Source organism: Paralichthys olivaceus, chromosome 9, assembly GCF_024713975.1.
Source record: "Paralichthys olivaceus isolate ysfri-2021 chromosome 9, ASM2471397v2, whole genome shotgun sequence".
Classification (NCBI taxonomy): Eukaryota; Metazoa; Chordata; class Actinopteri; order Pleuronectiformes; family Paralichthyidae; genus Paralichthys; species Paralichthys olivaceus.
In genome coordinates, this window is record NC_091101.1 from 2,182,224 (window position 1) to 2,326,402 (window position 144,179).

General features: G+C 39.9%; 7 protein-coding genes across 23 annotated transcripts; 5 read left to right on the forward strand and 2 right to left on the reverse strand.

Annotated features, from left to right (window-relative positions):
• Positions 1–1,511: 1,511 nt before the first annotated feature.
• On the forward strand, positions 1,512–27,544 carry LOC109624860 (F-BAR and double SH3 domains protein 1-like). Its single transcript, XM_069531087.1, has 21 exons — positions 1,512–1,627; positions 2,372–2,469; positions 2,600–2,645; positions 4,926–4,999; positions 6,185–6,329; positions 6,493–6,629; positions 7,143–7,206; positions 8,072–8,200; positions 18,051–18,173; positions 18,934–19,029; positions 19,705–19,821; positions 20,311–20,415; positions 22,226–22,381; positions 22,990–23,118; positions 23,803–23,886; positions 24,662–24,806; positions 25,189–25,289; positions 25,443–25,553; positions 25,723–25,873; positions 25,961–26,016; positions 26,168–27,544. The coding sequence occupies exons 1-21, from the start codon at positions 1,607–1,609 to the stop codon at positions 26,216–26,218; spliced, it is 2,139 nt and encodes a 712-aa protein (XP_069387188.1). The 5' UTR covers positions 1,512–1,606; the 3' UTR covers positions 26,219–27,544.
• A 597-nt stretch (positions 27,545–28,141) lies between these two features.
• Positions 28,142–48,007, reverse strand: rell2 (RELT like 2). 7 transcript variants are annotated; one of them, XM_069531080.1, is made up of 8 exons: positions 47,728–48,007; positions 40,172–40,219; positions 38,250–38,320; positions 37,549–37,755; positions 35,739–35,801; positions 35,223–35,286; positions 33,777–33,953; positions 28,142–33,634 (listed from the first exon to the last, which is right to left on the reverse strand). In XM_069531080.1, exons 4-8 carry the CDS (start codon positions 37,739–37,741, stop codon positions 31,756–31,758), a joined length of 2,376 nt encoding a protein of 791 aa, XP_069387181.1. In that variant the 5' UTR covers positions 37,742–37,755; positions 38,250–38,320; positions 40,172–40,219; positions 47,728–48,007; the 3' UTR covers positions 28,142–31,755. The 7 variants fall into 7 exon arrangements, with proteins under 7 accessions (XP_069387181.1, XP_069387183.1, XP_069387182.1 ...); XM_069531082.1 differs by having other exon boundaries at positions 37,549–37,750; positions 47,728–47,867; XM_069531081.1 differs by having other exon boundaries at positions 37,549–37,750; positions 38,229–38,320; positions 47,728–47,867.
• Positions 48,008–48,845: 838 nt separating this feature from the next.
• On the forward strand, positions 48,846–65,999 carry trappc11 (trafficking protein particle complex subunit 11). The gene is made up of 30 exons (XM_020084524.2): positions 48,846–49,161; positions 50,119–50,347; positions 50,563–50,732; positions 52,351–52,421; positions 52,661–52,775; positions 52,896–52,995; positions 53,157–53,230; positions 54,000–54,096; positions 54,717–54,850; positions 55,885–56,026; positions 56,446–56,539; positions 56,723–56,802; positions 57,440–57,518; positions 58,183–58,237; positions 59,375–59,520; positions 60,384–60,445; positions 60,703–60,835; positions 61,108–61,238; positions 61,522–61,647; positions 61,722–61,915; positions 62,063–62,211; positions 62,390–62,511; positions 62,630–62,749; positions 62,863–62,928; positions 63,287–63,443; positions 63,569–63,680; positions 64,507–64,598; positions 64,697–64,830; positions 65,372–65,539; positions 65,622–65,999. The coding sequence occupies exons 2-30, from the start codon at positions 50,141–50,143 to the stop codon at positions 65,664–65,666; spliced, it is 3,375 nt and encodes a 1,124-aa protein (XP_019940083.2). The 5' UTR covers positions 48,846–49,161; positions 50,119–50,140; the 3' UTR covers positions 65,667–65,999.
• A 492-nt stretch (positions 66,000–66,491) lies between these two features.
• On the forward strand, positions 66,492–73,909 carry spdl1 (spindle apparatus coiled-coil protein 1). Its single transcript, XM_020078495.2, has 14 exons — positions 66,492–66,657; positions 68,364–68,525; positions 68,778–68,954; positions 69,844–70,038; positions 70,283–70,432; positions 70,684–70,782; positions 70,909–71,019; positions 71,102–71,242; positions 71,540–71,646; positions 71,959–72,079; positions 72,401–72,467; positions 72,573–72,764; positions 72,872–72,950; positions 73,541–73,909. The coding sequence occupies exons 1-14, from the start codon at positions 66,601–66,603 to the stop codon at positions 73,686–73,688; spliced, it is 1,806 nt and encodes a 601-aa protein (XP_019934054.2). The 5' UTR covers positions 66,492–66,600; the 3' UTR covers positions 73,689–73,909.
• An 884-nt stretch (positions 73,910–74,793) lies between these two features.
• Positions 74,794–80,819, forward strand: sil1 (SIL1 nucleotide exchange factor). Of its 5 annotated transcripts, none has more exons than XM_020078484.2 (12): positions 74,794–75,003; positions 75,116–75,216; positions 75,532–75,670; positions 75,852–75,957; positions 76,150–76,228; positions 76,399–76,485; positions 77,202–77,297; positions 77,713–77,834; positions 78,663–78,759; positions 78,847–79,011; positions 80,058–80,222; positions 80,362–80,819. In XM_020078484.2, exons 2-12 carry the CDS (start codon positions 75,121–75,123, stop codon positions 80,557–80,559), a joined length of 1,350 nt encoding a protein of 449 aa, XP_019934043.2. In that variant the 5' UTR covers positions 74,794–75,003; positions 75,116–75,120; the 3' UTR covers positions 80,560–80,819. The 5 variants fall into 5 exon arrangements, with proteins under 5 accessions (XP_019934043.2, XP_069387189.1, XP_069387190.1 ...); XM_069531088.1 differs by having other exon boundaries at positions 74,807–74,919; positions 75,004–75,216; positions 76,147–76,228; XM_069531089.1 differs by having other exon boundaries at positions 74,807–74,919; positions 75,004–75,216.
• A 1,546-nt stretch (positions 80,820–82,365) lies between these two features.
• Positions 82,366–120,352, forward strand: uvssa (UV-stimulated scaffold protein A). 7 transcript variants are annotated; one of them, XM_069531740.1, is made up of 14 exons: positions 82,366–82,904; positions 84,052–84,205; positions 84,480–84,656; positions 84,971–85,091; positions 85,895–86,395; positions 86,726–86,835; positions 87,006–87,134; positions 103,217–103,355; positions 110,472–110,679; positions 112,118–112,264; positions 112,708–112,891; positions 112,979–113,090; positions 117,863–118,037; positions 118,369–120,352. In XM_069531740.1, the coding sequence occupies exons 2-14, from the start codon at positions 84,092–84,094 to the stop codon at positions 118,460–118,462; spliced, it is 2,211 nt and encodes a 736-aa protein (XP_069387841.1). In that variant the 5' UTR covers positions 82,366–82,904; positions 84,052–84,091; the 3' UTR covers positions 118,463–120,352. The 7 variants fall into 7 exon arrangements, with proteins under 7 accessions (XP_069387841.1, XP_069387842.1, XP_069387843.1 ...); XM_069531741.1 differs by having other exon boundaries at positions 112,121–112,264; XM_069531742.1 differs by having other exon boundaries at positions 112,124–112,264.
• A 1,777-nt stretch (positions 120,353–122,129) lies between these two features.
• nkx1.2lb (NK1 transcription factor related 2-like,b) lies at positions 122,130–127,878 on the reverse strand. The gene is made up of 3 exons (XM_020079393.2): positions 127,454–127,878; positions 125,431–125,653; positions 122,130–122,992 (listed from the first exon to the last, which is right to left on the reverse strand). The coding sequence occupies exons 1-3, from the start codon at positions 127,757–127,759 to the stop codon at positions 122,253–122,255; spliced, it is 1,269 nt and encodes a 422-aa protein (XP_019934952.1). The 5' UTR covers positions 127,760–127,878; the 3' UTR covers positions 122,130–122,252.
• Between the last annotated feature and the right edge of the window lie 16,301 nt (positions 127,879–144,179).

Sequence of the window (144,179 nt, forward strand, 5' to 3'; positions counted from 1 at the left end):
TGCTGCAGCATTTTGAAAAAGCTGCAGGGTCTTTAAAGACTTACTGCTGGAGCCTGATAATAAGGAATTACAATAATCAAGTCTGGATGTGACAAAGGCATGGACGAGTGTTTCTGCATTTTTTTCAGACAGGACATGTCTGATTTTTGAGATTTTATATAAGTGAAAGAAGGTGGTCCTAGAAATTTGTGAGATATCGCGATCAAAGTTGACTCCCAAATTCCTGACTGCTTCATTGGAAGGAAGGGCAATGTCCTCTAGCACAGCTATATCATTAGATAATGTATCTCTAAGATGTTTTGGGCCATGTTTTGGTTTTTATGTCCTTGAGACATGCTTGAAGTTTAATTAATTGATTACAATGTTCTTGTTTTATTGATAAGTATAACTGGGTGTCATCCGCATAGCAGTGGAAATTAACAGTGTGTCCTGATAACGTTTCCTAGTGGAAGCATATGTAATGAGAATAAAATTGGGCAGAGCACAGAACCCTGTGGAACAGTGGTTAACTTTGGTGTGCACAGATGGCTCATTGTTCATTTTCACAAATTGGAATTGATCTGAAAAATAGGATTTAAAACAGTTTAGGGCGGTTCCTTTAATGGCAATTAACTGTTCTAATCGCTGTAATAGAATCTGATGATCAATAGTGTTGAATGCTGCACTAAGGTGTTATATTAGTTATGGCATCAAGCAATGAGAAACGAAGGTCAAACTTTCTGACACAGACAATTAGGTGTTTCTTAGTGCGGTGGAGGTGAAGAGTGATTTAATGGGCCAGCAGTGATGTCATTAATATATTAAATACCCTGATACTCTGCTGCTGCTGTAACACCATGATTAAGAGTGAGGACGATAAAAAGAACTTAGCCTGAAATGGAAAAAGAAAATCTAATTCAAAGGTGGAGGCAACTTGTGTTGTATCAACTGTTCGTATTTTAATAATTCAAAGTACTGTAATATGAAATTCAGAGACAGCTGTGATGTCCCCAATCTATAGAATTTAACAGAATTATTATTATATTTGTGTGTCAAGGAAATATGTTAATAAAACCTATTAAGTCGGTGTTAACAAAATAGATTCCACATTCCACTCTGACCTGAAAACCAACTCATTTTATACAGTTCGGATATCCTGATAGTAAAGAATTAAAGCTATACAGTCTAGAGGTAACAAATGCATGGATAGTTTTTGAATGCCCTTTGAAACAACAATGTACATTCTTCTTTAAAAAACTCAAAAAATGTATGACTCACTGAAGATGATCTGGAAGCACATAGAATTACCTATGTGTGCAAAATATGCTATATGAATAAACTATTTTATATGATAATATAAAATAATCTATTTTAAAGTAAATAATTTTATTATATAAAAGACATGATCCAGATGTATTTGTGAAAATACAACTTTAAACATGCCGCCACTAGACTCAGCTGCCCTCCACTGGCCTTCTTCAAAATAACAACACATACACACACACACATACACACACATACCCAGAGAGAGAGAGAGAGAGTTGCTCATGTGTATATGTGACAACATTGAGGAAGTTAGTAGTTCAGCACAGCTAACACAAACCTTGAAAGAATCGGATATAATAACATGCAACCACCACCCAGGAAGGTAAGAAAGGGCTGAGCCTCATGTAGGATATGACTTGAAATTAACATATAGTATCATGCTAAATGCTTCCACATGCTATGTATCTACTGTTTCTCTACCTTCATTTCTGTTCTTCATCTTTAAAATGTATTTTATTTTAAACACTGATACTACGGTAAAAGGATTTTACGTCATATAGTGCCAAACACAACACAAAATGCATTTATTGGAAATATTTTAAGTAATTTGTGTTTGGATAGTAGATATATTTTCTTCACCCTGCATAGATGTGAACGCATCTATCTGCAAGTACTGAAATTCTTGTCATTTTACAGTGTGAAAGTATGTGCAACATGGTCATTTGATTACATTTTGTTGAAAGAGTTGAAATTTATATGATTCCCTTGGGCTAAAATATTTTCTCAGTTTTTTTCTGCAAACCACAGCTTGCTACTGAAACAGTTGTGAAATAGCTGCAATGTTAAAGCTGATAGGTTGACATTTTAAGATTAGTTGTGAATAAGTATTGGCTGTTTTTTGGAACTAGTGTTTACGTGTATGTACTTAGTAGTCTGTTTATTTTGACCTCTCTTTGATTGTCTTTGCTGTATGTCAATTTCTATCTTTCCTGAAAGTTATTGTGTAAGGACACTAACAGCAACTACAAATTGGCCAGTGAAGCTGTTGCTGCAGCCAATTCTCTAGCTTCATTAAAATATAACATCAATGATCCCTGTATATATATAAATGTGTATGTGTGTGTAGGTAAAGGAGAGTCAGCAGGTGAAACTGGTGTTCTCAGAGCAACACAGTAAATTGCAGACCAAACAACATCAGGACACTGAACTGTTGGAGGAGATCAGGTACAGTTCTCTTTCTGTGGAGCTGAATGAAACTCTCCCGTGGGACGAGACAGACAGGAAGAGAGATCGATACCAAAATGAGAATGAAAGCATATTAAATTGCATAACTGTTATTGTTGTGTTCACCTAGGTCTTTCAGTAAGCATCGTGCAGCTATAGAGAAGGAGTATGCCCAGGTGAGCGCAACATAGTACTATTCTAGTTCACCATTAGTCCTGTTTCTGGCATCTTTCGTTCTTTACTGGAAATGTTCATCATTTATTGATTCCAGGTCCTAGATCAGTTTCAGAGTGCTTTTTTTGTATTTGTTGTCTCCTCCTGTAAACAAGGATATCTTGTCTCGTTGTTTACACTAAATGTTTCAACACACTGTCATGCCTTCTCTTTGCCATCCATACTCTAAATTTTGCTTCCTCACGAGATGTTCTAAGTTTCTTCTCTTCAGGAAAGCCCTGAAAAGTATGTGTTTTTGCACCATGGTAAAGAATGTATCACATATGTGTGTTTACCCACACTAATACAGAGAAAACTGCACATTGCTTAAGATAGTAAACCTGGAATATAGGAAGGTGGGGTTTTGATTTGATATGTCAGATAATCTGCACATTGATATTTTTTGCCATTCAAATATCACAGCGAAAATGAGTAAAAAATGCATAACCTGATGCCAATGCTTATATACTGTATCACATATCACCTGAATAGCAGTGCCTGGCCATCTGAACCATTTGTTGAGTGTGAATCCCCTAAACCCTCATTCCCTTCCTTCAACTAGAGGCAAAAAGTAGAAAAACATTTAATTAAAAAAAAAAATATATATTTTAAAAAAAAGCCCATTTTAAAAAGGCTCATCTGACGTTGCCGGTGGCCTCTCTTCTTTTTCCCGGCTCCCGAGGCGACCGTGCTGTTGCTATACAAGTTAGTTTGCTGTTATAGATTGTTTTGTTTGTTATTTTGGCTGTGCTCTTCCTAGGCCGGGCATAACGTATATATACAATATATACATAGAACACTACCTCTCTAATATTTTTCAAAACCCACAGCATGCATAACACTGCACATGGTAAGCATATACAGTTCTCAGCAGGCAGGCAGCAGGGTAGCTTGACAGTGCAAGAGTGTACTTTCTGTTATCCTTGACCAATCAGCTCCAAAAGTTAATCGTCTGGATACCTTCAAAGTATCCACACTTCAGCTTCATCTGTGGCTTAGGAAGTAGAGCAGGCCAGTGGTTTGATCCCAGTCTCCCCCCATTCCAACTGTCCATGGGCAAGATATTGAACTTACCAAAGGCTTCTGAAGGCTGTGCCAACTGTGAGTGATAGATGCGTGATAGAGAAAGTGCTGCAGATGTACTATATTCATGTGTGTGGATGACACACCTAAACTAAAGCACTTTGAGTGGTCATCAAGACTAGAAAAGTGCTATATAAATATGGACAATTTTACAACTTATTATTACCAAGTAATATTCGAAAAAAACAGTGGTCAAAATCTGTCCCTGCAAGTTAATATTATTTTTGCACATACACTCGTGCATGGACACACACACACACACACACACACACACTTAATGACGATTGAGTTCATTCCTTTTAAAATAATTTTACCTTGTACATTCACACATTGTTTTCCTGCCTCAGACAAGATGGTTGTGTTCCAGCTTTCCAAGTTAACCAAATCCACATAAATCTAAATGATCCTCACATTGTCTTATTGGGTGAGCTAGCATTTTGCATTTTAATCCCATCAATGGAGGAATTGTCAACCTGTATGTACCATGTATTTTGCTGTCCCCTGATTGATATGGCTTCTGTTCACTGAAGATAAAATACAACACTCAGTTCACTGCAGGCCAAAAAGCCTCCCCAGTGACCTTCAGTCTGGTAGTTTACTTTTTTTTTTTGCGTTTTGAAGAAAAAAATCTGCTACAGTTCAAAATGCCAGGTCACATTATGAACAAGCACATGTTAAGGACATGGCACAAGGGCATTCTCGGTGAGTCCAAATGCATGTTTGCTTATCTTTGCACCATGGTTTAAAAGGGTTCTATTCATTCTCTTAATGAGTCATGTCTTGGACATGTAAAACAAATCAGAGGCTTGTCTAGGTGGTAAGACAAAGGCTTTTCTGTAGAGGAATTAGTGTCAGTTGACTATGTTGATAAGGATCCCCAAAATAACGTGAAAGTGATCAGATCAGAGGTGACTTTCTACTGCCTCAAAAAAGCAATGTAGGCCTACGAACAATACGCCTGATTACATCTAAGTTTAAGGCCAACACACCAATCGACACTCGTTGGATGGGAGTATATTAGCCTTTGTATGTTGCACTTATTATAACACTGTGTGAGAAATGACAAATAGTAGTTAAAAAGGAAAAGCTGTAGGTGTTGTCAACACAATACATTTCCATTCCTTTTTGGATTGTTGTTCTGTGATAATGTGCATTTTCAGGCTCTTCAAAGATTAGCTGTTCAGTACCAGAAGAGAGACTGGCAAAGAGGAAATACAGATGCTATCACGTCTGGGTAAGCCCACACACATGAAGTACACAGCAATGTCATCAGCTATTTGCTGCTCATTTCTTTTCTTTTTTGAGGTTGATTTTATTTTACACAACCCGTCCAGAGACTGTTGACTCTAGCAGATTGATATCATTTTCTGTAAGTACGGAAAGTTGCTGATACTGTCATTTGTTGTTTTTGCCAAGAACAGTTTGTGTATGATGTGTTCCTGACAGGGAAGATTATGAAGACGTCATTATATGTCAAACTCTTTTAAATAGCTCTCCTATATTGGGGCATATGGAAGATATTGGGCCATATGAGAACTGTAACCAGAATACACTTAACAGAATAACTCTTTTAAATCACGAACTATGCAAGACTACTCTGTAATAGGGTCTCTTAGATGATAACCTTGCAGGTGAATAAATTAGCAAATACACTACCCACACAATTAGCTGTAAGAATGGATGTACACATGAGGTATGTGCAATATGAAATTTGAATGGTAAATGGTTTGTATTTATACAATGTTTTTTTATTCTTAATGACTACTCAAACCACTTAACCACAAATTAAAAAGGTTGTCCATTCCTGCTTCCTGCAAATCAGAACCATCTCAAAAATGAACATTTCCATGGACTACTGTAACTCCCTCTTCTCTGGCATAAGCCATTAGTCACTTGCTGCCGCCAAGTAGTTCAAAATGCAGCATCTTACTGGTTTTAAAAGACAAAATCACATCACCCCACTCATTGCCACTCTCCATTAGCTCCCTGTCCATTTTAGAATTGATTTTATGATTTGAGTGATCACTTTCAGAGCACAAGCTACATCATAGAAATGTTAACCCCTTATGTGCCTGTTCACAGCCTTAGATCCTCAGGTGGAGCTGTACTGGCTGTTCCAAAGTCGAGGCTGAAAGCTAAAGGTGACTGTGCTTTTGCCATCAGGGCCCCTCGGCTTTGGAACGACCTACCTGAGGAGATGAGGCGTGTAAGGATTGTGTGACTTCTTTTAAATCATTTCATAAAACCCACTTTTATAGACTTATAGCTTTCATGTGATGTCATTTTTTATAATGTCATTTTAACATTTGGGCGAGAGAGAGACAGGGCAAAAATGGGCTTCATTGTGCTCTGTTAGCATTTAGAGAGTGTAAAGTACAGCTAAGAAATGATTAGCAGTCATCAATGCTTGTGATTTCAGAAGTGTGTTTGGTGTGTGGCGGTCAGTGGTTGATGCTACAGCTCAGACTGCCGCATCACGACTTGCTGCTGCAGAGGAATTCCGCAGACTGACAGGACAAGCCTCCAGAAGTTTTCGCAATGCAAAGGAAATCCGAGCCAAGCGAGTGAGAGAGCCGCACACAGAGTAAACTTACAGTGATGAAACACTTTAAACAGTTAGAAAGTCATCATTTCAACACACAACACAAATACTGTGTGTGTGTGTGTGTGTGTGTGTGTGTGTGTGTGTGTGTGTGTGTGTGTGTGTGTGTTGCTTGTGTTTTTAAGGGCCTGGAGCAGCTCCAGAGGGTACAGGGTGAAGTGGTGGATGCTCTGCGAGAGCTGCACAGGCTCAAGAAGAGCTACCACCAACTAAGCCACATTGCCAATGTTGCCAGAGAGAAAGCTGCTGATGCACAGACAAGGTCAGTGTGTCTTTGAGAAAATGAGAGAAACATTTTTGATATGATTGCATGAAAAAGACAAGTGGCTTCCTCTAAGACGTTCATACATTATACAATATGCAGGTCAGGTTGTTGAAAAAAAAAGAGTTTAAAGCCCGCGTGAAATGAAAAATACATGTTCCTATTATTATAGCATTTCTCCATGTTGATTGTTTATTTATCATATGACTGAATGGCTTCCATCTTATGCCTCAGGAGAGACAAGGCTAGGATGGGGGATTAATTCATTCTGTGTCAAATGTTTAACACCCTCCTCTTGACTATAAATTATATCAGATTTTGCAAACTGAAATAGTGCACCCATGTAGTCAAGCACTGACACAATCAACAGTGTGTAAAATGCTGTGTAAGGGAAGAATAGGATTAGTCAGAGTTTACATTTAGAACAGAGATTTGACATAATGTGTTAGATAATGTGTGGCTTTATTCTGTATGTTTTATATCTTATCAGAATGTTTTATCATTGCCTTCCAGAGCCAGAAAGAGTGAACATGGAATTTTCCACTTTAAAACAGGACAATATAAAATGACTGCTAAGGTATGGAGGTATAAGATACTGTCATAATAATGTAACAACCTAACAGAAATGACACACGCCAATATAAGTAGTCACTAATATTTGTAATGTGACGTTGCGAAAGGGTGTGGTATCTCAACCTCACCTGATATGAATGTTACTGATATGGTCATTTTAAATCATTTTTACTTTTTATCTATAAAGGTCCAGTGTGTAAGATTCAGGTGAAAGGATCTATTGGCAGAAATTGAAAATAAAATAATCCTAGTGATGTTTTCATGAGTATGTTTCATCCAAATTGTACAAATTGTTGTTTTCTTTACCTTAGAGGGGACCCTTTATATTTAAACTCTTTATATTCACATCTAGAGCGGGTCCTCTCTATGGAGGCCACCATGTTTTTTACAGTAGCCCAGACTGGACAAACTACACTTTTATGGCAAATGAAGGCTACCACAGGTTCTCTGTCATGTTTGGAAGGGAAGGGTGAGGTGAGGGGTTCTCAGCTGCAACATGACACTCCACCACTAGATATCATTAAATTCTACACACTGTAACTTTAACGTTACCAAACCTAGAGAAGCAGAACTATAACTACAACATGACAAAACACTTTCACAAACTGACTCATCTTAACTCACCTACTGCCAACTTCAGCTACACAACGTTTGACCGTTAACTTTTTTCAAGTTTTTCAGATGTGGGAATTGGGCACTGAATTCTACACACTGAATGTTTAAGCTAACAGAAACCTGAGTGAATATACATGATCCTGAGAAAGTTTATATCAGTTTTTTTGTTTAAAGTGGTCTGTACTCTATGAATGATGATGGTGTCAATGATGTTTATTGCTTGTACTGAAAAAAAAATGGGTGTCTGTTTCCAGCTCAGTGCTAGGTTGAAGGAGTGTGATGACCGCTTGACTGAAGTTCGTAATGACTATCTACTGGCCCTAGCAGCAGTGAACGCTCACCACCAAAACTACTTTAAGAATGATTTACCACTCATTATGGAGGTACACACACACAGACACATATACACATAGTGGAGAAAATCTAAATATGCTGAATGAGTTATATGAGCACAGTCCATAACCTTCCCTAATATAGCTGTCCCATTTCTGGTGACTGATTGACTGGTGGGGATTCTCAGAGTTATCCGGGGTGTGTATCTTGGCCTGGTTTAGGTTGTGGACAACTGGGCATGCACATATCGTCAGTAGTGTACCATTGTGTCTTGGGTGTTTCTGCCTTTCCCTTGGAACACTATACACCCTCCAAAAAGGCAGACAGCTGCAGGGTAATCAGCCCTCAGGTTGTGTTTCATGTCTATTTGTCCCTGAAATCCACCAAATTGTTGAGAATGGCAGACCACTGAAAGGCTGATATGGGTTCGGTTCTCAAGTGGACTATTTTGATGTACTTGGAGCCCAGCATGGTTCCTTCCGCTTGAGCCAAATCCACAGACTGTTCTCGATCGTACCGAGAATATCTCTCCACCCAGACACATATTCCAAAGATAAGACACACCAGTAGTACTGACAGCCCCAGTATATAAGCCATTAAGTGATCACTCTGAATTTCTGATCTCCACTAAGTAGTTTAGACATGTGTTTCAGCAGAGATTGAAAAGACAACTTATAAATCTACCTACGAGATGGACAAGCATTGAAAATCCACTGCCAGGTGCAGATGAGAGCTGGCCTCGGCTCCTCAGCTTTGGTTTTGCCTTTCAGCGGTATGTATTGTCTATGGTCCCCCAACAGATCTGATGGCACAGTCTTCAGTAGCCTGGGTTGGAGTGCCACCTAAAACCACTCACTAACTTAACTTTAGCGGCCCTTCACCCCTGTGGTTGCTGGCCTTGGCATCTTAGGGGGGCCAGTGGCGCTTGGCCAGAGTGTAAAAAGACTGCAGACAGCGTCTGGCTGTTCGGCCAGCTCAGGGCATGCAAATAGTGTAGGGGAGTAGGGGGATAAGATGAGCCACTATTTATATTGATGATTTTAATGCAAAAAATATATTTGTTTCAAACAGCAGTTACTATTTATACCTCATGTTGTTGTGTACCCATGGAAATGGGTGGACACAGTAGCTCAGTCCATAGAGACTTGGCTTGGGAACCGGAGGGTGGCCAGTTCAAGTCCAGCATGGACCAAGGTGGACTAGTAGTTGGAGAGGTGCCAGTTCACCTCCTGGGCACTGCCGAGGTGCCCTTGAGCAAGGCACCGAACCCCCCAATTGCTTTGCCTGTGTGTATTGGGTTTCGTGTGGCTGTGTTCACACGGATGGGTTAAATGTAGAGGTCAAATTTCCCCATGTTGCATGTAGTGCTGTGTGTGCATGATTATGGGACAATAAAGACAAATCTTCCTCCTTCCTTAAAAAAAAATTTAAACAAGTTATTTGTTTCAGAACAAAGACCCATCAAAAAGAATTAGACCTTTGGCACAACCTACCCCAAGGTGGTAAACTGAGCCTTCCGTGGGTAAATGGTGCCACCATTAATAACTGATATAAAGATGGCATAAAATCAAACAATTTTGAGATGTTAAACATTTTATAGAAGGATTAAACTGTAATCTTTGTGTGTTAGCTACAGAAAGAATGAATGTTTACATTTATTTTTGTGTATTCACAGTATATTTGTATGACTTAAACTTAACATTAGTCAACAAGGTGTTCATTACATTATCATTGTAAGAGTTGTAACAGTGATCAAACAACATGAACTTGTGATTGTGACACATAAAGAGTTTGTGTATGTGTATGTATGCTTGTCTATGTATTTGTGTGTGCATGTGTGTGCATGTGTGTGTATGTGTGCGGTAAACGATGACAATTTTTACCCCCACATCACTGGCTCATTTTACCCCCCAACCACCATTTTGTCACACAGTAGCTCAGATCAACAGTTATGCAGTTTATCATCTTGTTTTGTAGCTCACATTGAATTAAATTAAAATGTAATATGTCAAAAACATTTCTATTTCAACTAATGAATTGACTTTGCATGAAAAAAAATCTGTGTTTTTGCTCAGGTTTGCTTAACACTCTCCATGTGCTTGAGTCAAAGATGGAATTTGTAATGTATGCTTACTTACATATGCTTACGTTTTAATGGTTTCCTAGATAGGCTCATCTTACCCACTGGCTCGACTTACCCCATTCTTCCCTACATTTGTAAATAGTTTGTAGCACTGGCTCATCGCGGACATGATTAGAGCACTGGTGATAGGTCTGGGGTTCTGAGACTGTTCTTACAGAAGTCCCTGTACATATGGAATATTCGGTTGGAGAGAAAGTCTTGATACGATAGAGAACTCTAGTTTACATTGTACCCATTGCTTTTTGAGGGAAGAGACTCTCTCCACTAAGAGAGTGCTCAGAGGGTGGTGTCGATCATTGCAAACCAGATTGATCACGCACACCTGGGGCTGATACACTAGTGTGTACCAGTACTACTGGTGTGTTTTAGATAATTATCTACGTCATCTGTCAGGTGGGGGTCATTCCCTTTGCAAATGGAATATGTATATCTGGGTGGAGAGATAGTCACTCAGAGAACAATGGTTACAATGTGATCTGATGGCCTGTTGCAAAGCCTGCCTGTGGATTCCTTGCTCTTTCAGAAGTCTGATGGTAAAAAAAAAGCCACAAATCCGCTGCATCCAACTTCAACCAGATAGAAGGCACCCTGATGAAGGCATAAGCTGGTACGCGTTGGTATATTTTAAAGCATCAAGTCCATTTAAATATAGGCCTTTTACATTTTTCAAACCATGTTGTGTGTCTGGACCTGGATTCTTCATGCCATTATTGTTTGGTTACAAGTTTTCCAAGATATTTTTTTTCAACCAGACTTTGGTATTCCAGCCATGCTGCTGAGCTTCTGCTGCAAACTCTCTGTAGCGCAGCTTCTTATGTTCATAGGCCTCCTTAACAGAGTTTACCTTTGGAACTGAGTTCTATGATGTAAGCAGTCTTCAGTGAAGGAGACCAGAGTACCAAGTCTGGCCTGAGGTTGGTGGGAGCAATTTCAGGTGAAAAGATTATTTAATGGCCGATGTCATCTTGTAACTTCTAGTTGCAGGCCAGAAATAGGTGTCCTGTTTTTGGCTTGGCACACTGTAAAACAGTACATCTTAATAAATTAAGTAAGTTACAATAACTTAATTATTGAAAAAAGTTGAGGCCACTCATCAATAATTTAACGTAACTCAAAAGTAAATTATTGAAGTAATAACTCAGTTATTTTAAGTGCACTTAAATCTGGTGACATAATTCCATTTGTTTCATCAACTCATTTTTAAGTTGATTTTATACTATAACAAAAAAATCCAATTCCCACGGGCTGCTATTCTCCTATGGCTTAGGATTTTGAATTGTATTTTTGTTTCAGTTTATAAATCATCATATTGTGGATAAGTATGTGTCCAGATAATCTTTAATCATCTTCCAAAGTGAGGGATTAAGTGAGAATGTTAATTACATTAATCTATACAAGCAAGTATTTTTAACAACTACATTGACAGAAAATGAATTGCCAATTTAAATGATACTTGATTAATTGTGTAGCATATGTACACAAGTATAAATGACAATTGTTCTATATATTCAGCTTCTCAACTATGAGAATTTATGGTTTTATTTCCCCTGTCTAGCAATTCATGTAATATTTTGGAGTGTTGAAGGATGGGGTGATAACTGTGGGGTCAAAGAATGAAGAATTTTTGACTAATTATTATTGTGCTTTTGTTGAGGTGAAGCTGAGGTGAAGCACTGATATACGGCTCATTTACACCACTATCACAGCCAGTGTGGCCTGAGAGTAAACAGTGTTTAGAAAATCAAACTAGCATTTCCAGACTTAATCAACTTGCTACTGGCGGAACACGACTTCACGTCAGTTTGCTCACCGCCGGTAACCTGCCGTTCACCTGCAGTTCACCTGTTGTGGCATACGTCAGCACCAGGTCAGCACTTGGCACCGGAGTGATGGAGGGGCTCGGCACAAAGTGTTTTCTGCTGGACCAACTTTACCGCTGTATGAGAACACTGCGACGATAAGGCTTTGTCTTCCATGCAAGGTAACGTTGTTCTTTCATTGCTGCTTTCCATGCAGTGGTTTTTGAAATATAGAAGAACAATGTCTGACCGCAGACACTTGCTTATGAGTTCGGGAGTTCACTTGAAGCGCGCCCAATTCCCGCCTCTTGAGAAAGTTAACGGTAAATCATTGTGTAGCTAAAGTTGGCAGTAGGTGAGTTAAGATGAGTCCATTTGTGAAAGTGTTTTGTCACGCTGTAATTATAATTCTGCTTCTCTAGGTTCGGTAACGGTAAAGGTACAGTTTGTAGAATTTAATGATATCTAGTGGTGGAGTGTCACGTTGCAGCTGAGAACCCCTCACTTCACCCTCCTCTTCCAAACATGACAGAGAACCTGTGGCAGCCTTCAGTCGTCATAAAAACTCAAAAGATGTTTAGTTTGTCCAGTCTGGGGTACTGAAAAAAACATTGCGGCCTCAGTAAAGAGGACCCCCCCTCCCATGTAAATATAAAGTATTTAAATATAAAGGGCCTTTTCTGGGGTAAAGAAAACTACAGTTGAAAACATCATGAGGATTATTCTACATTAAATGTCTGCCAATAGTTCTCTTTCACCTAAATCTTACACACTGGACCTTTAAGGTAACCACTGTAAGACTATTTTAAAAGTGCAGAATAAGGGAGAGACTTATCACTCGACTTAAAGCATTGAAAGAGAGAATGGCGGGTGGAAGCATGTTAGCTTGACATGGTGCTTTCATGCTCCACCCTGTTAACGGTCATTGTGGAGAAGTGTCAGGTGTGTGGAGACTCAAACCAAAAAGTTATTGCAGAGACTTCGAGCTCTATTGTCTAAATGTCAGTTGTTTTAAGGAGAGCAAACCATGTGGCAATGTAAATTGTGTTTTTTCTAGTGCCCTACAAATACACATATTGAGACATTACAGACTATCATAATAATGATTAGGTAAAAAAAATTTGTGTATTACACAAATGTTGAATGTGAACAGGAGGCCCCAACATCCATCTATGCATAACCTGTGTACAACACCACCACAGCTCGAACGGCAGCCCTGGCCTGCCTACCACTCTACTTGAAAGGAAGATTCATCAAAGGTCTTTAAAACCTGCATGGTGTTTTTGCATTTTTTTCCATTTCCACAGCTTTTTTACCAAAAAATGAAAATTCACTCATTATCTACTGACCACTATGCTGATGGAGGGGTGAGTGAAGTGTTTGAGTCCGGAAAAACACTTTAGGAGTTTCAGGGGTAAACAGTGTTGCAGCCAAATCCAATACAATTGAAGTAAATGGTGATCAATTCTTCAAATGTAAAAACGACATAAAAAGACAAAACATGCCTCCCTACTGCTCCTGTGGTTTCACCAAAGTGTCTGTAAGTCGAGACGGCGTCATTTACATAATTTTTTTAGTCTAAATCTCCTCTGATATATTATTCACGTTTGTACGCACTCACCGCACACACTGCAGACACTGCACACACTGCACACAAGCCAACAGCTTATGGGTACGCGAGGGGTGTACGTTAGCATCACTACTACCAGTAGAGGAAATTTAGGTTACAAAACATGGTGTAAATTATGCTGTTTTGACTCCAATTTGAATGTCCAGGCTTACAGAAACTCGGATGACACCTAAGGAGCATTATAGAGACATTTTATGTTTTTTTTCTCTTTGAGTTACTTCAATTGTATTGGATTTGGCTGCAACATTGTTTACCCCTAAAACTGAAGTGTTTTGTGGACTAAACACTTCACCCACCCCTCCACGGGTACAATGGTGAGTAGATAATGAGTGAATTTTAATGTAACAATAATTTTGTTATCTTAATCTATTTCCAAAGATTGTTTGTATTTGTTCTGTCATAACATATGTCCTAACCAGGCAGTGCATTATGCAGGAGGAATGACTACATACACTAACTCATAGTGTCATATCATATGTGAGTCATTTTTTTATAGCTATTATTCAGGTTGGGTTCAGGTAACACAATTGTCTTTTATTTGCTTAAAAATCAAATTTCATTAGTACAGAGACTAATTTAACAGACTATCTGCTTCCAAGTTGTGGACCTAAATTTGTAAAGTAAGTATTTTTGCACGCCCCTAATTCACAAATGTCAAAGATGTTACTTCTTGAAACCTTATCTGTAACTGATTACTTAATCAGCTATTTTGAGCAAAACATTGTATACCCAGAACTCTGCCCTCACTTTATGAACAACTCAAAGGTAATGATCCACCTAAATAATCATGTTCTCAAGGAAGATGTTGATACACCTCATAGCAGAACAAATGCATGGAATTAACCTTTTTCACAGCAATCATATTATATAGTTTGTAAAAGTACACTCAACCACACTGAAAATGTATTCCCTATTCAGGATGAGTTGGAGGCAACCCAAGAAGGAGCAGTGGCTCTGGTGGCAGTGATGGAAAAGTGGAAGTGCCTGCAGGAGTTCCCTTTGAGACTCACCATGTGTCGATCGTCCTCGAAGATCAGGTTGTAATGTCTCAAAGATCTTGGACTGATTCAGTAGTGATTTTGTTTGGACTGATCTATGCTCTACGTGTGAGCTACCCTGAGATGCTAAGTGGCTTATTTGAGTTCATCCAGGTTGTCTTGTTAAATCTTGATGATGGGAGAAAGCATCTCAAATCTAAGTAAGAGGCCTAACTTAGGCCTACTTAGACTTTGGGTGAACTATCCCTTTAAACTGTTAACTTAAAATATGCCCACCTTTATGTTCTACAGTTGATCTGTATGGGCATAATAATATGCTTAGTCTGCTGTAGCCTTTAAGATTGCATATATGAATTCATTGATAGATGTTTCTTTGAATTTCAGCAGCTTGTTACATTGAGAATTTATTGTAGTGTGAGGTTTTTTGTGTTTTTATTTTATTTTATGCAAGTTGATGTTAAGTTGTCTATTGGTTAAGTTTTTTTGAACTTGATTAAAGGAACACTAGTTGAGGAGAAAGATTTCGGTTTTAGGAACGTGAACATTATATGTGAGCATTGAAATATACTCTGTACAATTAATACGTGTTCAGCATTCAACTAAATAAATTGGTCAAGTTGAGTCACATGTGGGTTTTTTTATTTGGAGTTAATAGAGCTTAAAAAGTTTAAGTTTCTTCAAATGAACTGAGTAGCCATAGCTAAGCAATGTTATAACTTGCTTCAGTGGAAGACAACTAAGTCAATTTAACTTAAGTGGTAACATTTGTATAAAGATGGTTCATTTAAAGGTCCAGTGTGTAAGATTTAGGTCAAAGGGATCTATTGTCAGAAATTTAATGTAGAATAATCCTCATGATGTTTTCATAGTTCGTTTCATCTAAATTGTATGAATTGTATTTTTCTTCACCCCAGAAAAGGCCCTTTATATTTAAATACTTTATATTTACATCATTATTTTTTACATTAGTCCAGACTGGACATAAACACCTCTTGAGTTTTTATGACAACTGAAGGCTGTTTCTTTCTCATGTTTAGGAGGAGAGGGTGAGGTGAAGGGTGTTCAGCTGCAACATGAAATATCAACACTAGACATCACTAAATTCCACACACTGTACCTTTAAATCAAATCATGTTTTAACATTAAAATGTTTAAGTTAATAAACTTAAATGGTTCAAGGCAATCACTTTCTGTTACAGTTTGAGTTGAACAAACTTGGTTTTACAGTGTAGAATGGATGTTTGAGTGCTTTCCTTCTCGGACAAATGCTGTTGCCTTCAGGGGGTTGGTTGCTCTCACTGGCAAGGAGTTGGTCACACGCCATTTGTTCTCCAGGTGTATCTGCCTTGCATGAGGCTGGTCTTATAGCCTGTCATGATGTGGTTCACTGTTGCCGCAGTTGGGCAGAGGGTACAGGTCAGATTCCTCGCCATACCACTGACGGAGATTCTTTGGAGGTGGAAGAATATCCCAGAATATGTCGCTCTGGTGATAAAGTTTATCTTACTCTCTTCAATTTCCCATAGCTCCCTCCAGCCTATCTTTTTCTTCTTTTAATTTTTTTTGCAAGTCTTGTTACCTCCTGTTGACACACCTCCTAAACCACCAAAGTCCTACACTCTGATGTTATGGCCATTCCCCAAGTTGGTTCACTTGCTGCCAGGCCAAAGCCTTCAATTCCCTGCTGGACCCACAATCTCTTTATGCCTCAGGCCTGATGAAGCTTGCTGCACTGCTCCAGGTGGTGCCCACTTCTGCCCAGTTATTAGAGGCAGTGCAGCAAGTGATGATATTGTCTCTGCAGTCCTTCATTGTTATCTGAAGTCTTACTTTAGAACACCTGTATTCCTCATTTTGTTAAGTGAGAGATGGTTCCAGGAACCTGTTGCTATAAAGGCTGATGTTATTGACATTGTGAGAGATTGAGCCATTTTTTCATGTATGAAGTGATGGTTTGCTCCATCTTCTCCACAGTTGTTGATGAGATTTCATGGCTGTAGAGGTTACCTTGCAGCATCCACGATCAGGTTGCTCAAAGATCTGGGGATACATGGACAAAACACTTGATGACGCTAAGGTGCACAACAGACGTTATGAGCCTAACATCTACTGATAACATCTACTGGTAGTTGGTAACCTAATTGTGCAGAAGACCTTCAAACATACAAGGGATATTCACCATCTAGTCCTGTATTCAAAAAAGATGGAGATTGGCCACATTATCCAAGGGACAAGTCCAAACTATAGGCACCAGGGCTTCAGTTTCCCAGGCAATAGGGTCTTGTTGATGATGAGATGATTCAATCAATCAATCAATCAACATTTATTTGTATAGCCAATATTCACAAATCGCAATTTGTTTCATAGGGCTTTAACAAGGTGTGACATCCTCTGCCCTTAACCCTCAGCAAGAATAAGGAAAAACTACAAAAAACAGGGAAAAAAAATTATGTAGAAACATGTGAGGGATCCCTCTCCCAGGACAGACAGAAGAGCATTAAATGCCACGTGGAGAACATCAGAAAAATAGGAGTGTTTACATCATTGGTGAGAGTAAACAGTTCGTGGCTTGCTTGTTTTGATTTTCATGTGGGTGCATGTGATGTTCTCCTCAAGCTTTTCAAGTAGCTGCTTGTTGCATGCCGCAATAGAAGCAACAAAAGTTACGAAACAAACAATGTTAATTATATTTACCAAAATAATTCAGTAATGATTGGAAAAATCATCACTGGCATGGCATATTGAAAACTTGCTCTGTCTATTAAAGTAAAGCTGGTCCTGCATATTTACCTAATCTTGTAGAGAGGAGACTTCTGAAAATCTTAAATTAAGATAAATGTAAAAGTATTAAAATATGTTTTATTAAATTACTAAATATGAATTGACAGACAGAAACAGAAATAGAAAAAGACAGAAAACACAAGGCTAAACAGTATCTTTTCCAGTAAAGGATACATTGGTAGATTTTTGCATTGGGTATATTGAATTGGCATATTGAATATATCATGTATAATGGTTCTGTATAAACATTGTTAACACCTCTGTGACACTAAAGCAGACATTATGTCATAATAAAAGTTGACTTTGTGGTAGAACAGGTGTATTGGATTGCAGCATACTTTATAGACTGCTATTTGTATTGTAGCCTACGTCATGACTATCATGACAAAGCGTGGAAGAGGGTGTTTTGAGAATATTAGGGACCCACAGGTAAACACTTTGCTCTTGGATGTTCATCTGAGAATTTGAGTGGAATAAAAATGGCTAAATAGTGCACCGCAGCTTTTTGTATGAATTAAACTGCCTCTTTTTCTTTATTAATCTCATCAGCAAATGGATGGGGACGTTTATGATGACTTGAGGAGCCATTTTATCCTGCTGTGTGGGACAGAAATTGATTCCTGTTTGTCCACACACAAACTGTACAACAAGATATGGGACAGTGTTGGTAAAGTACGTGTGTGCATACAACTGAGTGTTTTTATGTTCAGAATATAGTATATTGATTTGTTTATGTATGAGTACTTTTTGGACAGCACTCTCTTTTGTATTCATTATAAATACAACTGACTTTTCAGTTACTCAACCACCCGCCCATTTAGAGGTGTTAGAATTAGCAACAGGCCTTCAGATGTATTGTCTGCCCAAGACTTTTGGTTTCTGTCTAAGTTACATTGATCCCTCAGTGACTTCTGAGAAACCAGACATAAGACATGTCTCACCTTCTCTCTACAGGGCATATGTGTGGGGGCAGAAGGGGAGGGTGACAGAGAGATAAAAAGGATTAGAGAGTGTGTGTGTGTGTGGTGGTGGTGGTGGTGGGGGGTTAGAAGAAGAAAAGTCACAGAGAGAATTTCAGCACATTAGCTAAATGTTTGAACTAGCAAGTGAGTGCAGTCTAAGAGAAACACTTCCAGTTGTGAGTGGTTAAAAGGCATTTTGCATCTCTGTATTGCTGAATCATGGCCAGGAAGAGAAAAATGCTCCATTGTTGTTCACTTACACTTGTTTTCGTAAAAACACACTATGGCTGTTTTGATGGTCTGAGTTGCCCACACATATTGAAAAAGTCATAAAGACATGTTGTACTTTCCTGACAGATTTTGCAGAACTCCCACTGATGTGACAATGGAGCTGTTTTCTCAGAGGGTTGATGGAGAAATAAATGTTTCTAATATTTCCAGCTAACAGTGATTTGCTGTTGTGTTGTCAGGTGACCAGAGAGAAAAATATTCAGCAGTTTCTACAAGAATCTGTTGCCTTCAGTAAAACAACCGGATTTCCCTTTCAACCTGCTACACATGACATGGTGTGATTAGATCACTTGTATTATATTTCCTTTATATTTTAAAATGATAAAATTGATGTGTGTGTACTATATTGTGATGTGTTATCTTCTTACACCTTTTTCACACAGTTGAACTTGAATTCCATTTATTGCAAACCAAAAGACTCTTCGTTTCCCTCTATTTATCTTTACTTATGAATGTTTATCCAAGTACACATACTTTAGCAGATGACCAACACAACAGACTTGGTCTCCAACCCCAGATGCCTATATATATGTATATATGTGTTTGTAAAAGAATATCACATCCAATATAGAACAGTAATACTCACCCTTTTGAAACAATTGCAACAGTGATGTTATCTAAGCCAAAGATAATTAATCAGTCTTAGCTTTACGTTAAATGAAACTACCTAGTTTTTTCCATTCTGCTTTTTTAACATGAGAGAAATCGGTTGAAGTTCAAAAAAGGTGTAGCTATTGACATGTGAGACCTTAGGTTAGCTACTTGTTACAACATTTGTACCAAAAAATACTTTTAAAAGTGATGCAGACAAAACCTGCCATTTCAAAATTGTCAATGACATCAGCCCTCATTTCTCATTTCTCTTATCATTAAAGAATTCAACATGACATGTTGCACGAACACTGCAGATGTCTAAAAGTTGAATAATGTCATGTCTGTCTTCTATGCAGGTGTCTTCTCTACAGGAGGTCTGTGCCTCAGCAGCTGAGGGTTGTCTGGTTAAGGAAGCCAAGAAGTGGGCTACTAAAGCTGCCAAAGACTATAAAATCATCACCCACGGAGAGAGGGTGAGGCTTTGATTTCAGAGTTAAGAGGCTAGGTCCTCCTTTTTTAAGCAATGCCTGGTGATCACAATGCTGGAGTTTGAGTTCAGTTTTTACTTCACCACTTCCTGTTTATGTCAGAATGTAGAGTGGCAACCTTTACAGGACACACTTAACATATAGCCACTTCCTCACTTGAGAGGCTTGACATATTTTTAGCAGTGGCCCTCAGTTTCTGTTATTCAAAATATTTATTATCTCAAAATATCTTTCCAAATTAGCACCACTGTGTTGTTGTTGTTTCTATTTTTGCAGTCAGTGCTGTGTTGTGCTATAAAACTATAAGATTTGAAGTTAAAAGTAATTTTGTGCATGTTTTCATTTATAGTAGCAGTGAAAGTGGGTGTGAATTTGAGTCAGAAATTAGACATGCTATATACTGTAAATGGTTGATATGTTTAAAATTCTACTCTGACAACAAATGTATTTTACATATCTTCCTCTTCCTGTCAGGCTCTACAAATGTTAGAGAGTCGGTTGAAGCTCTTGTCCGGGGAGACGGGGCTCAGTGTACAGCAGAAGATAGCAGAGGTGCAGGACAGTGTCAGGAAAGCCAAGGTAAGGATCTCTCAACAAATCAGTGCTGCTGATGGTCAGTCTAACTGTGACAGACAGACTGAGACTATGATGGGTCAATGTGTGTGTGTGTGTGTGTGTGTGTGTGTGTGTTTGTTTGTTTGTTTGAGAGAAAGTGAATCAGACAGAGAATAGGGCAAAGTGCTGCACACAATTAAGTAACGGTACAGAACACTAGGACAGAGATCTATTATGTTGTGTATCAATACTATGGATATATCACGACTCAAGACATTTGAGATTATTACTTCAAATAATGAAAACCTGAGTTAATGATTATCAATAAATTAAAACATGTTGGAGCCCTTAAGAGCAAAAATCACATCAGTTAAAATATAAATGCAGTTCTTATACATTGTCAATGAATTCATATAAATAATGTAATTTATGTATGTGTTGTATGTCTTGGTTTATTATGCATTTGCGGTTAAATATTTGTTGAGCATATTTATGCACAAAACACAAGTAATATCATATCAGCCCAGTGGATCTATGTGTCACCAATTATGTCTGTTCTCACCTGATAAAAACGCAACCGTCAAAATTTACAAAAGGGCCTCATCAAGGTTTTGTTCTTGTAAATGTGGAAAAAAGGAGGCACAACTAAAAACTATATGTCTAGGTTCACACAATATGCATTTTTATATCTACGCATAATACAATCTAATAGTGTACAAATAGCATATAAATCTTTTGGTATGAAAGGTCAAAGGTGACACATTTTTATACAAGGGGTTCGACTTGGCAGGTCCAGCGTGAGCCTAGATGAGAGGTAGACTGCTGGATCAAGACATTCATGGACTTAAACAAAGAAAGGACAGGCTCATACGATGAGAACAGTACTGGAAAAGTGTATGGGACGGGAAAGAATCACATGACACCAACATTCAATGGCTAGTGGATCTGATGTATAAGAAAGAGTTTGTAGTATAAACAGCTGGATGGCACCAGATCCTGAAAATGATCACAAATGAGCACTCACTGACTGAAGAAACTACACTCCATGAATGCAGCAAAAGGACAAGCTGTTAATGGATAGGACCCAATGTTGGACAGTCTTATGACAGATTATGAAGGACAACCACAACATTTAAGCTCCTGTCAGGCATCACAGCAGCTAAGACAAGTAGGCATATGGCTTAATACGTAAGCAGGGTCCAGAAAGGAATTGGTAGAAACATCAGAGCCCACCACCAACTACTGCTTGACAGAGCAGTCACCTGAGACCAGATCAGACAGACCCATCTTTGCACCACCTGGACTGACTACAAGAAAGCCTGATTCTATATGTGTGATATGAACTATATGCAACATCAACAAGACACTAAGAACTCAATGGGAATGTAGAATACAAACTCTCTGGCAAGCTCTGCATTTTTTGTGGAGTGTCTTGTGATTTCTGAGAGCACATTTATCCATTTCAATGTGGAAATAACCATATCCTGAGTTTATATCACACTGAAAAACATACCATTTCTGTGGGCTCAGAAATACGACTCCATGTGATTGTACATGCTAAAACTTCAAGTTGGTTGGATGAAATCTGAAAAAAAAAAAGTTTTTTCAACTAAAGGGTGGCTCAGGAGATAGAGCGGGTCATTCGCTAACCAGATCAAAAGTTTAATCCCCATCTCCCTGCAAGCTCAAATGTGATGCAGTAGACTGCTCAGTTTTGCTGCGTGATGAGGTGTTAGAAAACACTTTGATAGATAAATTATCTTGATTTAAGACACAGAACCTGCTGTCTGTCTGTGTGTGTCTAAGTTGGTCACTTGTGTTTTTCTTGTCTCAGCTCAGCAGAGTGAAAGCAGAGGCTCGCCTGGCGCTGTTGTCAGACAGTGTCGCAGGAATTGAACTGTGGCTTCACGATGCCATGACCCAGGCCGAGGAGGAGCTGGAGAGAGAGAGACGGCTCAGTGAACAGAGGAAGTCTACTGAGGACTTTTCAGTACACAAAAACACACACTCACACACTCACAAACACACACAGGTGTTAAATGGTGACTCATTGAACTCAGGTCGAGCTAATCAGAGCCGGGGACCTTTGTCACATCGGAGCAAAATAGTTCTATTGTCTCCATTCTAAATGAATATCCACAGCTACACATTCAAAGTGTATGTTACTCTTCCATTTCAAGTTGTACAGACGTTTGAGCAGTTTCACTTATTCCACAAAGGAGCTGAAATAGGAAGAAGGAATATTGGGAATAGGATGATCAGTAGATTATCAGTAGTTATTATCTCCCACTGCCTGGGAATTGGTTTCTTTCTGGTCTGAGATGGCTTTAAGATGGTTTTATCTTTTGATGCAATTTATTTACCATAATCAAAAAAAGATTTTGATAGATATATCCTTCAAACCTTGTACAGAAATTACTTGAGTCAAAAAACACAAATGAACAAAGATGAAAAAAGTTTGTTGGAAAACAATTATATTTATTAAATATCTAGTTTCCATATAAGGTGGTTTGTGGACCCTCTTCATTTTTAAAATGAAAAAAGTAACAATTCTATTAAATGTTTTAGATTATAAGTCTGCTTTTGTGTGTTTTCCAGGAGGATGAGTTTGAGCTGACTGACTTTGAGGACTATGATGATGAGAATGCAGACATTTTTGCAGATCCAGTGTCAGCATCTGGAGCATGTGTTTATCCTGCAGCCTGCAGAGTTGTCTATAGCTATCAGGTAGTTCACGCTAAAATATACATATAAATATTTTCTTCATCAAGTTACATGAATCATTTATTATTTCTTTTCTCTCTGTTGTTTGTGAACAGAATTGCATTAGTCAATATGACCTGGTAATATCCTTGCTAACACCTGACATACACGTTGCCAGGCTGTGATAATCCAAAACTATTTACAATTTCTTCTTTTCTTTACTCATAAACAAGCATGCGTAAACCTAAGGAGCTGGAATGATGTTATTTAAAAAGGTGTCACACATAATTGGGTGATAATTTATTCCTGATGCTTTACTAACAGCCAAACCTGATCAGGGCAATTTTGACCAATCACAATAAGTTATAAAACATAAAAGTGTCATGGTCAACGGGAAGTTAATATGAGGGCTTAATGTTATCTAGATAATTATTTTAGAGATGCCGAAATGTCATGTTTATCCTCACAGATTTTGATCATGTTATCTAAAATCTTTGGAACCTGCTGGTAAATTCACAAAGGATGCAGAATGCTGTATTTCCTGTCTGCTTGGTTGCATAAAACCATCTAGTGTCACAAAAAGCCACTGTGAATTTACTCAGCATATTCAAATTTGCAGTGTGTGTAGAGAACTGCATCATGACAATACCCATTTCATTTCATTGAAGAATTCATAGAATTGACTTTAAAGCATGTTGTGTCCTTCAGGCTGGCCAGTCAGACGAGCTGTCAATCATGGAAGGGGAGGAGCTTCAAGTGATTGAAGATGGAGACATGGAGGACTGGTTGAAGGTAATAGTTCTTTGTTAGCATATCATGACAGCAGTGCCAGCAGTGACTGGGCTTCTCCCAGTAAATTATTTTGTTAGCTTTAATCATCCTTTGAGAAACAAATGCGCTGATTAATTCCACCAAAACACTGAATAAAGAAATTCCATCCATCCATCCAGCTACAACACTTATCCTTCAAGGGTTGTAAGAAGCAGACCCAGCTGACATTGGTCCAGAGGCCGCGCACACGCAGAACAGGTCACCAGTCTATCACAGGCTGACATTTAGGCACTGTTCAGAGATGGTTTTAACATCTGTCTGGGGAGTGTTCAGCTCTAAGTTCATATGTTCACACCTGTCATGACCCATAAGTCATGACAGGTGAACAGATGTACATGAATAAAGCATTTTCATGTTAAATGAGAGTTTCTCTAAAGCTGTGCAGTGGATAGGACATCCCTGTGGAACTGCGAGCCGAGCTATCAGAAAAATTCAATTTAAATTGGATGAAATGTCCATTTTGACTTATCTGGCACACAAACATAATGCTGATTGATAACTCTGCACAAATAGAGGATATAACATAGAAATATAACATTGGCAGGTGAGAAAATGAAATCATGAAATTCATTGATTTTTTTCAGGTTTTTAAAGTGACTGGAACATTTAATAATAATGCACAACTTCTCAACTTATATAACATAGATCTGCTGTACTTTATTATCTGCTGAACAGTGTATAATGTTAGTTTTCCAGTGTTTCATTCATATTGCTACTTGATCATGTCTCTGTGCAGGTGTGTAACTCATGTGGTCAGGTGGGTTATGTTCCTGAGCGTTATGTGCAGTTCCTGTGTCTACAAGCAGAGGACGCTGCTCAGCTGGACTGTTCCTTCAGCTCCACCTCGTCCACTGGAAATAAAGAGAAGGCAGGGAGCAGAGGTTAGCACTTATTGTGTGTTATTAATACTAGCACTACACATATCAGTATTTAGATATGTATTGTGTTATGCACATTTTGTTCAATATAATGCAGTTGTAATGGGGGCACACGTCATCAGAGACCAAGAACGTTTAGGTACAAAGGGCATCCAGACAATGAAACATAAAACAAACTTGAAAATAAAGTATTTTCTGTTCACGGAGAGCAGTAATTCTACTTGTTTCTAAAGCTGGTGTATCTGAACTTGCACAGATCTTTGACTTTTTGCTCATAAAGGGATCCAACTCATTTCCCAGAGTTCTCTCCATTTTAATAACATCCTTTGAGTGTGATCTCTCTCTAGAGCTCATCATGCTCATAATATAGTCTGATCTGTTTCAGGTACAGCCAGAGCTCTCTACTCCTACCAAGGCCAAAGTGCAGAAGAGCTTTCCTTCCAGGAGGGGGCATTAATCAGACTGATAAGCTGTCGACATGGAGAGGTGTGTGTTGTAACAGATAATAGTCCATATGCTGGATCTGACAGACAATTACAGTCAACAACTCCAGCTGCTGATAAGGGCCATGTGGCTGAAAGTTCAAAGCTTTTATTTAAAGTGTGTCCTTCCACGTTATCCACATAAACTAATTGTCAGGTGGATGATGGATTTTGGGAGGGAGAGCTGAGTGGACGGATTGGTCTCTTCCCATCGTTGGTGGTAGAGCTCATACATGATGAAGGGGAGGAGGAGGAGCAACAAGAGGAGGTGAGAATGGTTTCCTGGGTGCTCGTTCGAAACCATTACTTTTCATTGAAGGATTCAGATGTCACATAAGACTGAGAGCTTGATCCTGTTTGTCCTCTGCCCAACTCATCATATTGTTAGCTGGTTGTCTGTTTGACTTTGATGCCACTGTCTTTATTTTTTTCTCCAGCCTCTCCCAACCCCGACCATGCCTCCCTTATCTTCTACAGTAGGAATCCCCTCAACTCCTGGCTGTAGTTCCAGACTCAGTGCTACCCCCCCTAGCTGTGTGGAAGACAAACAGCAGCCCTTACCTCTGAGGGTTGCAAACATTACAATAGGTGAGTAGCATTAAACTCTACTGTAGTTAATGTAGTTAGTTGTTTAGGTTGTAATGGTCGTTGATTTGTCGTTATGTCTTTTCTCAGAAACTGGGGGCAGCAACCAAACATCTTCAGATCTCTCCAGTAGTCGACTAAGACCTGTATGTACTGTTAAAAGAATCCAATAAGTCTGTTGTGAAAGAAACATAGAGGAGAAGGCTTGAATCCTGGCAAAATTAGAAGATTGTTTTTTTGTATGGCTACCAATCAGCATTTGATAAAATGTTTCTCTCATCCCCTGTACTGTTTTAGTGTCGAGCACCTCCCCCTCCTCCGACACTGAAGCCTTCACCTCATCCCTGAGACAGGAGCTCCGGTGGAAAAGTCCAAACAATCAAATCTTCTAATCACTATTTCAAGATCCTGCTGGGAAAGGTCACAAGGTCAAGCAAAGAACTGAAGGAGACGCAGATGGGAGTAAGGAAAAGAAATCCAACTCCACTGTGTTTTTAAAAAAAAAACTTTATTTATAACAGAAGATACACAAGGTACTTTGTGCTGTTGGCTGTTTGGCTATGGTTATAGTTATAGAGTTATAGATTACTGTCCAAAACAGAATGACATGTCCTGAAAAAAGATGTTTTCAATACAAAAGGAACATTTAAACATCAGTTACTTACAGAAAGAATAGACAAAATAGATTTTATTGAAAATAAAAATAGAAATCTATGTGGAGAAACCTTGTTAAAGAGGATACTCATATTTTGTGAGCATTTTGCAGTCAGGGGATTGAAATAACATTAATATTTTTATTTAGTTCTAATGATTATATTGTAAACTATCACTTCACAGTGCTTGTTGTTTACTGTGACTCATGACTGGACAGATGTGACAGAAGAAATCAGGAGCTCAGATGATCATGTGAGGATATCAGTTCTGGATCGTGTCAGGGGAATAAAACAACTATTATTTTTTTATATTTACGTGGGTGTGTCCAGGTGTTGCTGCTGCCATGAATTGTCGGACAGCATTTTTCTCTTTTCTTTCATAAACAATGTTCTGGTGTTTCCCATGGTAAAGGAGGTTGAGTAAGTTAGGAAGCATTGGAGCTCTTTTCCTTATAATTTAGAGGTTTCAAACAGCACTTGTTATTAAGTACTAAATTATAGATAAATAAGTAACAATGTGGTAGAATTATGATTATGAAACATGTGGAAAAGTTGTCTGCTATCATGGGTTATTCAACATCAACCAGATGACAGCTACTCACCAACTTCATTGTTTTATTAACAGTAACAATATCTCAAACATAAATTTCATAACCAAAACACAGCTAACCTAGACTCAGCTTTGCTAATCACCCACCTTGGTGCAGCATATTTTTTACATATAGCCTATAATTATATAAATATAAGAAAAGCAGGAAGTTATTACTATGTACCTTTAGTATTTGGCTACTGAGCTATTACTTTGTAAGATATCAGCATATGACTTTAATAAGAAAATACATATTTCCTACAGCAGTACAGCTTAGATCCTAACAACTAAAATTATAAAACAACTTAAAATAGTTTTAGATTTATAGATTAGAGGGTAATGTAAATAAATAATGAATTTGTGTGAAAAATTGTATTATCACATATCTGTAAAGTAATAAAATAAAAGTCTACACTATTCTTTGATTATGAATTAGAAATAATGAAATTAGTGTGCATAATAACAAGTTTGTCTACCAGTATGATCCTGTTGTGATATAGTGACTTCATCTCTCTCAGCAGTGTAAGAATGTGTGTGTGAATAGGTCAATGTGAAGAGTAATGTGAGAGGTTATTAGGAAAAAAATAAAAAAGTAACTACTTGACAAACCAAAAGACAAAAGATAGTTCAATATTAATGTTTGTGTGGTGTAAAACACAGTGGTGCACTAGTGAACTCGTACGTGATGTTATTTCCTGGACAGCTCTGGTTTAAATCTGGGTGACTTGCCTTGCACCCAGGTGGGAGGAGAGGGATAGCACAGGCTGTGGCTTCCTAATATCAACAAGTCTGTTTATTCATGTTTTGCTTTTCTTTCCATGTCTTTTAACATGTTTTCCATGCCTTTTTGGTTTGATAATATCAGAATGAGCAGGTGCTCAGTCCTTAAGGGTGCTTGGTGCTATGACTACACTTTTCTACAAAGATAGACTCTTGTGTTATGATGCCACACACTAGGGACTCTTAAACAAGCACCTTTAGTGCACTAAAGCCACTTAAAGTGGAGAAGACAGTTAAACGCAAATGTAATATAAGCAATTTGTTCTTTATTGACAAGTAAATATATACAAGTAGATTCACATTGTTCCCTTTCGTAAGCATAATATGGCTGATACGCTGATAGCTGCCCTGTTAGGACATTTCAAATTTATTCTATATTTTCAGTGCAGTGTAATACATATATGATGCATCTTTACATTTCTTATGTTTCTAAAGTGACTGTAGCTGCATTGGGCAAGTTAGAAGAATATATATATTGTCCTCTTTATTCACATTTACCTGTAGCATTCACCAGTTATACATATTGGTATGGTTCAACTGGTTAATACAAGATCACATACAGCAGCTCACTGTTTTCATCATGTGTGATGTTAATATGTGGTTTGTTTAGTGACCAGCAGAGGGTGACATGCAAATCATGATCACAGTTCACAAATAGAATGGCACTCAATGCGGCACATGGGGGCACATACCACTGCCATGGGCCAACAATCTCTTTAAATTCAATCACCTACCCAAATTACATGGACATAAATATCAGTGTTTTCCATCAAGAGCCATAAATGATTCCCTGGGAAATTGGTGAAAATGTAAAAACAAATGCCCTATCTTACAATGTTAAAGAAAGAGAAAGAAAATTCTGGATACGCCCCTTTGTCCATAATTTAAAGAGTTCTCTCTGTCCCATCTTTCCACAAAGTTCCATGGAACTCTCTTTTTTGTGCAATCCTGACAAATTAACATGCAAGCAAACAAGTTGACAGGGGCAAAACCAATGGTTAAGTTGGTCAACATGAAGATTAATTGAAGGCAGAGGGTGAGATAAAAACTAGGAGAGCAGACTACAAATTCTCTGGTTGCTTTCCCACGAAGGCAGGAAATGACATTGACCCCTGACTTGAAACTTCTGAACTGTGTCTTGTAAACTCTCTTCTTTTCCATTTCTAGTGAATCAGTCTGCAGAGCCAAAGGCTGGAATGTATACTCACTGAATGACAGCCAGTACAAATCTGAATAAATGCAGATCTGAATCACTACATGTGTTTGATGTCACCATGCTCATGACAAAAGGAGGAACAATCTGACTCCCTATAAATAAATTAACTTTTTGTTCACTAGAATTACATATACATAAATATTTTCTAGCTTACTCCGAATTTTACCTGCTAATTTGTTCACCTGCACCGCCACCTTGAGCACATAAAACAAACACTATTACGTGACCAACCACTAGGGGAAGTGACTGGTCACGTTTCATTTTTTGATTGTGGGAAAACCAGATTCTCTTGTCTCTCTTGTTTTGAGGATGTGAGTTTTACACAGCAGAGTATTAGGTCCACTGTTAGGACATAAGAGCCTGGGACATTTTTAAAAGTGAGGGTACAATATTTTCAGAAAAAAAGTTATTTTGATGATACTGGTGATTATCAACAAAATAATTTGATAGTTTGCCTCATCTTTATTTGTTTCTCAGTTTCTCTGTTTGTACTGTAATGTGTTTCCAGTTCGGCAATCTCCATTTATTTGGTTGACAGGGTTCAAGAAACTTCAGCAGTTTTTTTCTTTCACAGTGGCTCATTCACAATGCCCACTACTTTGTCTACACTCCAGCCGAGCAGACATGTACAAAGTTTGAAATGTACAAAGTTTGAAACTGATTGCAGGTATATATAACAACACTGCAGAGTATTATTCTTAATAGTCATAATATTGAATAAACTTTGTTGCACTTTGAGGAAATCTTTTTTTTTTTTTAATAACCTGGTTCTTTGTCTTCTGGCCATCATTCCGAAATGTCCTAGTTGTCATTTACATGAACAAGCAGTCAAAACTACAATCATTTTCAGAAAGACCCTCACACAAATTGAGTGTGCAGTGGACAGTGTTCATAATAATGTCCTATACTTGAAAAAATATATTTTCCTTAGATCTGTGTCAAAATGGATATACACCATCTGTTCCCTGGTATATGACTTCAGATTGTTATTACAGGATATACTGTTTAAATACATGACTGCAACAATAACAGGGGCATTAGAGTATGTAGTTACACTGTACAGTAAAGGTGATATGTTAAGTTGTGTATAAAGACCTTTTATAAAGTACCATATGCCTGTAAAAGACAGCTCTGTCAACTGGAATCACAGAATGAAATTTGCAAGTGTTGTATCATTTCTCAATGAGCTCAATGTATACACAAATGAGGGGGACCAAAAGTCATCAGAGGAGAGATCTGCTACACTAACCAATGCACCAACATCACCTGTTACTGTATGCTTTAGAGTCCGACTTGTAAATACTAGATCATACTTAGAAATACATATCTTATTTCAACATCTAATCTATAATATTTATAGATTCACAGCTTTAAGGACTGCAGAGTTTACTCTGTGGAAGATTAATAACTCTAGTCTAAGAGATTATTCCACGTAGCCTATGGGAAACCTCACTATCATGCCTTGGTATGTGTTGTGAGGTGTAACAATCATCTTTGTGGTTGTGCATTTCATTAGTAGTAGTGAGTCAAAGGTTCGATTGTGTTTTTATGCCCATACACTTAAATGTTCAGTGTGTAAGATTAAGGTGAAAGGGATCTATTGGCACAAATTGAATATAAAATAATCCTCATTATGTTTTCACTTGTGTTTAATCAGAATTGTATGAATTGTGTTTTTTTTTACCCCAGAAAAGGTCCTTTATATTTAAATACTTTATATTTACATTGAGCGGGTCCTCTCTACGGAGGCCGCCATGTTTTTTACATTAGTCCAGACTGGACAAACTAAAACCTTTTGAGTTTTTATGACAACTGAAGGCTTCTAATGTTCTCTTTCATGTTTGGAAGGAGAGGATGATGTGAGGGGTATTCAGCTGCAACATGCAATTTCCCCACAAGATTTCACTAAATTCTACACACTGAACCTTTAATTGCTTTTAGATAACAACAAGCTTCCAGTCATTCTCTGGATCTATTGCCTAATCACCAGCTAGGAATTAAACAAGGCAAAGGGAGTATAACAAATAAAATCATAAAATAACTCAAGAAATTTGCCAGAAATCTTGACTTGACTGAAGGACAACAGCAGTAGTTAACAAGTTTACCTTCTGACTGTAAGAGTAACAACCAAGGTTGTTGGAATGAATAATGTAGATAACTCAAAACATAATTACTATTCATCATCCTGTTGATACAGCTTAATGGCTATTGAGATAATTTACTAACATTAACCTCATGATGGTGTTAGAGGAACAATCGGGAAATCATAAATAGTCAGATTAATTCATCACCTGGGTACCACTGATTGACCAACAGTTAAGATATATTAGCCTAGGCCAAAGTCAACTGACATTTCCATCCTTAGAACCATGTGACTAGTATCGCTAGAAAAGGCTAAAACACAAAAACATGTTATATAAAAAGGTTAGCTGTGTTGGGTTCAAAATCGGTGTGAAATCATTGGTGACTTTCCACAACTGACCCTAACCTGCCAGTCCAGTCTTAGTGCAATATATTCAGCTGTGGTTAAATGATCGAAGGAGTGTTCATTCACTTTTCCTTTCCTTTAGTCAGCTGAGTGGTGCCATACTTCTTTCTTTGGATTATCACATGGTTTCAATTTCTCACCATCTTGAGAATTCAACTCTCAGTCCTGTGTCAACAGAGTGTCTACCGTCTTCTCCACCTCCTCCCTCACTCTCTCTGCTTCTTGCAACTGCATCACCTTGCAGTCTTTTATATCTTCCATCTCGACCATGTCTTCTTTTTCTTGGCTCAACATCAGCCTAGTCTCTCCTCTTTGACTGTCAGGTTGCCCCTTACCTGAAACAGAAAACTTTTCTCCCTGACCAACTGCTGGACTAAATTCAACTTTCTCAAATTCAGCCCCAACTTTACATGTTTCTCTTTTCGGGTCTTTTGATAATGAAGTGGATTCTTCATCCTCCATCATAGTGACAACAGAAAACTCTCTCTTGCTTTCAGGGCTAGCTTTGATGATAGTCATACTACTTATTGTGCTCCCTCCTGATGCGGAGGTGGACAATGGGCTGCAGGGTGACAGATGAAAACTGCTTTGTCTATCTTTATGAACATGATCAGAGGGAAAGGAAAGGGCAAGACCTTTAACACCTCCTTCAACTGGTGAAAGTTCAGCTGTTTTGAGAATCCCAAGCATCTTTTTTTCAGTCTTCTCTTCTCTGGCTTGCTCTTCTTCCTTTATAGATAGTGGGCTGGAAACCATATCACCTGTGGTCATTGATTTTACAGACATGACACTTTCTGACTTCAAAGGAGTTGAACTTCTGAAACCTGGGTTTTGTCCAGTTGGAGCAGAGGAGGGAGTTGTGATGTTGCGTTGTTGTGATGATACAGGAAAGGTGTCAAGTTTGGGGCTGCTACTTAGAGTAGGTGGGAGAGTTTGGGCTTCTAATGGACTGGCGATATTTGATTGGCTGGACATCTCTTGACCTGATGGGAGTTTGGGGCTTGGAGTGAGGGCAGGTGATCGAGCTGTTTTTGTAGCCTCTGGTGGTTTATTTCTTGAGCTGAGTTCAGGGCTAGACATGACAGTCTGAGGTGATGTAGGCGTTTTTAACAAAGAAGTTGAAGATGGGGTCTTGATTGGGAGTGAAAACTGATGTGATGAGCCTAAACCTATAAAAGCTAGGCTAGCATCAAAGTCGTGTCCGACAACTGGACTGGAGCTTGGGTGAGGGGGAGTCTGGATGACTTGAAAAACTGTGCTTGAACAGGATTCACTCTGACCAGCAGGAATGACAGGAGTAAAACCTGGAATGGCTCCTGTCATAGGGATAATTGGTGTAGAAGTCTGTAGAGGCCCAGGATCATAATCCTGTTCATTTTTCATAATTTTGTCTCCACCATGTCCCTGTTTCTCTGTTGCAGTATATGTCTGTCCGGGCATAGTGGGAGATGAAATGAGAACTGAGCTCAGGGCAGAGATTGCCGTACTGCCAACTGAAGGTTTAATTTTTAGGTTCATACGAGGTTCAGGACCAGAGCTAAAGTCATGTGGTTGTTTCTTACTTTGGAAAGAGGGAGAGTTAACAGAACCTGATGTTTCAACCTCACTTTGCAGTGGAGCAGCCATTTCATTCTGTGAGAGCTCAGTTCCAGGTGTAGAACCACATTTAGTACCACATTCAGAAGCAATCTCAATGTTCTCTGCCTTTACCAGCTCCTCTAATACAATAGGTTGCTTCTGAATGGCAAATTTAACGCCTCCGGCCTCCCAACCTGTCCCCTCCACCTCTTTATTGCTAACAGTTTCGCTGCCCCGCCTCAACCCAAATATGGTCACACTCTTCCTTCGCTTCCCCACATTTGGGACGACCCCATTGGCACTCGCTGAGGAGGTCCGGACATCCTTGAACATGCTCCTCAGGTTGTAACCGCCCTCCTTCTGCTCCTCACTATCCTGGGATTGGTCCAGCTGGTCCCCTGAAATGACCAATGGATTCGAACCTCCGTGGAGCTTCTTATCAGTGTGCGTCACCCGAAATCTAAGGGGAAAATTATATAAAGGATGAAACCTGTCCTTTTTTTCTGATTTGTTTAATATTGTGTATCATCTCTATGCATTTTATTTTGTGACATTCTTTCTCTCTTCAAACATGCAAAAATGGTCTAAACATATTCTGTTACCTGCCAACAGAGAATACGGTCTGTTCTCCAGGCCGTTGTCTGAATCGGGGGGTTCTGCTTTGTCTGCGGCCCTTCTTAGATTGAACCTGAGCACAGAGGTGGCAGGAGTTGTGGTCGGTGCCTGAGTGGACTGTGTGGTGATGGGGAGGAACACCACCAATTGAGTCCTTACGCAACCTGGACGATATAATTATAATGAATATAATTTTTTTTGAGGGGTGTATAGTCACAAACTCGAATTATGCTTTTCTGAGCAGTCTGAATTCAAGACCAGTGAACATTTGTGTTTTTTATACTTGTATATATTAGGGTGTCACATAAGTAAAATATGTGTCCGCTAGGAAGCACAGTCATGTTTTGTAAACAAAATCCAAATAAATGTAGAAGAAATTTGTGTCAGAAGCAGAGTTCTAGTTTAAGGGTCTGAGTGTGTTGGTTGTGCGAATAACTGATATTCCGAAAACATATTTTTCAAAGGATCACAGGATAGAAATAGACAGATGAATCCCTGTGAGTGAAATAAAAAATAGCAGGTTTGTTTTTTGTGTTTTGCAGGCTTGTTAACATCTGTACAAAAGTGGTCATTCAAAATGTGCATGTACAGTTACTGGTCAGTTTTTGGACCAAACCAAACTTTCTTCGATTGTCAGTGGTTTCAATAAGAGTATTTTCAGGCAACCCAAAAGGAACTATTCATAATTCATAGAGCTCACAGTCCCATGGGAGAACTGAGTTGAGGAGGCCTATGAGCGTAAGAAGCTGCGCTATGCAGAGTTAGCAGCAGAAGTGAACCAGCGTGGCTGGAAAACCCAAAGTTTAAGCAGTTGAAATTGGATGCAGTGGATTTGTGGTGTTATCCACCATCAGACTGCTGAAAGAACTTGAAAGCCATGGTCAGGCTCTGCAGAGGATCATCAGAGCAGTCTCAGAGGTGGCAGAAAGAAGCAGCCAATAGATTTGGCTCAGGCGGAAGGACCAGTGCTGGGCCCCAAGTACATCAGTATAAACCATTAGAACTCCCACCTGTCAACCTTTTAGCTGGCTGCAGGCTTAAACAATAGGGCAAATTTGTTGCTCCATGGGACACAAGCTGAGGACTGATCATCCTGCAGCGGGCCACCCTTGTGGAGGGTGTATAGTGTTGGAAGGCCGAAACACCCTGTGATATGAGGGCACACACTACTGATGATGTCTCCCGTGCCCAATTGACGGGCACCTATTATCACAAGGGACAGTTTTCTAACATCTCGTCCTGTGTTTTTTGATTCATAGCATTCAGACTGAAGGCATTCAATTGATGTGTACATTACTAGATTTGTACATAGGTTACTATAAGAATATTTTAATCAACAATTTGTGAATTCAAGATTGAAAGTTCTCATTCACTAATAATAACACAATACAACACTAATCCACAGTTTACACTTGTCAGCTGAATGAATTTACCTGGGGTCATGGCGCACACAGACATTTTGGTTTCCCAACATCTCATTGAAAGCTGCCATGTTTGCTAGAGACAAGAAGAACCCATATTAGAGCAGCAATAAACAAAAAGTGTTAGGTGGATTTACTAATATACAGTGGCACATTTAGAAAAGGGCGAAATTGGCTGCTACCCAGGGCGGGTAGCAGGAAGTGGCACAGGAAGCATACACTTAATTCTGATCTCTCAGTCTCAATCAAATCAATCATCACCACTAAACTGGAAACTGTTTATTATTTTACTGTCAACATATTTAATATTCCTGTTACTATCTTTGTATTAAAACTTTGAAAACCACTTTCACACTCTGTACTCCTGTGTTCCGAATCTTAACACTAAGCAGCAAACAGCGAAACAGAACAAAGTGAAGCAGGACAAAAACTGAAGATATGACCAGATTAAAGCAGGCTACCCTAAAATCGGTATAAAATAAACAGAATGAAACCCAAGAAACACTTCAGTAATTTTGTATTAATCACCTTCATTTTCAATGATGCACTTGAGGATTTGCTCCACTGTATCCTGGTTCTCTTCATCCTCCTCTGAAATACAGCAAAACAAGGAATAAAATCACACTGATTAGTGTGAAAAAGTTGATTGTGAACCATCAGTAATGTGATTTTACTTTTATTTTGTAGTTTCAATTATTGTCCTCAGCTTTGTGGTTTGACTGGATAAAAAAATAAATAATAGAATCTGTCACAACCTTAAAACCTTGTTTTTCATGCTGTTGGTGTTCACTGCTAACCCATATAATTTGCAATCCCTCTAACCAAATGCCACATCTGTACAGCCTGTCAACTATTAAAGAAAAATGACCTAATTAAAACAGGGGTGAGGTAAGTGCCCAAATATAATGGATTTGAATCAGAATATGGTGTTTCCTTTCCTCATACTCAGGATGCGTATGTGTGCATTGCATGTATCGAAGTGAGAGTCTGAATAACTTTGTGTTGGTGCTTATAGTACAGACTTTGAAGACGTGCATAACTTTATGATTTGTTTCTGCAGTGAGAGAAGAAAAGAAATAAATGATGTTCTTTTTTCTTAGTTAAGATTACATCCAGACCATGTCCTCTCTCAGTGGTTAGCACTGTCACCTCACAGCAAAGAGGTTCTGCATTCAGGAATGCCCGATGAGCAGGGCCTTTCTGTGAAGAGCTGTGTGCATGTGAGTTTGACATAGTCCATGTTTCTAATTATGGTAACTCATAATCCATGTGTTGCAGATGCAGGGAAGCATGGATCTTTCAAAGTAGCAAATGTTCTTCTTGGTTTTGTGTTTCTAAATCGTGGAACATGAGAGAGTTATACCGCGCCCCTTGCACATATTTCTTCTATACTGTATGGTGGGTTTCATCAGGAACCAACATTGCCTCATAATTTCCTCATATAAGGAACGTGAAACCCAAAGTTGTCCCTGTGGATGCAATAGATATCTCTGTCCAGAGGAGCCAAGATGCTAAATTGAACAACTACATGTCTGCTTTTCACATATGTGTCTTCAGCTGACTAACTGAGGCCTTCAATTGAAAACATTACCCAATAGATATGCTTCTCAGCAAATACTGGCAATGTGGACATTTTGATGCAGGTGAAACTTGAAACACCAGACAGTCAAAAACAGCAGAGAAATGGCTTGAACTCCAAAATCACTGGATCCTACATTTCCTGTAATGCAACAAGAAAACCTTGTATACGGGTCGGTTGTATATTGATGGGTAAACTGAAAATGTGTCTGTTCATTCTTTTTTCATGCAAGCATAAAGGTGGCATCTTGGCCACGGCTATTTCACAGCTAGTTATGAAATCCTACCATAGCGTGGAGTGTCTCTCCTGCCAGGCTACTTTTGTCAGGTGATGTTAACTCGAGCAATTATACTGGTAGTTTGTGCTTTAGATGTGCATGTTGCTGTGAAGAGCTTACAGTTTTTAGCAGTAGAACCAAGAGCCAACAGAAAAAAGCCTTGCTGATAGACTAGTAGACGTTTCTGCCAAATCAGTTTAGTGAAAATTTAGTGAAATTTCGCATCGTAACAAAGTCCAACACTTGGCCTGTTGACCAATGGTATCACTGCAAAAAAGTCAAAAGAAAAGGTCAATTGCCCATGGTGACATCCCAGAGTTGTTCTTATTTTAATTCACAGAAGACACAAGGCTATTTTTTCCACCGACTGAATGATACTAAATCTGCTTGGTCTGCTGCCACTGCAATGACCTAAAATGAAGATGAAACAGCTAGTTTCAGTAATTGTGACTTTCTTGCCTATTACAATTTTCTCAACCCACCATCTGTATTTCCTCCAACTTTCTCCTCTTCTTCATCGTCCATGTCTCCAGTTCGGCAGCGGTAGCCTTTCTTCTTCAGCAGGTGGCAGATGAGGAAGCCCAGCAGTCCAGTGAGGAAGAAGAGGAACACCACCACAAAGATCATGTAGGGCGGGGGATTCTCCCCAACACTTGAGGCTTCAGAGTCTGTCATAATCTGGATCTAATCTGAGATGAAGAGAGAATACATTTTTAAAATTATTGATGCCATGGTACAAGTTCTAACCATTTCATAAGGAACATGTCAATGAAACTAAATCACCCTCCATCCCAAACCACCCAATCCCACTACTTAGGCGCTACAATTTAATACTGGGATATTAGAGTGACACAGAAAAGGTTATGTGACTGTCTCATACAAATATATATATATATATGTTCAATTAACTTTGTTATTTGGTTGCAATTGAAAGAAGTTGAAAATTTCATAATGTAGCAATAAATACAAGCCTGTTATATTCACACCAACCCGAACCTTGAAATAAGGTAAACTGTCATTCAACTGTGGTTAAGAAGTCGTGGTGTGTAAAAAATAATCAGAATGAGATGAAGAATTTACAAGACTGATGCAGAAGATTAAAGGCATTTTACACAGAGTCAATCAAAAGACAGAAATATACTATATATAGTATATACACTACAGTTTGAGGGGAAAAATGTACAGGCTTTGTTTTTAGTTCAAATCATCTCCAGTCGTTCCTCTGTTGTAGACTGGTCAACATCAAGAATCAGCCTGTGAAGCAGGGAGGAAAAGAACAGATTATTAAAATCTACACTATATATAAATCTAAATGAATCAACTTCAACCTGTCACTTCTCTTTAGGAAATGGTGCATCTTTATTCTACCCCAGCGCTCTGTATAAAAGGTACAAACACGGAATGGGATGGGTGGTGAGGCATTGTTCCATCTTGATGCTGTTGTGGCACTTTGGTTATATTGGGTCTTTATGTTTCACTTTTTTGCTTCGCATGGGGTCATTTTGTGTATATTTGTAATTGTTTTGTGTCTCTTTGTAAGGTGCTGTACAGGCACATACAAATAATTTTAAAAAGCTATTCAAAATCTCAAAGCACAGTTTTGAACAATTTTCATGTAAAAAACAATATTAACAATAAAAATATGAAAGAAGGTAAAATAAATAAAATGCATACATCTTTAGGAGAATAAAATAGATGTAAAAGGATCAAATATAAATGGAATACAATACAATGATGTGGTGTCACTATGTGGTTGTTTTTGCATCTATCATAGTCATTTTGTGTTTTGGTTCTTTTTGTGTTTTGCAACTCCAACTGTTTTATAGCTCCAATAGCTGATTCAAGAATACTGCTATCAGTCTATAAAGCATTGAAATATTTAGCACCAAAATTCATTTCGTTTTTGGAGCTTAGTTTGTAACCAAACTGATCCTTCATGTCACCTGGCACTGGTCTGCTGTCTGTCCCCAGAGCTAAACATGGCAAACAGCATTCAGTTGTTATGCTCATCATATGTGCAATTAACTGTTGCAGCTCTCTGCTAATTTAAATCCAGACCTTTCATTAAATCTTTATCAGTCATTTATTGCACTGCTCTCTAACTTGTACGTTTGTATCTATTATTCTTGATTTCTTTTTACTTTTTCTAGTAAAAAAATGTTGTTTACATCTTTGTGAATAACTGTCACTTTATTCTCATTTCAATTCAATACAATTTTATTTGTATAGAGCCAAAACATAAAATGCATTATCTCAAGACATTTTACCTAAAAATGATAGAGAACCCAACAGTTCCTCCAACGAGCAAGCAGTTAGCAGTTGTTTGCACATAGGCTACAATGTGTCAAACTGTAAAAGACAATAATATGCTAACAAGAAAAAGCAAAAGCACCCTGCTTGAGATATTCCACAACGTGACAATGCAAAGAGCTGTTCTCATTCGAATCAGTGTGTGATTTATTATGCATTAATGAAGCCATTAATTGCAGCTGATAAACCCTTTGCAAATAACACCTTTGCATAGAGAGGTAAACATAATTCAATTAATACAAGATTTTATAGATTAAAGCAGTGTTTAAAGATTTTATTTAAATGTGGGTGATGGTGCCTTTGCATCCATTTTTTTCCATTATCAACCAGGGCAAACCAGGGAGCCCTGGGGCCCCTTCCAAATTTGTTTGAGAAAAACACCATGATAAGGTGACTTAGATCTGACCTAACTTCAAAGCCCTGTGTATATGTGTAATGCTAAGAGCTCCATTAAATGGTTATATACTAAACATGCTGCTGAAAAAAAATATAACAAGTAATTGAAACAGTGAAAGGAACTAACCAGCATCTCCAGATAACACACAACTATATGAAGATTGAATAACACTCCAGGACACATTTAAAGTCATCTCAACCATATTCAAGCTTTTCATTTCCTTTAATTTTTCATGTATCCTATACTCATCACCTACAATGATTTTTCACCTATCATGACATGTCCTTCAATTATAACGTTTAAGAAATTTTGCCAAGGTAACTTTCCTACAAATACAAAATAGATGAACCGTTACAACTTATTTTAAATCTGTAACCTGTCAAATAGATAATCCTTACCATTTTCTAGCCTGGCACCAGTGGATCCGTCCACCCAGCATGGTCAGTCTAAAGTGTGCCAACAAAAAAACAGAAAAAGCTGTTGCTATTTAGTTGATAAACACTGCAAAATGTGTTTGTTGGATAAGAACCTTAACTTAGCAGACAGTTCCCCATTAGCCCCACCTTATCTACAGAGAAAGAAGGAGGCACACAGCATGAAAAGGAAAAGGGACAGATATTACACACGGGAACCTCATCCTTGTTGGTTTAATAATGGAAACTACATGTGAACCTTAAAACACTTGAAATACACCAGTCCTTATGAGCAATAGACTTATACACACATATGCATTCTTTCTAAACAAGCATGTGTGTATACACACAGCGTAGAGTGTGAACATGTAACAACTTATCAGTGTTGCCCTCCCACTGGTTTATCTCACACAAACACACACACACACACACACTGACAGTAGCTAAACCATCGGTACTTTCTAATGAACTCTGAACTCTGAACAGAACAATATATTTTTACTTGCATTTTGAGTTCCAGTAAATCATTTATGATCATTTATAGTGGTAATCAATCAGCAAGTGGAATAATGATGACCTATAAATAATATCAAATGATCAGCTCCATTCATTTTAATGTAAGGATGTGTTTCTATCTTGCAATATGTTATGGCTCATGAACAATTTTGTATATTTCTCACTTGTAAAGTTCATGTTAATGTGAAGAATATTTAATTATTGATGTATTACTTTATTTTACTATTTCATGTTGTCTTTTCCATATGCATTTCTAATAATTGTCTGTAATATTAGAATAAATATTTTAGTTTTCCCAGAAAAATAGATGAAAAATATGATAACAGAGCAGTCTGTGGACCTTAGCTACAATCACTACTACAACTAGTACTACTGCTGCTACTACTACTAGTCCAGAAACCCACCCTCCACCCATCTGAAGTAAACAACTACGAACCTGAGAGACAGGTTCTGGTTGACAAGATTTGTTAAGTGCTGTTTAAATACAGTCATTAAGCATAATTTACAGGGGTTCTTTATAAGGTGCACAGAGCTGGGTGACATCTGCACACAAATTGAAATAATTTTCATATTCATAAAATTGTGTGAATAAGTGGAAGCATTTTTTTTACACAGTGGAAAAGTCCAGGGGGTGGAGATGCATGGGGACATCTACCTCAGTAACAAGTTTGCAAATCTTCTTATCTAACCATGAAAAAAACGTCATCTACTGTAGCTATATTATTACAGCCTTGCCCATCAAAGCTTCACAGTGAGTTTCATGCACAGTTCATGTGAAAACACATCAGCCTGCAGGTTTCACAACATTTTACAGTTTTTCTCAATTGGTAAGGCACACTCAATGAAACTGGGATCTATTTGGCCTTCTTACGACACAAGCACAGCATAAGTCTTCTCTTCCATTGGCTTCATAAAAGTACACCTTCTAAATAAAACAAAACCATCTATTCACAGCATGAAGTTTGCATTTCTAATGCACTGAAGCTCAAATCTTCAATCAGCAATTTTCCAAAGATAGAACTTCCCATTTCTGTGTTTTTCTTTCCAAACATGGATCAATGGGACATTTTTGTTTTTGTTTTGTTTCTATATTTCCACCCATAAATTTCAGTTTACCTGTTTTTCTATCTACAGTATTCAAACTTACTGAGATTGAAAATCCGGGGGGGAAATGACATGGAATCTGATACAAAATGATAAAATATGTTTATGAGTTTTCCTTTTGGATACAATTATTTATATTGGTTATTTGGTGAATGCAATGCAGTGCAAACTCAAATATCCACATTCTGAAGTCTAGGTGTTTACTGTAGGTCATCATTCATGAATGAACTAGTTTACATTGCCTTTAGTTCATTGTGTAATTATTGATTAAAATAATATATTCTTGTGAAGTTGGGGTTTTAGACGAAAATACTTGTGGTTAATATTTTTCTGAATATTCCATCATTTTGCAAACAAATGGTGTCATTTTCGACAGTGCGCTTCTGTTTCAACCTTTGTATACATGTTTTTGTTTCGTCAGTGTGTAAGTAACTGAAAGGGCAACTGCAGGGGTGGCAAGTCTTTTTCCTTTCAAGGGCTATTTTTGTAACATCCGTTGTGGGCCATACTAAATAAGTGAATACATGTAAATACTACAACATTTTAGTTTGAAAACAGCATTAGCATTTTAGTTTTTTTCCAGGAGGGGTTCATGTGATAGGAGGCAAACGAATCTGCGAAGGCTTCATTGCGACTAAAAAGACCTAGTCAGCAAGCAGTTCTGACCATCGACAAATTTGCGTAAGTATCCATGCGTCTCGGTTTGTTCCAGACTATAACGCTACCCAAGAGTTTTCAAACTAAAAAAGGACCAGAAGCATAAATAAAACATCTCTATAGACCTTGCTACTTCTGTATCTTACCATGGTTACTTCTTCCAGAAGGTAATTTATGTTTGTTTAGCGAACAGTTGGGACTTGAAGCCCCATAGGATCCGTAGCTCTCAACCACTTTCCATGGTATGTCCCACAGGGACTTGGATACTTGTAATCCATTCTTGGCACAGATGTTCCTGTACACTTTCCCAGCCACTGTTCTCAGATATGAAGTCCAGAAAATACCCAGAAAATTGGGTGTAGACAATTCAAGAGTCTACCACATATGAAGAACACAGCAGGAGATTGTCAGAGTCAGATGTTTTCACAATAAAAGGAAGATATCTGGAACATTAAGACTAGGGATGGAGCCTGAGTGAAGCAGGAGGCAAGACATGACTTGTAAATCCTGCTGCGAAAAGCAAGGTGTTTGAGAATTTGGGTGCTGACCCTTATTGCCAGCTCTAGCTCTAGAATTTGTTTATTAATCATACGTCTTTGATCTGATTGTTAATTTGATTTGAATAATTCAATCGAATATATATTGACGAACAGAATTATTTTTAAAGCATACCCCAAACGTGGCACAGCACAATAGTGAAAATTACGTTGAACACAGTTTCAATGTCTATCTATCGAATGTGTCACAACAATAAATATTTGCAACCCTTCCTCTACCAGTTTCAAAGTAAAAACACCATGGTTCATGTTAAATGAATTCTTTCATTTGTTTTAACAAGGTTTTTATTGTAATTACTGCAGGACAGGAAGATGCACAGCTTCCCCTTAGTCTTTGGGGGAAACGAGCAGTGTGCGGGGTTGAGAAGAGGTTTGCTCTCCAGGTGAAGTAGGTCCTTAATAAACATAGCCAGAAACTTTATGGGGCCCCTTCTTTATTACATTCGATCCTTAGCTCATTTCTCTGTCTGCTGGCCTCCAGTTCCTTGCATTTCTGGTTTGTAGAGTCCAGCTCCTCGGTCAGTAGGATGACATTTCACAGAAGCCTCAAGTACTCAAATATTGGAGGTTGATTCACAAACATGCAAAACTTGGTAAACTCTTCTCTGTAAAGCACATTTTCAGGGCACCTGGCATAACGTAGCTTGGTGATACAGGACCGTCGACTTTTCCTGGCACTTCTTACAATTAAGAAAATAGAATTACTCAACAATGAGAAGTTTACCTGGAAATAAAAGCTATAGGCAAGAGGTAACAGAGGGCTTGTTATTCACTCATGGTGCACAACCCTAAAACTTCTTATTGTCGGTTAAAAGTTCATACTGCATACAATGCATATCCACAGTTGACTGACTGATCAATCAAATGAGACCCTCCACTATCGATAAAAGACATTTAAGGTCTGAACAAGCTTAAAAGGAACTCAATATGCCTCTGATATTTTTTGATATTTTAAAGTGGTGTACAAGATGTTTTCATTACAGTCAGAAGAATGGCTCTTGTAGAGTGCATTCCTCCACGACCAGAGCAAATAAACCAACAAACAGACAAAAATTACCTCCTTGGCAGAGGAAAAAAAACTTCAGAAGATTTGGATAGTACCTTTTCTTGGTATCCAGTGAATGGAGGAATACAAATGCAGGAAGAAACATATGTGATACGTAAAGGAAGGATGTTGATGCATGCCCCCCCACACACAGTCTTTCTCTTTGTCCTTTACACACATTCAGATTACTCAGCATTATTGTGACCTCAGTGAATTTATTCGCTGTGACGTTTTTGTGTTGGTGCTTTATGACAGCAGAGCTACTACTCAGCAAGCTGTCTCCAAAAATAAAGATTGAGGGAGATACAGTGAAGGACGTGCTAAGGGAAGGAATATGTTAAGGTATACCTATCATCACCACAGAGAAGTCTTACATGTAATATTGTATACTTAAAGCCCCTAAGGAGTCGTATTTTAATATTGCTGCCTTTTTATCACCAACATCAGCAAATGAGACAATCGGAGAGAAAATTGACTTTTTCTCTAAACCATTCTCAATGTCTGTTCTAGGGTCGGATTACCCATGAGGTCAGACACAAATGATTTCCGGCAGTCGTCTTCTTGTTTAACAGCGGTTGGCTCGTGGTGCATTACGGCCACCTACTGCACCGAAATTTCCCACCAACTTCAACTCTCACTAACTTCAACTGTTTTGCGTATTTCACCAGTGGCAAGACGTGATGACACAATGTGGTTAAGGAATGCATATTTAAACTTAACTATCCAATAGGATGTGAACACCTACATGTAACATAGAGAGTGACAGCAGTTCTAGCCATTCATGGATGTGCTGTTCGAATGGGTGACACAAGTAGAGTAAGATATATGGGGATGCTGTAGGAGAACTCTTCAGACTTGAGGGTGACAATGTCTCATGTAACTCTGTTAGTGTTTGTATATTGTTCCACCTTCTGCTCTCCTTGATGCATCAAGTCAACATTAAAATCTTCTGCATAAGACATCAGCTGCTGTCTGAGTTCTCCTTTCATCAGCTTCCAGAAAACCTCTATAACACTATCCCCCTGGAGATCCTACGTACCCCAGAGACCACCGGCATTACTATACCACCAGTGAAACAATGCAGGCGGCGGAGGGAGACGGATACCGAAGCAGGGGAAGCGAGCCAGGCTACGCACTAGGCTAAAGGCAAAACCATACAGTCCAGTGCTCCTGAGTCTCTTCCTCGTCAACTCCAGGTTTCATCATCACAGAGGTCTGGCTGAACAACAACATCCTGCACGCAGCGATCAAAGTAGTTGGCTGCTCTATTTACAGAGCGGACCTAACGAGGGACTCGAGAGAGCAGAGGGCCCGGTGTGTGTCTTGACATGAACAGCTGGTGCATTGCCACAGACATTGTTTGCAAACACTGCTTCCCAGACCTAGAGCTGCTCACGGAGCAGTGCAGACTGTTCAGTCTTCCAAGGCAATTCACAATATGGCTCAGGTAGCGCACGGAAGGCAGCATGATGACATCAACTAACAGCTTTGTCATAAAAATAGAAATTTCTCCACCAGAGAGAATAAAAATCTGAGAATAAAACAATCAGACAGCAAGAAAAAGATGCTGTATGATCATTACCTCATCACTACTCATCCTACAAACAGCTATGCCTGTTTTTCTCTCCTTTCAAAACAATGAACATGCTTGCTACACTGAGCGATTTATGACAGCAAACAGTGGAAACACTACCACTTTTGTCCACAGAGGCGCCAAGATCAACTAAAATGAAAAGTTCCTTGTGGGAGCTTTAATGAAGATACTTGCAGCAAGACTGTTGGATTTTATTACATTTTACATCACTCAAAGGTGATGGAAAAACTGTATGTAAATGCAAATATGGGAAGGTTGTTTGTGATTTGATTTGATGTGTGCATACTTTATAACTGTGAAGATACTCAATCATCAAGGTTATGATATCTTCAGTTGTATTAAATAGGCAACTGGACTTGTGTGTGTTTCAAGAAGACGTTTCACCTCTCATCCAAAGTTTCTTCAGTTCTCAATGACTAGTGGGAAGTTTCATATAATTAACCTGCAGGTCTTTATCCATGTTAAAAGTCATTTTGTTAAATAGTTGTGGTCCCCTAAGTCAAAAGAGTGAATGGCTGTTGATACCTGTAAGTAGTAAAGACAACTTGCTATTATGGCAGTCAAACCATTTACAGTGTGCTGGCCTCAATCAAGAGTCAATGCAGACAAACTTAAGACAATTATAGAGGCTACATCATGTGATTAAGTGAAACGTTTCATGTCTCATCCAAGCGGTCTCTTCAGTTTACTTCATCAGGTCTTGTTATTAAGGAACAGATTCATTTCTTGTGGCCACGACTTGTTATGTCATTCCCACCCATTATTATGTTGTGGCCCCTTTGTATATGAAGTACTGTATCAGTAAAGGAAAACAGGGGTATGTCTTATATGAATGGTTTGTATTACCTTTTCACCTTACAGATTTTTCTCTGTAGTTATAACCACTGGGCTTTAACCTAAATATACTGTGTTTAATTTGTAATAAATCACAAGTTAACTTGAGTTCTCCTCTGAGTCATTTTTGGATGTTTTGGCTACAAGTCTGACAAACTGCCTGGCACTCTTCATGTGGTGAAACAATATGAACATTGGGAAAAGGGGGGGACAGAACATCCCCATTCTTAGGATGTTTTGCCACTACAGTGACAGAAGTCGTTTTACTTGTAGTCTAATTCATATTAGCGAAAGCTTTTTGCATTTCTTTTTATAGCATGCACTAGGCCTATAGCATGTGATAAATATTTGACTAACTTCCCATGGGAGGTCTGGGAACTCTCCGACTGTACTTTCCCCCACTACTCGCTCTACATCGCAGAATAAGCACAATTTGTGACCATGGAAAGTATAGACTCCATCACCTTATCTGAAGGTCATCAGTTACATCAGCTCCACTCCCCTGACCTGCTGTGCGCCTTTAAGGACGGAGCACCATGTCCCATTCGACGACCCAGTGAATCACGCATACCACACCTCAATAGGGGATATTCAACTTACCGCAGTTTGATTTATCACAAGCTACGTAGCTCTACAACGAACCCGAATACGACACAGTCAATAGAATGGCTCTACTCTTTAATTCGGCTGGAACACAAGTTATTCATCATGTTTTTTTAAAATTATAATCTTACAATTTGTTACCACCCAAGTAGTGCGCTGTTCGGTTAAAGACAAATATTATTGAAAGTTTGAATTGTGTTAAATTGGACTTATTTAGCTGAAGTAACCACAGGACGTAATCTGCTCCAAAATACAGTGGGTCCTATAGTAAGTGTAGCCAACATTAGATATTTAATAATATAATAATCATAGTATCGTTTAGTAGCCTCCATTCAGACCAAACCTGCAAACGTGTGAGAGTTTTGAATGGAGTGTCGTTTGTCATTTAGCACACAGGCCTGTTTGCATCAGGTCTGCTCCACCACCTCACGCAGCGGTGAGGATTCACTGCATCATCCTCCCCACCCAGGCAAGAATGTCCCGACCACACCGTCATCTTCATCGCTGGAGGCGCATTCACCCACAAGGCAGCGTAGCCCGGAACCCAGCTCATGTTTGTCTTTAACCGTCTCTATATCAAGATAGCAAATCCACCATCAGCACACAACGGTGACATGTATGAGCCGCTCACCTTGAGTAGCCTGTGGCAGGAAAACCTCCTGGTCCTCTGTGGTGTTCCCGCTGCAGGGATGCTCTTCCATGGCTGCAGCCCGGTCCGTGTCCTGGCCGCAGCGGGGGATGCGGCTGTCTGCCGAAGAGGGCAGGATGACAGGAAGCTGTGTGCTCCGTACTCCTGCAGCATCTTTGAATATGATCTTTTTTTATCCAGAGAGTGTCCGATGAGTGCTAGATAACTACACAAATATGCAGTGCACATTTTTTCCCCCATAACAAAGTTTAATCTTTTCCCAATTTAAGTAGGATGCCAGCACACATAATGTGCACAATGCTGTAATTGTCTTTTATCACAAATTGTCATTCTTGTAGAATATGGTTACTTTAAATGATTACTTATAATTTGCAGTTATCCAGCTAAATCTTTTTTTAGAGTTTTTAAAAACTTAGCATTATTTGACCTGCTTAGGAATCTGCAATAGATAGGAATCTAAAATTAAGGGTCGGTTATCTTCAACTGTCTTCAGATGCTTTACTGTGTTCCTTATTTGGATAAATGATTGAACACACATTTAAATACTTGTCCTGAGGGGGTTGGTAACATTGAGTGCCTTTAGATCATTGTGCCAACAAATGAATCAGAGTATCTTCAGAAAAGCTGCTTTAATCTCTTGCCCGGCCTTGTTCAATTTATTATTTGATATGCTATTACACTATTATATGTATTGCACACACACACAGGGGCAGTGAAAACTTAACCTTCAATATGTTTTTATTGTGTTATTCTTTTGCTATTTGATTGTACAGCACTTGTTGTTTTAGAGTTCTACATTCTAGATTTGACTCAACTTACTGTGTTACACAGTTTCCCGTGGTAAATACGATAAAGATGTATGGGCTACAACTATCATACTGTTATTATACAAAACTACTTGTAGTAGTTTCATTTTCTCCAGTTTATCATTTCATATTATTTCAATTATGCTCAATGGTCATAGACATCCAGGTGAATTTGTTTCGATAATCGATCATCTACATTGCCTATTTATTGCTATATTGTTAAGAATCATCATTTATCAATCGCAAACAATTAAGTTTGTGCATAGCCGTTTAATTTTGAAAAGTCAGGCCGGAAGTGTTGCTCCTGCCACAGGCTGCTAACCAGTTCGCTAGCTTGTTGTTGCCTCAACAGCAGCTGCTGAACTGTTCCGTATTTTCTGGCTCCGTTGATGTTGACATCGGTGACTAGCTGTCTAATGGCGACCACAGTTGGGACTTGGTTGAAGCCAAGTCATCCAGCCTAACACTGCACCTGGTGTTTATATGCTAGTTGCATTTCCAACCTCGCCCTTTTGCTCACGGAGACTGGGAACAGTGGAGAGGAGCTTGCTAGCCCGACCAGGCTAGCTTTACCTAGCATTACCAGTTCACTTGAAGTAATGCAGCTGAGGTACGTTGCTGTCTTATGTTTCCACAAGTTCACATGTACTTCAATTATGTTACAGTATATTCGAAGATTCTAATAAGACAACAGCAACGATAGCAGTGAAGTTAACTAACTTCCGCTTTCGTCTTAACGGTATGCCTATCTACGCACTGCTTGTAATAATATTGCATTACAAGTACATTGTTTTATGGATAATAAATGCTCTAGTGTCTATTCACATGTTAGCTCCGGTAGATGTGCGATTGTTGAGCTCAGCCTGGACGATGTAAACAAGTGTCACCGTTCAAACAGCAACCTGTCAAACCTAACTGCAGCATTAGGAGCTAACACGGTCCTCTGTGCACAGCTAGTGCTAGCTCTCCAGTCTTGTGACCTGCAAGTTGTTCTCTACAAAGCCTCTGTCTGTTCACATCCGGTGCTTCGATGAGCGTGTGTTGTTGTTGTTGTTGTTGTTGTTCTCTAATAGCATCAACACTAGATTCATTTTAGGAATATTATTTCATTAACACCTTACTTACCGATACCATCATCAGTTTCGCAAACTGTAGAAACAGAAATATTGATCCTCGGTTGATCAATGTACAAAGGATACAATTGGATTTTACTATGTGATATTTGCTGGCTGCGTAAGGCTGTTTTGATCTGTACATAATTGAAGAGAATTGTTTTGTTATATGTTTATTTTTTTGGTGTGTAAAGTCTTGTACAGCATTGGAATTGAATTACGTATTTGTCGAAGAAACATTTAAAATCAGAGCCTTGAGGATGTAAAGAAAAGCTGCTTGAATCTGTTGCCACAGTGTGGTTATGCCTGCTTAATATGTTCAACTGTATTGTTTTCTGTTGTACTCTATTCTTAACAATCCTTCATTCACTTTACTCGAAGAGGAATCCTGAAATTTCCCATTTTAATCAAGTATCTCTTTTCCGACCCCTGTGTTGTTGCTCTGTCATGTGAAGGTCTATCCATTAGAGAACTATCATGATGGCAGGTTCCCAGTGGGAGCTTCCTCCAGAGTTATGTTGTCGGCCCATGGCCTTTGTGGCTCTGACCGGCCTGGATGTGGTGTACAATGCTGTGCACAGAGCCATCTGGGATGCCTTCTGTGCAAACCGTCGTGCAGACAGAGTCCCCATCTCTTTCAAAGTTCTCCCAGGAGACCACGAGTACCCTAAATGTCGCACCAAGGTGAGTAGCACACAGAGAATTAAATAAAAAGTTTAAAAGTAAACTAAGTGTTATGCAATTGTAACACAATTGTTTGCATTTGTCTGTGCTGATGTGTAAAACAACAAATGTTGTGAAATATGTTTTTTGTGTGAGAATGGTGTCATCCGTTTCGGTATATATAGACTTGGTTCTCTCAATGTTTCTAAAAAGATGTATCTTTTCTGTCTATGCAGCGAACCTCCTATGAGTGGTACATCCCTAAAGGCATCCTGAAAACAGGCTGGATGAATAAACATCTGAACCTGGTACCTGCTCTGGTGGTTCTCTTTTATGAACTGGATTGGGACGATCCAGTGTGGAAAGAGAAACAGTCTGAATGTGCCACTAAAGTGGAGATTGTCAGGTCAGTTTACCTCCTGTATCCCTTTAAAGAAGGTTTATTTGACAGTGGGATTAAATTCCTTCTTTGGGATTGATTGGGACATTTTTCTGCATAGTTTTAATGTATGTTCTGTATATGTGTGGGTCTTTTCTATAGACAAATTAGTGTGATGTCTACATATGGTCTCGGTCCTTTTTTAGAGCAATGTTGCTAAGCCAATATCAAGATGACATTTTGTATTGATTTTATTAAATTATTATTACTGATGGTAATACAAGGATCAAAGTAATGTTGCTGCAACAGATTTCTGTAACTTAGATTCCATAGAGGCCAAGTATGAGATTAGTGTAGATAAAAATATGGTTTTAGCTTTCTTTCTTTTTTTCTCGAAAATGGTGAGTTATTCAATAGGCTCCTTACATTAGGTTTTTCTATGTGTAAATGGAGCTATATACGTGTTTTTACTGGTATTAAATGTGTTTTTTGTAATCCGATCACAAGCGGGCAGCTCTGAGTGCATGGGTTCACACCTTGAATGTGCCCTACATGCTCTATACAAATGAACATGTATGTAACTTATTTTCACGAAGACCAAGTTATGTTGTTTTTATCCAGTCTGAGTACATAAGTGTGTCCGATGCGTGTGTCAGCACGACCAAGCGAAACAGAGGTAAAGAGACGAGTCAGGAGAGTCTGAATGAATCTCGTGCAGCTGCTCTGTGAAGAAACATTTTACCAATTTAAGGAAAGTATAGATCATTATGGGGTATTCACTGTTGATATTATGGTGGTGGTCACACACAGATGAATTAAAAGAGAACAAATAAGTTTGATTCATAGTGAATCTGTAGTGGGTCAGAGGATATCAGCTGAGTATGAGGTCCTTCATATGTGGCCCACAGGACAGATATACACTGCTAAAAGAATGTGGACACATGTGGCCTAGGTCACCTCTGAAACATTCATCTGGTCAGTTATAATGTTTTATTTATTTACAATACATTAACTCAGTGTCCGGTATTCTAAATGTGAACTTAACACCTTGTGGCTACTTTTCTGCTCTGTTCATCCGGTTTAGAAAATGAACTCTGCTCATTTTTTTCCAGTGCCTTTTACCAGTTTATATATGTACAGAATGTCTGTGAATAGTGAGTACTAAGTTTTAAAGGTGAGAGATGATTGCAGAAAGATCTTTAAGGAAGAAGCACAGCTCTTTGTCAGTGATCTTGTAATGACATGTAAACAATGCAGTGCTGGATAGCATGTACATGCAGGTGTTGTACAACTTTCCTTTTAAAGAAACAGAAAAGTTAGTTAGTGTGTTACCATAGAAGATTCATTAAAAAATTCTATGTGGATCAATTATTTTTATTTGAATGAATTTGATAAACACACATGCATATGCACACTCCGACCATTGCAGCTCTGACTGATGTTTGTTGCGTGTATGTGTCTGCTGACATGGAGCAGATTAAATTGATGGATAGACTAGTTCTATTTTTCCCCATCTGCAGACAAAAGGTTGTCAGGGAAGTGAAGGAACAGTCAAAGAGAGGGACTTTCCTGCACATGCTGAGCATTAACACAACCACTGTAAATTCCACCTGCAGATGTCTGTGATTTGTTTGTTTGTCTTTAGGACCAGTCTTCAGGGCAGGAACACCAAGGTTGCTGTGGTTCTAATCCAGAAGAAAACTCCTCTACCTCCAGGTATAGACCTCAAGTCCTCCACTGAATCATATACAACCATTCACTCTCTGACTGGTCTTACGAAACAATTTTGTACTACTTTCATTCCCTGTGGTTATTAGACATCCTAAAGTAAAAGCAACTCCAAAAACACGAATGTGCATCTTTGTTTAACTGCATGTGTTTTGTGATCATAACAACCATTGCAGTCTTCTCTGTCGCTGACTGGTTCTAAATCATCAGTATTCTTCTGTGTACAGGGGAGGACCTGGTAGCATCAGAGAGAGCATCAGCTCTTTGTAGTGCATGTGATCTGTCTGGCAAGAGTCTCTTCGTACTGCCGCACACAGACCACTTGGTGGGCTACATTATAAGGTAATTAACTATTCAATACATACTGCAATGTCACTAATGGGGCAGGAGGGTAAAGTTGGAAGCTAAAGTTTGTAATGCAGCACTCAACTGGTTTGATTCAGAAAATGACTAATCCTGCAGGTTGGAGAACGCCTTCTATGAACATGCTCAAACGTACTACTACACTGAGATTCGACGTGTCAAATCGCATAAGGAGTTCCTTAACAAGACAACACATCAGGTGTGTACAACCACACTACACCCACTAATTAAGAGTAGAAAGTCTAAACATCTGTCCAATCTAATGCAGCATATTCACACAGTACACATTTTCTCAGAATGGAAAACAAGCAATAAAGTAAAAACAACTTTTAAATGTCACATCCCTCTCTGTATTTCCAGCTGCTGTTTGTCAGACACCAGTTTAAGATTGCTTTCTTCAGTGAGCTGAAACAGGACACGCAGAACGCTCTCAAGTGAGTCTCAAGCCACATTACTGTGATCCGCTCCTAGGGGTTAGGAGAGGCTGATTGAATCAGTGCACTGTTCACAGCCTTAAAATGAAAGGAGACATCACTCATTTGAAACAGTAAAACAAAAAAGGAAATCATTATGTCAGTAGCGGGCAGAGGATGTCAGTTGAATAGTTGGTCTTTGCAATGTGGCCACATTCATCTGAGACCTCCTCTGAATATGATGCAAGTGATCAGATCTCAAATACGCCCTTAATGTTTCATGGGTCAACTTCTGATTGGATCACCTGAACCTGATGTCATATCTCAGGCCTCAGTAGGGCCTCAAAAAATAAGAAAATCTTAAAAAAGTCATGACCAAAATGTACACAGTGTTATTAATCATGAAACACTGGCATTATTACACAATTCTTACCGTTACTTGGTATTTGTAAACAACTAAAAATCTTTACTGCTATGCTTTGATATTGAAGCATTTGGACTTATGGTAAATGTTATTTTGCAAATGCATTTTAATCAATGGATTTTTTACCTTCATCATTCTCCAAAAGTGTGTAAAACAGAATACTGAAAAACTGATAGATAGAAATTGCACTTCTGTTATTTAAAGTATATGAAACCTTCCACTTCATGAGTTCAACTATTTAACTAACTAAGTTCTTTTGGTTTATTCTTTGTTCAGACCAAAACAATATGATAAATGGTTGCTCTTTAACTGAGCTTATCATTGTCAAAGTTTTTTAGCTTGCTGAGTGTGTGTGTGTTTTTATAGGTATTACAGAACTGCATACAGCCTTGTCCATGAGCTCAGAGCCCACGAGACCAACATGTTAGAAATCAAAACTATGGCTGGATTCATCAACTATAAGGTATGTCCCTCTCAGTATTTTTTGGTGAGTCAAAATTTTTCCTACTGCCGCTGGTTGGATGACAAAGGGAGTGAGGGCAGTAATCTTCCCTTAGTGGGCTCTCGATTTCACTCACAATTTTTGGACAGGACAATGTAATAATGTTACATAATTTTAGCTAATGGTTAATCAGGATTTGACTAAACTGAAGGCTTGGGACCAGTAAAGGTTCATACTGGACTTAGAGCTGAAATGTATCTTTATGCTTGTTAGAAGACGGTCACTATTCTCTAAGAAGGGAACGTAGGATCCCAGTACATCATCAGTGTATGAGGTTGAAGCTAAATGAAAGTCAGAGCTGTAGTTAATTTGCTCAATATAGTGTTAAGACCATAGACTGTATATGGTTAAGACCCAGAGCATGACTGTTACTTAGACCTCTATAATTATTAAAAGGTGTCATTTTCATGATGGTATTTTATTGATCAGCAGTATTTTACTTTTGCATCAGTCCTAAAAAGATTTCTCTACCTTGGAAATCAGAATAAGCAAGTTTGTGCATGGAAATATAGAATGCAATAATAATTATTATAAATGCATTTTTAATACTATTACCTTTTTCTTCTTTATTGTCTGTGTAGATCTGCCGTCTGTGTTTCCAGCACAACACTCCTCTGGATGCTATAGCCCAGTTCAGGAAGCACATTGACCTGTGTAAGAAGAAGATTGGTAGTGCTGAACTGGCCTTTGAACATGCTGCATGGATGTCTAAACAGTAAGACACAAGTGCATGCACTTTTAAATGTTCCTGAAGATGGTATTTCCCATTAGTTACCTAAACTGTGTCGGCCATAGTCTAATTTGTCCTGAAACCGTTTCATTATTATCTGAAAGGTTTTTATGCCCCTTTTTATGTCTGCAACAGCCATTGCCCAAAGGCATTATGTGTTTTGGTTTGTCTGTCCATCCATCTGTGTGAACGTGATATATCAAGAATTTTGTTACATCTGGTACAAACATTCACTTGGACTCATGGATGACCTGATTGATGGTCAAAGGTCAAGGTCACTGTGTCACTGTGACACACAAATGTTTTGTCTTGTGAATGTGATATCTCAGGAACATCTCAAGGGAATTCTTTCAAATTTGGCACATATGATAACTTGGACTCAAAGATGAACTGATTAGATTTCAGTGGTCATAGGTCACAATGACCTCATATGAGTTTCAAAGAAAACACAAACTGCCCTAGTTGGTGGAGTCACAAACCCTCAATGCAGTATTTTTCATAAACAATCTCAAACTTGTTCTTAGTGCCTTTGATTCATTGTGGAGTTGTTTTTGCCCTGCTGTCACTCTCGTTCTTGCTTGCTCTCTCAAAACTTCTACAATGTTTTTCCATCCTTTAAAATAAATCCTCCTCCTTGTCAGTCAACTCTCTTCTCATTCTATGTGACAAGACTCTTCTACTCTGTGGTGAGACTGCTGCAGCGCAGAGATTTTCAGTTTATAATAGCATCATCAGACATCAGTGGTTTTTAAATTACTTCTATGATGAGAGAACCTTGGTCACATTTGGCACCTATTTGCCAATTGTGATGCAAATATGGATCCTTCAGTCACTTTGATTCACCAGAGTAAATTTCAAGACACTGTGACCAAAGGCACTTTTTTTTTTACAGTCTTCCATACACATAAACTCATAATAATTTGTTGTCAGGATCTAGTCCTTATCCCTGCTTGCATGCCCCTAATGTCCACAGTTCAGGACTCAACTCTTCATTTTGTTCGTGTGTATTTTTTTTACAGGTTCCAGTCGTTTGGTGAGTTGTTTGATGAAGCGATAAAATTGGGTCTGACAGCCATCCAGACCCAGAACCCTGGTTTTTACTACCAGCAGGCTGCCTGTTACAGCCAGGAGAGGAAGCAGCTGGCTCAACAGCTCTGTCAGGTGACAATATTGCTTCTGGAAAAAAAACAACTATTACTGCAAGTAATAGTACTGCTAGAACTACCACTAGACATTTATTATCTTAACTATTACTACTACACTGTAAGTTACTAACTTTGCATAACTTTGTGTCAGCTGATTAATTAAAGGGACAGTTCTCACAAAAAAATGTACTCACTCAGTATATACTCACCACTATGTCGATGGAGGGGTGGGTGAAGTGTTCGAATCCACAAAACCCTTGCAGCCAAATCCAATACAATTGAATTATAATTTTTGGGTGAACTATCCCTTTAATATATTCAGTTGCAGAAGAATATAGCACATATTATTCACCACCTTAAATCTAACATAAATGACAGATACTATTTCAGCTATAATAGTTGAATGACCAATTAACAGTTAATTTTTAATACTAGGTTGGAGCGGGTTATCCCTCCCCTGACCCACTGGACACCCAAAACGGAGCACTGGACTTCTATGGGCAGAGATCCTGGAGACAAGGACACCAGAGTAAGCACAAACACAATCTTTGTCCAATGACGGAGTAATGCTCTCGCATAAGAAAGTGAAAAAATAATGACGTAATTCAGGGCACAGCTTTGCAACATCATCATCTGTACAGGAGTAAGTGTCTCTGACATGGTGTTAGAAAGGTGTTTGTAATACATGACCTCTGTCATGCATGTACTTCAGGTATTGATCCTCCAGATGCAGAGAAGGAAAAGACGGCGATTCTATCTCTGCAGATCAAAGAGGGAGATGTACCACATTCTGTAAGTACAAACACTCCCTTAATATATGGCTGTGGCCATATTGTGGCTTCAAAGGTACAGTGTGTAGAATTTAGTGATATCTACTGTTGAAGTTGCATGTTGCTGCTAAACACCCCTCACCTCACTCTCTCCTTTCAAACATGAAAAAGAACCTGTGGTAGCCTTTAATTGTTGTAAAAACTCAAAAGGTGTTTAGTTTGTCCAGTCTGGACTAATGTAAAAAACATGGCATCCGTAGAGAGGGTCCTCTTGATGAAAATATTAAGTATTTGAATATAAAGGGCTTTTTCTTGTAAAGAAAACTACAATTCATACAATTTAGATGAAATGAACTAGAGAAAACATCATGAGGATTATTCTACATTAAATTTCTGCCAATAGTTCCCTTTCACCTAAATCTTACACACTGGACCTTTAAATGTGATTAAGACATCTCTCTATTATTTTGGTTTGATTAATTTGACTGCCCCGTGTTAAATTATGAAGTTTATGTGTAGAGGAGGAAATTACTGTCTGCTGCACACTCTTGAAAACAACGCACCTTCTGCTGTTACATACTGATATTCCCTGCAGTGTGCACCCCCTTCAGCATACTGTGTAATAAAGCGTGCTCCTCTCTCTGGCTCTGCCTCTACAGGAGCTGATAATAGCACTTCTCAGTAATGCTGTTGCCCAGTTTAAGAAGTACAAGTGCCCCCGAATGAAGAGTCACCTCAGTGAGTATCATTGTGCTCTCAATCAATGTGCTGTTAACCTCAACAACAAGAGGAGATTTTACCCATGTGAACATGAAATAGTAAAATCAATAAGTTGTGGTCAGAGTTGATATTGTGGTGGTGGCCACAAATAAGCCAATGCAGATGACAGACTGAGATGTGTTGAATGTTTTCTGTTCATCATGAGACTGTAGCAGGTCAGAGGACATCAGCTGCATAGGTGGTTCTTCAATCTGGCCCAGGAAACATTTATGTTCACACTGCTAAAATAATTTGGTCACATGTGTCTCAGACCACCCCCTGGTCTGAGTTAACGGATCTCAAATGCATCCTCTCTGTGTCTTGGGTGTGATCACACTTGTAGTTTGAGCTGACTCCAATCTCCACAGGTCCTTCAATGCTTCCAATTGTCCTGCAGGGTATTCCACTGGTATCCACTGTTGGTGTCATATATTCAATTTTGCATACACTTCCAATCTGTTTGCTGTCATTGTATTGAATTTTTACCATTGTGGAGATTAAAATAACACTTATGTCCATTAGGTAGATGTTTTGTGACCACATGGTGAGGAGAGCTCATCTTCAGACTGATGATTAGTGATCTTTGTTGTTCCGCTAAGTCCTTGTTTAACCTTGTAATGCTCATTATCTGTCTGTCTCTTAGTGGTGCTAATGGGAGAGGAATACTACCATGCTCAAGACTACACCAAATCCTTAAAGTAAGGAAAATACACATTTGTCTGTAAACGACACTTCTGTGCTCTGATATTCATGTCAGTGTTTACAGAAACAACTGGAGGTCATGTTTTTGTAGTTTAAACTCTCATGCTCTTGACCAAACAATTGCAAACTTCTAGTACTTTTCTGGCAGATGAGCATTTGACGATCAGAAGATGAATGTAACGTGTGAAGAGCCAGTCTTGAATACACTGCTCAAAAAAATTAAGGGAACACTCAAAGGTTCAGTGTGTAGAATTTAGTGATATCTTGAGGTTAAGTGTCTTGTTGCAGCTAAATACTCCTCACCTCACCCTCCCCTTCCCAACATGAAAGAGAACCTGTGGTGAACTTCAGTTGTCATTAAAACCCAAAGGTTTTAGTTTGTCGAGTTTGGATGACTGTAAAAAACATGGCGGCCTCCACAGAGAGGTTAATATAACGTTTTTAAATATAAAGGTCCCATTCTATGGTGAAGAAAATAACAGCTCATACATTTTAGATGATTACACACCAGTGAAAACATCAGTAGCATTATTTTATATTCAATTTCTGCCGAAAAACCCTTTCAACTAAATCTTATACACTGGACCTTTAAATCACACATCAGATCTTGATGAATAAATTATTCAAGTTGAAAATCTTTATTGAAGAACATTCTATAATTTGTTCAGAACAAAATGATGTAACAACGGTCAATGGAAACCAAAACCATTAACCCATTCAGGACTGGATTCAAAATCATACCGAAAATCTAAGAAAAAAGCTGAAATCACAGGGTGATCCAACTTGGGTGACTTTTATTACAGCTACTCATAATGTTACTCGGTACTGTGTATGGACCCCACATGCCTAAATACACACTCAACAACGTCTGGGCATGCTCCTGATGAGTTGGAGGATAGTGTACGGTACATAATGTCCCATAGTTGCTCAATTGGATTTAGGTCAGGGGAACGTAAGGGCCAGTTAATGGCACCAATGCCTTCATCATCAAGAACCTGCCTACACACTCTGGCCACATGAGGCGGGGCATTGTCACAGGCAGCATAACGTTCACCACAGCTTCTCCAGACTCTTTCACGCCTGTCAGTGAATAAGATCTCTCCTCATTAAACATTTGTGTGTTATGTTATCAGGCTTTTGGACTATGTGATGTGTGACTACCGTACAGAGCGATGGTGGGGACTCCTGACAGCCATATTGACCACAGCTCTGCGCTGTGCTTATCTAATGGCAAGTGTCAAAGACTACATCATATACTGCATGGAGCTGCTGGGCAGAGGTAAGCAACCAGGCTACCACCAAATACTCAGACCTCAGTGGCCAATTTCCGTCTGGTACGATTGATAAAAGTCTTTGTAACTTGAGAACTTAAGATGGTTCCAACATGACTTACTGTGGCTATGATTCCCTAAGTCGTCTTTATTTCGTGGCCAGATGTTTTCTTGAGTATTTTACAGATTATAATGAATTCTGAGAAAAATTGAAACATTCATCTTTAGTACTGGCTGAAATTCTCAATATATCCATAAATGTCCGTATCATGGAAAGGTTCTGTTTGCGATTTCTTCCTGTTAAAGGTCCAGTGTGTAAGATTTAGCTGAAAGGGATCTATTGGCAGAAATTTTATAGAAAATAATCCAAGTGATGTTTCCACAAGTGTGTTTAGTCTAAATTGTACAAATTGTTGTTTTCTTTGCCCAAGAAGGGCATCAGCCAAAAGTCATGTTTTCTGTCCTTCCCTGAATTGAGTGCGCATTGGGATTTTTTATTTATTTATTTTTTCAATTAAATGAGGTCTGGCTCTGTTAAGGAAAAAACAACCATGTTTTTAGTGATAGCTTTTACCAATGTTGATTGAAATGTATCTTTGGTATATTTTACAACTTTGTTTTTGCACGTCAGCACGTTTTACTCACAGTTTCAAATTTATACACCTCTCTGTTCCAGCCCTCTTGTACTTTACCCTCTATATTAGTTTTTTTCTGAACTTGCAGTATGCGTTTTACTGGTTAGATTTAATAAATATTTCTATATAAGAACTTATATCTCATTACATATTTTGGGGGAAACAATCTGAGGCAGTCACTGTCTTAGTGCTCTGAACTAACCATACCTAAAGCAGTGACTTCACTTGTTTTCTAGCATCAACACTGAAGGAAGAACAAAAGGGAAGGATTGAGAAGAATCTAATCAAAGTCCTGATGGTGAGCTGACCCCATCTGCTACAACACAATTTTTCTACCACACATGCTGAGATATATGAGGTCAAGAAGACTAAAACAAATCTGTAAAACACTGCGGAAGAAGTCATATGGAAGAAGTAACATGGCTCAGCCTTAAGGCCTGAGAGAATTGTTGTGTATGTTATGAAGTTAGTCCGGACCCAGGTGACCAAGGCAGTTTAAGTGTATTCTCTTACTTTGTTCAAATGCTTCCTGTTCTTCTGTTTCACTGTCCCCAGAATGAGGTTCCCGACTCTGAGCCAGAGTGTGATCAAGCCTCTGTCAGTGCAGCCAGGTTGTTGTGGAACGACCGCATGGCTTTAGCTGGATCAAATGACCTCACCATAGAAGTGCAGGACTACATACCATTCAGTTAGTATTCACTATTCACACACATACATTAAGTCAAAGTAACTGTTGACATTTAGAAAACTACGCACTCTTTAATTGCTTTTTTCCTTGCCTTGAATCTGGTTACCCAATAATGAAAACAACGTGTCATTTAAAGAGTGCATTTTTTACGTTTTCTTTTTTTAAGTTATATTAACTCTAACTAAAGACAGACTTCTAACCCTAACACTCACCCTATTCAATTCACAGTTCTGTGTACAGTGGATAATCAGTTGTTTTCTCTCTGACTCCAGTCCAATGTAAGGCCAAGTTCCACTCTCCCAGTTTCCATGTAGACCAGCCCATCCAGCTTCAGGTCTTCCTCCGAGCTGACTGTCCTCATCCTGTATCACTTAACAAGCTTGCTGTCAGCCTCAGTAACCAGGTACACACATAAACATACGGAAGGAACAATGAGCAGATACAGAGTTCTATATAACAACATTTTAGTTGGTGTGTTCTATGTTATATACTTAGTAGCAGTCGCACTGTACTTTACAGTACTTCATACATCTACCTTGTGTTTTTATTTCCAAAATATATTTACTTTGTGCAAACATTAAAACAATGAATTATAATAAGGATATACTACGTACCAAGTGCAAGATTGTTTGATTGATTTTTTGTTGTTTTTCTTAAATGCTAAACAATTCTATGTTTGTGTGTAGGAGTACAACCAGTGGTGTGTGGTGGAGTCGTCAGGTCAGGAGAGTATGAACTTATTGCCAGGGAAAACCAAATGCTACAACTTCAGCTTTGTAGCAAAGACTGAAGACGTTGGCAAGAAGATCGAGGTAAGTGAGTGAGCTTCTGTGTGTGTGTGAGTGAAAACAAGGCAAATTGTTGCTAACTCTGTTGTTCTATGTAGATGACAGGTATTGAGGTGATGCTGGGGAGAGACGCTGGCCGCTGTGTGTTTCTGAGCTGGAGAGGGGCAGGTGGAGATGCAGCCTCTACCCATGAAGCCTTGCTGGCCAGTAGGTCATCACGCCGATTGGGGCGAGGCATTGAGACACGGCCAGAATGGGACTGGGAAAGCCTGATCATGCAGCAGAGCACCATGTAAGGCTTGGTTCAGATATTACACAAACCCATCATTTCTGGAAAAGTAGTTACATTGTCTGCCAGTTTCTATTATTTTTTTCTCCACTCTGCACTTCGTGTGACTGAAATTTGAAATGTTTAGTTTGTTTGTGTTTGTGTGTTCAGGATCATCTCAAGAGTTCCAAAGATCTCAGTTCAGCTGAGCCACCAGCCTCCTGCACTCCACAATGAAATGTACTGCATCAGCCTCACTGTCCAATCACAGGAGGAGGGTGTGGCAAAGGATGTAAAACTAACAGCTGGCTTAAAACCAGGTACTCTGATAAACGTACAGCGGAAATACTGTCAGAAAACCAAGCTCCCCTTACAAGCACAGAAAGTCTAGTTCGTCTTGTCCACCAGAATGATAACATTTTTCTTATTTCAAATGTTAGTGAGTGTGGATCAGTGTAGACTACATACATTTATGTTTGTCTTCATTTTTCTGCCCAGGCCAGGATGCCAACCTAAGCCAGACCACACATGTGACATTCGATGGCTCAAAGGTTTGTGATGACTCTGCACCTGCTTTACTCCCTGACGTCCCTCTGGGTGACCTTAAACCAGGCGAAAAGGTACAGACACATTTAAAAGCCTCTGTTTAAGGTTCATTTTTCCTGAAACTTGCCTAACACAATGTGTTGTGCATTATACTTATATACACAACTTATTTTCGTATGTGTTTGTGTCTAGCTGGAGAGCTGTATATATGTGAGGTGTTTGTCCACTGGACCCCGGGTGTTCCTGTTCCATGTGGCCTACAGCATTGATACCACTGTGGAAGGACGACAGATTGTCTGCAAATGTCATAAGGTATATAACACATTTTCCAATGCTTATATAACTGTTAAATGCTTTCCATGTTATTCTGTTATTATTTTTTAAATTTTAGAAACTGACTACTTCATTTTTTTGTTGTCTTTCAGGATGAGACTGTTACCATAGAGACTGTGGTCCCATTCGAAGTGTCTGTCAAGTTTGTATCCACCAAGGTGTGTAGCACTATCAATTATTAGCAACTCAAGTGTTTAAATAAATTAGGTATTTATGCCTGTGCACCGGCGACAGCCAGTATCCAGAGGCATTATGTTATCAGGTTAGGCTTGCGTTGATCAGTCACTTGTGAAGATCTTCATCATTAACCCCCGAATCCCTACATACTATATGTGTGATTACAAAGTAGCAGAAGAAGCAGAATCGCCGGCTGAGAATTGTTTGACTGTTTCTCATCATTGTTAAGGTCTCGGCCCTCAACATAAAGTGCCTCGAGACAATGTATACTGATCATATTATATAATTATATGATTTGGCATTATACAAATAAAATTGAATTGAATTGTGTGATTGCAGTTTGAGCCATTGGACCGTGTAGCAGTTGACATTCCCTTCCTGTTGATGACAGACATCCTTTCCTCATCTCCCTGGCCTCTTCTGTTGGCCTCCTCCTCTCTACAGCTCCTTACTATGACCAGCAACACACCAGAGCTTCAGTCACAGCTACAGGAAGGTACCTGACAACTTGTCAAAATTCTCCTCCAGAGACTTTTACATTCTTAGCTGTTATTATTTATTCCAATAAACAAATATTGGCATGTACATCTCATGGCTGTAACGTTCTATGTGCGCGTGCAGTGGTTTTGCAGGAAGGTGAGTGTGCCAGTGAGTGCTTCTGTCTCCGCTGTCCACCATTGACCAACAGCAGTAACACGGTGGCTACAGGACAGTACTTGATATCATGGAGGAGGTAGGCACACAGACACACATGGGGATATTACATGGACTTGTATTAATTTCCTGGACACTTGGCCCAACCCTATCCATAACCGTAGACCTGAAAATCTGCTTTTCCACAGTTTAGGATGCATCTCGTTTCTCAAACAGGACAAGCAGTGCCCAATTAAAGTCCCTGGTCTTAAAATATGTCATAACAGATCCAATCACGAGTGCATGTGTTCACATCTGGCATTAAAATGGACCTGCATGTGTCTCTAGTGAATACTTTTGATTGGATCTCATTTCCCTGCTCTATATGCAAATAATCCTGTGTCATTTGTGTTTAAAAAGACCAAAATGATGTTGTCTTACCCAGTCCGACTTTACAGAAGTGTCAGATGACAATGTGCGTGTGTGTGTGTGTGTGTGTGTGTGTGTGTGTGTGTGTGTGTGTGTGTGTGTCAGAGTGAGAAAGAAAGAGCGAGCGTGGTCAGGAGGCACTGAATGAAAGAATGTGCGCAGCTATAAAGAAGGATTTTACTAACTTATGAAAAGTATCAATCATTATGTAGAGGTCAGTGTTGATATTGTGACGGTGGCTACATTTAAACTTAAATGGGTCCTTCAAATGTGGTGCAGATCACCTCCAAATATGGTTTGAGAGACCGGATCTCAGGACACATTAAAAAAGCATTTGGGCGTGTTCAGACCTGTACTTAGTGCTGACCACTTGTGATCAGATTACTCAGGAGGGATGTTAATACCAGGTCTCTCTCTCTCACACACACACACACACACACACACACACATGCGCGTCGGGTTGGTTTGTTAACTCTGTTTTGACTGTGTTTGGACAGGAAACCCTCCAGTGCAGACAGTCCTCTCATCCAGACAACAGTCACTCTACCTCATGTCATCCTGGAGTCTGTCCCTCTCTACATCCATGCTGGTCAGTATATTCCCAGTTCAGGGAATAACACATTTCACAGTGTTGTCATACTCTGTAAATGTCAGTTATATTGTATGTCTTGTTTCATTTTGGTTTAGATTTACCATCATTTGGCCGAGTCAGAGAGTCTCTACCAGTTCGTTACCACATAGAGAACAGAACAGGTCTGGTGCAGGAGGTGGAGATGGCTGTCGAACCTTCGGATGCCTTCATGTTCTCTGGACTCAAACAGGTAAGGCTGTGCTTTCTTTAAATATGGATTTTAAAAGGTCAGCTCATGAAGAAACAACCAAACCAAATTTTCATGAATCATAACGAGACAGTGAGATGTTTTCTTCAGTTGTATAACAGGGGAATAGTAAATGTTTCACAGACTTTTAGTGAGGTGCTACTAAATTAGGATGGATCAGAAAAATCTCTCTGAGCCTGTGAACTGATGCACAAGTGGTTTGACATGGTAACCAAGTAATCTAGCAGTGGTCCCAACCAGGACCAACTTTTGATCCACAGCTTTCAGATTGAAAAAGCCCAAACAAACAGGCAAACCGATACATTTGTTCTGAGTAAAATATGTAGTTATATTTATTCGTATACTTTAATCTGTTTATACATATTATGTAGAGAGGATGTGTTCACTTTTGAGAAGCACATACTATGACTTTTTAACTGACGCAGCATTTGGTCACCCTGTGAAAATTGGATGTATGTATTTGAGTAACGGCTGCATGAAAAAGAAGATGCATTCATGTGAGTTTGAATATGTGTGTGTGCAGGTGCGTCTCCGTATCCTCCCTGGCTCTGAGCAGCAGATGCTGTATAATTACTACCCTCTGATGGCTGGTTACCAAACACTGCCCCAGCTCAACATCAGCCTACCCCGCTGCCCGACGACCAACACACACACACTGAGACGCTTCTTGCCTCAACGCATCTTTGTCAAGGTAACAGACACACGCCACTGAGATAGCACCTCGGTCCTCGTTTTGTGAACGTAAAGATAATTTCCTCTTTGTTTCTCCTCAGCCTCAGGGTCGACAGCTGGATGATGCCTCCATTGCTGCAGCTTAAAAAGGAACAACGTGTTGACTGTAATATAAGAGAAATCTGCTTGTTCTTGATGTATGAGTCCTCACAAATGACAATATTAACACTATTTGTTTTACATTGTAACATTGTTACAGGAAAATCATCCATTGACCACCAGGGGATTTGTACTGTTTGTGAGTGAATGTGATGTGAGCATGACACGAGGCTGGTGAATGAACCCTGATATTCTGATGTTCATGTTTAGTAAAAAATCTTACATTAATCTTGTGTGAAGTATATGGAAATTTGGGTAGAGTGTAATACATTGAAACTGAATGTAATGAAGGTTTGATTAAACTGAAGTGATTGGAAAAATTTGTGTATCATAAGAATTTGCTATACACAGAGCTGACTGTGTTTTTAGTGTGAATCTGTAAACACACTGCAAACATGGCATTACACCACTGCAGTGTAGATTGTCCACAAATGATGGTCAGTTGTATCTGCTCCAAAAACACAGTCACCACTTTTAATAAGGCTTAGAATGTAACCACAACACTGCAACAAAGTCGAGAGCAGCCACATTCACCACATCTAGCGTGATTTGAAAGTCCACTTTCCATGGACGTACATCAGAATCCATCTTTGCCTCAAGTCTGTTTTGTTTTCCATGAGAGTGAACATCAATATATTAGGCGGTACTATTTTGCAATGAAAGAAAAAGATGAAATGAGAAATGGAAAACAACACCCAGCGGTGTGTGGACCTCCTGCAGCAGCATGACTGGTATATCATTTAGAAAGCCCGTGCTTCCAGATGTCATGTTGAGGGAAGCTCTGGCTGGCTCCACTGGAGGCCGCTGTTTGACCAGTGAGGAGCCAACACTCCCAGCCCTGGCTTTTCATTGGCTGACCTGGACCCGTCTGGCCAATCAGGCACAACTCTCGTTCGGGCAGCCTCGTGTCGCGAGACTTAGATGTGGATTCAAACCGTGGCGCTTCGTGGTGTTGACACGGGATCGTTCACTGACAAGGTAAATATGTCCACGTATGTCGTTGAGTTATGTCTGATTTTTAACTTTGGTAACTGTTAGCACTTCCTTGTTGTTGTTATACACTCGCCCCGATGGAAATGGGAGCGTGAACGTCCTCTGTGATGAAACAAGCTCCTGCGCCATGATAGTCCACGGAGGTCGGGTTGGTGGAGTCAGACAGGAACCATCAGTTGGTTCAGTCCGTCGGTTTGTTTCTGGTGCTCACATCTGTTCTCTACTGGCTGCAGGTGGAACACAGCAGTGTTGAAACTTGGGTTTAAATATTTATTTCAGAGACAACTTTGTATTTATTACTTACAACATGTGTTCTTTTTGAATGGAGCGACTGGCCGTGTAAGTCACGGCAGTCTTTTTACGGAGTGTTGCATTGTGGGTTGTTTGTAGCCTTGTTGTTGCTAAGCGAATGTGTGTTGAGTCTTTACATTTTCAATATATTTATTTTTTTATTGCAAAATACAAATCCAAACCAACACAGCAACAACCACAATGAAACACTGGGCTAATTCAATCTAAATATATATATATATATATATGTACAAATACAAAAATCACAAGTGAGACAAGATATACTGCTGACAAATATTAATATTACAATAGGGCTTTTCCATTCTTTTTCAGTTTCAAAGAATCCCAACTGTTAGTCCAGTTGTCACACGTTCTGCTGCCACAGAGAAAATCAGTTCATGACAAGCGTCTCCAGACAGAATCCATCAAACAGCCAATAAATCCATCAGTCACCGGTGATGAGCTCCAAAAGAAAATGTTGTTAACTGGTAGAGAAAATAATGATGAGAGAAGAAAGACAAGTAAATCCTTGCAGGTGACACAGTCAGGTGGCCATTGGCCACAGTGGTCTGCCAACAGATTTTTTTTAAAGAAGAAACACTGAAATGTCTAAGTTTGAGTCAGACAGAAAATGATTTTCAACATCAGTGCTGACGTCAATGAGTGTTTGAGTGTTTGGGGGGAAATCCATTAACGATACATTGAAGAAATTTGTGCCTGATTTTGCATTTTATGATGGTGAAAAAAGACGGTGAAATTTGTTTTAAATGTGAATCAAAGGACAAGCACGGTTGAATGATTACTTCCAAGTTACTGGTGCTTTTCGTTGGTGTTGCTGGTTCGTCCTCTAGTTAGGGCACAAGGTAACAGGTGAAGGTTAAAGAATTGTTGTCTGTAAAGACACCCACAGGCACAGACCTCAGGCTCACACTGAAATATAGCAAAACACACATTAAGGATAGTGTTACTGGAAGAAAGAACCATGTCTTACATGTTGTAGAGGAGCCTCCGCTCCGGCTCCTTCGACAACTCCTTGGGAACATGACCGGGAACATCAGTCAGCCAGTCTTGTCTTGTCCCGTCAAGGCTATGTCAAATCACAGTACTGTGAAACAATGTCATCATTGTGGGGATTTCTCTTCAGTCCAGCTGCGTACAGCTCATTGCACATTACCACACACAACCGAATCAGGAAACCCTGCTTTATTTGAATCGGGCTTATTGCAGCCACACTCTCTTTAACCTGGAGGATATCATGATTCAAATGTGTAAACATGATGACAGTGATAAGCTCTTGGTCCCTGTGTTGTCACACAATGAATGTCACCCAAGAGCAGTTGGATGTTGGGGCACAGAGTTCTAAATGTGATCATGATCATCCATTTCCCCCCCGACTGCAGATGGCAGCAGCAGAGGAGTTAGAGTTGCTCAGGAACCAGCTGAAGGAGAGGGACGAGCAGGTCCATCAGGCTGCTCAGGCTGGATTAGATCTTCTTAAGCAGCAGATGGAACTGCAGAACACACTGGATGAACAGAGAGTAGAGATGACCAACGCACTTGAGGTATGACACTGCACTGAGGTGACGTAAATCACAATAAACCCACATTTCTTTCTTCTACCGCTATTGTTACATACTTGTGCAGTTAAGTTCAGTTAGATGTTTCCAGGTCTTAGATATTATCCACTTCTTCAGAACAAACTGAATACCAGCAGTCATTAGAAGTACTATTCCTTCAAGACAAAATAGTTGCAAAGCATATTGTTCTGTTTGGGAATTGACCCTATATCTGACCTTGTGTCGTGTGTATCATAGGCCCTTGAGCAGAACAAGTACTCCTTGCAGAAGGAAGTGGCGTTGAAGAATCGGATGCTGGAGTCACTGAAGTCAGACTATGAATGTGTAAAGAACCAGCAGAGACAGCAGCTTCAGGAACAGCAGCAGCATCTGGAGAGGAGCCACAGCATGGCGCTCAGTGAGCTCAACAACAAGGTACACTAACCTAGTGTGGTCTGTTTGTCTAGACAACGTTAATGTAGCTGGCTGTACCACCACTTAATATCATTTAATGTTTGATTCTTGTTATTCTGTCATGTCCTCTCAGAATGACCTTCACATGGTTTTGATTTCCAAATGTACAGTGAATTACCACCAACCCTGCAGTTCTGCAGCTTTTTACCGTCTTCATTTGTATAAACAGAGATCTGTGTAGGAGCTGTGTAAGTTGTCACCTCCAGCTTCAGGGTGCTCAATTAACTATCACCCTTTTTTTTTTTCTACACGCCAGATTGACCGATTAACAAATGCCGCTTTGAGTAACATTAGTGTCACATTGTTTTAGTAGCATTTACTGCATTGGTCATGTATCAAACATTTTAATATTAAAGCTTGTAGTTCGGAGATGAATTTTGAAAACTGTTTTGGCATGTAATTGCAACACAATGACCATGAGGTCTTTGGAGTTGTCTTTCTGATCATCTCTGTAGGCCGTAACTTCACTTAGAGAGTTGTTTATATACAACTGTATAGTTGCATTATTCAGATTTGGGTGGAAAACAGGGATCATATTGGGTATCAGATCATTCACAGGCTGGTGATAGAACAATTAGATTATGGAGAAGATTACCCAACCCGAATTCAAATCCAATGGAAAAATGTAAGAACTTGAATCATTAAGCAAGATCCCTTTTTTAAGGACAGTTTCTTTTCTCTCTGTCCTTTTCTAAAAGTAAGATACATCTATGTAATCTCAAGACTAAAACATTTTGTAATAAATCGGCAGAGTCAATAACTAATACATGGTTGTGTGTGTATTCAGTACCTCAGAAACATATGAAGTTAATTGCCTAAAGAACTTGATGTATCTGTGTACTTTTTCCAGACACTGAGGTTGCAGTCTGCTCTGGAGGAATCCCAGCTAAATGAGAGACAACTCAAACACAAACTTGAAGTGCAGACTGAGACTCTGAATAACAAAATGGAAGAGCTGCAAGCTCTGAATGAAAACACCCAGAGCTCCATGACATCTGAGATGATGGAGGTGCAGATGAAGATCATGGAGCTGGAGACCATTAAGGTGAGGGGAGGCAGTCTGGCTGCTGCTGCCACTTCCTGTATAAAGCAGCTTTCAGACATGCACTGAACTCTGGGTAATCAGAGAATCTCCTGCTGCATTGTTTATGTGAGAAAGGAGACCTCTGGTCTGGACCCAATGTCTGAAAACAGCCTACCTGTACCTCGTTCCGAATGGTACAGTCATTTTTTCTTTACCCTTGGTTGGAGTTGCACTAGGAAATAAGCGGATTTTCTTTGTGTACCAGGTGGAGTTGGAACAGACTCTGCAGGAATGTCAGTACAGAGAGCAGCAGCTGGAGCTCACCAATAGCAGTCTGCAGCGTCACCTGGAGCAAATCACAGAGGAGAAAGAGGAGCGAGAGAAAGAGGCTGTTTCCTGGTTTAATGCATTACAGGTAAATACAGTGCAATCTCACTACTGAGATACTGTGCGTGTGTGTGTGCGTGCGTGCGTGTGTGTGTGCGTGCGTGCGTGTGTGTGTGTGTTACAAAGAGAGAAGAGAAGGTGTCTATCACTTTTTGAAAATCCACATGAGACGGCACAGCTTTGCATGGTGAAATACCCAGTGTCCGTGTATGTCTTTGTTCCTTTGTCTCTTGTGTCTGTAAATGATTTTACTGTTTGTTTCACTCTGTCATGGCACAGAAATCTCGTGAGGTGAACCGGGACCTCCAAATCCAGTTGGACCAAGCTCAACAGCAAGCACAGGATCCCAACAGCAAAGGGAACTCTCTGTTTGCTGAGGTAAAAACCAACCCCGTCAATCAAAACTCAGGAGCAACATGCACCAAAATGTTTGGTATACAGGAGTCTGAATGAAAAGTCGGCCCTGTGAAGTCAGTTTGCATGTGTTTACCTTGTGTATTGCAGCTGGAGGATAAGCGTGCTGAAATGGAGAGACAGCTGATCAGTATGAAGGTCCAGTATCAGTCCCTGCAGAAACAACATGGCTTCAGCAAACAGCAGCTGCAGCGCATGAAGGTACTATATGTCACAATACATAGCTATAAACATGCACTGTTGTTTGTTTTGAACCAATTGTTACATGTGTGTTGTTGTGCAGGTTCAAGTAGCCACTCTGATGCAGCTCCAAGGTTCCAGGGCTGACCCTGCGCAGCTGGAGAGACTCCAGTCCATGCTGTCAGAGAAGAATGGAGAGATCCAAAATCTCATGACTAAACTGCAAAGACTGGAGAAGGTGGAGGTGCGTGCTTATTAACCAACAACTCATATGTTAGTGGGGAGAAACGAATCCCACGGACATATGCTGCGCAAACAAAATCCACTTATGTCATCTATCCACAACTAATCAATCAATATGTATGGAGTAATACAATAATACATCTCATTATGATTAATAATCAAACACTGTTGGATAGGAACAAATGAGGAGGAGGACTGACAGATATGTTTAACAGAACATCACATAAAATCTATAAACTCTGGTCAATGATGCATTTGAATCACCTTGTGTCTACCACGTGTGTGTCTGTGTGTGCAGATGATACTGAAGTCTCAGCCAGCTAATTTAGCTCCAGCTGAGAGCGGCGATGGCCAAGATGAGACCTACTACACTGACCTGCTCAAAATGAAGCTCAACAACACTGTGTGAGTCTAACTTACTCACCATGTCTCTAAATGGCGGCTGGAATCAACTTGTTTTACGAAGCCAGTTGTTTTCCCATCATACATCTGAAGTCATGCCTCTCATTGTGGGTGTCAGATCTTAGTGGTGTTGAAATTATCAGTGGAAAACAAATTGCTAATTTGGCTCAACATTGTAATTTAGTCATTTTGGAATGAAATAAAATAATTGATGGGTTACAGAAACACTTGCAGTATCTGATACAATGGATTTGACTTTGTCGTACGTGGATAAAATGCCCCCTTTGCTCACTCCAAGTTTATGTGTGTCCTCAGTAAAGATGCAGAACGTCTAGGGGATGAGCTTTCCCTGCAGAGGATGAAGTCTTTGTCAGAGAGCCAGAGAGCTCTTGAGCTGGAGAGGAAACTCTTCACATCTGAGCGGCTGCTCAAACAGGTTACAGGCTGCTTCATAAATACTGCATAAAAATATGATTCTATCTAAAGAATATTATAATTGTTTAATCCCAAAGTCATAAACTTGAAAAAAAAGCTGAAATAAGAAGAAATGATACACATCCATATACTGTTAATATACAACGCAAACACTGTCCAGATGCCAACATGTCACTGAGTTACAGAAACACCTCCTGCATCCATAACCATCAGTCCTCTTGGCTTTAGATTGTTGTCAGTCTCACACATTGGACTCAATGGGAGATGCTGCATTTTACTATGACGTTCTCACTGTGCCTTATACTTCTGTTCCCTGCTGCAGACTCAGAGCGACAAGATCAAACTACAGCTGAGAGTAGAGGAGCTACAACACAAATATGAACCCAAAGGTAAGTAGAATAATAACAAAGGTTTTAAAGACATGGATGTAGGAACATTTTAAATGTTAAGTTATGACTGTACTGAAGCTGCCTCCTGTAAATTTCTGTCTGCAGAGGCAAAAAATAATCTGATCCAGAAAAGGAAGAAAGAGAAACTTCCTGTGGATATTGTACCCTCCTCTCAGGAAAGCACACTTGAGAAGGGTGAGCAGATAGTTACTGTGGAGACTGATGTCATGCATGATAGGACTACAGACCCCAAGGCTGACGTCAGTCCTACAACTAAGGCACGAAGCTCAACAAAAGGTATGTGCATTTACAGTCATTATGTTTTTTGGGCTGACAGGATCAAATCCTCAAATCGAGATGAATATAGTGCCAAACCCATTAACCATTGTTGGGATATGTTACAGGTTCAGAACTGACTTTGCCACGTGCTGCAAAATGTGTGAAGATCAGTGGAGAGGAGCCTGTTGTGATTCCCAACCTAAGGTCAGTGTGTGAACTCAGGTCTGTCTCGAACAGATGGGGTGAGAGAAGAGAAACGACTAAATCTGAATAGTTTAAAATCCCCTTTAAAGGGACAGTGTGTAGAATTTAGTGATATCTAGTGTTGAAATTGTATGTTGCAGCTGAACACCCCTCACCTCACTCTCTCCTTCCAAACATGAAAAATAACCTGTGGTAGCTTCAGTTGTCATCAAAAGGTGTCTGGTTTGTCCAGTCTGGACTAATGTAAAAAACATGGAGGCCTCTGTAGAGAGGGTCCCCTCGATGTAAATATAAAGTATTTAATTATAAAGGGTCTTTTCTGGGCTAAAGAAAACTACAATTCATACAATAAGAAATGAACTAGTGAAAACATCATGAGGATTATTCTACATTCAATTTCTGCCAATAGTTCCCTTTCACCTAAATCTTACACACTGGACCTTTAACTAAATATAGACTAAAACTTAAAACGATCATATAATGAAAGTGTCGCAGTTTGATATATGTGTAGAGATTTAAACTTTTACTGACATCAAATCATCTGGCAAAATGAAGAAACAATATTGAGTCATTTGTCTTTGTTTGTCAAGTTCTCCTGTGACTGACAGGACAGAGGCCGGGATGGAGGAGAACCAGCAGCAGAACAAGAGAGAGGAGAGAATTAAGAAACAGAGAGCAGTGGAGATGATCCACGTGAGCTCTAACAGCAGTATGGAGAACCAGTGTGCCCAGCAATAGGCCTCATCTGGAACACACTGTGTGCCACCACATGTGGATCTCTGTGGACTGTGTGTGTGTGTGTGTATATATATATGTTCTGCTATCTCTTAACAGTCTTTATTTCCTTTCATATATTTGGATTTAAATATGGGCTTGTATGTCTTTCTGCCGATTCTTTTTATTTGCTCTACACTGTCAAAAAATGTAAACATTGCAATATTAAAACATTTGCAACAAAGTATTCTGTGTCCAGCTTTAAATATTAAGAGTATTCAGACCCCTTCACCTAACGTTCACATTCTGTTATTCTGTCTGATGCTAAAATCAAGATTAATACCACATAATGCTTAAGTATAATTTTTGAAATGTTTGCAAATGTGTAAAACCAAAATATCGCATTGACACAAGTTTTCAGACACTTTGCTGCTACACAAGTTCACCTTGGGTAAATTCAACTATTAAGATATTTTTATTAATATAGCACCTTTCGAGGTAACATGACAAAACTAAACATACAACACCACCTGTTTTTATAAGGTATCTCACCTGACATGACACATCAAGCTAAACCATGAATTTAAATCAACTCCCTGCAGAGCTCAGAGACACTGTCAAGTTTCTGGATACATCTGCCTGTGTGATGTTTCCATGTCAACTTTTTAATACATTTCCAAACATTTGTAAACTGGATCTGACTTAGGGTGTGGATTCCATATTAATACTAATCAAATTGTATTTTAGAAGAGATCTGAAAGCTTTCTGTCATGCAGTGTATTCCATCAAGTTCCAATTCTCTGTGATGTGTGTCTCCATCTGTGAACCTCAGTTTAATATGTTATACAATATAAACTCAAGTTCCTGTATTCACTTGTGGTGCAGGATCCTCCATCATCTCGACGTTCCTGGATTCTCTGATCCATGCTCTTCACATTGCACTTTATGATCATATTGTGCAAATGAGTGATGATCGCGTGGGACATTACCTTTAGGAAACACACACATTAACCCTGATAGGATTGTTAACACCTCACTCTCGGTGTCCTGGTCTTCCACACCGGCTGGGGGCAGCAGTGTGACGTGCTGTGGAACACGCTGAGAACGCTTGAAATGACGCCGTACACGTGGACCAATGAGTGGACAGTGACGGACGCATGACATCAGAGGTGTCAGTGAGAAGATGAGGAGGAATCATCTTTCTTTCTCGTGTGCACTCTGTACAGTCTATGGTTCGCCCTCTGATTTCAAACAGGCGAGTTCACGTGATTCAACGTGTTGGAATCTCGAGCTCGGTGAATATTGTAGCAGTGCTGTGACCGTGCATCTGTGATCAAAGGTGTGTGTTCGTAGTGTGGTGTGGTGAGTCCTCAGTGTGATGGTCTGCATCCAGCGGGCGGACTCAGGACTGTGTGTGTCTGTGTGTGTGTGTGTGTGTGTGTGTGTTTTAGTCACCATGAAGTGGATCTCAGCTGCTTCTCTTCCCTGCTTCACTGTGGCTTCTCTCCTGCTGCTGCACTGCCAGCCTGTCGCCAGCGATGCTGACCGGAGGGTAAGTGTTGTCTGAGATACACTGACTTTCTTAAACCTTGTTGATTCAAAGTGAGTTTATTGTTAAGACAGGGAATGGCAGACAGGTAAGAGGTGATCTTGTGCAACCATCCATGAAGAAGAAGAAGAAGCTGAACTGAAGCTTGTTTGTCTTTATCAAACAGACAATAGCTAGTGAGAGAGGATGGGGAGATATCTTGGTGGAGAACTGTTGCCTTGTGTTTCCTTTAGTGCCCTCAGTGGACAGTAACATAACAGGGGGATATTACAAAACTTAAGTCAAGCGACAACTGTTTTTTTTTCTGTGTCTTTGCAGTCGGACTCTGCCCTAACTGTGGTGGAGAATGCAGAAGGAGGAGGAGGAGGAGGTGGTGAAGGTGGTGATGAGGAAGAGGGGGCAAATGATAATTTAAATGTGGTCCAACCTACTGAGCAGTGGCAAACACTCAAACCAGGTAATGTACAGGAGAGCGAACGGACACTGTCAAATCAAATACAAATATCTGGACATTTGACAAACGTGTGTGTGTGCGCGTGTGCGCGCGCGTGTGTGTGTGTGTGTGTGTGTGTGTGTGTGTGTGTGTGTGTGTGTGTGTGTGTGTGTGTGTGTGTGTGTGTGTGTGTGTGTGTGTGCAGGTCAAGCAGTGCCAGCAGGTTCCCATGTGAGGCTGAATCTGCAGACAGGTCAGAGGGAGGTCAGACTGGGAGAAGAACAGCTCAAATACATGACACAGGATCACAGGTAATGGTCAGAATAACGTCTTCACATGACAGCACAGTTCTCTGTAGACGTGCCGGTGATACTGATCACTTCCTTGTGTCTTCCTGTGTTTACCACCACCAGAAAACTGAGGTGTTCACAATACTGTCAAAGCACAGACTGTGAGACAACATGTGATTACGATAGTAGTACTAAGTCTGTCTCTCTCAATAGGGGAGAGGAGTCTCAGTCCGTCTTCAGTCCTGATGAACTGAAACAGGTCATGAAGAATATAAAGGAGGACCTGAACCCAGTGAGCCAGAACACAAACAGTTATCATACAAGGCTGATGTTATTATCTTTGTTTATATTCTTATGTTCCTATTCACGCTCTTACTAAACATCCAAACATGTATGTGCCTTTATTCATGAGTAGTACAGCATATCACACTGTAAGTACAAACTCTTCTCCTGTGTTTGTAGGACTCTAAGGCTTCCAAGTATCGCCCCCTAGAGGAGCTGAAGAGAGACATGGCTCAGCTGGACCTGCTGGTTGAGACTGATGCTCAGGTACATCACTGTTTAGCAGCATTGGGCGATAATAGAAAATTAGTAATTAGATAAAGTTAATAGTTACCAAAAGCTAAAAGAATCATCATGATACTCTTTATCTGTTGGACGTGTAAAGAGGCAAACCAGACAACTGTGAAGGATTATATGTCAGTGTTATATTTACAGGTTTTTGTACTGTGCCACAGTTGGCAAAAAAAAATAAAATCTCTGAATCTGTTTAAACTGTGCAGGACAAATGAGAGTATTGCAGGTCACCACACTGTACGTTGTTGATAACAAACACTGCTGTGATGTCATGAAGTCACTATGAATGCAGGAAATGACATCATGCATAGTTAAAAAATGCATTTTCCAGGTATCTCTGCATCCTCCAGGTCTGAAGGCATGACTAAAAGCTTATATATATATCAAACAATTAATCTTCATTATATGTTAAGAGTGACATCATCGTGATGACCTCTATGGCACCAGAACATGTTACAGTAGCCATCAGAGAAAACTGTTGGTTAATCTGGATTTACACTGAAAGCCAACACTGTTAAAGGCTGAAGATACACTGGTACTAACTTCATTGAAAAACAATATTTGCTGTTAATAACCATGTCTTATATCAGAGCCAATACATAGCCTAGTTATTTTCTGTCTTATAATGGGAGGGAAACCCTGTCTAGTTGTTGGTCAAGCTAAATGGAGTGTGTTGTGGTGTTGTTTAGATAATGAGGCGTCTGCTGGACCAATTCAACAGCAGCACCTCAACTACAGAGCAGAGACTGAACATTCTGCTGGAGCTGGAGTATCTGGTGCACCAGGTAACTGAATGTACAACCATTCTTTAGGGCTGCACGTCATCACTAGAAGTTTCCACAGTAGAATTCAGTCGAAGGAGACAGAGCGGGATTCTCTGTTTTCAAATTCTCTCTTTTCTCTTTTTCTGACAATGATTCACTGATGAAAAACCGTCAATGATCTGAATGTCTTTTATTTATCATCTAGTGCAGCAGGGCTCCATCTGATCGGCCAAATACTTTTTGATGTCTGTTGCGATACGTCTATCGTGCACATTGATATCACAATATATTTTAGATATATCGTGCAGCCCTATTCTCGTTTTTAAACGTTATCGCATAGTGCATCTTTTCCTAATATCGTGCAGCCCTACCATTCATACACATGAGAACTCTGACGATGTTTGCTTACCATATTGTGTGTTTGTGTGTGTGTCAGGTGGATAATGCTCAGACTTTGTGCTCGATGGGGGGTCTCCAGTTCATTCTAGACGGCCTGAACAGCTCTGACTTCAGATTACAGGAAAGCTCTGCCTTTGTCCTGGGATCTGCTATGGCCAGGTACAAACAGCAGCACATTCTATGTGTGTAGCTATTGTTTGACTGAAGAGCCAAACTTCTCCACACTAGAGCTGTACAATTTCAAACTACCAAAATACATCACTTCTCTACATTTTCATTTCCAGAGTAACTGAACCACATCACTCCTCTGTAGCTGCACATGTCTAATTGGTCTTGTAAAACAGCACAGGAAGTACACAAACACCCAAACTGACCCTGCTGGCTGTGGTAACAGTGTGTGAATTGTGTGTGATAGAAAAGAAGCACTGTCTGAATGTGTAAGGCTGACTGGATCAATGCAGCTGAGAGGATGTCAGCTGAGTAGGTGGCCTAATGGCCCAGGACACATTTGGGTTCACACTGCTAGAAGAATGTGGCCACATGAGTCAAAGACTACCTCAATGTTGAGAGGTCAACGTGGGATCTCTAATGTGCCCTCAGGTCTCAACAGGGCCTTGAAGGAACCATTAGTCACGGAGGTGGCCGTTTCCACACCTGACTCCAGTCAGTCAGCAGCTGTCACAACTTGGGCTTTGTGGATCGTCCCTCTCTATTCGAAAAGGACGGGTAGCCATGTGTTATTGGCACACAGTGCAATCCTACCTACATGACTGACTGTCGTCATCCACTCCGGTTCTGCTAACCCCTATGTCCTCTTCTCCACAATTAACAAACTTCTCAAACCCATGGACAATCTCTCCCACTGTTAAATGCATCTCCTTCCTTCCTTTACCAATCAAAGATCGAGAGCATCTACAAAAACTAGCCACACTAGCCCCCCTCCACTCTGTGTCTCAGTCTCAGTGTTGGTGTGTTTGTGTCCTGCAGTAACCCAGTGGTTCAGGTGAAAGCTGTGGAGAGTGGAGCTCTGCAGCGGCTGTTGACTGCACTGGCCACGGCACAGCCAATCAGAGTGAAGAAGAAGGTACTGACACCCACTCACATCACCATCAACTCTCCAGTACCTGTACAAACATGTCAAGTTTTTTGTGTGCCATTGTCCTCCTGCCAGGTCCTGTTTGCAGTAGCCGCCCTCTTGCGTCACTTCCCCTATGCTCAGCATAATTTCCTGTCTCATGGGGGACTACAGGTCCTCTCGGAGCTGTTTAGGGCAGATGGAGGTGGAGTTCTCCGAACACGAATTGCCACCATGTTATATGACATGATCAGCGAGAAGGTACAACACACAACCTGTATTTTAAGTTATTCCAGGAGATCAACAATGTAGTTACATTGTTACATTTTTTTACATTACATATCATCTATACAAATTATATTTTCAATATTCACTTTCTGGCCTGGACACAATGATAATTAGAATGTCACTCAGCAGAGGGCATACCTGCACCCAGGAGCAATAGTCCCCTAAATTCAATTGAGCTGCACTAAATTGCGCACATTAATAGATATCAGCCCCCTAAATACTGCTGTCTGATAAATCTGACTAATGTCCAAAAACTCCCATTATTGCAACATTTAAGAAAGTGATAAAAGAAAATCTGCAACTTGATACACATCTGAACCAAGGTTTAATGGGTTATCCCCGACCTACAGTATACTGCACCCTTCCAAGTTTCATTTGAATCTGTCCTGTGGTTTTTGTTTAATGCTGCGAAGTAACAGACAAACAAACAAATGCAGATGACAACATTACTATATTGGTGGAGGTAATAATAATAATGGTGTTGTGAATCAGTTTGATTCAAAGTGTTCCAACATAATCACTTGCATCGGTGAAAAAGAATATTCTTGACGCGTATCCAGTGAGTGAATTTCCAAACAATGCCGTAACTTCGGATGATGTTCCTGTTTATTGCAGACTGATGGTTACGGACATAAAAAGTTACTGTGATGAGATGAACGTGAAGTGATCCAGAATATTTGTTGTTTTGCCACAGTTACTCGGTTGATATTCCATTGTCTTTGCTTCTTACGATTACACTCACGCTTCTGGTAACAACCATATGTCTCCACCACCTATGCTCCCCTCTCTTCCTGTACACATGTCAACTTTAACCACCTGACCAACATCACCTGACCCGTGTTACCACATAACCAAGGTGCAAACTAACATCTAGTGGTCAAAATGTTAGTCTACAAATGTATACACACACAAACACAACTATTTACATTCATTTCGACAATAGAATAAACATGCTGAACGGCTCCTACAGATGGTGATTTGTAAAATGATGCTGAGACTGGTTTTGTCTGTTCTTTCAGGAGCTGATCTCTCAGACAGGTCTGGACCCGGTATTGGATGCCGCCCATGAGGACCGTGTGCGTCAGTACTCTAAGGTGTCCGTGGAGGGGGAGCTGCTGGAGAAAGGCTGGTGCACTTTGGTCCCACAGCTGCTGGAGTCTACTGAGCATGACTACAGAGAGAAGGTGGGCTGAAGATCACAAATAAATTAAACAGATAATAAGCAGCTACAATGCGAAATCAATAGTTTTAGTCTCTAAGAATTATAGTTTATAATTATATTATACATTATTATAAAAGCTGTTGGTGTCATTTTACTTCCAGGCTCTACGGGCTTTGTTGGCGATGGCTCCGACATGTTTGGATCAGTACCGCTCTGACAGCTCTCTGCTTGGCTCCCTGCTCTCTCTCCGAGACCAGTACCAGGAAATGGTCCAGTCAGAAATGATTCTAGGAGAGGAGAACAGCTACTTCACAGAGATCGTAGAACTTATTGATGCAATACAAGTCAAAATTAAATGACTGGATTGTACAGTGACACTTTTTATGGCCACAATGCAGAGAGACTGTGAAAACTAAACAACCAGTGCATGACCCACCATCGAGTGACAAGTTCCTCAAGACAAGAGTCAACTAGATGTGAGTCATGTACGAGGATCATTCAGAAAACACACACATGACATCGGGCTTATGAGAGTAAGCATCCATGTAAGAAATGTCTGTACTGTAAAATGCTCTTTGTGTTGATAATTTAAAAATAAATTTATATTTTTTGGAACAAATGCACTATGAGTTTGGGGATTTCTTGTTGTAATACCTGTAATACAGTTAAACCAGACATTATTCATAGTTGAGTTAAAAGTAGTTAAGGTAAAATCTGAATGATGAAGATCCATCTAATAAACAATTAGCATTCAGACCACTTCACGTTTTTATGCCTCGGCGCTGGTGACAGCCAGTGGCCGGAAGTATTTTATATTTTGGTTGTCCGTCTGTCTGTTCATTCTCGTGAGCGTTATATCCCCAGAATGCCTTGAGGGAATTTCTTCACATTCGCCACAAACATTCACGTGTACTTGGATTTGATTTTGGTTGCCAAGGCCAAGGTCACAAAGTATGTAGTACATTCTTGAATGGGATATCTTAAGATCAGTTTATTGGAATGTATTCAAATTTGGTACAAACATTCACTTAGACTCAAATATTGCCTGGAGGTCAAAGGTCAAGGTCACAGTGATCTGTTCATCCTACATCATGTTTGAGTCTAATGTTACTATGAATGTGATGGTAGGACTGCCTGTAGGGAATTTCATTACATCTGGTTCAATTCACTTTAACTCACTTATTAGATTTTGGTGGTTGAAAGTCAATGTCTTGGTGGCCTCAAAAACTTTTTTTGCCCTCTTAAAGGTTCAGTGTGTAAGATTAAGTTAAACAGGATCTATTGGCAGAAATTGAATATAAAATAATCCTAGTGATGTTTTCACCAGTGAGTTTCATCTAAATTCTGTGAATTGTTATGACTCATGTCTGGAGTAAAGGAGTCTGTGTTTATTATCTGCCCAATAACAGTGGTGAAGCATGGTGGTGACATCATCATCTGGTGAAAGTCTTTTACAAAAGCAGGGTCAGGGAGACTGCTCCAGTTGGTCCAAAATGCTGCAGCACGAGTGCAGACAACATCTCTGCATTGAAAGTTAAACTAAAAAAGTTCCTTTTTGATAAAGTTTATGGTTAGTTCTGGATCAGGTGAGTCCTGAGTCCTTAGTTATGCTGCTATAGGTCTAGACTGCTGGGTGAACCCATGCACTGAGCACTTCTCCCCTTCTTTCTGTCTCTATGCCAGCGTAATGCAGAGAATCCCGAATTAAGACCTGGTCCAGAGCACTGGACACAGCCAAGACAACACGGGCAGCAGCTCTATGAATGTCTTTGGCAGAGCCTGAACTAAAACCAATCAAAGATCTCCAGAGAGACCTGTCCACTGAGGATCTCCATCCGCGAGGATCTGGAAAGAAGAATGGCAGAACTCCCTGAAATACACATTTGCAAAGCTTGTCATAACCGAGAGGAGGTGCTTCAGCTGAGCACTGAGTTGAGTGTCTGAAGCCCTCTGTGATATTTCACTCTTTTTTGGTTTTAATAAATCAAAAACTCTTTCCAAAATTCAGTTTGGAACGGAACTTGAGATGGACCTCTCAGTGGAATCAGCATGAAGAATAACGCTGAAGTAGATCTGTGCATTACCCACACACTTAAAACAACGCTCTAAATATACAGCACAGGGAACGTGCCTGTGTTTTATCCTGAAAAGCCGAACCGGAAGACGAGTTATCAAATAGCTACATTGAAAGCAGCAGCACAGAGAAGCAGCGGAGGACAGCAGCATGTAAATAGATCGTAAACAGACCGGAGCAGCTGCAGTACACCTGTGAGAGGAGTCTGAATGGACGAAAGGATCCTTTCGAGCTAACGATGACAGCATCCTGAGGCTCAGAGGTTTCCAAGCGGCTTTCTCCACTGTTGTTAGCATCGGAGCAGCTAGTAGAGGGCTAGCCTGTCAACGATCCTCCAGCACAACCTGGACCACTCTTCCTGCCTTTTGTGTGACTGCGTGTGAAGCTGGTTGTTGGTGGTTCTCCAGTGTCACTGTCGCGCGACTCTAATGGAGTAGAGCACGTTGTTTCCTCTGCTGTCCACTCAAGTCGCGTGAGAGCTTCACTGGAGGTTTTGGTCACAGGACACCAACAGTGATGGAGTTGTCTCAGAGGGAGCGGCTGTCGGAGCTGGTGGAGGAGCTGACCACGTCGGGACGGCCACAGCTCAACCCGGACAAGATGAAGGAAATCAAGAGGGTCTGCAAGTAAGTAAGTCACAGCCGAGACACAGAGAGTCACTGGGCACAGACCGCAGGCAGCATGGCAGCCAATCAGGGGACTGAGCTCTGATCCAAACCAGGGCTGCTGGTCGTGGTGATTTGCACTATTGTCTTTGAAGTCACAAGGATACAGTATAACCTTTTCAGTGGTGGTGATACTTTTTGTTACTTCAAACATCTGTGAACACACGTGAACAACTTTGGGTGGAAAATAATATGTAACTTCCCACATCTTCTATCATATTCATTAATGCAGTAGTATAGCATCAGTTTTTTTTATCATATTCTGGACATGTACCTCGAATCAATACAGTATAATTCAATTGGCCTGGAGTTAAATGGTAAATGGTTGTATTTATATAGTGCTTTTCTAGTCTTGATGACCACTCAAAGCATGTTACACTACAGTTTGCCATTCACCCATTCACACACACATTCAAACAATGCATCTATTAGCAGGACTTTTTGTTGTTCTATGGGGCAATTCAGGGTTCAGCATCTTGCCCAAATAATAAAAAGAAACAAAAAGAGATCATCGATTCAAAACAACGGTTTGAAAACAGACATGGAGAATATTACAGCATGGAATGTAGGATTAAGAAGCGATGCGTATTAAGCGTACATTGTGCTACAGTAAAGGTTTGGCACTTTGGATCGAACTTCCGACCTTCTGGTTGGAGAACGACTGCTCTACCCCACAGCCACAGCAGTTACTCATCCATGAAGTTTTCAGGGTACAGTCTGTGTTGAAACTGTGTTAAAGAGGTTTTGTTTCAATTCAGAAGGTCAACAGTTCGATCCCAGTCTTCCCCATCTGCATGCTGAAGTGTCCTGGGGCAAGATGCTGAACCCCAGATTGCTCCTCATAGAAAAAAAAGAGCAGCTAATAGATACACTGTATGAATGTGTGTGTGAATGGTAAACTGTAAGCTCTATATAAATACAGACCATTTACCATTAACTGCTTTAGAAAGGCGTTCTTAGGACACTGCAAACTGAGTGAATGATTTTACCCATATCTTTCTGATACATGTTATTCATGTTATTGGGACATCTCAATCATTGTATGCATCATATCATTGTATGAAAACGAATCAGGGGGCTAACCACTGCTCCCTGTCTGTCTGTCATTGTAGAGTGTCTAATGACTGCATCGACCACCTGTACCACTTAGTGATGGCTCAGCTCAACCAAGACCATTGCGAGGTGCGACTGTCAGCCTTCCAGATAGCCTCCGAGTTGTTCTCCAGATCACACCACTTCAGGACGCTGCTGGTAGACAACTTCCAGGTAGATCAATACAGCAATGGTGGAACGAGCTCCCCATTGACATCAGGAAAGCAGAGTAATGCCAACATAATCACTGTTTTGTTTCCATGCCCGTGTTTCTGTCAGTACTGTGGGGAAGGTTATATTCTGTCATGCAATTACACTTGAGTTTCAAAACATAGATGCATTCGCCCATCTATGTCTACATGGAAACTGCATGCAACATTCTTGGTTCTGAAGTTGTTTTAGATTCTGCTTTGGAAATTCCCGTGCATAATTATCTGTCCTCCTGCAGGAGTTCTTGGAGTTGACAGTGGAGACGGACTTAGACCAGCCCCTCCCTCCTCCTAAAGAAGTAGCCAGGAAACTGAGGTCACTGGCCATCCAAACTGTCCAGTCATGGCAGGCCTCATATGGCACAGCCTATAAGAAGTTGGCACTGGGCTACCACTTTCTCAAACAGGTCAAGAAGGTGAGAGACAATCTGTGATACAGATAGAGAAGCTAGACGTGATAGAGTTGATTTGAACTTCCAGATTAAGGTGTTTGTGTGGTTCTCCCCAAAAAAAAGCTGTTTATCATTTGGTTATCGTTGGTGGTTATACAGATAATGTACAACCACCAATCTCTTTAATTAAGCCTCAGCTGTGCCTCACAGCTGATATGTTCACCAGGCGTACTGTGGGTCTAGCGTGTAAAATAGTCAACAGTATCAGATTTGTGGCCTACACATGTGGATGTGTCTGCCCATCATTTCTCTCCCCTGTTGAATGTCCATGTTGTCAGGTGGACTTCCAGGATGCCGAGGCCAGGACTGTAGCAGAGAGGAGGAGGGAGGAGGAGAGACAAAGGAGAATGGAGAGGATCTACAAGGACAGAGTGGAGGCAGCCTGCAAAGACATGGAGGGTAAACACCACATCATTCAACAACAATGACACTAGTGATAATGATCATGATTTTTTTTGGTCAAGAACTAAAAATATCAATGTTTTGCTGATTGGAACATCTAAACAACCTATTAAAATCCAGTGTGGTCCTGCAATTACCTACAGTATAACTAGAAGTAGACAGTTAGCAATAATGTGGGATAGTTACAAACAGCAAACCTATGCTAATATGATAACACACATATTTAGTTTAAAGGAATGCAGGACAGCATCTTCATTTTCATAGTAGAACTAACTCTTTTCATGTTTGTGTATACATGATCACTTCAAGTTTTGACTGTTTTATGTATTTGTACTGTGCTACTTGGAAAACATATCCTGTGCAGTAGAAATAAACTCAACAGTCTTTTCAAGGTGTCCAGTAAAATGACTGGAGTGCAGCAGGAACAGCTGTTTCACATCTGTAACAAGCATGTTCTTAGAAAGAGTGTTTTACTTATTCAGGTAGTTTGAGTTTCCTTTAGCTGTGAGAACCAAAAAGACTTAATCTGTGTTTCAGTGACTGGAGGCCTGCTAAACTCTTTATTATTGTTTGAACTGGACTCTACAAACGTTTGGCTGATGTAGAATCTGGGTTGACAGGTCATCCTCTGTCCACCTCTGTCTTGTCTGTGCTTTATTGTATTGTATGACCTTAATGGTTATTAAATGCATACAAGTGATTCCAAAAACCAAGAGCTGCCTTTATCTGGCTTCGTTTTTTCTAGTTTGAAGTATTGAACTATCATAGGGTTTACTAACAAAGTCATATTTGTTTGTCAGAGTCGTCCCAGGGAATTGAGGCAACACTGACAGAGATGGAATCCTGTATGAGGCTACTTTTCCCTGAGTTTGGTCTCACAGACACCCAGTCAGCCAGCAACACTCCTTCAAGCTCCCACCGAGCCAACAAATGCCCATCAGATGATGGACAGCCCTGCTGCAGTAAAGATGTGAGGGATAACAGGAAAGAGGGAATTGAAGAAGGGGTGGAGGAGAGCAGGGAAGTGAAAAGGGGGAATGGAAAGAAGGAAAAAAAATCTCAAAATGAGGAGTGGGAGCCTGGGAATGAGCAGGAGGAGGAAAAGAGGGGAGGAAAGGTGGAAGATGGGGAAGAGGGGGATGAGAAAGAGTTTGAGGACGGAGAGGAGGAAGAAGACACAGAAGAGGAGGAGGAGGGGAGTAGTGAAGAAGAGGAAGAGAAGCCTGTTGATGAGGACTTGTTTATTCGGAACTCTGGACTCATTTCTCACTCTTACAGTCTGGACCTGAACCTCAGTCCAGGTGGGTAGTTCACTGACACACCCGTTTGTTGTGTAATGGTTTATGTCTATTTTGTATTGTATAGTTTTATTCTTTTTAACTTAGTATGCATTGTCCTGTTTAGGTTCCTATCTTACCCAGGATGACAGTACATTTTAGTAAATCCACCACATGAAAACACCTAGCATTTACAATCCAGCCTTTTATGAGGCAAAACAGATTCCTTCCTGTTATTGTGCAAGTGTAGTTAATCAAGTGTTTGTTAATTCTATTTATAAGTGACATTTTTACCATGACTAACCAGTAAAATGTTATTTTACTTTCTTTCCCTTCCCCAATTTTGTCTGTCAGGTTTTCATGTAAAGGAGTCAGAGGATAATGAGGCAGTGGTTTCCACAGTGATAGACCTCCACAAACTGATAACAACCAAACACCTCCCAGCTGTGCAGGCCTGGGTGCAGGTTAGTACAAAGCACATAGACTTTAGATTTGTAAACATGTAAAGAAATGACTATGTTACAGCCTGTACTGGAATATCAGAGGACTGCATATTCCACAGATAAATATGCAAAGTACAGCCTGTCTTCATCTGATGTAATCTGTTGAGGAAAGCCTGTCTGTGTCTGTCAAGGTGTTCACCAAGGCTGGTGCAGAGCAGCAGCTGTTAAGGAGAGCACTGGATCTGAAGGGATCTTTAGAAGCAGCACTGCAGAAACATAAAGAGCTCCACATCGACTATAAGACCAGGGTCCGCAGAGTGGTGAGTTTCATACAATATTACAGTGTTTCCCGATTCGGAGCTGAGTTATAGTATAAGAAGTAACCTGCATCAGACTTGACCTTACTAACATATGACATGCAGGACAAGATCATCTCGATGATTGTTATTTACCCGTTATATTCTTTTGGAAAATGGAAAAGTGTGTTAAGACCTAAGAGGGAAGGAAACTTTAGTCAGAGTTTAGATGAACAGTGTTGACAGTGGGGTTACTTCAAAACAACAGGAAGACACAATGCTGACCACCTTTTACAGACATCTTGGCCCTTCCTCTTATACAAGAAACCCCATATGTTTTTTTATTAAAGAACAGAGATGCTCATTTACATTGTTGATCATTATTTTAAAAAAATGCAACAAATGGAAATAGTGTGGACAAAAATGACCACACCCTTTGAATTAACCACTGCAGTCCACTCCAGTCAGGCTTTTTTCTTTTTTCTTTTTAAAATGAGCTCCTTCCATCACCCCCTATTTCATTCAGTAAGTGAGGTATGGACATTGTTCTGTTTTGATCTTGGAGGTCAGCTTGTTTGTTGGTTTAGTTTTTCCACCATGAACCGTCCTTCTGTTCTATTTTCTTCTTGTGGTCACATCCAGGGAGGTTGGCTACAGTCTCTATTTAACTACTTAAACAATTTCCATTCATTTTGTGGTGTTGGGCATGACCCAAGGCCACTATTGATAGGGTTTTAGCCTTGGTGAACTTATGCACTCTACACCTGCCCTGCTAGTTGAAAACAATATTATCACTACACTTATTTATCATTCCTGAGAGCTACCAACCCTCAGAAAGGCCATTTTAAATGATATGTATAGAACAAGTCACAATTCAGTTCTTCTTTTCACTACTTTGTTTTTCTGTAAATCGAAGGCAGGTAGGTATGCATTCATTTCTACATTTGTCAGGAAGAGCATTGTTTCAATGAGGTGTAAAGGTTCTCACACCTTCAGCCACATCTGTATATCAAATAAGAATCCTTACAAATTGTATCAGACAGTCACTATTATTAGTCATTATGGAGGAAAATCACTTATGGCTAATGCTTCAAATAAAGGACTTGGAATTGACATGTTACACACATACTGTGCAGGGTAATGTTTTACTCACTGTCAGTATGGAGTATGGCCAGCAGATGGTAGCATTCTACCAGGAATAAAGAGGTGGGACAATTAAAATGACCAGATACTCATGGTACAGATACATCTTTGTACTTAGAACAGCTTCAGAAGAGTGGTGATAACTTGGCTCTTCTTCACTGGATTTCATCAGCCTGCATTAAAACAATGTTTGTGCAAGCAGTAGATCAGTTGACTCCTTATCCTCTTCTAAATTAATATGTGGTTATACATAATATCAACATGTTTGTACGTCTGTAAGTCATAGCTCACATTAGATTAGTTTTTGTATCCTAAAAGTTAAAATATATATTTTTCAAGTGCACCCACAAAACAAGGTGTCTGTTACCAACACCAGCAAGAGTGTCAATGTTTATTTTTATTTTTATGTCTTTCTAAAAATTGCACAACTCAAAAACTTGTAACAACACAAGTAAGCCTCAGGATGTCTAATGGAAGAGCAAGTGGCCGCACTAAGTCGAATGATAAGCCGATGCTTTGATGACAAATGATTTCTGGCAGAATTGCATGTCTTCTTCTTGGGCTTGTACTTTACCCTCTCGAAATGAACCCACAATTTGAATTTCCTCCCCGACGTGTGTCATTACTTTCTATTACCAGCAGGGCCCAGCTGTGTTATATCTGTCTGTGACTTCCTGAAGGACTGCGATTCCCCATTTCCTGTCAAGATTCTTTCAAAAGTTGGTAAAAAAAGAAAAAAAAGACTCTTCTCGTCAACTATTGTTCAGTCAGATATTAGAGGGCATTCCTACAAACCTCAAGGATTGCATTAAGTGGAGGATAAGGCGGGTCATCCACTAATCGGAGGGTTAGTGGTTGAATTTCCTTGGGAAAGACACTGAAACCCTGACTGCTCCTGACAGCTGTGTAGGCAGCGTGCGAATGAGATGCAAATTGGTCCATAGCTACAGCACAGAGCTCGCACAAAACTTGTGAAATCTGGTCAAGGAGGCTGGCCCTTTATTCCAGCAATTATCTTTCTTTGACTGTACCTATCAGATGTGCTTCTCTGATGATGTGGGGCAATAAGGGGGGGTAATGGTCTGGTGGTCTTTCTGGAAAAAAAAAAGATCCAATGGTTGAATATTTGTTTTGAACTGCCAAATGTATTGACTGATTGCACTGACAAAATATTATGGTAGGTACAGTGCTACTAATATGCTAACAGGATGCAACTGGCTACAGCAAAGGGAAATACTTTTGTAAATGAGATTTCAGTTTTTGGTGCCAAGAAAACAACATCAATTAAATAAATAGGGGCGAAATCTCTTCCACATTTCTTCACTTGGCATTAGGGGTAAAGGAATGTAGATTGGTTGGCAAAAATGGCAATATGTACAATTAAATCAAAATGTGACTCCACTCAGCTGTGAAGCTAGTTTCTTTAGTAAATACAATTTCAGCAATATTAAAAGTTGAGACAGGATTCATAAATAATAAATACATTCTTGTTTTATCTTTCCACTAAAATAAGCTCAGTACATAATGCCAGATATGTAAATGACCAATCGTTGTTACAAGTTCACTTAAACCTTCTTATTGTGTACTGTTCACCTCAGACTCAATGGATCACTCCCATATTGTTATGTGATAGTTTGCATTGATGTGTCATCTCCCTGTTTTAGGAGAGGGTGGAAATATTTACAGTAAAACAATTGGGACAGGTGAGATAGCAAGGCACAGCTATAATGCATAATATATCAGAGACAGAGGGAGAAGAAATTGGTTGAGCGTTGGGGAGGATGTACCCATTCATTCACTTTACTACGACTAATGTGCTCCATATCTTGGCAGCTGATATGTCTATCTGGGTGTTTCTTGATCTGGGATAAAATCATCATTTTGCTGTTTGGAGATTAGTAACTACATCTCTGATGTCTTGAATGAATGTTGTGTCATGAGTGTGTTCAGTCCAACTTATTACTTATTTGAGGGGTTAATTGGTGTTGAAATGTCTCAAAGTGTTTATTAGAAAGCATGCTGCCATTGCTGGATACCTGTTGTGCTGGTGCTGAAAAAAGAAACTGAGTAAAAAGAGGGAAATCTTATGCAGACTGCAGTTTCAGATTTTAAAGGACCAATGAAAGCAAACTGCTTTATGAGTTTAAAAAAAAGACATAAAAGTTGTAGCGTGTAAATCCATCTTTTACTGAACAGAGCGGCAGAGTGACAGTGACAGAGCACCGGGCGTCTCACTCTGCCTGGTTATCACTGTCAGGGACCAGTCTGCTGCACCAGCAGGCCCAGCACGGTGATAACCACACAACTTACAGCCCCTTTATCATAATTAGCTTTTCCTTTTTAGCCTTAAAAGGCCTTCCATTACTGGGTCCTTTTCTATCGGGCTGCTGACACACCACACGATTGGGTTTTCTCTGAACAGGACTCTGAATACAGTCTCCCATAACAGTAAGCTGAAGAGAGAGGAGTGTTATGTAGGCTTATGTAGATAGAGGCTTGTTTATTGAATGATAGAATAAGACCTAGGGTAGAGTGAAAAGGCCTCTACATGAAGTTGGAAGACAATTGAAAGGGTTGAGTTCTTGGACTTATAACATTCAAAGGTTTTGTGCTACACAAAATTGTAAAGAATATATGAGAGTGATTTGACAAGCTCCAATCTCTCTTAATCTCTAGAAATATCTAGATAGAGTAAGGTACACTGAGACATTTACTTCTATACTTTGCGTCCATGCATGCAATGAATGTAATGGATAAGGCCAACATTTTGATAGAGGGCACAATGTGATCTAAGCCACAGCTCTAAGAGCACCTTCACTCATGCACAAAGTAGCAGTGGCAAACATTCGCCTCCTGTAAACTTACAATCTGTGCAAGAAAGGGGGTGAATAATAAAAATCTGCAGCGTGGCTTTGCGTTGAGTTCACTTTCGCGAACTTTGACCTGTGAGATTTGCCTTTATTTGTGTATGTGTGACTGTGCATGAGGGTTTCTGTTTTTCTCCAAAAAGCAACTTTTGGACTTTGGTGTGTCCCATAATTTGTAGAGCTTGACCAAATGTTTGTCAGTTTCCGATGCCCTCTGCTGGTGGCATATTGCTAATTTTGTGGATAAAATAAGAGCTTTCTGTTATAGAACCAGGATTGGCCTAACAGGCTATACCTTTTTCAGCTTGGTTCTAAATCAGAATAAAATTATAAATAAATACATTTCCCCCCCCCCCCAAAATAAAGCAAAACTAAAACACGGTTCAACATTATTGTTTTCAGGACTTTAGACCTGAACCTGTGTAAAGCAGTTCTCATTGTGCATATTTAAAAGATACAAGTTATTCCATATAGAGCTAGACAGAGCATGGGTTGCCACCCCGGGCAAAGAAAATCTAATTCATCTGCTCTGGCTGTTAATGACCCCTAACTGAACTGAACATTGGCCTGATATCTGCAGACAGCTGTTGGATAGCATTACCCACCTGACGGGTAGGAACAAACTGAACAGGAGACTTTTGAGTGGCTTCAACTCATCTTACCAGAAGAAAGAGCACACTAACAAAAACAGTATTATCTGGTTGCATGCAGCTGAGTAATGCATGCCATGTTCCATCTTTTTATCATATTAAATATGAATGCTCCTCTTTGACCTTGGAATCACTCACTAGCCTTTTCTGAGCTTTTCTGGTTAATCTCAGCTGACCATGACAGATGTCTGCAGATGAAGGCAGTGAAATGTGGTTGAAAATCTGTAGAAACAATAATTTGAAGTGGGAGTTTTTATTAATAAAATAACAATGCTACCTTACAAATCAGTGGTATTTTTCATGTAATATTTTATGTTGTGTATTGCAGTTGTGTTAATGTTATGTGAAGTTATTAAACGAACATCTCATTTAAGGGATTTAAGGCAGTTTATGCAATACCTCTCACCTTTCACGTGAAGTTTGAGAGGAAGCGCTTTGACAGGAGACTCCTATATGCATCGGTGGAGTGCTGCTAAGTGAAAACATGGGTTTAGAAAAGGATAAGACATGCAGACTTATTTGAACATATCTGTTTTTAAGAGTGTATTCAGTCACTCTGGGCTCCATTCAAACAGGCCCAGGCCTTGTTTACTGCTGATAACCCATCTTATCACAGTACAATGGATGTGGCCGCTGGTTTCTCACTGGAGATAAAGAAAGAAAGACTATCCCTCTATTTCTTTCCTCCAAAGTTCCCTCCTTCTCATTTGTACACTCATTCTCTGAATGTCTCTTCCTCCCACTTCTTTGTACACCATATGTCTTTCTTTAACTTACTTTGCTTATATTTCTGTTTCATTTGCATCATAGAAAATCTCTGTGTTTTATAAATTACACAGCATTGAATTATTTGGTCAATTCCTAAATCAGTAGAAGAGGGGAATAAAACATAATAGAAATTGTGGATGTTAAAGAATTCATCACAACAGGCATGGCAATACTGCATAAAAATATATATATTCCTATTTAAGCTTAAAGCTGGGTTGCATCCTGTGTTGTGACGGTGAACAGGGAACATCTGGTGGACATCCCTTTCTGTATTGTTTTTTATTCCCACCTCTAGAGAATTTCTAGTGCATCCTGGCCAGTGGGAGCTGTGGTTTAAAGTTGTTGCCTGTCAACGAAGCAATAATGGAGAAGGACTTTCAGTGACTTTCGGTTGGCCTTAAAGAAGAACGTGGCAAGCCATTTAATGACTGGGAAAGTGTTAGGCTTGGTCCAGACTTTGTATTGTCAGGGAGGGGAACTGCTGACCAGGACTGAGGACTCCATTGGGCAGTGGAAAAAGTACTTTGATGAGCTCCTGAACCTGCCCCATACATCTTTTCACTCTGAAAACTCTGGAGGAGTCTCATATGGAAAAGCCCAAATCCCTAGTAGTTAAGAATTTCCCTAGCAGCATGGCACCAGGCGTAGATGAAAGTCGCCTGAGATACTGAAGGCTCCGGATGTTGTTGGGCTTTCTTGGCTGACACACCTCTTCAATCTTGCATGGAGGTTGGGAACTATACCTATACCTATATCATTGAACCTTAGAAACAGGAGGAAAAAAAACTACAGCAAAAACATAAAATGCCTCCATACTGCTCCTGTGGTGTCCTGTGGTGTCCTGTGATGTTCAGGCTCTCTTCTTGCCTTTGCAGCTATAGCAAGTACTTGCTAATTTTGTTTCATGAGTATCGCGAGAACCCACAAACTTGCGATATATCCCTTTAAGTATCTAGGGGGTCTTGTTCACGTATTAGTGGAAGATGAAGCAGAAGATGGACAGGCGGGTTGGTGCAGTGTGAGCCTTAATGCTGGTGTTGTACTGGACTGTTGAGGTGTGGAGCTTCCTTGACACCACAACGATCTGGTACAACAAGAAGCATGGCTTTCAATTTACTAGTTGACCTACGTTGTTACTCTCACCTATGGTCATGACCTATGGGTAGTGACCAAAAGAATGAGATCGTAAATACAAGTGGGGGAAATTAGATTTCTTCTTTGGGTAGCTGGGCTCAGCCTTAGAGATAAGGTGAGTAGGTCCGACATCTGGGGAGAGCTTGGAGTACAATCACTGTTCCTCAATCTCGAAAGCAGACGGTTGAGGTGGTTCAGGCATCTCATCAGGATGCCTCCTGAGCCCCTTCCATTGGAGGTTTACTGGGTATGCCCAACTGAGAGGAGACCCAGGGGTAGACCCAGAGCTCCCATCCACGACCCAATCTCAGTTAAGCGGAAGACAATTGATGGATTGATGAATGGGGGAAAAAAAGTACTTTCTGGTAAGAAGCAAAAAGAGAACTGACTTCTGACAGAGAGATGAGAGCTTTTGAAAGGTGTTTGATAGTATATTTTGTGGGACCACTTATAAGACCAGGTCTAATTGAGACATTTTTTTTTGCAAAAAAAAGAATTTTCTTTTAATTATACACTCGTTATAAAGACTAACAGATGCAACAGTACAGTTTCATTGTGTAGCTAACATAAGTACATTAACTGAAAACATAGACTGATGTGAAGTCTGAGCAAAATCTAAACACTGTGGACACAGTCTGCTTCCATTAGATATCTCTGATAGTGTGACAGGAGGAGATTCAGAAGATCTCTGGGCTAGACTGATATCACTAATCACACTGCCAAACTAGGCCCCCAAGGCTCCCTGAAGGGCTCCTGCACCTTTTCAGGACAGGTGTCCTATAGAGCTTTCAGGAGACCCCTCAGTAAAATTAAGAACAGCACTGTGTAATTTCGCTATGGCAGTCGACACAGATGTATAATAATGACCATTTTGATCACAGATTGAGACAGACTGGGAGGGGGAAGTGAACTAGACAGTTGAGAATAAGCTCAGTGACAGGGGAAGGTTTGGAAAGCTCTGGACTGGCTAATAGACCTGCCAGGCTAGGTTAGTGAAATAAAGATGTCACCTTATACATCATATAAGCTGACTGCTCCCCAGAGACAAAGGGTGCGTCTCTGCTTGTGTGTGTGTGTGTGCGTGCGTGCGTGCGTATGTGCCTGGGAAGGTTGGGGGTCGAGGCGTATAATGGGGTTGAGCAGCAGAGAGGAGGCAGTCGAACAGGGGGAGTGGAAAGCTTTTTTCTCATTAGTCTAGGATCCCATGGGATCCTTTCTATGTTGTAATGAATAGGAGTGCAAGGTGGTAATAGAGATGTGGGATGTTGTGGCAAATCAAGACCTGAATAGGTCAGACTCCAGTGGAAGCTTCAGGTCTAATTAGTTTGTAAATATGTTAAAATCAATGAGAGGCAGCACGTTCAGTCTCTACGGCAGAACGGATATTAAAAAAATTGTTGTTCTCTGCTGAAGAGACTGGATGTGTACTAGCTTTGTTTGATATTTCAAAAGGGCTTGAAAGGGAGGGAGGTGCAGGCTGCTAGCAGATTTGCTCAGTCCAGCCTGAACTGAATACTGGTTCCAATTAATTAATTTATGCTAGTGAGAGTTTATGGAGTTCTAAAACATTTCTTTTTACTCCTAATTGTCTTAATTAGTATAAGATTTTGTAATGGCCCTCTTCAGAATGAACCACAGTATTGACAGGTTTCTGCTGAACCATTCATTTCCGGACTCACTGCTGGGATTCTATCAGCACTTTTTTGTCTTTGACCTGCTTCACCAACACTACCCCTGTCACTTATAGATGCAGTTGGTAAGATTTTGTGAACTGAGAAGAGGGACAACAAAAACTTGAGAATTTGAGTAAATCTAACTATAACTGCAGCAACCACAAAACAACAACATAGAGAATGCCTGATTCAATGATTTCAACAACGTTGCAAAAGTAATAACTCAGCCATAACCACCAGTAACAGCTACAATGGAAAACAAGCTTATGTTAGCATTTTTTTCTATAGAGTCTATGGTTAGCACAAATACTTTATCATGAATACAGCTGTTGCTGGCTGGACTAATTGCCTTTGAATCAGATATTTGGCTAACTCATGCTATGAAGTAAACCGCTACAACACAAATTGGATTCCAATCAGTAAGTGAACACAGAGCATCAGATTGTTTTCTAATATTAACTGCCTCACATACTACAGTCAGTTCATTGTGACAGATGTAACAAATTTGCCAAAGTTTATTTTGTACGTTTTCTTACTGTCTTAAAATTCTTTGAACTGGTCCTGCGGGAAACCTTGCCTCTGATAAAATTGCACAATATCTGGTTTGAGAAACTGTCCTTTTAGGGTTAATAAAACATCTCTCAGTACAGTGTCAATGTCCATAGTCTGCACTCATTTATGAACCAAAATGTTCTCACGAAGATGACTGTGTTTAGAAATGAATCTGTGTATGAGTTCATTAAGCTAATTGTTTCTCACTTGCTCTCTCTTGGGGAAATGTCTTGTGATAATGGTGGAATTAGACACTCAGCATCCCCAAAAGACATTTTCCATTTCTGTCCAGTGTGTTTGTGTGCGTGTGTGCGTGTGCGTGCGTGTGTGTGCGTGTGTGTGCGTGTGTGTGCGTGTGTGTGCGTGTGTGTGTGTGTGTGTGTGTGTGTGTGTGTGTGTAGCCAGGTGGAGAGTTATATTAACTTGTCAGGGGAGACAATGGAGACATCTCTAAAGGTTTTTTCAACCCCTTGTGTTCTGCCCTCCACTGCTCCTCTCTCCCATCTCCCTCTGCTTTCACTTCCTCCTCCCCTCCTCCATGTGAGTGTGTGATGGTTAACATGCCCCCCCCCCCTCCCTGCCATACACCTGACTTATGGCTGTGCAGTAATAATTTGCCAGACCTTGGCAGGCTGAGTGTACATTAGCATATAAATAGCAGATGCACTGAGTGCCCATCACAGTCGACTACATTTAATTTTTGGTTTATAAGATTGAATGGGTTTTTAAATGCAGTGCCATCAAACTTGCCAAGAGACAAATGAAGTAAGGGGAGCAGTTGTCCGAGGCAGAACCCTCACATCATTTTTTTAAAGGATAAGAGTCTTATTTAAGGGAGGGGAGAGGGCAGGAGAGAGGGGGAGATGTCTTAGAAGCTGAATAAGCAAGACACCTGTGGGAACATACTTCAGCTTTTAATCCTCTTCTGACATTTTATAACTCCGTAGTTGATCTTTATGCTTTAAGCATACATTAAATGACCAAAAGTAAGTGGACATAAAACATAACAAAAATATATAGTCTTCAACGTACTACTATGATGGCTTCCACTCTTCTGGTTTCAGTTTTTCCTCCAAATGTTTAACCTGGCTTCAGTGAACTACTCCCAGTTCAGCCATAAGTGCACATGTGCACCATGTCGATCACTGATGCTGGGTGATGAGGCCTGGGTCAGGTGTCGGGTGGTGTTGGATGGGCTTGAGGTCAGGGCTCTGCAGGCCATTCAAGTTTTTCCAAAACCATTTCTTACAGGTCTGGCTTTGTGCCGAGGGGCAATGGGTTTATCGTCTAAATAATTGTTGTGCTTTAGACTCCTTTTCAGTGGAACTATGAGAGCCTCAAAACAGCATTCTTCAATTAGTGTGATACATTTTTTATTTTGGTTATTGATATGGTGATAGTGATATAATTTTAGTGTTATTGATACCAATGCCAGAGTTTCTGTGTGCAATACGAGGGATTATCTTCATGATATCTTATTTTTAGGAATATTAAATAGTTTTTTACTTTTAACTAAACATGTTAGACCTCTGTCAGTTTGTATTGTTATTGACACATAAGCAGCTGGAGAAGATTTCACAGTCTTTTGTTTGTCTGTTTTCTATATTTCTACAGTTGTTTTTACAGCACACATGTGAATGTAACAGGATTTCTTTGTATTGTGCTTACACTGCTTTTTCGTGGTGGAAACATATTCTGTGAAATCTTTCTAACGAGGCCATTTTTACTGTGAACTCTGTAAACACTTAGGAAATACACTGCTTTGGACTTTTCTTTGGAACCTATGTTTCCTCTACATTCAACACAAAGGCAACTGTTTTATTGACAATAAAATGTGTAGAGTCATGCCATAGGCTACATTTTGAACACACCTCTCAGATCTAGAAATGTGGACCAAAAAGAAATTATCCTCAGCAGGTTCAAAACAAAAACACCATGACACGTCTGTATGCTTTTTAGATTCATGTATGACTCTACACCACTTACAATGCTTACTCATAATACATATTTTAAGGAATAAATGTAATCATATACAGCTGCATAGGAACAGTAGCAGTTGCTTCATCTAGGTACAAACATCAATACCACTGTGTTGACCAGACTTCTGATATCTACAGATCAATGTTAGCTAATATAGCCAGCTGTTATTCAAGTTATTTCTTTGCTTACAATAACCTTTTTTTCCCCGTAATAATTGATTCCCATCAGTTAGATATTTTACACTTCATGCAACCCCAAGATCCGTCTTGTCATTTAAATAATTCATATAGGGGATAAAATACATATTAAAAATAATTTGAAACATATATATATATATATATAGAAATATTATGTGAGGAAAAAAAAGCATCCTTCATGGTGATATGTCACTTAGATTCTAAAATGCTCAAATGAAGAGTGAGTTGGTGAATCAGCAGAAAATATTAATGTGAATCAGCAGAAAATATTAATAAACAACGAATTTGATAATGTATTTATCATATAGAGTATATTGTTATTCTACTAGTTTCAGATTGTTAGTTGGAATGGATAAAACAAGCTTTTTTGAGACATCATCTTGAGTTAAAGAAAACCTGTAGTTGGCTTTTTTCGCCCAAATTTATAGACATAAGGATTAATGGCTTCAGAAAAGTAATTGAAAATGTTGAAGCTTCATAAATATGGTCCTGATCAGCTGTTCAGTTGTGATAAGTTATACATGGTTGTTGCTGCAACACCCATTCAAACTTTATTATTGCCCAAGTAACATATGGTCCCATCTGAAACGCACTTCCAACAGAGCTCTATTTTATTTGGGTGTTACTTATTTTTCTTTCTTCCCTATTTTCCCTTTAGGAGCCTCTTATTTTTTATCTTTGAGTAAAGATTGCCATTATAGTAACACATAACCCTGCTTTAGTTAAACAACTTTACTTAATTCATTCTGTGCTGTGCAGAAACTATTTTTTTTTCTACCTGTGTTGGTTTTTAATGTTGAAATTACCAATATTTGTTTTGTCTCTTTCCTATTACAGTGAGACATAGCCCTGCTTTTCTGAAACCATGACTTCTAATTTGTCTAGTAAATCTTGAGGTTTAGTTTAAGATGCAGTTTTTATCTCCTCCGGGGAACTCTGCGTTACTGTGTGATTTTCTCCCAGTGTGTGTCCCGGAGAATAAACCAAAGCTCTGTTAAAATGCAAAGCAGCCCCCCCATGCAGCCATGTGGGGGAATAGAGGCCATATTTTAGCCATGCTCCCCGTCAGCAAAATGTTTCTTGAGGAAAGCTAATTCTACGCTGAGACTTACAGCTCTGCCAGGCCGGCCGACAGCAGTTGATGCTATCAGGATTAAATTAAGGTGAATTAGAGACAAAGCTGCAGAAAGAGGGGAAGAAAGGATGATGTTAGGGTAGGATTTTCCTCCAGCTGGGTGATCACTTCTTAGTCTTAGGTCATTGATCAGAGCAGAATAAACCAGCCAGGATTAAAGCAGACAAGCACAAAACCTATAGAGACTATATCTGCGTGTATGTGTGTGTGTGTGTGTATATGTGTGCTGTGTGGGAATCTATTGTACTGTGAGGATGAATAAGTGTAGCAGTGGAGTGGAGTAATGAAGAAAGTTTGCTTTGGTGTTTAAAGTGTTACTCTGCTGTTTAAGAGCATTCTCTCAGGTTTTCGCTTAAGAAATAAATAAGACGCAGGCTCAGTATCTCACAGCTCTAATTCACAATGTGCAGTATCTTTTCTGTGATTCAAAGGATCATTTGTAGTAATAACAGCTCTGTTTTATCTGAGTCAGGGGAATTTTACTCCTAATTTTACTGCAGCTCTACATTTCACGCAGATACAAGTCACTTAATTGTGGGAATTGGTTGTTTCATTTAATGATGAGTTCAGTGTATTCTGGTTATTATTTTTATTCCCTGAAATTAGTGCATGTATACATGAAGACATGCAATTTTTGCATGAAAAAACAGTATCAGCACAAAGTGCATAATGAGGTATTAATTGCACCAGCAGATCAAGTTTCCGCAGCTAAAACAAGATGTTTAGGTGACTCATTTGATTTTATGTCAACATAAAGACATTAGTTATCACATTTATCAATAGTGTACAATTTATGCAAAGATTATATTAATTTATATTTAATTCTGGATTATTATATAAATATTGTAGTTTAATACACTTCTCATAATTTCTTCAGAGATCCTAGACTTCCTCTACCTTCTATAAGCAACATTGATGTTTCCTATACATTTCAAATAGTGGGAAGTCGCATAAACATATTTTCTGCTTATAAAACAAGGTTTTCCTTCAGATGGCAAATTTAAAATGAATCCACACAGCTTTGTTTGTATGTATACGTATGCAAAGTGCATCGTCATTGTTCATTATAAAATAAATGTTATTTCTCATATCCACACTTGGATTGTCAGCAGCAGATTTATCAACTAAGTGGAGACTCATTCTGAGGACAGACAGGAGAGAAAGTGAAAGTCTGCTCACTGATTCATCTGCACTGTTTGTGTTGACATCAGTGTTTATTTTTTAGAATATTGGACAAGATGTTGAATATCTCTTGCAGCTTGAAGGTCTTCTGCACAAATTAAGGCACCAACTACCAGTAGATGTAAGCTGGTGTTAGCTGCCACCAGTGGATGTTAGGGACATAACTGTGTAACATATCGACATCAGGTGTTTCTGCCTGCTCAGGATAATCAGACCTGGGTGCATGTCCCTAGCATCTTGGGGCCTGGGATCTTTCCTCCTGCTCCAGAGCCATTGGCTGCAGCATTCTGCAGTCCGTAATGTTTCTTTTATTGTCTGGTGAAGGGCTTGTCCGTGGATTCCCAGATCTCTGAGCAACCTAATGGTGACAAAATCCCTGCAGCCAACCTACCAAGGGTAAACTATTGCTTTCCAGCCACGTTGCTTTGCCTCAAATGCCAACTCTGCATCCTTTTTCCTCTCATTCGCTTCATCAACAGAATCCGCCCAGGCTACAGGGTGGTAGTGACAATATGTGATGGCCCACGTCTACCACCTCCCGGGCATGCTCAAACTGACCACTCCTGGTCAGTGGAGGAGGCCTTCTCTATCCCTAGGTGAGGGAAGGGCATCATAGGTTGCTCTAAGCAGGAAGCTAATACTTCTTGCTTCCATTCCCCACAGGTCCCTTCCTTTTTCTCTATGCTCTCCAATTTCATCCACTGCCGCTGTCTGGCTTGAGTGACAGCCTTTGCACATCTTGCTGCCATTTCCTGACACTGGATTTGTAGGACTACCAATTTCGGCCACTCTGAAGGAGTTGCCTTGTTCCACAGGGGTCTACTCTGACCTAGGTCCAAACTTACACTCCCATGGCCCACAATGTCAGCGTGCTAGAGTGCTGCTTGCGCTTGTTGAGTTGCTTCTTTTGGTGTCCATTTCCATCCTTTTGTCAGGGATGGTCCAACAGCCCATATAGATTTGTCTTGGGACTCTGAGAGGGTCATCTTCAGCCTTGTCTTGGTGCATTTAAACTCCTTTACAAGGCTTGATGTAGGCAGCTTGAGGTTGCTGTGTCCATACAGGCCAATGTTGCTCAGACATCTTGGGACTCATAACCACTTTCTCACATAGGAGTTGATCATTCTCTCCATGTTTTCAACTCTTGTGAGGGGAACATCGACTATTGTAAGTGGACAAATCAGTCTGGGTAACAGGCCAAACTGTAGGCACCAGGAAGCATGGTCTGATCGATGTTCTTGTCTGATATCTGCAGACTGTTGTCCGCAGCAGGGACAGACAAAAGGAAATTACCAAAACTGTTCACTCCAGTGCTGCGGTCTCACATCTCGCACCAGAGATAATATCTCTTCAACACAGACAAACTTAGCTTGGATCTGTAGAGTCTTTTCAGTCAGTCATCACAGTCCTGAAAACTGGTAGCAGTTCTACATAGTAGTTGTTGTCTACATTGCTTTTTTGACATGTTTTAAAAAGATGATCACAAAGTAGATATTTTTAATGGTCTGTTTTTATATAAAGCTTTTCTAGTCTTGATGACTACTCAAAATGTTTTTCATTTCAAGCTACTAAATTTGATGAATAAGGCCTAATTTCTCTCCCTTTTACCAACCACCATGTTTCTGTCTCTGTACATGCATCAATTGCAACTAATTAGGCAATAGTTGTTTCATTGCTGGTTGATTTGTAATATGAAGTGTTTGAATTGGTCTCTGTTTGCTGGATCGAGAAGTGTGTACAGACTTGTGCCGCCATGGGTAACTGACTGTCCTTTGGTCGAGTTGTTGGTGTGGATATGTTTCAATCATCATCTAAGGACTCATCATTCGTAAACCAATTGTACAATTTAATAGGCTTTATCAACAGTAGCAGTGCAGTCTTCTATATTATACACACACACAAACACACACACACACACTCTCACAAAGGTATTACACATTAATGAAAAAGAGGCCTTTGGGAATAAGAGGTTAGTTTAACATTAGGTTTTACTGCTCCTCATAAGGCTAATCACTGATTATTATGCTGCTAGAATGGTGTGTGTGCACGTGCACGTGCATGTCTGAGTACAAGTGGTAGCTGCTTCGCCTTTAACAGCTGAGGACATGGAAATGACCCCTGTGTGTGTATATAAGAGTGTTGTGTTCTGCATTGTAGCTCAGCCAATGCCTAACAACCTCACTAGGAAATTAAAAACCGTAAATTCTGCTTAGCATTGATGGAAGCTCATCTCTCTTTCACACACATGCACGCACGCACGCACGCACGCACACACGCACACACACACACACACACACACAATCATTGTCATCCCATTCTCCCTAAAGCCAAAGAGATCACACATCCAAGGAGAGTAAAGGAAAGAGAAAAGTAAGAAAAGCAAAGCTGTATGAACAGATTAGATCTTGTGCATACAATGATCTCCAACACTTAAAGAGGAAGGTACCACTGCTATGACAAGTAAGCAATGGCTGGCAACTGTCAGCAGCCCAGCAAGAGATACACAACATGAATAAAAGACAACAGTAAATGGTTTGATAAATGGTTTGTATTTATGCACACTTTTGCGCTTAAATAGCAGGTGTAATTTTGGAGGATATTATGTGCAAAGTGTCCGTATCAGCACTCCACTTTTTGGCTTAGTCATAGTTAGCTCCTAATAAACAGACTGCCAAGCTGCTTTGTTGTCTTGAGTTAATTTCTTTGCCAGTCCTACCAACGTCATTGCACTCAAAACAATATTGTGCACGTAATATAGTAATTTTTAAAATTATCATAAAATATTTTTCTAGTTTTGATATTAACAAAAGCTAAACCTTCCTCAGATGAAGGCCTCTTCAGACGGAAAGGGTGAGGAGGATGACGATGATGATGATGATGATGATGATGATGATGACTTTGATGAGGTTCCAGAGAAAGAGGGATATGAGCCACACATTCCAGAGCATCTAAGAAGCGAGTATGGTGAGTCCAACTACACAAACATTCATGTTACACAAACGAAGGCCTCACACGCACACACGCACACACGCACACACACACACACACACACACACACACACACACACACACACACACACACAAACACACAAACACACTGTTTCAACCAGCCTAAAAAAATTTAATTGAACAATTCTCAACAACAAATTTCCTCTAAATTAGAAAGAGTTGGAATTAAGTAGTGAGGTGCTTCTTAAATTAGTTTATTTTGAGACAAAACAAATTCGCTAGTAACCACAAAAAAATTGCCTACTGATCCATTGGCATTTTGTAGTAGGGTCTTGTTTAACTCTCATACCATGGAGTTTAAAGGAGAAGTTCGGTTTTTTTCAACCTGGTCCTTATTTCCAGCATATGGTATGTAGATCTTCTCACCCATAAAGGTTTGGAGTAACTTTGAGTCCTTTGGACGCTTTTAGATCCACACGTGATCGACGTATATCCATACAACGCAAGTGATTGGGGCATCCACAATACAGCTCTAAATAACGCATTATCTGCCGCGAAACTCTTTATTTACTATGAATCTCCAGCACTAGTCCCCTGTGAGTCTCGCCAGCCTCGGAGCTAGCCCTGAACCCTTGCGTTGTATGGATATACGCCGATCGCTTGTGGATCTAAAAGCGTCCGAAGGACTCAAAGTTACTCCAAACCTTTATGGGTGAGTAGATCTACATACCACATGCTTCTGTACTTCTCCTTTAATTAGTCATACATTCATCATATACATCATCTGCACATGGCTTGTACTACAATATTTCTAAAAGCACAACACTGGTTGCTGTTTCTCGCGATGCACACATTAGTAACAGGAGAAAGAACAGCTTAACATATATCTTCACTGATGAAGTCAGTGTCCTGAAGTCCTTCACATTTTTGTGAGTGATCACAGAGTGCGCCATACAACATAACACTGGGAAATCAAAGAAATGAAAATGGTTTTGAACTACAATAACCATCATTTGGCTACTAATAAAGTAATCAGTGAGTGACCGTTGTTTCTAGTTTCAGATCATTTTGAGACATTGTTTTATGTCATGGTTGGAAAGAAAGATGAAATACTTTGGCTTGAGCATAACTTGGCATTAGTTGGTAATTCCTTTGGTCACCACCACGAGTTTTAAAACAACCTTGAATCGCCACCTTCTCAGTTGCTGGTGAAGTTATTAGCAAATGGTTGATTATTTCCGAATCCAGCAGATAAAGTGTAAAATTAAGATTCAGCTGTGTGGGGAAGTCGTGTTTGTGTTGTGGTGGAAATTTATTCAGAGATATGAAATAAAGAGTTTCTCAGACTGGAATTATCTTTGGGTCTTTAATACAGCTCTGCAGAGGGTTTCACACTCAGCATGAATGCTCAGAGTGGAACACCTCGAATAGTAAAAGGAGAAGGTTCTTATACAGTCGGGTAAACAGGAAACATAGAAGACAACTGTTTCTGAGTAATAGCATGAAAACTAAAGCCACTTGCAGTCTGGTTGAAACAGGAAGCTGTCTGCTCGTGCTTCTGCGTGAAAGAAAAAGTTTGCTAGCTACACAGATCAGGGTCAACAAGAGGATCATCATCGAGTAAGAACATGAACTCTGAGGTTACATCTGCCTAGTGCATAGCAATAGTCAGCGCATTTGATAGTTAAGGGTAAAAAGTAAAAGATGTCTGTCTAGTTTCGAATCGTCTGTCTGCACCTACACCAGAGAGTTCCTCTTATGCAAGCACATCTGTTTCTATATTAGTTATTGTTGAACACAGCACACCAGCATTGATCAGACATAAGAAAGAGTTCAAGCTAAGGTCATATGCAATTTTTCCATTACAGTGTTCGTCTCATGATACTGAAGTAAAGTATTCCCTCTCATTTAGCTCTGTGTTGGGTCTCCACCTCCTTCTGAGGGAAATATCTGACTCTGCAGCAGCAAATGATCCACTTTCTTCATGAGCTGCTCCCTGACTATGTCTGTCTGCTGTTTGCTGCTCAGCAGATAGAGGAAAATGGCTCTTTGTAGCCTTTTATCTGAACACAACCAAAAATTTACGTAAAGAACCTTGAGAATGAACCAGAACAGTAAAGTTGTGCTCTGGACACAATGAGCTGAAACTCAGTTTGAAGCTGACGGGTTTTAGAGATTCAGTTGATAATTCGTGTTGTTATGAAAATACTCTCAAATTTTATTTGGGATTTTAAAAACTAAATTTAGCGATTCAATTCAATTTTATTTGTATAGAGCCAAATCATAATATTCATGATTTCAAGGCACTTTACATAGAGGGTCAAGACCTTAAATGAATGTGGTCCAGCTTAATACAAATCCCTGGTAACATCAGATGTGGAATCAGACTTAATGTGTTAAGCTCCCAATGTTTTCATTGTCAATCAATCAGATTTCATATGTATATTTGTATATTTTTTTGCTCTTGAGTGAAGATTGTAGTTTTAAACTCTTCTTTTTGAGCATAGAATGACAAACACTTGATAAAATGTTTTACAAATTTGAGATTGATCAAATAAGTGTTATACCTCCTTTCTGTGCACGTTGCATAAGCATTCTGGGTGAGGCCAAAATTGTTCAACGTTTATACTGCAACATGTACAGAATAACATTTATTTCCCCTTTTAAAATGAAAAGTAAATTTGATGGTATTTTACATTATGAATCTCAAAACTTAAAGCAAAAACAAAGCACAGGCCAACAATTGGTGTGATTACCCTCCTATGGGTTAGTGTTACAGAGGAGGAAATCAGTTGATAGCCACTCACACAAAGTACTTTTGGTGTTAACCCAAGACTGACATGACCATAACTGCTTCCTGAGCCTAGCCAGGCTTAAAGAAGGTAGTTAGTGACCTGGCCCAGTCTCACATACTGGGTTCTGATGGTTGAGTGAGTGTTTTTGTCAGATTTGAATGCAGCAGTGACTTTTAATGGAGACAGATAGCTTTTTTTTTTCCACAAGCATTTTCCCTGTGCACCTTTGATGGATATTGTCTTGTCAACACATCCATTTACCTCTACACACAGTCATCACTAGCTACATAGGAGTATTAAAGTCTTGGTCCTTCTTGCGTCGTGGTTGCATTGGACTCGTATGGATCATGTTTAGCCTCCAGGCATCACAGTAGGTTAGAGGTTAAATACTCAGGTCATTAACCAGCTGCCTGTTCATTTTATTGCTGTGTCAGCTACATAGCAACATGTTTTTTCTAAATATTAGATGGAATTTGAATGCTGTTAATATCATTATCAGTGGACATGTGAAGGCTCCAGGCAATTGTAAACACTAACTGTCTGACAATGCTGCTCTGTCAGCCATATTCAAGCCTCTCGCCATCCCTCGTATAGATTTATATGTGGATTCATATGTGTTTATGGGGGTGTCTGTATTTATATGTATGCGTTAATGACACCATAACAGAACATGTTGACAGTGCCGTTATTGCTAGGTCAGCCATGTTGTTGTGGTTGGGAGGTGGCCTCTGACCCCTGCTCTGTACTCCCCTCCTGAGTCATTACATTCACACTGAGCCAATTCTTTACCTGTGAGGCCGTCCCTCTCTCCTCCCACTGTCCGCCATTACTAATCAATTAGACACAAAAGTAATTAGATTGTATCTGATGGGTCCAAAGCAGCTGTGTGTGTGTCAGGGTGATTAGTGGGCTAGATCATTACGATCTGCAGAGGCCATACCAAATTAACAATGCAACCTCTTTAATGAGCCCCTATTAGCCCTGCACACAGATTTTACCACCACACACACACACACACACACACACACACACACACACACACACACACACACACACACACACACCTGCCATTTTCTCTGAATTTCAAAGGAATGCTGACAGTTATTTACAAAATAAAGATTTGTGCTGCAAGTTAGGAAAAATGTCCTGCTTGTTCATCTTTTATATCTTTTAACTGGAGTAGACGTACACTGCTCTGCAGTTGAGTGTTGGGACAAATGAAGTGACACTTGTTTAACACATGTAACGTGTTTTCAAGATGTTTCAAGACGTTGATGACAGAGGTCAGAGGGGAATGGTCAGACAGGTTGGCGCTGACAGATAGGCTACAGTAATTCAGATAACCAGTCTTTAGAAGTGTGGTGAAGCATCTCAGAAATACCAACATGCCAAACCCATAGATGGATGGTCTACAACAGCAAAGACCAGAAATCTGAGGCTGCAGTGACACAGACTCACAGGACACAATCTTGATTTCTGTTGAGGCTGCAGATGGTAGAGTCCCAATCTGGAATCAATAGAATGATTCCATGGACCTGAGCTGACTAATGTCAACACTACATGCTGCTGCTGGTGGTGTGATGGTAAATGTCTCCTTGAATCACTCTGGGCCCTTAATACCAATCAATCATATTCTGAATGTCACAGTCTCTATGAGTAGTGTTGTTGTGATCATGTTTGTCTATTCATGGTCACAGTTCAGCATCTTCTCATGGCTACTTCCTGCATGATAATGTCTAGTTGTATGAGCATGACAGTGAGCTCTGTGAACTTCAGTGACCTCCACAATCACCACATGTGAATCCAGTGGATCCTTTGTGATGTGGTAGATCAGGAGATTGGCAGCCTGAATGTGCACCTGACAAATGTACAGAAATGGTGTTTCTAATAAAGTGCTCACAGAGTGTACGTCTGTACTCCTCTCTCACCTTCTTCATCCCCTCTGTGCTGTTGTGTCATCCTGATTATCAGTCCTCTTATCCCTCTCTCTGCTGTCAGGACACTATCTCTCTCTCAAATTAACATTTTAATTACAGGCCCTCCTTAACCCAAGAAAATCAATACTTCTTTCCGCCTTTCCACTGGCTTCTATCTCTCTCCCCTTACCTTCTCTCTTTTGTCTTCTTCTCTTTTTCTTTCTGCTAGTTTGTCTGGTTTGTTTGAAAAGGTGAGAGAAGCAGATTGAGTCTGTATTTAAAAGAGAGGTGTGAAGACAGGATGAGTGAGGCGAGAGAGGGTGAGTTTGGAATGATGGTCTGCCACTTGACTATTGACATACACTATATGTGGTTGTTTTGTAAAATGAGGCCTATTTGTAGGACACAGTGAACAGGAACAAGATCAAGCTAATGTATTTAGCTACAATATACAAATCTGGGAATCAAGCTTGTGTGAGCCTTTAAAGCAAACCCCTCCAACCCCTCCCTCTCCCTGCTCCATTAAGCTCCACCCAGCCCTCCACCTACATCCCCATGTCATTCACTATCTCAGCTAATGCAGGAAATGCAGGACTCAGCTTGTCTGTCACTCGAAAAAAGAGTTTGACTCTTCAGTGGGAAAGGAGTAGTAGAAAGTACCAGAAAGATGCTCATGTGATGATTGAGTGCCCCGAGCTCCCACCCCTGACTCTGGTCAACTCTGATTGACAACTTTTGAAGGGATCTACACTGGTTCTAAGTAAATGACCAATGGTTTCCTCTTCAATCACCTGAAATTATTTCTGAAGCTCTTTTTTGATTATCGGCTGTGAAACCTGCAACCAGCTGGCAGAATTCTGCTGTTAGCTTAGTTTATTATATCCATCCGAGACACACGTGTCTGTGACAGTGTATTGTCTTCAGTAGAATTTGTCATTTGCTATAATGTGTCTTCTGGAACCAAAGCATCCATGAAATCCTTTGTGACATTGACAGACTGGCATCAGCAGATCGCTGGTTGTTTCTTATTAGAATTCAAAGCAAGGCCTGCGGTTAACACAGACAGGCTTTTCATAAAATCATGTTTCTCTTTCTACATAATTTACTTCCACAACTTTAATCAGTTGTGTTCTGACAGAAAAAAAAAAGTTTGGCCCCTTTTTACATTTAATTACATTTATTGAAATTTTTAACAATAATTGTGTGCCCTATACTCTTTAAACATAGTTTAAAAACTGTCCTGTGTGTGGATCTGTTGGTGCACTGTGGCAGCGGTCGACTCTTTGAAGTGTCCAGATCAGCCCTAATTATGTGAGGGATCAGCATGTTGGCAGCTCTCAGCTTACTGCATCCCTCTGATCTCACCTGCAGCACATGTGCATGGGTTTTTGTGTTTAAGTCTGGATCAATCCCCTGAGATCTTGGTGTTTGACCACACACACGCACACAAACACACACACACACGCACGCGCACACACGCACACACAAAATGAACAGTAAAAATTAACAGTAAAAGAGAATAAGTCCGCCTGGCTGACTTCAATTCAATTTTCAATTGTATTTGTATAGCACCAAATCATAATATACATCTCAAGACACTTTACATAGAAGGTCAAGACCTTAAAATCATATTAAATATAGAGAAACTTCATGCCTGGCCACTGAAATTACAATATTTATAAATAACAAATTCATGTATAAATTGGCTCAGTATTTGAAAATGAACAAAAAAATGTGTTTATTAAGATAAACATTACACCTCATTAGGAAGGAGAATGCCATACAGGCCTGTGTGGTGTAAATTGGGTGTTGATGCTTAAAGAAAAACAAAATCAATCCAATCTGAGGTGAAGGCCACGTGGAAGACTCCTAGGATGGCAGCCTTTGTATCACCTCAGGCCCTCTCCGATCAAAGCACCCACCCTCTGGTTAGTGGACAACCCTCTTTATTACCCGAGCCACAGCCACTGTGCCTATTAGCACTCCATCTTCAAACCGGCCAATCAGCAACTTTGTTACCGAGTCACATTTTTCTGTGCTGTGATCAACACAACTCTCTATATGAGGAAGAGGATAAGAGTCATCCATTGTGTTATAATTTTGTCAAAATCTGTGGGGACTAAAGGTTTGGTCTGGCTTACTAGCTCAATAAACATGACAATGCCCAACTAGACCATGAGGGTTCTGTGGTGTGTTTCAATCTGAACTTAACCTCTTACTCCAGCTGAATGCATTTTTCTTTTCAAGAAACACTTTCTGTATCTCTGGCCAACTGGTTGAGTGTCCCGGTGTGATGTCGATCGGATGAGCGGTTGTTGGAAAAAACACAGAAAAGATGGATACAAAGACAAAAGACAGTCTGTTTATCTGTTTAACAATTTTACAGTTTGATCATAATTTCTTCTTGTCTTTGTTGTCAGGTCTGGATCCCACTGCTTCCACCTCAGCAGCACCTGTCACAGCAAAACCTCCTGCAAAGAGACCTGCAGCTCCAGCCCCCCATTCTTCCTCACGCTCGTCTTCTACCAGGCGTATGAAGCGTCTTACTGAAGAGGAGCAGGATCCAACCTGTGCAGCTGCCACGGTGCGCCTCCTAAAACAGAGCCTTCCTCTACCTGTGGAGCCCAGGTGACAAGTCCTCCCGCTTACCTCCTAACTTAACATTTCCACCTTCTTTAACCTCCTCTTGGACACCCCTGGGTCTATTGTCTCTCATCCTCCATTACCTCTTCCTACCTTATTTTCCTGTTCTGCCCCCTTTTCACCTTCTCACCTGCAGTCACACACGTCCCACTTCCTACTTTCCTTCCCTCTTACCTCAAATACTGGAGCATGAGCTCCAATAACACTGTAGCTGTTAATCTAATATACAAGGTTTATTATTATAGCATTATACTTGCATTTTGCAAGTTAACGTATAATGCATTATGAGCTCAACTTTGAGTAATGTAGCACTGAAATAAGCAGACTGGGAGGAAATATGCATATTTGCACATTGCAATTTCAACATTTAAAATGTGATTTACGTTTTCATATGATGTGCATTTAAATAATTGTTTTCTATTACTTGGAAGAGAGGAAATGCAAGTAGGCACAATGTTCTCCAAATATTTTATGATGATGTTTATTTTCATGGGTTCATGTGTACTACGATTAGTACAAATGATCCAGCACTTTTTTGTTCTGTGGGGCAATTCGGGGTTCAGCATCTTGCCCAAGGACACTTTGGCATGCAGATGGGAAGACTGGGGATCGAACTTCCGACCTTTTGGTTGGAGGACGAACGGTCTACCCCACAGCCGCCCTGTAGTGTAGTATTAGATAACTGAAAGCAGGTGTGTGTACTTTTAAGATGCTCATGATTTAAAATTTGTTTCCGTCTTAAAAGTTTCTGTCTTCAGGTCAAAGTAAATGTCATTATAAACTTGAATTTCCCTCCGGGTATTAATAAAATACTTCTGATTCTGAAACATTGATAACACAAGCACTAACCTAAAATTGCTATGTTATGTTGTAAATTATTAACAGTTAATCCTAAACCTAATCCTGACATCTTAAACATGGATAGAGATTAACCTGTTTCAGCAATGATGCTGCCAAAACAACACTTGCCTCTGTCAGCAGACATTACCTTGGGTCCCAAGGGCCCAGCATCTAATGACCAGGCTAATTAGGTCAAGCTGAGCACCCTGGAACCTAATCATGTACCAACAGGGCAACAGTCTGTTTAGTCACGTATATTTTTAAGACAATTAGAAAACTAGTGGTAGATATAAGTGTTTGCTCAGAGCAATGCTGTTATCTGATTAAAACCTGAAATAAATAATTACCAAGGACAACATCAGTTTGTAGTTCAAGCAGTGAAGTCTGTATTTAATGGCTGCTCTGTTACACTCTTACTCGTTTGCATTTAACACATACACAAGCTCCATTTGATTTGACAAACACTCTCCCAGTTCCTTTTCAAGCCTGTGTGTGAAATGTCTTGGTTACCTTCAGCTGCACTCACACTATTTTGAAGTTTCTGTATGAAGCTAGTTTAACTCTCCCTCCACTTGTCTTCCCACAGCAGCAGCAGCAGCAGCAGCTCATCAGGTCCCAGTTCATCTCAGTCCAGTTCAGACCAGAAGGCTGTTGATGCTCCTGTGGTTCCATTTGGTTTGGACCTTTACTACTGGGGCCAGGAGCAGCCCAATGCGGGCAAGATCATTAAGTAATTACAGAACACTCATGGAACATATCACTGATAGACACAAAGGTTGCCCTACATGACTGTGCATATCATTGACCTGTTTCATTTTTATCTAAACACATAAATGAGTTTTTTTTTGTAAAAGCTTTATTAGGACATGTGAATGAATGTTAGTTAATGTTTCAACAGAAGAAATTTTATGTCTGCGATGAAATCCCCTCAAAATATCCACTACATTTACTCTCATAGAATTTGATAATAAACCCAGCATCTGGAAACTACATTTCACGCTCTCCTTATTCATGTACTGTCAGCCAGTTTTAAACAGTGTGCTATCCCGTGGATGTTGAATAAAAGAAATTCCATTTTTATACTGTAACAGTTGGTTTCATCATTTTTACATTTTATTGCAGATTACCTATGGCTATGTGTTTTTTGTGATCCTATGTTTTTTCTTTGTGCAGAGCCGCCTCTCAGCATCAGTTCTGGGTGCCCATTGATGTGGAGGAAGAGGTGGAGAATGAGCAGTTGCTGGCAGAGAGCAGGAGCAGATACATCTCCTTTCCAGGAAGCTTCACTCCTGTCAGCCATTACTGTAGAGCTCCACTGGGTAATGGAAAGCTGTGTCAGAGGCAGGACCGGCTCAAGGTAACAAGACAAACACACATTTACATTTGTTTCTGTTTCCTCTAATGGTAACAGTATATGTTTGAGTAAGAACTGTGTTTCTTCTAGTGTCCTTTCCATGGCCGGATCATTCCTCGAGACCAGGAGGGAAGACCCTGCAGGAAGGAGGACCAAGTGAGGGAGGAGCAGGAGGAGAGGAGGAAGAGGATAGAGCAGCCTGGTGAGGAGTGACACACACACAGTAACCATTACTGAACTCTGAAAAATGCTGAAGTATAAGTAAACTGCATCCATACACGCAAAAATATACCTGTTTAAAAGTAAGACCTTTATTCTAGATTTCAGTAGTGAATAACCTTGTACAGCAGTGTTGGACTCTAAGAACTGGTTTTCTTTAGTGGTCAGTTAGTGTAAGCGCTCATTAAAAGTAAAAGGCAACAAACTAGGAACACTAGAAATTAAAAACTAAATCAGTCCACAACAAATACAACAGAACAGTCTGTAGGCTGAAACAAAGAGATCAGCAGTAAATGAAGAGATGCAAGTGTAAACTTCACTTCATGGATGTATTGGGTTTGAATTAAGACCAACTAATACTCAATCAAAGTAACTAATTATTCATTGGAGGGAAAGTAACATGTGTTTAGAATGTGAAACAACAGCAAATAAAATCCTTAAACTCTTGATTCTCACTAAAGCCTTTTCCGGAGCTTCCAGATGTTCTTACAGTCTTCCTCTGTGGATGAGAAAAAGCTTTGGCAATATATGGACTACTAAAGATGTGGTTGACAGCTCTCGAAAAAGTAATCTAAACCTCGAGTTTGTCAAACTACTGATTTCAAAAATTGTCAAAAATGTCCTTTCATACTTAGTAGATATACATCAATATTTTGTTGTACTCAGGGTCTACTTACTAATTTTTTTCAGAGCTTACATCTTTGTATGTACAATTATCATCATCTACTAATTCCAGAAATCTCTGTCTGTCTGTGGGTGGAACACATTTCTCGAAAACCGTTCATCTTATGAGCTTTACTCTCGGCATGTGTATAGTTAAAGGCCCATAGAAGTGCAGTTTTGAATTTCGTGCAATGTAGACATTCAATATTAATACAGTTTCAATGATAGCAGTGCCTTGCAGTTAGTGGGGGTGGCGCAGTGTGCAGACTGAGTTAAACATTACCTTTATTCCCGCCTAAACACTGTAATTAACAAATGCCAGTCGGAAAATACATATTCAGACAGCCAGGGTTTGTGATGTCACAAACCTAAGGAACCAAATCTGTCATGAGCAGATAATTGGGCCCAAGGAAGTGTTGAATATGGCTGAGACAGAGAGACCAAGCACCGAGGCTTGGGGCACCTCGGCTGTGTAAGAATGTCTATCTACGTCATGACACGTTGAAGAAACGCCCTGTAAGATAGGATTCAAACCAAACCAAGAAAGTGCTTAGTCTGAGATTCCTGTGCTGTTGTGTGGTCTGGTAGTGTTGTTGGTTTCATGGCACTGGCTGTTTTGCTGCTGGTCTAAATGCTCAGATCAGTTTGTGATATATTTTCCTTTTTGTGCACTAGTGATATTGTCCATCACAGCTCAGTGTATGTCCAGTCTGAAACAACACACAACAAACAATAATAGTTTGCAAAGACGATAACAGATCAAGTCATCTGTGTGGTCTGTCACGCATTGTTAGGTTAGAAAACGAGAGTCTCTAGTCTGCAAGATGTCCACTCGCCGCGTGCAGTGTCTCGTTAACTGCTGGTCAGCTCTGTGTGTGTGTGTGTGTGTGTGTGTGTGTGTGTGTGTGTGTGTGTGTGTGTGTGTGTGTGTGTGGGTGGAGTGGGGGTGGAGTGGGGGTAGTTGAGTCCAGTGAGTTGTGAAATAGCATCTTTTGTTACAAACAACACTATTGATCCATGAGTCAATCTCACATCTAGTCTCTCTCTCTCTCTCTCTCTCTCTCTCTCACACTTCCACGCGCGCACACACACACAAATCAATCTCACAGAAAAATGGACAGTGGCCTGAGTGAGTTGATGGATGTTTGGCCTCAGCGCCCTCTACCTCTTCGGTCTCACATACACACATCGTATAAATACTGTATACAGTGAGGTTAACCAGTCAATGACAGGACACTGTGCAGGTCAGCTGACACCAGTTACCATAGCAACAGATTAGGAGCCAACATTTGTAATTGATATACATATGTATAAAATATATTTTGCAAATATATTTAAATGTTGTCAATAAACCAAACCAAAGTCAAAGGAACTTGGCGATACTTCAAACCTTTGTCATAGTTAACACTGTGTGGCTTTAGTGTATTGAAATGTGAGGCTTGGAAAAGACTTCTGTTGCTCATTTTGCAAACAATATCTGTTTGACAATCTGCAAACCAGCTACTGCACAGGATCTGAAGACTATGCAAATGACTATGCTACAGACAACTTGTTATTTAAGTAGTCCCAGAAAATCTCCTGACCCTGGAGTGTCAAAGTAACAGGTGTAACCTCTGTCTCTGATCAAAGATGCTCTCTGGTGTTAAATGTGTCTGTCCTCCTTGGTCTCTCTCCAGCTGTCCCTGGTTGATGACCTTTGACCCCCATTCAATCCTTTCCATTGTTTAAATGCACTGTTCTTCTTCCTAAGCATGTGAGTCTAAAACACTCAATCAGCCAGTACTATTATTTATACCAGCTACTAGACACAAGTCAACACATGAAGATGTGCTGCTCCATCACTGCACGTGTCGTACACTGACCTCTTAGCATACAGGATAGCATGTCTCAGTACAATGGTATGAAAGTGTGTGTGTTCTGTACTTATGCCTTTGTGAGGACTTTTAGGCATAGACCCTACAGAGTAAGGACATTATGGCCTTTCTTCACTTTTTTAAAGGGCTGTTTGAGGGTTAAGACTTTGTTTTAGGGTAAGGGTCAGAATTAGGGTAAGGTGCTATGGAATGCATTGTCAATGACTGTCCTCACTAAGGTGTGTGTGTGTGTGTGTGTGTGTGTGTGTGTGTGTGTGTGAGTGTGTGTGTGAGAGAGACTGAGAGTCTGTGTTGGGTCTTTGTTGTCTGCTTATGAAGGTTTGCATCAGAGTTCATGCAGGTGACAGACAGATGCAGGGAATTGATGTTCCGCTACACTGTGCTTCTCTGGATTCATTCTCTGTCCATCTCACACACACATACACTACCGCTGTGCTTAGTGGTGCGTAGCTGAAAGACTGAACAAACCAAAGACCCCAAATGCCTGCTTGTGTGTGCGTGCGTGTTTAGCCAGGAAGTACCAGGCCTAACACACACACACACACACACACACACACACACACACACACACACACACACACAGACCCCAGCTGTAAAGGCTAAAAGGTGTTGACAGAGTGAAGAGCCCTGCTGTAACATGGATTAAATTCAAAAGACTGTCTTTCTCTCATGGGCATCTCTTCTTTCTTGCTCTCTTTCTCTCTCTATCTCTTTCTCGCTTTCTCTCTTTCTTTCTGACACACACACACTATGTAAATGCAGCTGCTCTCCTTTTAGCAGTAATGATTCTCTTAAATACACCAGCTGCTTTTCAATTACTGCTCCCCTGTCTGTGTGTGTGTGTGTGTGTGTGTGTGTGTGTGTGTGTGTGTGTGTGTGTGTGTGTGTGTGTGTGTGTGTGTGTGTGTGTGTGTGTGTGTGTGTGTGTCATGTAATGAGGGATATTTGAAGGTCCAGTCAGACCCAGGGTCAGACGGGCTGATTAATAACCCCACACCCACACTGATCTGGGGTCAGTGTTTTGACAGAGCAGAGAGCCCAGCTTTAATCCCATCACAATCACAGTGTAATTACTTTGCATTACTGCAGGTTTATCTCTAATTCCAGCGCAGGACGTCATTAAGTAGAAGTGTCTCTTCGTTTAGAACATCATTACTCTGCATTACAGCCACTTTTTCTTTATCACCCAGAATTATGACATTACACTTTTCATTAACACCAGAATTGGATCCAAATGGCTCTGTACAACACACTGTTTACTACTTATGGTGTGCAAAACTGGGCAGTATGAGCTCATTTACGCTATCGGCTGCAATTACTTCATTACACTTCTCAGTCAAATGACTTTTTGTGAACGTTTGAGTCTGTAATTGCAGCAGATAGAGAGTAGTTGTTTAATGAAGGATTTAACTATGCACAGATAATGTGAACCTACACAAAGACTTAGTTACATCACTGCTGTTCATTTTTTTTTTATTGTGTGCTTCAGTCTCAAGTTTCATTTTGTCACTAATTTAGAATTACCCTGCGCTCACTCTGACTGATGTCACATAACGAAATGTAACCATTAACATGATAGTGTTTCATTAACTTACCTTTAATAAATGGCAGAATGTGTGTCCCAGTCTGCTGTCACTGCTCATGTCCAATTTTTTTTTTTTACATAAGAGATGTCTACTGCGATTTACACCACGAGTCACATCCACCCATTCATACAGTACTGCTATATATAGCTCTCCTCTGTTTGGGACTCATCAACATGCAGGGCTGGAGGAGCTAGGGATCGAACCTGACCTTCCAATTAGTTGACGACCCGCTCGACATCCTGAGCCGCAACATGTGACGTTAGCAAACGTTACTGGAAAAAACAGATTGTTGGTGAAAGAGCTGCCGTTAAGCACACAGGTACATAGTACATATAGATCAAAGCAGGATGTGGTTTTGCATAGTGGTTTTCTCCGAAGTTTTTTTCGTTTTTCTCTCCTTCCACAGAAAAAGCAGTCTGAGCAAAGGATGTATTATTACCCTCACCTTAACCATCACAACTACATGCCTAACCCTTACCCTGAGCCCATCTGTGCTGTTCTCCTTCATTTGTTTCTTTTGTTTTATGACAATTGTAATGCATTTTGTTAACGGTTCTATTTTCAATGGTGACTTTTTAATCTCAGAAAATTCCAGCATCAGAACTGGAATAAATTTTCTTCCTCTGCTTTAGACTGGCGTGATGCAGAGCTGATGCGAGACATTGAGGCAGCTACAGGAGAAGACCTGGGTTCGCATAAAGTGGGTAAAAAAGGGAAAGGGAAGAAGAAGAAGTTCCCCAACCTCAGTGATCTGAAGCAGAGTGCCAACACATCCCGCTCCAGACTGGAGAAAAAAGTCTTCAACAAGTATGTACTCAAACCCCCTGTTATAGCAGTGGTATAAAAGCTCCAACTATTTTTTGTTTGCCTTCATGTTGTTGACAAGTCCATCGCTGATCAGAGTGTGGGCAGAGGATCAAGTGATCACATGTCTTCATATTATAAATGATTATGGTTCAGATCACATGTTCATGTGTAAATGGAGTGGTGGTGGAACTGAGTGGGGTTTGTTGGTTTGTGTTCCGGTGTAGAATCAGTAGAGGTATGTATACATTTTTCCTGCTGTGGAAAGACGTCTTACTTAATTCTTTCACCTCCCATCTTCCTCTCCTGCCCCCCGTTCTATCTGTCCCTCCAGGAGCAGTATGCGGAGAGTGGCTCAGGTGATGAGTAAAGCTGACGGAAGAAAACATGACAAGTTCTCCAACCAGTTCAACTATGCTCTCAAATGACCTCCAGCCAGTTTCCAATGCCCCTGAATAAAATGACACGGACTGAGGAGTGCTTCTCTTCCATTCTGTTTGTACTGATCCAAAGGAATATCTTAATTCTTAATGTGCAAATGCTTTAAATGAAACTGGTTTCCGAATCAATATCACGTAAAACATATTTAAAACACTTTTTGAACACAACGGTGCAGATGGAATAATTTAACTTGTGTATCAACCTTTTCAGGAAAAGTAATGTGATCATGTATGATCGCATTTTTGTTGATGTGCAGCTTCTGACATATTTAAGATGAATAACTGTTTTATAGTTTTAATATTGCCTTTGTTTCTGCCAAATCCAATTTTCATTTTCTACAACTGACATTTCTACATATACATCTATATTTCTACTTTGTTTCTGCTGTTTTTAACTTATGTGTGATTTTATATTTAATTTGTATTTTGGCAAATAAGCCGTGCAGTACACTCCCTTCCCTCAGCTTTCTGTGTTTGTGTCCTTGTATTGTCCTCCAGTTTAGTGAGGTTAACTCAAGGTTAGTTCAGCACATGACTTACTAAATGTGGATATGCAGCTAGATTACTGATGTGATTTTTTTTGATTAATTATGCAGTTCCCTGTATTTTAATATGACAAAGAAAATCAATTCATTCAGATCAAAAACGATATTTAGTCTTTAAGGTGAGTGAATATAACCAGTTTCCTATGAGCTGTAAGAGGTTTATGTCATCAAATATAAAACCCCTGCAAATCAACTTACATGTTTTGAACACAGGAACACTACCAGAAATACTTCACAGAAAATCAGTCTCTGCACTTAAAGGGATAGTTCACAGAAAAATGAAAATTCACTCATTATCTACTCAGCACTATGCCTGTGGGGGGGTAGGGAGAAGTGTTTGAGTCCACAAAACCCTTTTGAAGTTTCAGGGGTAAACAGTGTTGCAGCCAAATCCAAAAACAATTGAAGTAACTGCGGACTCTTCAAATTTAAATAAAGCAAAATAGAAAAAAGCATAAAATGCCTCCGTACTGCTCCTGTCACTTGGATGACACCAAATTTGACTCGTAATTTACAGAGATGCAAGCTTTTGGGTGTGTGTGTGTGCTGGGTGGCTCCAGGCAGAGGGAACACTACGGACATTTAGACTAAAACTTGGTGTAAATGATGCAGTTTTGTGTGTAATTTGAATGCCAGGGCTTCCAGACACTTGGATGACACAACATTTTCTGTTGTTTTTTTACCTTTGAAGATGTGTTTTGTGAACTATCCCTTTAAGCTACTCATTTAGTATCGGCATTTCCGTAAAGTGGATCTCTTTAATATGCTTAAATTGAGGTCTTACATACCTTGTACGAGTTTAATAAAAACACCAAATAAAGGTTGTCGTCTGTGTAGGAATAGTAAACAACCATGCAGGGCACATCGTGAGTTCATATTAGAGGTGTTTGAAGGAAACCTCAGCTCTGTTATTCACTGGACAGAAATCCAGTGAAATCCTTTTTTGGCAGATTGAGGGTGGTACACACCTCCCTGCAGAATCAAGCTACAGGCTGCTGCAGGGGCAATTGTTTTCCAACCACTTTATCCAGAGAGGCAAAACCTGGTACTAAAGAACAGTAGGAGTCAGGAGTTGAGTCATAGAAGTAGTGTGTGGTAAACATTCAGATTGCTGAAGTTATGGGTGAAAACATGTTCGGTCTCCAGAGGGAAATAAACTGAGCTGTGCCCGTGAACCTGCAACTTTACCCAGGAAGAATGGGAGGAGCCTCATATTTCTGACCGACCACCCACCTGCCATCTAGTTTGTAATTATACAAACGAGTTCAGTTTTTAAATATCTGTTTCCAGTGAAATACATTGTAATAAACTGTGAAAATGATCTAAACCCAAACATGGTTTACACGTCAATCATTTTTACAAATCACAGCTCTCATGTAAATTATGTTTTGTCCAATGTTCCGCCATCAGTGCTTTGATGTGTAAACAAGAACCCAGAACCATCTCTCATAGATGCACTGTATGAATGTGTGTGTAGATGGTAAAAATAACTACTGTAAGGTGCTTTGAGTGGTCATCAAGTCTAGAAAAGACCATTTACTATATGTGTTTCCACAGCAATAACACACACAATAACTTTGCAGTTTTTAATAATTTAGCTGCTCATTGACATGTTTTTTTTTTGTTTTCCTCATAACTATTTTAAAAAATCAGATGAAGCTATGATATTGAATTAACTTGGTTTATATGGAGTTTTTCTAGAAATGTTGTCAGTTTTTAAATGTGATGTTGGACATGTTATTGAAGCATTACAATTGTTGAATTGGTTGAGACTTATAGCTTTAGTGACAAAAAACAAACCTTTCAGAAGTGTCCTGGTTCTGTCACATGTGCCAACTACGCAGGCCGCCATTTAGGAAATGTTGTTATGGGGACACACATGCAAACAAAGTCACACGACATCATCCAGATGTTCATTATATGTCCCTTAGGGACTTCATGAGTTCAAGTCAATGCTAAAGCTATATTAAGTTCTCAGTTGACATGACTGCTGCACTCTCTTATTTCTCCCTGGAATTTCAGGTGAATTCAGTGCATGCCTTGAACTCATGTGAAGCACACTGAATTGTCCCTGTGTTGCTGGACAGAAAAACATGCCTGTTAATGACTGGCTATAATTGTAAATTTCAATCTGATGATATGAGATGTTGCATGTGACATCTGGCATATGGCTAATTGGTGACATTTCGCTGGTGTTTGGAGGGAATTTAATTCAGCTTTCCATGAATAAATTTAAGGAAGCCTCTGAGATTTGACTTTGTGCAGACTGGATGAGCACGATCACTGCTGCTAGCTGTGAGTAGGAGAAGTAGAATTTGTTGAATTTGATTTAAAACAAACTGAGCTGAATCAGATCCAGCAGAACTGAGTCTCTCCTCTATAATGTCAATTTCACTGTCAGTACTGTCATTATGTTGACGGTCACATGGTCCAGGACTTGAAGAGCCTGCTCGGACCATGGTGGAATCATTTTAAAGAAGTCACTGCAATTTGTGAATTCACTTATAAAGATTTCATGCTGAGTTCAACTGTGAAGTCCATCACATCATACCATGGACCAACTGCAGGTACCCACAGCAGCCGACCGCCAGTTTCCAACACAAAACCTTGTTGCTTTGAGGTAGCTAACTGCTGAACCACTGCTCCACTGTTCCACTGCTCCATCCTTCACTTCATAATTAAAGGGTCACTGGACAGGTTTTCAGTGTTTAATTGTCATTATTTTAATATCAAAGACAATATCATGTTGAGCTGAGGATTCAATACATCCAAGGATTTTCTGGAAACAAATTCAACAGAAACAGTCCCAATGAAAACAATCACAGCTGGAGTTACACGGTACTGACAATAGATCAAGCCATTCCTTAAGTCATAAATAAACATTCAATATTCATACAGATTTTTATTTTTTTCAAAACAAAGAACTCAGCTATTTGCCTATTACATATTTTAAAACAGCATTCAGAATAGGGAGCTAGAACATAGGTTTATGTACAGTTTCTGGAAGATATTCACATTCTATCAAAATAATCCATTGAAATTAAAGCCTTCAAACGTTGGTAGTAAAAACAGGAGCAGAGCTGATCACTAACAGTCTGCCTGCTCTGCTGCTGCAGTTCACTCCTACACTGAAACATTTCAGTCTCTCTGGCTCAGAGTGTTTCCGAGGGTGGATCTGTCAGGTCTTTGTGTGTGTGTTTGTGTGTAGCTTCCAACCTCTCTGTGGCATGTGTCTACAGATGTGTGCTGTAGAAAGCGGGGGCAGCATAGCTCTGTGTCCCCAACATGAAGGGGGACAGGACGTGGCTGGCAGTGAGGAAAGGGAGCTGAACCAGGCTGCCGGTGGGAGGGTGATGGTGGCTGGCATAGCCAGCATGCATGGCCAGGTGCCCACTGACTGGGGGGGACGGGCTGAGAGGACTGAGACCCCCCAGGCCTACTCCTCCCCCTGCTCCCCCAGTCCCTCCTGGTCCTCCTGCGCCGGTGGGGGCGGATGTGTCGGCACCAGGGTTTTGTTTCTTCCACTTGGTCCGGCGGTTCTGGAACCAGATCTTGACCTGGGTCTCAGTGAGGGAGAGCGACAGGGCCAGGTTAAGCCGCTCACACACTGACAGGTAGCGGGTGGATTTGAACTTGTTCTCCAGCGCCACCAGCTGCTCGTAGGTGAAGGCAGTCCGGGCTCTACGGGGTTTCCCTGACTTGGAGTCTGAGCCTGAGCGCTTCCTCTTGGGCTTGACCCCCTGGCCCCCATTGGTCTGGCCATTGCTGATCTGGCCTTCAGGCCCTCCTCCTGGGCTCTTGGTGTCTCTGGAGGGGTCTTGGTGGCTGTGCTGGCCCAGTTCTCTCTCTCCACTACTGGGCAAGGCTGAGCTGCTCTCTTCACTGCTGTAGGGGCCATCTTGAGCCTCTGAGTCTGGCGTCCCGGATCTCTGGTAGTCATCTTCATCTGGGCTTCTGTATGCAAAGCCTTCCTCTGAAAATACACACAAAAAGCAATGTCAGATTACGACATAATAATAATGTCATAATCACAACTCAACCGTATGAAGGAATGTTGATGTAAATCCCCCCCAGCAATCAGAGGGTTGAGCTGCACTTCCTCTGATGACCATTGCTGCTGCCAAATGGTAGGCTCAACCAGAGTACTGACAAACAATCGGAAGTGACAAGAATGAGTACATGTTTGCTGAGGAAAAATTCTCTCTGATCTGCTGTGGAGCCTTTTTCACCTTCTCTTTCTCCCAGTCTCTCTTCATGTAGATTTTAGCAAACAGTTTTTCCTTTGACCCTGGATTACAGAATTCTGCCTCAGATTTGTGGTGTGTCAGTGAATGTGTCAATATTTATAGATAACCACCATGTAAGCAAAATATGTTTTATTAGTTGTATTATTTCTTATTATCTATAATTTATTATATTGCATAATACTTTATATTATTTACTTTACACTATGCTTTACTGGTTTGTATTACCAAATACTTTTTTAATTCATCAAATGATGAATTACCACATGCGCATCCTGAAAGCCTCATTGTGTGATTGTATTTGTTCAGTGCTTGTACCTCTGCACTATTTGTGTAATAAACTGTAAAATTATGCTCACCAGATAAAAATATGAATAAATTAGTCAACTGTTAAAACAAACACAGACACACGTGTGTTTGAATGTATATATTACTAAATGTGAAAATGTGCAAATCTTCCACTTATAAAACAACCTTCTCAGAGGAACTAAGTATTTAAGTCCTTAGTCCAAAGTCATTATTCCTTACAATTATAATTCTTTCTGAGCTGTTAATGTCCAACGTTTTGAGATTGTCCAATTCAGATGGATCAGTCTCCATAAATGGTCAGAATCATCTGAAGAGAACACAATGAGCTGTGGGCCCTCACTGAGGCCGCTGGAGTTCTTCCTACTCCTGTTTGGCGGTCTGTCAGTTCGTTTCTGTTATTTAACAATTATAATGCTAACTGAAAAAATACACTTATGAAGACTACACTTTGGTTCAAACCCATATAAATCTTGAAATAATCAATCCAACTGCAGGAAACACCCTCATAATTTCAGTGAATACTGTGGGTTAGGATTCAATAAAACAAATTATTCCCAGACGAATTTGCAATTATACAAACAACTGGAGCCTTGCTTGGTGGTCAAATATCTAAAATTTGGAGTTCTACGTTAAGTGTAATAAAAAATCAGTCCTTACTTTACTGTAATTTTAATAAGCCACTTTCATGGTAAAAAAAAAAATCATACTCTGCCCTGAAATCATTATAGAAATGTGAGCAGTGAACCCACAATTCAGGTAAAAATCTGTCCAACTCATGTCCATGTGTCTGGATTAAAGACTTCAAAGACAGGGTTTAACAGGATGATATGGAAAAGCAACACAACTGATAATTTAAAAACAAACATTGATTTAAAAGCTGATAAATGTTTAAACATTTTAACTAGTGAATTGATTAAACACGTAAAAGTTTGCATCATTATGAATTATAGAAATAGTTCAGCAATTATGGAGGCTGAGAATTATTTTGAACTTGTTGTCTGAAGCACAACCTCTGATTAACTCACACAGAGAACACAGGCCTAACACTAAATCACTCATTCATTCTACTTCAATGTAAGGTTTAGGAAAACTTTCCTCTGGAGAACATTAGATGACAATCCTTTTTCAACATACTGTTGGTGGAATTTTAATGAGCATTTAGCTGTTATTTCAATAAACCCTACAGCAAAATTCATTTCATTTTAAAAGCATATCCAGTATGTATATGACATTCACCTACTCCAAGGTCCAGTGGTTTCACTGAAAACTGGTTCATTGCATTTAATGTTTTACTTTTTCTCAATGTAAACCAATATTTGTACTGTTCATTTTGTATTCGTGTTTTATTGTTTAAAAAATATCGGAGCAGATTGAAGCATTGTTACATTTATCTTAATAATTAATTCATTAATCCTTGAATCTAAATGTTAAAGATATTAACGAAATTAACGTTAGAAAATGAGGAGATGAAATAACAGAGCGGAAACAGAGTACAGGCTACTGTTTGAAACAGATATTCACCAATCAATAATACCGATGTCACACACGCGCGCGCGCGCGCACACACACACACACACACACACACATTTTTTATTAGCCCACCTCGGGCCTTTTGTCTTTTTGAACTGAGCTGTTCCTTTTAGATTTATAACAACCTTTATAATAATAATAATAGTGGTGATTTTATTATAACGTTTTATTGTTAATAATGCTACATTCATATAATATATCGAATTATTATTATTATTTCTAACGGAGTGTGTGTACTGGACACACCTGGACAGGGGGAGAGGTGGGAAAACACCTGTCTTTAAAGAGCCCGTCTTTAAAGGTTCATCCCGTGTAAAGTCACACTTACTGCTCGGGTACTCTTCGGCACCGTAGCAGCCTTTGCTGGGCTCCAGACCGGGCTCGCGCTCCACCGCTCCTCCTCCTCCTCTCCGGTTCTCAGCTCCGTACGCGCTCAGCTCGCGCTCTCCCCGGTGGCTCGCGTGTTGCTGCTGTCGCCGGCTGCTCGTGAACTTGTTTGGGTCCAGGATGTCCAGCACGGAGAAAGAGGTGGTCCGGTGCCCGGCGGGGCCCTGACAAACAACACACCGCAATTCGTCATTTCGTTATAAGCTGCTTGTACTCGCCCCTGAAGTGAAGCTGTTCACACGGCACGAACCTGTGGAGCTCACCGCGTCTCATCATGTCCAACCGACTTACAATTACTTACTACTTCTACCACAACTACCACTATTATTATTATTATTAGTATTACAATATTCATCTAGAATATGTTGAACTATTCTTTATATTAGCAACAATATCATAATAATAATAATAATGGTAATAATGTATATTATTATAATTAGAACAATTATTATTATTATTATTATTATGGTCACATTATGATTATTCATTTGGAATATGTGCCACAATTATTTACATTACAATGTAATAATAATATTAAACGTTATTATTATAATAAATATGCTACATGTAATATAATGAATACAATTACATAATAATAACATAATTATTATAATTCTAATCATAATCATTTGTATTATTTAAGGTTACGTTCAGGGAGTAGGGACATGTATGGTCCACTACCTAGTGTTAAAGTTGGCGATAGAAACGCTGTGACCTGGAGGCAGACAAACAGCAGTGTGAACAGCGCACATCACAGCCAATAAAACGGACTGTAAAGTGTATTCATAAAGCAAACAGACACAGCAGCGACATAAATCAGCGAGATTCCCTGTATCCAATATGTAGCGGTCAGTAGGCTATCAGCAGGCAAACCAAACAAGCCCACTTGTACTTTTACGCGTCTGCAGTTGAAGGAAAAGCAGAGTGCAGAAAAAAAGGAGGGATGAGCGAAACGAATTTGTGGTTTTCTAAAGATTGTTTGAATTCTTTTTAAAGCATTGGTTTATTATTTACATCGAATGCATGACTCCAACACTCACACAGGTAACATCGGGTTGACCCCTCATAACGCTGATGTGCGCACTGAATTTATTTCCTGAAGATTTATGCCAAACGAAAAAGGTGCCAAGTGTAAATAGTTCAGTGTGTCTTAGGACCATTCACTAACTAACGAGGTCGGTCTAGAGCAGGTCTACAGGAATAATCTCACATTATTAATATTATTATTCTCTAATAATCCGAGGGAGCGTGAGGGGTTGATCCATGGGACCTGGTGACAAGACTCTCCTCACAACAACCAACAACATGAAGACACACGATCTTCTAAATATCAATATATATAAAAATATATATTTATCCTTAGGACATCATGACCAAACTGGGATGTAACACCAGAGACATTTAATGTGTCTCCGATACATGTACACGAGGCTCTCCCGACAATTTAAGTCTGCTTCTTTAATTGAAGCCTATTTTTAAACGATAACACTTAACTTTTCGTTTAGCAGATAATTTCTCGAATTAAAGGGAAGGGAACTATTGCATCATTTACATGCTGCAGTTCACAATTTCCGAAACAGGGGATTTCATTCGCCTCTTCATCAATAAATGATGTGTGTGTGTGTGTGATTCTTATTTTTTTTTACTGTTTTAAAACCACTTTCAAAACTGGCTCCTCATTTTGGTTATACTACATGTCTGAGTTGAGGCCTCACCGGAGGACAACATGTCACCACAGGGCCGCAGGACGTTTTACATGACCCATTCCATCATCATCTTCATCATCATCATCATCATCATCAGAACACACAACATTTCACAACTTAAACTCCAGTCATCAATTACTAGTTATCTGCTACTTATTTCACGTTTAACTTTTGACATGTTGAATCTCTGGGTCTGTCAGTGTGTTTGTCAGAAGTGACCCCCCCCCCCCCACCCCCAACTTTGATCCATGCATCTACCTGCGGTGGCGGGACTAACACCGGATTTGTCGGCGCGGGCTCCGAGTGGTTCTCCCCGGCCTGAACATCTCTGCCTCCGGCAACCGCGTTAGAGAAGAGCCGCTTCTCCCCGGCGGCAACTCCGTCCAGCACGTCTCCGCTGTCCGGACCCACCACTGTCTGAATCCCGTCCCCGTCTGGCGCTCTATCCCGGCTCATCGCGGACTGGACCGCGTCCGCCACGGGCCCTGCTACGGCTCTTTCCCGGCTTATCACGGCCTGGACCCCTTCTCCTCCGGGCCCCGGTGCCGCTCTGTCCCGGTTCATCACTTTACTCGCCTTTTCCCATAGATCGAAAATCCGAATTAAATAAAGGTGCGGTGTTGAATGTAAAAAGATTCCGACTGAACCGTTTTACAGGGACTGCATATCTGAAAATATCAACTTCACAGCACGCGGCGGTCAACATCCAGTGTGAGGTGATGTTTTCAGCCCGGTAAAGTTTTCCATCGGTGAGTGTGGACGGATGCGGGACTGGGTGGATCAGGCTACCGGACGCGGTCCCGTCAAACTTTGAACTTCTTCTCCCGGCTCTGTCCCTTCATCCTCCGCGTCCACCGCTGCAACACATCGTCTGCGCTGCCACTGAGTCTGTGAGTCTTGTTCGGCTCCGGTGTCCCGCGTTGGCACCAACACACACACACACACACATAAGACAGCGCAGCGTCCCGACCTCCAGCACCGCGCGCTTAATCTGCTCACCGGAGGGTGCGCGCTCTGGAAGCCTAACGGGAGTTGAGGGCGGAACGGACGCTGATCTATCTCTAATGGTTAAAACACACACACACACACACACACACACACACACACACACACACACCCTCTCTCTCTCTCTCTCCCTCCCTCTATTAGTTAAGTGAAGACCCCCACCCCCTCTCTCCTTTAGCTCGTGCAATCCTCAACTCTTTTTTAGGTTTTTAGCCGGCCCCTCTATTCTCTATTCTACGTTCACGTATGACCGTGTGTGTGTGTGTGTGTTTCTGTATTCCTATTTAACTCTGCGGTTTGTAATTGGCTACAAATTAATCCAGCCTCCACTAATGGTCCATTATCTCGGGGCTGCGCGCACATAACGTTGAGGTGCAGACCAGTCCATCACGAGCACGAGGACGATCAGACACGGCGAAGGAAGCGCGCGCTCGCACCTCTCGGGATGTGAGTTTGTTTGTGCGCGTGCCTGAGCAGGTGAGAGGTGTGTGGCCTGCAGGCGGGCGGGCAGCTGCGCGGACGCGCGCGGTGAGTGTGAACCGATGTGGACTGGAGCTGATGCGTAAAGCTCGACCGGTGCGTCCACACGAATGCAGCTCTTATCTCGGATGCAGATTCCAGGGCAGGGCCTCTCCTCAAAACTCAATTACGGCCTGAATAAAGCCGGTAATGTCCCCGCTGCAGTGAAATATTGATTCCTAATCCTTGGCAGTCATTACTATGCCAGAAAATAATAGACCACAGAATTGGATTTTGATTTAACACACGACGTGTTTATTCTAATGCTGGGGACTTAATATTCCGTTGACTCTTATTTTGAACCGCAGAGGGTAGAGAGCAGTGCCGAGGCTCTGACGCCACACTTTTTATATTGTTGTGGAAGAAATTACAAAAAGAAAGAGAGGCGACGGGACATCTTTCCTGTCCTCCTCCCCGGCCCTAATACACAAGGTCAGCTCCATGTAATTGCCTTGCTCAATGATCCTTAGGGGGACGAAATTAAAAGTTGGGCAAAATAATGACTGAAATAATGAGACATGATTAGCCAATCAGAGAGCTGAACCCATTACGATCCTTTTGATCTACTTCCTGCTTCCGCCCGGAGGCTTTATGACTTTATTTTAAAACAGTCAATGTGTTAACTTTATATCGCAGCAGCTTATTCACCTTGGGAAATATTAGCATTTTAAGAAGTGGAAAAAAGCACTGCCACACACTGCAACAGGAAGAGTGAACAGAGGAGTATGGAAGACTCTTATTATTTTAGTTTTATCTGCAGGTGAGACGCAGGGGTGAATAAATCCAGGGCCTGTCGAATAAAAGACACATGACAACTTTACTCTTGGTTTATACATGATGCAGTTTAAAAATCAGTCCGACTCCATGACTCTGACAAGTGAGCTTTGAGCCCCTTAGACCCTAAAATCCAAATACTTACAGAGCAATTGACATTTCTGTGGAAGACTGCTGTTTTTATCCAGATCCAACAACAACAATAATAATAACAATAATAAGTTAGCTTAATGATAATAATTACATATATACAGTATAGAATGATGTAATTAAACTAATATATGAAAAAGAGCGGTCAACAAAAAGAGAATATTACCAGAACAATTTAATATTGTTATAATATAGTATAGTGAAATTCCATAATTTAATTAGGTGTGTGTCCTTGTTCCCACAGCGTATGCCAAAAGACTGACTCCCTCTCTCCAGTCACAAGTGTGCATGTGTGTGAATGTGAGAGAGAGTGCACGTGTGTGTGTCTTGTGTCTATAATTATTCTAATGAAGGTTAACGAGCTCTGCTCAACCTCCTCTTTATTAAATTAATCTCAGCCAGTAATGAATCATAATTACTATAATTAGCAGCTTGAGCTGCTTGATCTCACAGTGTTGGCTGGTCAGAGTGAGGTGATGGTACAGAGGCTTCCATCTCCTCGCCCCTCTGGCTGATACTGTCTCTGCTCAGTTCCATGTATGTGCTCCACACAAGTTTGCATGACTATACCTTCCCTGTTATTATTAGAAAACCTGAAACTCCAACCATGGAAGCTACCTTCTAGTCATATTTAAATAAAGGTATAATTCTGCTTGTCTTGTTTTGGTGAAATATTTACATACAGTATTTGCATGTTTAATATCACTGGAAATCTCACACATCTTTATCCTGAAATGCTTTTTATTAATATGCTTTAATATATTGTTTGAACAATTTCAGTTCACAATTGAAATGTTGTTCTGAGCCAAGACTCACACAGCCTACTTAGATAATTCAAAATGTAAAAATATTGAATACTGACACGGATGTCTGCTATCAACAAATACTGAAAACCCATGTAATCTAAATTAAATGACTTTTATGTCTCTTCCTCCTCCTTCTCTTCCTCCTTTTTCATACATCTCTCTGCTTCTGTCACATCTCCTTTTTTTCAAGGTTCTTTATTTTAGATCAGCACTCCTCCTCTTCCCCATTACAGGAGTTATGGTCCCCCTTGCTCTGCTCACACACACTTGACCCACCCACCGACACACACACACACACACACGGTTCGACCACAATACATACTAACAGTTAGACACTCTGATAGCATCTGACCTGAAGAATTAATTAAATATGATAGCTGATTAAAAATAGCATAACTAATAGTGTAATATCTCAAGCTGTCGTCTTTAATAGTCAACATTGTGTGTGAGTGTCTTATCTGCTGCAGACAGACGCTCTCACTATTGATTCCTGTTCATTTCAGTTGTCAGGCAGACCGCTCAGCTCATCTGGAATCATTAAACTCTACTGTCTGCCTGTCTCCGTCTCCCCTTATGTCTCTCTCTCTCTCTCTCTCTTTCTCTCTGTCTTTTTCTTATCAGATTTTCCGACATCTATGTTTATATTTTATTCACGAAATGTACAGTATTTTTTATTAGCATTTCAATGATACAGCTGTTGATATTTAAAATGTTTATATAATATTCAACACATCCGGGCAGAACAAATTGAACAGTGAATGTCTCCTACTTCTGTAGCACTGTATGTGTGTGTATATGTCTTATTCCTATACAGCTTTACTGTCATCCCCATAGTAAAACACATCAGCAAGCCATCCTGCTGCACTAACATGTTCCTTCATAAGCACATACTGAAGACAACTCACACTGTGTGCAAACTTACAAAAAGAACCAATTATTTCCTTATATACTTACTTATGGGACTATTTCCAGCTGAGCAGGAGTAGGAATGATGGAGGGATGGATAGTTTCAGGCCGACAGAGAGGTGACGTAACCTTAGTTTGATGGTGGTGCAGCAAAAGAAACCCTGTGAAGATCAATTATTTACTTATTCCACACCAGCAAATTACAGGAGAAATAATGTTTCCTTCCCTCTAAAAAAACAGAATGCATTTTTTCATCCAAATGTTTTGGTTCACACTCAAACCTTTCACACGACTTCCTGTAAGACATTCAGGGTCAAGTCTCTTAAACTGACTTGCAACATTGTTGTGTTTTAAATCTTCTGCAAGGCCTCTGTGTGCCTCGCTTGATCTAACAAACAATGACACTCAACTGCTGACCATGCAGGCACTGTTCTCACACAAACACACACACGCACACGCAAACTCACACACACACACAGATGACCAGCAGATCAATATTTATGACCTATCGTGCTCCTGACAGACCAGTGAGCCACATCCAAGTTATGGCAGCCAATCAGCACAGACAAAAATTCATAAGAGCCATTTTATTGTCTGCTAATTGATTAATTCAGTTAATCATTCAACAGCTTCTTTTGCCATCCTGCTTCTAGAAAGATGTTCTGCCCTACAACTGTCTATTTGGCCATTTAAACATGTTGCTGGTTCAGTTCAACTCACTGAAGGTGCTTTCATGTGTCTGGAATCATGTAAATTCCAGGGAGCCGATACAAAGCTGCTTCCACTGCTCTCAATGATCAAATGATGAAACCATGTCAAATGTTGTTCAGTTGTGATGTCTACATGTGGCTGGATTACCAACTGGACAAACCGGCCATGCAACTCTGGCCTTGAACCTACGTAGCACCTTACTTTAGTGTGAATTCACAAATCCAGGTCCCTTTGTCAAAATGAACATGTCCATATTCCTACAGAATGCTTTATTAAACTAAAGCAGGCTAATTGAGCCATGTGTGGTCTAGAAATGACCTTGCAACACTGGAGGAGGTCAACATAAGTGATGGGTAATAGAGTACTCCTTTGCTTTGTCAAAGGTGTTGATTCAGCTCCATGATCATTTCTGAAACTGCACAGTGTTGTATTTATTGTTTTTTTAATTGAATTGCATTATACTGAGACATCCACCTAATATTCGCATCCCTTGACAGTACAAATAGTTTCCAGAGCAGTGGGAAACAATATATTTATTTATATATATCTCTGATATACCAGCTCATACATTATGTTATAGCAGTTTACATCTGTATATAAGCTATTGAAACATATGTTAACATATAGTACATACTGTACATGTCAAAAAACAGCTGTCCACTTCTGATACGGATACTGTACATTTGACAACACAATAAGAATCAGCATCTTCCAGCCGCTGCCAAGGATCTGCCTCCTGTAAGAAGGAGGCCACAACAAAGAATTCAAGAATTAAATGTACTTTTTGCATTTGATTTTTACTGTTTGTGCTCGTCTCCTTCAGATAATTGAAAAACATCCAGTATTAAAGTGGCACAAGTAGTGATAATGTGTTTATTAGCTGCCCCTACATAACTGTGGTAGTGCAATGAAATACAACATTAAACACTATGGAAACTGTGGAATTTTAGGAAAGGAAAATGTTAATAGTGTTCATCTGTTCCTGCATGAGAGGGTTGTGAGCTGATGAGAGCTGATGTCCAGCTTTAAAAACCTGAAATCTCTTCAAAGTCTTTGTGGATCTTCAGGGCTAAAATGGTTAAACATATACCTTTATTCTCACAGTGGCTATTTCACACAGTAGCAATGATATCTTTCCAGCACAGTCCTTCGTTTTGTGTTTGTGTGTGTGTGTGTGTGTGTGTGTGTGTCAGTGATTGGTTTCTGTTTTATGGACTGGCTAGCAGAGTGCTAGTAATCCGCAGAAATAAATCTGCTTTATTTGACCTTAGTGTTAACTGCAATAAAATACACTTTACTGCTGGACAGAGACATGTACACACACACACACACACACACACACACACACACACACACACACACACATACAGGCTCACACACACAGTGGCCAGCTATCGGGTCATTGCTGGCCACTTGACAACATTTATAAGGACATAGAGAGGAAAATCTGCTCCACACTGTCTGTTGTCCTGTAGCTATACATTACACACATCACACACACACACACACACACACACACACACACACATTTGTTTACCATGTCTGTTGCAAATAGATGCATACTGTGGTTCATATTATTGTGTTATTGTTTAAGGCCTATTTAATGTATATTCTCCAATAATTTAGACTTGATTCCGTGACAACTATGGTCATTAGTTGTGACAATAAGTAAATTGTAATACAGAGGCCCCAGAGTTCTTTATGGAAGCGAGTCGGTCACTGCGAGCAAGAAACCACTGGTCTACACATCTGTTTTACAAACTGGGTAATAGACATGAATTTGGTTCTTCCTCTTAGGTCAGCCCAATCTTACTTTGTTCTGGGCCCTGTGCTTAAGGCCCAATGCTCAATGCTTCAGCTTACATTACCTATGTGGGTCAGGGCATAACAAAGCAGAACAGCTGTTCAGGTTGAACTTGTTAATAACCCTGGTAATGAGTCCAACAGAGATAATTCAGCAACATTTAGAAAAGGTCTCTTTAATAACCACATGTTTGATTTGAATGGTGTACAAGCAGAAACACATTCATTTAAAAGTGAAAGCTATCACATCTGATAGGGTGTCTCTCAGAAGAGTGCAGTACACTGCTTCCATGATGATATATGACCAATCATTTTCACAGAAGACATCACCAACGTCCATTTCTTGTCTTCCTGTTTCATGTCCCTATTGTCATCAGGGATCTTGTTTCTGTCACATCCAATAACAGTAGAAGAAAGACTTCCACTCTTCTTAATTATGAGAAGATGTTCCAATTTGAAGAGCTTCAGCCTGGATAATTAAGTCATATTCTCTGACAATTATAACATCACCAGCTACATACAAAGTTTGAAAAGTGTCGTCATCGTCCTGAACCTCAAAGACAGGGGTTACAATTTTTAAACTTTAACCTTCAGCGCTATGAGGCCAATAACATTATGACCAATGGAGCCCTGAGCTCCACATAGTACGTAATGTATTCAAGAAGTACGGATTTTGAAAGCCATTCAATTATAGCTGTCTTAGAAAATCCATGAAACTATCAGATAAAATAAGTTTGAGACAACAATGTTCCACCATCAGAATGTATAGGCAATTTTTCTACACTGCTTCAGTTCAGTGGATTGTAGGTTTCAGAGGAGACAATCTGTTTGTACCTATTAAAGTGGTTGTGTTGCTGGCTGCCACTTGAGCTGAATGAGAGTATAAACCCAGTGAGACCAAATAAAAAACAGAGACTCCTGTTTCAGAATGGACCAAAACTAGACATATCACTTTCTCTTAAGCCACTGAATTAAACTGATAGCCATCGGTATTGTCAAAGTCTGAATAAGGGACTAAATAAATCTCAAACACACACACACACATGCATGCATTCATGCACACCACACACACACAAACACACACACACACACACACACACACACACGCCTGCTCACGCAAACATACACATATTCCAATTCTATATAACTACAGTAAATATTTGAAGTATTATGAGCTTCTTGTTGGTATACCTCTAAAGGATACCACATTCAATATATATTATATATATATTTATGATGTACAAATGTTAGATTTCTGCTCACCTATAATATATAAGAGCAATATGTACAGTGGCATTTCTTCAGGTCCAAAAAAGGAAAATTGCTACTACTGGGAACAGAGAAAAGGTGCACACATATTTTTTGTCACCTTGAACTTTGATTAATTTAAACATGCCAATTTACATTATTGACTGTGATAAACAATTTTTTATACTTCACCTGTTCCTTGTCATCTTAAAAAATAAACTGAAAGGTAAGAATATTTGAGACTACAGAGAGAAAGGTCAAAAAGAACATTAAGAAACCGAGGAATTTGCACATTATAATTGTATGTGTATTTATTTCATGCTTGTATGTAGTAGGTTCAATTTTATTTTCATCTCTGTTTCCAACATGCCTCCTTTCTTGCACCACATGATTTCAATTGTGTTCACAAAAGCAGAAATCAGCTGCATTGGCTCCACCTGTGACATGTTGCAAGGACACTTGAGCTCAAATAAGGCACTTAAAGGAAAAAGTAAGGGGAACCCAAGAACCACAATGATTGTAACAACGAATGAAAATAATATTCAGTACTTACTTTATTATAATAACATGTAAAAGCTGCACTGAAGTGCTCATGTCAGGACCAAAGTCCCTCTTCATTCTGCATGTTGTAAATAGGACAAGAACACACACACAGACACACACACACACAGACACACACACGCACACACACACACAAACACAGAGAGAGCTGTCAAGTATAACATCAGAGCTCCAGGCAGAGAAATGTGGCATGTGTGCAGCAGCAGAAAAAAAGCAAATAAAGCAAATAGTGTTATCAGTAATTTAACAGCAGGCTGATATGGCCTATTGATCTGTCCAGTGGAATCTTTTATCTCCACAACACAATGTATCCACTCTGCTGTTTATGACCCCACCACACCACCACCAACCCACCACTAGCAGCACACACAGTCTATTACAAGCCTTGAGTCTATCAACACATACTGTAGGGACACACTTATCACAATATAACCACACAAAGGAACACACCCAGGAGAGCAATGTAACACAATTGGACCAAGAATGTTTATGGTCCTGAGCTGTGTCTTTTTTGGCTCTACCACTAGTGGTCACTAAAACAAAATGTTAATTTCTTTCACACATCAACTCAGAATCATTGTGGTGGGAGTGCTCTTTATCAGTGGGGCTGGTGCAGTGGTGTGTGTGTGTGTGTGTGTGTGTGTGTGTGTGTGTGTGTGTGTGTGTGTGTGTGTGTGTGTACAGCATGTGAATGCTACTCTGAACCTAGTAGATGGCCTAATGTCAATACTTTGCTTAGTATCCATGACTTTACAAACAGATGTAGTTCCATTGCTTTTGTTATTGTAAAGCTAACCAGGAAACAGTGGAATCAATGAGTTTCCACAAACTGAAGTATGCTCAGTGCAATAGACACTTTCTCTGCACACTGCTACCATTAAGCTACTTATTAGCTAAACAACTTTGAACTCTGTGTGTCATTGCCTTATCAAGCACTGTTAATCCTTGTTATGTTGTAATGATCATGTCCTTTCTTTGGTTCTGAATTTGTTCATGACTAACAATGTGCAGACTAATTTGATTATGCCATTACTACTGAAGTGGCTTGTTCTCACACTGGATGGGAGGACTGATCAGATGTCAGAGTTGTGACTGTGTCCAGAAAGACTGGTCCATGAGAAAACCGTCAGTTTGGTAACTCCAAAGCATTCATATATTACCTGTATACATTAAGGAGCAGGGGTTTGTTTAGAGAAAAGAAATATTTGACCTGAAATATAACTAATTACTTTGTCTGTTGGGTCATTAGTAGAGTGATGTAATTACAATTTTAATGAATCAATCATTTCAATTAGCAACGAGTGATGAGCCCTGTGGAGCATAACCCAGCATTCTGTGTATTAATCAGGTGTTAGACAATTCCTTCAGTGGTTTCAAGGGGCCCAGTCACAGTTTGTATCACACAGTCAGGCAGGAGAGAGTCATTCTTACCATCTTAACACCTCTATAGTTCAGCATCAAACTCTTCTGTGTGACCTCCTTAATGCTACACATCTGATTATCACACACACACACACACACACACACACACACACACACACACACACACACACACACACACTCCTCTATTCTCTCTGCTTTATTTGTCTATTCTATCCATCACAGGATTAAACATCAAGCACTGTAGTTAAAATGCCCAATAAATCCATGTTCATCAAGAAATGTGCAGCAATTATATCTCCTTTATGGCAGCCCTGTTGCCAACGGTACCCGCAAATCTTTTGTTAATTAAGATCATCCCATTAAGAAACTAATTAACAATTAGCATAAACATAATTAGTGAATGCTGACATTTGGCGTGCTCCATTGTTGAAATAATTTCTAGAAATTGCCCTCAGAGGTTTTTGTCAGAGGGGGATAATGGCTGCACTTTGTCACACACAGCCATAAACACAAAGAGGAACATGCACGATGAGCTCGCCAGCTAATTTTCATAGTGTGTGTGAATGTATGTGTGCTTGCGTGTGTGAGTTACAGAGAGAGAAAGGCAATTTTGCTCGCCGAAGAGTTTAAACCCTGATGTTCTTTCTTAACTTCAGAGGGTGTTGGTTCCAAAAAGTTTGACTTATGACCTTTATTGTTGTGTAGTGTGTAATTACACCTTTGCTTTGACTTAATGTTCTATATGAACTAAGAAAAGATGCAGTCCATCATCTAACTCAGTATCGTCTCATAGGGTGTACTGAAGATCGGTGCCTCTAAAATACCAACAGAGCTTTGATTTTTATTAGGCCAAAACCTGGCACGAGTGCTTTAATAGAACTGTGGCACCTGAAGCCAAACCAATCTGCCTGAATTACTTTTTCGAAAAAAGAGAACCAATCCAAAGGGACACTGAGGACAGTCAGTAATACGTAATACTGGCTTTGGCTCAGGACGTTGAGTGGTAGAGCGTCCACTTATCATTCATTTGATTTCTGGCTTCAACAGCCCACATGCCAAAGAGTCCTTGGTCAAGACACTAACCCCCAATCTGACCCCTGGTGGGTATTGCTGGCAGTGTGTAAATGATGTGTGACAGAAAGAAAGAAGATCCATTCAGGACATAATACGAAACAGACCGCAGACATCAGTGATAGAACAGGTCCATCCTGGAGGCTTGCACTCTTGTTGTATATTGTCTCCCTGTTCTTGGTTCTTGTGCTTTTGCTCTGGACATTATTGACACCACAAAGCCAGTGTAGCAAGTTGTGTGTTTTCTACTGTTAATTGCACAACACAGTGTAGTGTGTTGAATTACCCTGTCTGCATCTAAGGACTGAACGGAATGAGAAAAAAGTCTTTGTCTAAACAGCCACCAGAGCAGGACAAGGTCTGCAGACAGAAAACCAGCTGAATACCCCCCCCCAAACACACACACACACACACACACTGACCAGTCTCCTCTCTCATCTCCTCTCCTCTCCAATGGGCAGCAGTCTTTAGAAAATTAACTTTGAAAAGTCCAGAAGAGACATACAATTTATCACATACAACTCTGTCAACCACAACACTATTAGAGACAGAGGGTAGAACGTGTGTGTGTGTGTGTGTGTGTGTGTGTGTGCATGTGTGTGTTGCAATGACAACCATCCCACAGAAGCATTTACTGTAGGGCCGGTTGGCGATGTCTCTGCATCTCAATGTGTGTGCGTGTCTGTGTGTATGTGTGTGTGTGCGTGTTGCCATCTTCAGAGGCTTTGATAAATGTGTCTATTTGGTGGTGTGTTTCAGGCACACTGGCTGTGTGTGATGGATGGATAGAAAGCAGCTGCTAATATGTGGGATCGGACTAAACACTACTACACTGCTATCACCTACACCCATCCAGCTATTAACACATCAGCTGTACATACTTAGTGCAAGAGGCCACTACACACAGGCAATATTATTATTCCTGCTATTATACTTCTTAACTGTTTAGTTTTAGACCTAAATGTTAATGGCAATATCAATGTCCCATTCTGTATTAATTACCTTCTAATTTAACATAGCCATTGGAGAAATCATGTTCTAGGTTATTTTTCCATCCAAATCATAGTCTTATCATGCTTTAATTAGCATAGAGCTAACGTGGTGAACACCTTCTACTTAGAAAATCTGACTGTCCAGTCTGATTGTGGTGCTAAAGTGTTGCGCAGCCTGGATACATGTGGACAAGTACAATCATAAATTAATGGTGACACAAAGAAAGAGGTCACAGTACCACAAGGACCCAGGTTCAGTTCCTGGCTGCTGTGCTTCTGCCTGGGTAAAGTGCATTGTCAGTGTATGCAGGCGAGAAGCTGTTGAGGGATCAAATATTTGTGTCTGCACTAGTGTGTCTTCTTGTATCATTGGGGCACCTGCAGGGTGGGAAATTGTCCAGTGGAACATATAAAAAAAACCTGTGCATCATGTCCTCCTATTGAAGCTCATAGATTAAAACTGTGCTCTAATGCCATACCACAGGACTGTACTGACAAAAGCCCTGCTAACAGGATTTAACAGCTACAATCTACAGCCACTGAACCCATTTGATTTTTAAGTGAGGTGTTGGTGGAGATAATTGTTCCTTAATTCATACTAAAGGGACTTTGCAGGACCTTGCAGCTACACAAAAGTGCAATACCACAGTCTAATGTCGGTTGGCACAGTTAAAGCCTTGTTAGCTGTAGTGTGTCTCACTGGAAACTGGAGATAAACAGAGTGGCTTCAATATTTAATAAGAGGCCCAGAAACAAATCAGTACTCTTGTGCTGGAATACACATGCATTCTGACTGTTGAAATGTACTACCATATAAACTAAAAGTTCATTCAAAATTGTAATTACTGTGGGAGCTAAGCTTAGTTGAAGTGCTGAAACTTCCTTCAAAAATGGATGGGAAAAAAATGAATTCAATTACCAATTTAACATTTTAAGTTTGTGACATTTAAGGCCCCTGAAATTATGGTGCACTTGATCTGCCCACTTGGTAATCTAGGCTTGGTGCAAGTTAGGATGATCTATTTATAATTCAAACATATTCTTGTGTGTTGATGCCTAAGAACATGGATACAGCAGGTACATTCAGACTCTATAGAGTCTACTGTGTATTGTTAGCAGTGCTGTAGTGATGTAACTCAGTCCTGTCAGCTGTTGTGTGTATACAAAAGGTTTTTGAGTTTATCTTGGAGCACATCTTCAGGTCAACATGTCCCTATGACCTTCTACACCTTCCTTCATCATCCCCCTCACTAACAAAGACTTTACACACACCAAGCTTTATTAACACTGACACTCACAGGCTTGCCTTAAACTACAAGCAGTTTTAATATGGCACCCAGTGCATTTAATAATGTGTTTCCCTGAATTTTTTTCTTAGCAAAAACTGCTCAATGTGGGGCAGTGGAATTTGAAGACAGAGTGTATTGTCTACTGGTTGTGTTGCTTCATTGTAGCCAAACCTTCAGTGTCAGTCTGAGGAGACTATTGATTTTAATTAGCGTCTGCCCACAGGGAGCTGGCTGATGATTGGAGAAGAATAGGATGTCCTCAAAACTATGATAAAAATCACACACACACACACACACACACACACACACACACACACACACCCACCCACCCACCCACCCACCCACACACACACACACACAGCTAATTATTAGGTTTAATCAGTGGTGGAATAGCTCTAGGTCCTATCCAAGGTGCTTAGAGGTGGAAGGAAATACAAAGAGATGGAGGGAGGGTTTTAATCCACATGTAGCACAAATTTAAACTGAATTTTAGGGTAATTCTACAAAAGAAATGTACACAGGGAGGAGTAAAAGCTTGAGTCACACACCTTATTATGTCATGGTTTACTTATCTTTTTTTCAATTTCACGATTACGCAAAGCTACTGAACCAATTGTATTGAAACTTGATGGAAGGGTAAACTAAGTAAACAAAATGTCTATCTATTCATCCATCCATCCATCAATTCATACATATACGTAATCAGGAAGATAGATAGGACACAGCCAGAGTTTGTTGTAAAGTTTGTTGAAAATCTACAATTGTATTTTTTAGAAAACTAAACTGCCCCCACTGTTAAATAGATCCTAGAGGAAACAAATTGACTCTCTGTAAATTAATGTGTTAAGGTCCGCAAAAATGCTTTTCCACAGCAAAGCAATCTCCACAAAATGTGTCTCCTGCAATTTGAGTACTATGGACCGTTCCAGCCCCAGCACAATCTGTGCTCAGGCCCTAATGACATACATGATATGTAATATAAAATAGCATTCAATTTAAGTATTCCCAGTCTATTGTCTTATTTATTTGGCAAAAAGCAACATGTTTTTAAGGAAGCACAGTAAACCTTTCCCAACAGTTAGGCAAGGAGGCTGGGGAATTGATCAGATCAGATTCTGATGAATTAGAAGACACAAGTATTGTTAAGCACAACATCTATAGTTTTTAAAACATGAATTTGAAACCCTTAAGTAGAATAAATGTTATGCTTGAATAATTCGAACAACAAACCCAAAATAATTACAGAACGTGAGACAGAATACTTCACCTTATCAACAATAAACAGCTGTTGTGCGTCCCCTTTGAATGATTGAAGTGATGGTAGGAGGAGTACTACAGCTTTGCAGGTCAAACAGCAGTGCAGAGCTTCTCGCTCATCCGGGATCTGCTGTGGCAGTTTCAACTTGCAGACTAGTTCATGACGCAGTTTGAGCAAGTCTGACAAGGAATCACACTGATTATTATTATAAACAATATAATTGTGAAATATAACATTAGAATTAAACTAATTATAATACAATATGCCTTGAGAATTTTTAAAATCAGCCCAAACACTAAATTAAAACTAAACTAATAGTAAATAGTATCAGTGATACTATTAGTTATTGGGTTAAATTAATCGTAGACTTAGCCTTAAACATGGCGAAGCAACTCATTCAATGTTAGCTAATGCTAACGCGGCTAATGCTAACTAGAAAGCTAATGCATTGTTCCTTCTTGAATCAAAAAACATCACAATGAGGTAAAAGTGTGATTCTGTGTGAAATGTAATTAAGACTCCACCAAAGATAAATGATTTTATCACATTGTTAGACTGAATTTCCTGTGACTGTAGATCTACAGCTCCAGACCAGAGGGCGGGAAACAGGCAAAATGGTGACGTTACATTATTATTCTCTCTAAAAAATATGATTTAACATGAAAAGGTTCTTCAAAGCACCAAGAGTGGAGTTAGGTGTGTTTTGAAGAACTCTTTGAATTCAGTTCCCAAAAAGAAATGGTTCCCCAGAGCACTTCCAGTGCTCCAGAGCACTTGGGAAGAACTAGTTTTTCTGTAGAGAGATAGCATTATACTAATTGTAAGGGGCTTTGCTGGACATGGTATATTATAGAAAAACATATTGTTAAAAATAATAGAAATAGTTAAAACCTCAAGTATCACTTAAGATAAGATAAGACATTATTAATCCAGAAGTCAGTTCTTGTCCTCCCTGCACAAGCTTGTAAAAGCTTATATTACAATGAAAATATAAAAATGTCCAGCATGAACAAATAAAGGTTGATGGTCCAGTGTTCATTTTGATCATGAAAAGCATGGCTTAAAATATTATTTGACGACCCTTTCTTTACAACAAAAACTAGTAGAAAGCTTTGAAAAATCAAGACTATGGTTAAATGTAGCTAAATACATATTTCGTTGATAAGCAAAATCAAAACAACAATGGTGGGAACATTGAAATGAGAACTAAATGCACTGCTATCATTATTTGTAATACATATTTATTGCAATTTAATAATAACTTCTTAAAAAAAGTATTCTCTTCTTTAACAACAAAAGATGAAACACGGAATAAACAAGGAATAAACACTTGGCGCCTTAGTGTGAGATATAAGGCAAGAGATGGGCCAGATGCTGCAGGTTGTATGTGTAATGGTAGAGGTTTTGATTGTTGAGTTTCTTTTCACATAGAGACTGAGACTGAGCATCCATTCTCTATGCTCAACTACCTTCTGGCTTTAGCTTCAGCAAACAAAATGCTTAACCAATCTTCAAATTCAAGATTTAAGACTTTTTTTAAAATAAAATAGCGGTGCACACATTTGTTCTTACTTCAGTGGAAACTTGTATGTGTTAAAAATTGCAAAATGGAAGAAACTGGAAAGCAAGTAACAAATAAAAACAAAGTATTAATAAAAGAGAAACTTGGATGAGCAGGGTGGTGAGTATAACATGACTTTGTTGTTGATGTCTTACTGAAACAATTAGTTCTGATGCATTGTTCACAATACTTAAGGTGAACACTTTGTGCTTTCACATTGCAAGAAATGTTTTTATTAACGACATACATCTAACACAGGTATTTCTTTATTATTTTCGTTGTGTCTTTCTGAACTTTTCCTGGCTAATGAAAATCCACATCCATGCATCTCTTCCACTTTCCATCCTGTAAAACTGTGGGGATTTGTTTTGCTGTTATATTTGAACTGTTAACCGGCGGGAAGTGTGACCGGTCAGAGTGTGTGCGTGTAATATCCTCGTCCAATCAGAGCACAGGACGGACTGGATTGCTGTCGCTACACAATTACTGTTAAATGTCAATTTCATGGAGGCAATATTGAGGAGATTAGCACTTACCCACACTTTATTTCACACACACACACACACACACACACACACACACACACACGTTGTCATACCTACATTTTGGGGACATATACCTGCATTAACTTATCCTAACACTAGTCCTTATTAACTGGTCTTTATTCTGAAAATGTCCCCAAAGGAAACATATGAAAGAAAGACAGACACACACACAAACATTGAAGTATACACAGAGACACAAACAGGAGAAATAGCAGCAAGACAGTCACACAGACACACACAGGGCAGACATGGTGGTAATGTTAATGTATGGCCTGAGGAAGAGTGAAAGTGAAGGTGACTGAATCCTGTCTAGACTAATGGAAATCTGGCCAACCTTAACCCTATCACTGGAAATCACCTGCACACCACAACATAGCTGCTAAACATACCTCATCATACACA

Coding starts and splice junctions, on each gene's coding strand:
- trappc11 (XM_020084524.2), top strand. CDS start 50,141: ATGATGGCAGGTTCCCAGTGGGAGCTTCCTCCAGAGTTATGTTGTCGG. Junction 52,422..52,660: donor GAAAACTCCTCTACCTCCAG/GTATAGACCTCA, acceptor TTCTGTGTACAG/GGGAGGACCTGGTAGCATCA. Junction 62,750..62,862: donor TTGTCTGCAAATGTCATAAG/GTATATAACACA, acceptor GTTGTCTTTCAG/GATGAGACTGTTACCATAGA.
- rell2 (XM_069531080.1), bottom strand. CDS start 37,741: ATGACAGACTCTGAAGCCTCAAGTGTTGGGGAGAATCCCCCGCCCTAC. Junction 35,287..35,738: donor GTGCATCATTGAAAATGAAG/GTGATTAATACA, acceptor TCTTGTCTCTAG/CAAACATGGCAGCTTTCAAT. Junction 33,954..35,222: donor TGTGTGCGCCATGACCCCAG/GTAAATTCATTC, acceptor TATATCGTCCAG/GTTGCGTAAGGACTCAATTG.
- nkx1.2lb (XM_020079393.2), bottom strand. CDS start 127,759: ATGAACCGGGACAGAGCGGCACCGGGGCCCGGAGGAGAAGGGGTCCAG. Junction 125,654..127,453: donor TGTTAGTCCCGCCACCGCAG/GTAGATGCATGG, acceptor GTTGTTTGTCAG/GGCCCCGCCGGGCACCGGAC. Junction 122,993..125,430: donor TGCCGAAGAGTACCCGAGCA/GTAAGTGTGACT, acceptor GTGTATTTTCAG/AGGAAGGCTTTGCATACAGA.
- LOC109624860 (XM_069531087.1), top strand. CDS start 1,607: ATGCAACCACCACCCAGGAAG. Junction 8,201..18,050: donor ATTTACCACTCATTATGGAG/GTACACACACAC, acceptor TAATCTCATCAG/CAAATGGATGGGGACGTTTA. Junction 25,554..25,722: donor AGGAGGAGCAACAAGAGGAG/GTGAGAATGGTT, acceptor TTTTTTCTCCAG/CCTCTCCCAACCCCGACCAT.
- uvssa (XM_020086448.2), top strand. CDS start 82,791: ATGGAGTTGTCTCAGAGGGAGCGGCTGTCGGAGCTGGTGGAGGAGCTG. Junction 82,901..84,051: donor GAAATCAAGAGGGTCTGCAA/GTAAGTAAGTCA, acceptor CTGTCATTGTAG/AGTGTCTAATGACTGCATCG. Junction 112,265..112,707: donor AATGCGGGCAAGATCATTAA/GTAATTACAGAA, acceptor TTCTTTGTGCAG/AGCCGCCTCTCAGCATCAGT.
- sil1 (XM_069531088.1), top strand. CDS start 75,043: ATGGTCTGCATCCAGCGGGCGGACTCAGGACTGTGTGTGTCTGTGTGT. Junction 75,217..75,531: donor CCAGCGATGCTGACCGGAGG/GTAAGTGTTGTC, acceptor GTGTCTTTGCAG/TCGGACTCTGCCCTAACTGT. Junction 75,671..75,851: donor GTGGCAAACACTCAAACCAG/GTAATGTACAGG, acceptor GTGTGTGTGCAG/GTCAAGCAGTGCCAGCAGGT.
- spdl1 (XM_020078495.2), top strand. CDS start 66,601: ATGTGGATTCAAACCGTGGCGCTTCGTGGTGTTGACACGGGATCGTTC. Junction 71,020..71,101: donor AGCAGCTGCAGCGCATGAAG/GTACTATATGTC, acceptor GTTGTTGTGCAG/GTTCAAGTAGCCACTCTGAT. Junction 71,647..71,958: donor ATGAAGCTCAACAACACTGT/GTGAGTCTAACT, acceptor GTGTGTCCTCAG/TAAAGATGCAGAACGTCTAG.